Source organism: Barbus barbus, assembly GCF_936440315.1.
Source record: "Barbus barbus genome assembly, chromosome: 47".
Taxonomy (NCBI): Eukaryota; Metazoa; Chordata; class Actinopteri; order Cypriniformes; family Cyprinidae; genus Barbus; species Barbus barbus.
In genome coordinates this window covers 10755739-10899917 of record NC_136725.1, presented here as the reverse complement: position 1 = coordinate 10899917, position 144179 = coordinate 10755739, and the positions used below count along the sequence as shown (strand labels likewise).

The window sequence follows — 144179 nt, the reverse complement described above, 5'->3', positions numbered from 1 at the left end:
CATTAAAATAGAAGGGGAAAAAAATAAAAAATAAAACAAAGAACCTTTACTTCCTTGTAGGAATGATTCAACATCCTATCGCTACATGTCTGTTTGCCTAACACATCTTCTCCCGGATCCAGTGCCTCAGTTTAGTTGTCTTACAGAGGTGTGTCTTGTGACAACATTACCACTTTACCTTTTCTTTACAATGGTTTCAACAATACAGAGGTTTGAACACTTTGTGCATCGCTGAATTAGCCTTCTACTTCTTAAAAGCCTAAGACAGGACACACATTAGATTTACACTTAGGTATCGCCACAAGCCATTTTTATGAAATTAATGCATATTACTGTTACTTGTTTACATGCCTGACATCCATTATTTTTAATGGATTTTAAGTCCTCAAGAAAAAGCTGGACAATTATAAACTGCAATGTTTGTATCACCTGCTACCTTGAGATCTTTTCTCATGGCTGATATTGTGAAACCTGCAAACAAAACTAAACCAACTGGGCAGACAACTATATTTTAGACTATGAAAACCTAACTCTAGCTATGAAAACCACACCTCAACCATCCACATTTTGATGCTTGACACTTTGTTGATTTGATACAGCTTCAACTTTGCAAATGGAAAAAAAACTCAACCAATAGGGTGAGTTCAGGTAAACTGCATCTGAATTTACCTGAATCACCATGTATCGCTCACCTGCTCCAGGCTGTCATCTTCTGCCAGATTCCTAGAGTCCCCATTACTGTTAATAGGAATCTCCATAGTGGCTGCTTTACTCATCATACTGTCCGCCATACTGGAGTGTTACTGAAAGAGAGAGTGAGATAAGGAAAAAGATGAGAAAATAAAACAGAGCTCTTCTGATCTGATATATTACAAAAGTTTGTTTGAGACATGTCAGAATAACATATTCATACATTCACAGCTGATAATTAACAATGCAGACCAGACCTCACTTCAGACAACAAATGCTAGATTTTCACAGGCTCACAAGGTCAAAGTGAATGATAAACAAGGCCTGCTGTCATTCTACTCAAAACACCATTTTGCGAAAAACACAATGTATTTTGGGAAAAAATATCCCTTTAAAATCTATAAAGCCTTCTATATTCCACATACGTTTGCCGGAAGCTATAGATGGAAGAGTTTCCTCAGGAATGTACTGTTGAAACGCACTTATCAGATCTGACAAAGCCCAACCCAGTCATTACCACGAAAGGAACTGCCATGACGTTCAAGGAGTAGATCTTTCACTTCAATCTAATTACCCCGGTTAAAACCCCCTCAAGTTTCTAGGTATTTCCATCGATACTTGCTTTGGTTACTCCTTCAGAGTCTATTCCCACACCTGCGGGAGGGCCTTCGCAGCAATGAGTGAGCAACTTCAAGCAGGCTTTCATTGTTAGCTCTCATAAAGCTCCCTGGCTCAGCCTCCTCAATGGGCAGAGGAAAATATAGGCATGCTGGGAGCTATGTAACAATCATGTGACTCATGCAAGTTCGTCTAAGCTTCAGCTTTAGACAGGCGCTCAGAGAGGGAGGCTCGGTGCTCAAAGGGCCGATCTGAGCGGAGGCATCATAGTCTGCCTTCACAGAAGAGCCATTTAATTCTCCTGAGTACCAGAGCATGAAATTTAGGCAGGATAAAAGCTAAAGGTTCAGGTCTTATCTGTAAACCACAGGAATGGAAAACTGGCATTAATAAATTTGCAGTTAGTGAGCAGTGGTGATGGCGGTGAGCCAGTGCAAGTGCTCCTTTACAATAATGATGGAATGCTGGGAATAGGACCATGGTCATGGGATGTGGGCCGATGTGACCTTATTGAAGGCATTAAAATAAGCACCATTTAGCATAACGAAACTGTAACAAAGTCCTTATGCCAGAAAGCAATGTTTCAATTTGTGGCTTGCAGTATCATCTTTGATTTACCAGCTACTTGTCCATGAGAATGACATTGTTTTTTACTTATTAATACTTTGCATGGTGGTCACTATCATCACCTACAGAGAGATGGTGTGAGGATGACACTCACAATCCACTGTAGAAATGCTATTATTCAGAAGGACATCTGGCATCAATTTAGATGACATTTTTGCAACCTGTTGTCATATACAGTATGAGGAACCTCCAGAATAGCTCATCTGGAAACACGCCTGGGTGGCTGGACAGATTATTTTTCAACTGAAGTGTAATTATGTTGCTCTACAAGGCTTCAAAAGATACACAACATCGTTGCCTATAGAATTGTAATTCAACAGCCATGATAATACTACAACAACATGCATCAATGCCTTTTTTCCTGTGACTTTCCACTGGATCTGCAGAGGCAGCATGCCATCTAACTAAGGCTGCATCTATGACAACCACTACAGTGAAAGGAACATGACTCCAGCTAGGTGGCTGAGGTAATGTTGCCTCATTAAGCGTCTTCCTAAAACTAAGTCTAAAGGGACGGGAATTTGCGGTTTATAACAAAACAACCAGTTTTGACAAGTGATGAGGATTTTGATCCATCCAAGTGATTTAAATATTTAGAATCTGTTGACTGAAAATATTCATTCAGATTCAGTCAATAGGTGGCTACAAGTGTGTTGTGAGCAAGTCATTAAATAATTCACTCCACCAAATTCTCAGCAAACACCAAGTGGACCAAAACAATGATTATCTTCTATTAAAATGTGCATGCTTACAAATCTAAAATATACAATATCCTCACAAACAACAAAACAATTGTTTTTCTATTTAGTCAACTGTTGGCAATGACATTTATCTCTAAGGCTTTTATTGTTGTTAGAAAAAAAAACAACGACATTAGCCTAGACAGAAACTCGTTCAGTGAAGAATTCGTTCAATTCGTGAAGTATTCACAGACAGCACTCAAATATTATTGGCTCGTGCTATACTCAGTCTTGAAAAAATAAATGCAGTTATGAGCTCAAAGGAAAAATGTGTTAGTACATGCAGGTGAACGAAAACGTTCACTTAAGTGATGAACGTATCGTTGATATGTGGGGTTCGTTGACTACCTGGGCGAACAGGTGAGACAGGTGAACGGCGACCATTTTCATGACATTTAACTACAACATCATTCACCTGTACAGGCTCGAGTAAAATGCCTTTAATCGGTTTTCCCCCTCTAAATAAAAGCACAGGATTTCTACTCCGTTTAAAGATTTTTATTACATTATATGGCCTGTTCAGCCGTGAAACAGTTCTGTATTTTATTTCCCATAACGCATCATTGTTATGTGTCAGGCTGGCTCAAGCATCCAACGTCCAAGTGACCGTCCATGTCGCCCAAGGGCCTTCAATTAAAATAAATAAAATAAAAAAACGTTTTACATGCATCAAGACAAATGACACACTTGATCAGCAAGATCGCTAGCTAAAGCCACATATTGTTTTTTTGTCGTCAAATATTAAACCAAAACGCACTACATTAATGCAAATTATAAACACTGCATAAATGAAAAAAAGAGACCTAAATGATTATCTTACCTGTGTGTTTCCTATTGTAGGATTATGTTAGCTATTGGTGACGCGTGCTGGATATTTTATCCCAGTTCATGCGCAATTATATACTGCCACTTCCAAAAGAGTGAGGAAATAATAAAAGCATGCATTCATTAATGAAGGCTGCTTATGGGCTGAATTTATATTAATTCATGAGCAAGCTGCTCTTCGCGTGTTCAACCGTTCCCACTAACTTATGTCCGGCGGCTTGTTATTATTGGGCGAATCAGCCTCCAGTAGCCCGAAATGCCTTGCGGATCTGACGACAGGCGCCGACGTGGAACATGCAGATAGCGCGAGGAAGAAGCCATGATGGGAAGGGAAGAGAGGAGACGATGCACCTGTCGAAGCTCCGTGTGTTGGATATTTTACAAACAACACCGATAATAATAATAATAATAATAATAATTGTTCTTCTTATTGTTATTATTATATATATTAAAAAACAGAGACGATTGAGAACGCCGAGTGCCTAATAACCTACAAAAACTAACACATTTGTTCAAACTGTTTTGTTAATATTTACTTAAAAATTATCTGTTTTATGTCTATTAAAAAACAGCAACAGGAAACCCACAGAAGTAACACAAGAAAGCCATTAAATCCAGCAACTGTCCAGTTGATCAGAGGGTGGCAGTATAAGGCAGTATTTCAGTATAGTGCTATAGTGCTACACCAAGTGGTGAGTTAAAATGTGGAAACATGTTGGCCTTACTCAATTAAATAAAAGGATCTTTGCCTAAAACATACGGGAAGTAAAAAGGAAACTGTAAGTAAAAGAATGACTTTTGCCTTTAACACTGTAACGTGTTCAGAATGTTGTGTTGTGGAAAACAATGGTTCAATGTTAATGTTGGGAACTGTTATTGGATGTTCAAGTGTATAGGGAATGAGGGTCCACCCCCCTGGGGTGTGTGAAGGGGAAACTGAGAGAAGGGGGGTCAGAAGAGTACCTCCCTGGTTCAAGTGCGGTTCTCTCTCAAGTCGGGGTTGTGGCCGACAGCAGCCCAAATAAACACCTTCACTTTCTGACTCAGACATTTTTTAAAGTACAGTCATTGTCACAGTTTTATACAGTTTGCAAAATGTGCTCTATCAGATGAGAATCTGTTTGGTACATTCTGTGATTTGCAGGCATTAAATAGAAGTTTAAATACTGAATACTGAATAAAATTGTTGTCTGCAGTTGTCTAAAACAGTGTAATGGTTTTTACAGTTGCTAATGTCGAGATTTTAAGATTTGCTAACTCAGTATTAATTATATTTCTGTTATCTTGCCAAAATTTCAATAATTAACTAATCAAACCATAAAATGCATAAAATCTTGAATGGTTTGTTCTCAAAGGTGCATTTCCTGCTTTGAAATGATATTTTTTATATAAATGTGAATTGAATATCAAAGATGTTTAGATTTATTTTTCTTATAGAAATGCACATTCAATTCCTAAAATATTTTTTACTAGTGAGATATTATAGGGCTATTATTTTGTTCCAAAAAAAAAATCAAAAAATTAATTTTAAAAAATTCTCTTTCATTCTATCCAGCAGCTTCACACACTCACTCTCAAACGCTTTCTCACAGCTTCTCACTCAAAGTGCCATGAGATTGTCTGTAAAAAAGGCCAGAGATCAGAGTTTGCATCCAAACCTCAGGTTAGCAGCGTTGTGGTGGGTCCTGGTGTTCAGTATCTCAGCAGGGCTTCCCTGCATTTCATATAAAAATTTTCTGTTTGAATCAAGCAAACAACCATCCAAAGCATCAAGGGATTTTTATGATTATTAATGCAGTATGCAATTGTTGGCTTTCTCAGTCATGTGTAAATGCATTTCCTAATATATTTTTCCTAAAGCAGCTACCTTAACTTGGCAGGTGAAGGCTGTTAACAGGAAAACCTGTCATTCTTTAGAGGTGTTTCAGAAGTTTCCCTCAGCTGCCAAAGTTTTTTTTGTTGGTTTATATATCATGGCACTGTAATGTGGAGCTTGCACGTATGACTTTTTGTTTAACAAGCGATTTGCACGTACAGTGATGTTGTAAATGTTCCCCACACACAAACTCACACATTACCCAGTCATTACACACGTAAAACAAGCTCCACAAGGAAAGTATTTAAAACCACACTTTAGTTTTAGCCAATAAAAAGAGGAATTTAAAAGAAAACCAATCCCTCAGACTCAGAAAAAATATTATTTGGTGACCTGAACTTCCCAAATACTCAAGGGGTCTGTGGATATGATGCTCTTTTTCTGGATAAAAATGCAATTTGTACTGATTAATTTAGATTTTTTAAAGTAAGAACTCAACACGTTTCAAATATATACCATTTAGTATTTTGAACATCCTTATTTGTCACAGACTCATACATGAACCACTTGGTGGTGCTGTAACCTACAAAGATGAATCTGAGTGATTGCATAAGAACTTATGTTTTGAAAGTTGTAAGAGAGAAAACTAGCCATCACCTCCCTGTAACCTCATTCACCTTAAATGGCTGCATTCATCTTGACATGTTTGTGAGTTTGACGTTTTGTAGTTTACAATTGGATGCACGTCATAACAGGCAAAATCCGGCCAATACAGCTGAGACACATCGACACACGTCAGCAAAACGTGATTTGTACTTCTCACGCTGCCAAATTCTTCACGTCCCTCATCATAAAACGTATCTAATAAGGTCTCTAATGAGATCCTGATCGAGCCATTGCTTTAACATTGAGCAGTTCACCCTCTGGCTCTGAATACAGTCTGGTTTCGACTAACTCTCTCATCAGTCAACTCAGAAAAACAGTTGTAAGTAAGGGCATGAAAGAGATCCTGGTTCTAATTCTGGGGTTTACTGTCTTGCACAAGGTGAACAGTACACATAAAGATTTATTGCTGATTATATTTTACCGACTGTTAGGCCAAGCATTATTTGAATTTTGTTTAGTCTTTGTATCATTGTTTATCGCTGAATAAATGGCTTATTATTTGGAAATTACAAGCACAAAGCTTTCATCAGTTTGACACAGAAACTGTGTTTTATCTAAAGCAACTTACAATGCAATGAAGATATATATGTTTTTGGGAACTGAACCCAAGACCTTGGCATTGCTAACACCATGCTCTACCAGCTGAGCTACAGCAATAAGAAGACAGAGCACACCTTGTATATGTACATGATCTCCTCTCAGTGTGGTTCTTGTTACTTGGGTCCAGACCAAAGCACAGATGACTGATTCCTGGATGTGAGTGCAACAGCAGCCCGTGGGATCAGCTCTGGAATGCTGCCATCACTTGTGAAGAATCCAGAGTCATGTTTATGAGATTAAGTACCAAACTGCACTCCTGGCTCATCGGATGACCCCAACATCCCACCTCCATATATTTCATGAGGAACCAGATGCCATTTAGAAAGGCTGTGTGTGTATGAACACATACGTATGTATGTTCACATGTGTGTATTTGCATGAAGGTGCACAACTTGAAGCAGTTGCTGGAGCCCCTTGCTTTCGGCCCACCGTTCTTGCCCCAAACCACCCTCCAGAGAGCACAGAGACATGGTACATCACGGGCTACTGACTGATCCAAACCAGCTCCCATGAGACACACAGCACCAGTTTGTCTTTGTATGTCAGAGCCGGCCGAAACTCTTCTGGCCCAAGTTAAATCAAATTATTTATCAAAAAAAAATTATTTTCATCAATTGTAACAAGGTGAAATAAAATAAAATGTAAATACTAAAGATTAATGTTGAAAGATCTTTTAGGAAAGTTAGATTTGTTGACTTGCCGTCAGTGCCGATAGCCTTGTAGGCAGCACACCGATACAGCGCCATTGCGCTACAGACGTCCCGAGTTCAAATCCCGGCTCAAGAACCTTTCCCGATCCTGCCCCCCCCCCCCCCCCCCCCACCTCTCTCTCCCACGTCTCCTCCTGTCAACTCTAAACTGTCCTTTCAACATAAATTTCGACACATAGATTCACTAATGTGTTTCTCAGAGACACGCAAAAGTCAGTTCTGCTTTGGCTTAGTTTGGAACAATTTTACTGGAACAAATAGACTGATAACGTTGTGTCTGAAATGTAGTTTTAAATATAATATCATTTAATGTTCATTTTTACAGATATATACACGTTTACAGAAGTTTCTCTGTTTGAAATTTATTTTACAGCATCTACCAGGCCATTGCACAATATCACCTTCCCACAATTCCCTGTTTGATGTGAATTGTGTCAAGGATGGCTTGAGAAACTTTCAGTTTCACCCATTTAACAGTGCAAGGTTGCCTGCTGCTGCCAAAAGGCTACTAATACACTGCCAAGGCATTTAAACCACAAAGTTAAACGAGTAACAGGACTATTGTATTTGAGAAGCACTGAACTCTCGCTGCGTTTCAAACATCATGAGGTAAAAGTCTCTATGTGGCTTTGCCCTCCTCAGTTTGGAGTTTTTCTCTGTGAGCATAGCAGGAGAGTGTACGCATCTGTGTTTGTGGGAGACTGCTCTGTGACAAAGTGTTCACACGCAACTCAACAGCCAGCTGCAGAAATTCAGCTTGTTTTCTCCACAGAGCTGTTTCTGACCAAGGAATCGAAATGTTCCCCATAAATCACCTTTAACCATATCTGAGGGCCGAAATCAAGTTCCAAAATGATTTCATTTATCTAAGCCTTTTTCATTACAGATCTGTAATTAATTTGCTTCAACGAACGCTAAACGAACAACGAATACACATGGTAAGTGTTATTTGTTGATACTAAGTGGGCGAGAGAGGAGGAAAGAGCAGATTTACAGCTGTGAATACAGGTGTGTCCTGTGAGGTCCATCAATAAATTGTCTCATGTGAAAAGGAAGAGTTAAAGCAAGATTGGTATGTTTACTTCAGGATATCTTTTGACAAATTTACTATTTCACATTCAATCAAAACCATAGAACTGTAACCAAACTGGGAGTCAAATCTGTGTGCTTAAGGCAGTTTTCCACTAATCGATTCTAAACGAAAGATTTTGATACACTCTTAAAAATAAAGATTTCAAAAGAGTTTTTTTTGTATCACAGAAGAACTATTTTAGGTTCCCCAAAGAAACTTTCAGTGAACAGTTCTTAAAAGAACCATCTGAAGAACCTTTTTCCACTATAAAAATAACCTTTTGTGCAATGGTGCAAAGTTTACATGGACTTGAAGGATCTTTTAGATGCTAAGTTTAAGTGATACAGAAACCTAATTTTCTCCCATCAGAATTTGTCATAATGGCTCTTTATTATTTAAATCATAGTGAATTCATAGCATGATTCCCTCATTTCAAATGAATCAATGCAAATTCATCATGTATAAACAGCTCATGTTCAGGCCTGTAGTCATAATAATCTAGATTTGAGTGTTTGTGTACTAATATTTAAAATCTGCTAATATTTATCATTCCACAACTAAAAAGCATGCACTCCTTATGATGTTGTGTTTACTGCAGCATTGTCTCCAGCATGGCTCCATGTAAACCGTGTGTATCTGCCAGGCGGTCACCTCCTGGGGTTCAGTCCTGTAATGTGCAGAGAGAAAGATGGATGGTCTTCCTCGACAAAGTCATTAAGAGGGTGAGCAAACATTCCCTTAGCCACTCTTAAAATGACATGGCTCTCTTTCTAAATAAGCGAGTAGTCACACAAAAACAAATAACTTTTCCAGAACACTCCTCTCCAATGTCATCTGATCTGGAACTGCTTTCTGAAAGATGTACTGATAAATAAATGCAAGGGGGTAACCTTTGACCCATGAGGAGGTCCTGTAGGTACTGGGGGCCTCAGTGGTTTGGGAATTGAAGGGAGGCACAGCTTGATAATGTGTCCTATAATGGTGAACACCTGTAAGTGAGTAATGGCTTGCTTCTTTAATTATTTGCACCCACAGCTATTCGGCTAAACACAGAGTATATAAATCATCTAGATTTAGCATGTACTTCTCTTCCAGACTGCCCATCGCCTAAACCCACCTGCACTTGCTTTATGGGCAATGACAAAAAGAGCAGGCCTGGTGAAACCAGCCACTAAGTTTAGTTGTATAGGCCACGAGTTTGTAAAGAGCTAATTTAGTTTGTTAATGTATTTTTGGAAATGCTTCTAAACTTACTTGCATCCTTGCATACTTGACATTTGACATTTTATTATTTCTCATTAAGTGAACACTGAATAATAATTTTTATTTATATAGGGTCTTACCAACACCCAAGGCCGCTTTACAAAGTCAGGTTTTAGGAACAGAACCAAATAAACATCAACATCAAACACATACCAAGAGCTGAAAGTATTATACAGAGGTTGCTTACAAAGGTTGTAAATGGTACATAAATATGTTTATTTTTACTATTTTATTTGACATTTCATCACTAGTCTAATTTGCTGATGAGATGCCAAAAATAAATAAATAAGTCAGGCTTTCAGTCAGGGTTCTTATACTGTAATTGAAAAATATGCTTGAAAACTGAAGTCATAACATAAAAACTATTATATTTCTAATTTTTGTTTAGGTTAACTTCATGTATAAAAATAACTAAAAATATAGCTGCAAGCAGCGATTACCGGGGCCAAGCCCGCGAATGGCCCGTAGAGCGGCGCAGAGAGGGAAGATCAAAAACAGCAGAAATAGAACGTACATAGAAAAAACAGATAGGTTCAGAAGCACAGAAGTTACAAATTGAACAGAAGTTCGGATGAGAACGAACAATCACACGTTTCTGATTCAAGACGAACGTGCAAGGAAGATCCAACGTCTGGAACAAAAGCAATGTTTGCACCGCTTCTGGCCACAGGACCTCTTGCGGTCTGGGCTTGTGCCAACCGGGATTCGGACCCACGACTTCAAAGGATCGGGGAAAGCGGCTTAGCAGAGTGAGCCGCTCGGTCACTGCATATTTGACAGGCTGCCGAGGAGAGGTTTAGGTGTGAGAATGAGCTGACAAAAAAAGTTATTTAGCATTTTAACCAGCGTAACACAAAGTAAAGTTAATTGTAACACAGCTTTTGGTTAATTCGATAGCTGAAGAGTCACATTAAACAGAATGGTAATTGTTTAGCCTGTAACTTAGAAGAATGCTAAGATTACTAGTATAAGTCAACAAATTTCAAAGTGCCAGACGCATGGTTCAGCCAATCCTGGCAAAATTGACATCCTTATAATTTTCTGACTGACTGTTCAAAAGTTATAAGCAAAAATGTGCATTTTTGGTATCTCACGACCCATAGGTGGCGCTGTTCCCAACTTTGGCATAGACCCTCAGATCATGGGGTTGATGAAGTGTACCAAGTTTTGTTTTGATTAATCAATGTTTGGCTGAGATACAGCCTCTGAACCAATTTGGGTCAACCTCGTTATGTTCACAACATCATAACTTTTTTTTTCACTAGTAGTCAAACAATTCTGTTCAGTCATTTCTGTGCGGCTCGGTCCAAAGATCATTTGAGTCAATTTTGGGAAGAATTGGACAGATTTTGAAGGAGGAGTAGCAAAAACACTGTTTTTCATTTGCTTCAAAATGGCTGCCAGACACCATGTTGGAAAATGACAAATGAGACATCGTCAGAATCGGCATAACCCAGGGAACGAAACGACATAAAAATTACATCATTTTCAAAAGTTATAAGTGTTTTTTGTTAGAATAGATGGTCAGATCACTATTCATGGCCATCACTACAAGTGTGCCAAATTTCATCATTTTTCTATGTTCCATTCATAGGGCTGCCATAGACTCCCATTGGGGAAAAATAATAATAATAATAAAGAAAACATACAATTACCCTAACTACAACTGAAATAATAATAAAAAAAAACTATATAGACATATTAAAAAAAAAAACTTGATGAAAACAAAGTGACTTAAACTTTAACTACAATGAAAATGAAAACCCATACATACAAATAAAAGTCAAATTGAAATAAAAACTATAATAGTATCTCAAAATAACACTGGTTAGACCAGCATATTTGACCTGATATTTTTATACTGAACAATATCACTGACTCGAAAGCTCCCAGCATGCATTGCAGCATGAATAAATGATCTGTTTAGTGTTATAGTCTCTGTGATTTAATGTTTGATGACTGTTGCTGTTGTTATATGTTGTGTGGTGATGTTAAGAGCTCATCATTTTGCATGATGTTGAGTGCCATCATTATTGAGTTTAGCATGCGTACTAATGAATTTTAAATGGTTAAGTGAGGTCTGTGTGTATCTATATAAAATTATTATTGCACATAATGTCTTTGCGAGAATCTTTTCTTTAGGGGCAAATATATATTTTCAGATAAGTCATCATATAAATGGTGAGAAATTTAATGTTTGTGTCAGCTAACTGATGAAAAAAGACAATCTAAAAAAAATATATACATTTATTTTAAATAATAATAATATAAAATATACAACAATATTAAACTGCCGAACAATAAATAATTACCTTATTTATTAGCTGAACTACACATAGCATTTATGAACAAATAAATAGACTAAATAAACTGGCATGAAATTTCAATCCTTCATGTTGCCAGATTTGTAATTTTTCACAGCAATTCCCTTTTTAAGAGCTATTCAGATGTGAAGTTAACATTACTCTATGAGAGAGAGTGCTGTGAGTCTCCACACACATGTCGAGCACATGCAGAAATAGCTCTAATGTGCGAGCTGTGACCAATCCCAAACAATAAACCACCAGAACGTTCTAGCATTCAGTTTTCATAAACCGTCAAGACACAGTCTCTCATTATGCAGCGCTCCACATGAGGAATCCATCCTGAGAAAACCCAGTTCAGCTCATATCTTGAGCGAATGTGTCAGCAAAGCTATAATCACAATGGTGATGCCCTTATAAGGGTACTGAGTGTGTTTGGTTTATGCTTGTCTCCCAGACCCTGCATCCATGTTCTTACTGCGTTCCATCACTTTCTCTCCTCTCCTGCCAGCTAATAATACCTCCTCAAAGAAGGGATATACACAGTCTAAGAGGAGAGATTGAGAGAAACAGACTATGGAGTATCACAGACAGTATTAATGCGTTTATATAAGACAGCACATTTAAAAAAAACTGCCGGTTTAAGTAATTTGAACACTTACAGGAATAGTTCATCTCAAAATGAAAACTGTCATGATTTGCTCACCCTCATGTCATCCAGAATTACTTACTTTTACTATGTGGGTGACATAAGACTGGATCTTTCAAGCTCCAGAAATGATGCAAATGCACAAAAAAGTTTCATACAGAAAGTCCATATGGGACAACATGAGGGTGAGTAAATAATAATGCAATAAATACAGTACTTTAAAGTAAAGTACAGTAATTTAAACTTTAATATTATAATTTAATAAAATACATTTTATAAAAACATTTTGGTTGAACATCTAATTAGCTTTTATTTTATTTTTGTTCATGTCATGTATACCAAATATAATCATTAATAAATAGTTATATAGTTATAAAAAATATCACATATTAAAAATAAAATACATATAAAAAAAAAATCACATATACTGTAAAACTATTACTACACAAACTATAAAACATCTAATATTTAAAATAAAAATGTCCTCACATATCAGTCTTGATTTGTATATTTTGTCACAATGTTTCCAGTGCTCTTGTGAATTTATTTTCCTCTGTTTTTAATAATCTGGAACTTCAAATGGTGACTTTATTGTAACAAATCACAGAACTGTTGGCCAGAAATCTTTTACCACTATAATGATTGGGACATTATTCTACTCTCTACTTTGTTTTGAACAAAAGTCATTGTTGTGTTTGTACAAAGCAATTTTTTGCTGCATACTGTACTCTGCCAGACTAGAATCGCATCACTTTTGGGAAGTCAGTAACCCTTTCCTGTGTGTCAGCTGAAAAACAAGGGGCTGTTTGGCACGCAGTGGCATGAGAAAATGAAATCAAAGCATGCAACATGTCAGTGATTCACACTACATCTCTGATGTCTTGTGACCAAACAGATGGACTTTATTTCCCTGGAGCTGAATCATGCTTTTTTGTGTCTATGACTATTAGTGGATCAAACTGTCAAGGTGCATGACTTGCACTTGGATGAAATTACACAGTTCAAAATCATCTAGGTGAAGCATGTTTATCTTAGATTGCGTGACTTTAAAAGTCAGCACCCAATTTTTGACTCTACCTTTCCTGGCAAACTTTACATCCAGATCAGGATTTTTTTCTGAGCATGATCCAGTACAGCTCAGTACTAAACCCCATCACCCCATCACCCTATAAACCTCTTGGAGACTTCAGATGAATGAAAGTTCTTATTCATCCCAACACAGTGTCATTTCTTCCTCCTGTCAAGGTTTATCATATTTGCGGGCTGATCAAGTTGACAGGACTCTCGATAAAGTCTCTTGTGACTTCCCGAGCATAATGCCTGGTCTGATCTCTCCAGAAACCTGATCTGTGATAGTGTAGAGGAGGCTTGTCTGGAACCACTAGGCAGGTCAAATCCAGCACTCTTCCGGGGGAAATCAATTTTGCAAAAGGTCCAAACAGACAAATAAATATGTTGTTGGTTAAATAAATAATCTGCTTCTAAGGAGGAAAACCACTGGTGCCATGAGAAGGTAAAGCATCAGCTTGGAAAAAATTAGAGGTTTTCTGCTTATCATTCATTCAAGTTTAGGCCACTTCATCTCTCAACATCATGTCCCAGGAGTGCCATAAATAGTGTTGCATCGGGAGGCAGAGGTGGACAGGGTAAGGGTTCCTGTGGTTCAGTCACACATCAAACTTTGCCTTTATATTCATAAATAGTGTACATTTGCAATTACTGAGGAAATATCAGAGCTTGCAAGGCAGTAAAATAACATACTTTAAGTGATTCAGGCTGAATTAATTGCAGAAGTTCAATACTTGGGAATATCTGTTTGAGGAATATTAATGATCTAAAGTAACAAGTATTTTATTTCAAGTGAATCAGATTTCAATTGATTTTATGCATCTACAGTGATTGAAACCAAAAAAACCTCACACAAACATCTACTACAGCTGTTTACAGATGAAAAACAAGATAACTTTTAGGTTATTTTTGTTATGTATTTTAACCATATGTTACATCTTTCCCCCTCTCTGTGGATCTCGGGCCAAGGGTCTTATGATAATGGAAATAAAGCAGTGGAAACAAGTAAGAACATATGGGAACTGCCAAAGCCAGCAGCCTGGACAAAGCATATAGCCTTGAGAGATGACAAGATGGCATGATGTGAATTAACATCTTTACAAATAATTTTCTGAAAGTTTATTATTCTCTGAAGTGAGAAAATGTTGGAGATCCTGGAATTTCATGTGTGCTCCGACATGTGAGGAATGTTTTAGTCCAGACCTGCCATGTCCCAATTCCGTTTCATAAAGATGTTTGAAAATTTGATTCAATTGAATCAATTGTGCTGCAAAATATAAATTTTTTTCGAAGCGCTCGAATCTCTGCACGCTAAGGACATTTGCTGGTTACAGTGTAATGAAAACACAGCAAAAATATTTTCAATAACATGCTCTACATAACATTTGCAAACATTTATTTAAAAATTAATCTAAAAAGTGTAATATATAACATCAGTAAATACCAGTAAATACACTGTAAAAAAAATAAAAAAAATAAAAAAGTTTAAGGCAACCAGCTTCAGCAGATTTTTGAGTTTTCCTCAATTTATTTTTTAGGAAATTTCTCAACTTTTTGTTGTGTAAACTTAAAACAAGAAGTTGAGAAAACTCAAAAATCTGCTGAAGCTGGTTACCTTAAACTTTTACGTTTGCTCTACTTTTTACAGTGTTTAATTATCTCTGTAATACATAGCACTTATTTAGTGTAGAGCATCAAGAAGCAGAGCTGGGTAGATTACTTACAAATTGTAGTCCATTATTGTTTACAGGTTAGCCTACATGATGAAAAATGTAGTCAGTTATGTAATTATTCATTTTAGTTCATGTATTTTGACTACTTTTTAGATTACTTAAAGTTACTTTTTACCTTGTTTACTACTTTTACTTCTTTAACCTTATTACATTTTGTTTGACCTTGTTTTAAATTTACCATTAAACGTACCATATTGATTTAAAAAGAAAGAGAAAAAATATTTGATATCAACATTATGAAGTGCATTAAACATTACATTACACCAGTGTTATTTACATTAAAACTATTTACATGACATTTACATGGCCCTTCTATATGTGAGTATAGTTAAAGCTAAATGGTGAAACATAGTAAGATTTTTGGAAAGAAAACGGTAAAAGAGAAAAACAAAATAAGAATTACGGAGAATCAACAAATAATTAATAATTTACTGACATTTTATGAATAATATGTAATCCATGAAAAATAACTGTAATCTGATTATGAGCATTTTAAATGGTAATATAATCCATATTATGAGTACTCAGTTTTTGTAATCTGATTAAGTAATCCAGATTATAAGATTACGTGTAAATTACTACAGTACTGCCAACAAGTAACTGCATTTCTACAGATATCATTTTAGAGACTTTAAGAATCAGAAGATTCTGATGAAAATGTATGAATTTAAATTATACTAAAGCAATGTATTTGTTACTGGCTCGTCAGTTTGCTTTGATTAACCTACAAACCACCACAATGCCTTGTTTGCTAAAATCCCATGACTCTGAAGCACTAATTCGAAAGGTTTCTAAGCTTTTTTTGTTGTTGTTTTGAACTCTTTGAGCCAATCAACTACCTTTGAGATTTCCACCGGTGTTATAGACCTCCTTTGCTCATATCCTCCCCTCAGGACCTGATTTTTTTTTATAGAAGCTGTTAAGTCAGGATCTGTCTCTTAGATAAAACACTGGAACACAAACGAGTCAACTGAATCAAATGAGTAACAGGAAAAGAGAATCAATCCAAAGCATTCACACACCAATAAACAACAAACCTGATGTTTCACAGGAGTGATAAGATCTGACACAGGGCAGGTTTTATTTGTGTCAGTGGGAGAGAGAGAGAGGTGAGCTCTCACATCACAGTCTGCCTGCTGCAATATAGCCAGAGGTAAAGGAGGAAAATGAAAGAAAGAAAAGAAAAACGTAACAAGAGGGGGTTGGAGAGCAATAAAAGTGTTCAAGAGAGATCTTTATTTAGGTGTGGAATCGGACTCTAAAGTGAAAGCAGATGGTACTATAGTAATACTTTCCATTTGAAGTATGTGGCTCTTGAGCTGGGTCGACTTCGGAGCTCCACAACCCAGATTCTGGAGCTCAGACAGGTTCTGGTGCCATGCATCCAGGCATGTGCATGATAGATGATGCATAAAATGTTTAACATTTTAGGTTAAATTTATATATACATTAAAAGTCAATAATAAAAATGTTTTATTATTTTTAAAAGACGTTTCTTAAGATCACTAAAACTAAAAAAATACAGTAAAAACAGTAATATTGTGAAATACTATTACAGTTTTAGACTAAATCCAGCTTTGGTGATCATTGGTCAGCTTTTAACTGGTAGTGTATGCATTTTTTTAGTGTCTCAGTTAATATCTAGTCATAGAAGGTGCATGCATAATTATTATCCAAGAATAATTTTAAAAACAGTCTAAGATGCAGATGTCATATAGCCTAAACTCTGCACAAAACATTGCCATGTTATAATGATTTTATTGGAAAAGCATGATTCAACGTCATCTTGTACAGTGTTATAAAACAGAAAATAATGCATGGAAAGAATCAAATCTGGGACAGTGAAACCACACATTTAAGATGGATGCTGAGGCACAATTTTACGCATGAGTGTTCTCACAAAAAGTTATTCAGTTAGATTTATCTGCCGTTTTTTTTTAGAGTTTAAAGGGGAGCTTTAAAATGCAGTGCATTGGAATTCACTCAAAGCTTTGTGTCAGTGTGTATGTGAGCATTAAGATAAAACCTCTGGCTGCGTCCAAACAGCTCTGGCTCTGTGTCCAAATGGCTTTAGGCTCTGATCTCTGACACATAGGAAAACAGACAGACACACAGATCATAATTACACTTTAGGTCTTACTCAGAATTGTAATTCTGAGGTGTTTGAAAGCTACCAATAAATTATTACATTACATATAAATATTTAGCTCTGGATTTTACTTGTTGACACTTACATCTGTGAGTTAAATATTTCAACACACGTTAAACACTCACCTTTAGTAGCTGTTAAGTCTTTGGTTCCACCTTATTTGTCTCTTTGTTGAGTTCAAATCTCCTGAGCAAATAAAATTGTTTTTAACATACCATACGTTTTACTTAAACTGACCACAGTACAAAATTTCCCCCTTCAGTAGCGTGACATTGCCATAAACATACTGCTGATAAACTCAGCATTTTACGAAATCGAGAGCCAGAGAGCTCAGAGCCTCAGAGAAGGTCAAGTCCAAGATGCAATATTTAAGGTACATCTCTGAGGTACAGCCTGAGTTGCTTTACATGGCATGCATTTTCTGACAAACTCATCTACATCTTGGATGATAAAAATCTCAGCAAATTTTCATTCTAGGCTGACTATGCCTTTAAATATGACAAAATATTTAGACTAAATACACATTTTTATGGTGACATTTCAAACACGTAGAAGCTTTGTGTTATTTCCAGTTAATGAAGATGCTATTTCCATTTTAGTGGCAATAGAAAACAAACAGTGAGAGGGAGAAAAAAAAATCTTATTCCTAACAGATTTTTGCACACTAAAGTAAACATGGGTCTTGTCAAGGGGAGAGCTGGGAAAAAGGGGCAACAGGAGGCTAATGGAAGCAGCTCTTTGCAGAAGTTATGGATGGAGCCTGTTTCCTGCTGTTGATGTAAACTCAAAAGAGGAGGTGATACTTACCGATATAGAGCCTCTTTTAACTGTGATTCATCTTGTTCTCTCACGCCACAATAAGGCTGATATCTGAATGAGCTGTCTTGTATTCATCTTGTACACATTCAGAAAACGTCTAGGTCATTTTCAATGCTGGATCATTTAGTAATGATGGACAAATCAAAACCAGGTGGGATAGTGTTACTGTCACACACTGTTTGGCTCATTAGATAATCCATCCTTCTCCTCGACTCTAAATTCTGTAATTTATTCACTTGAATGGAAAAAATCTGTCAGAGCTGTGGAGGGAATTGTTTATGAACAGCCACATTACAACACAAAGACGTTGACAGCATCCTGCTTTCAGCATGTCCATTAATCATCTTCATTTGTAACTCAACATCTCTGCATCCAAAACAACAGCTGAGTTATTTAATTCCACAAAGCAGCAACAGAAAACTGAATGGTGCTAGTCTTTTTTATTTTTTATTTTTTGAACAAAATTACATTTAATTGAATTTCTTGCCAAGAGTGATTCCAGAGCCAAACAACAGCATCCTACATTTGCCCATGCTTTTCTCGGGTGTATCTCTTCTAGACACCCCAGGAGATGTGCGAGCCCTCGGGAAGAGATGTAATTATATGAGTTAAAGCCGCAGGCCTGTGACTCAGTGCTAATACAGACCTGCAGTGACTCAGCAACTGAGTGGAAAATCAGAGACTGTTTTACTGAACGCTGTGACTCCAACCTGTAACTGATTCAACGGTTCAGTCTCACTGCTTCTCCCTTGATTTTAACCAGCAGAAATGGAAAGTTATAATAATAGACAGGGGACAGAAAAGACACTAAGCAGGAGCAACACATGGCTTTGGGTTGCATTAAGAGAAACCTTCCACCTTATGCTAACAGGGCTAAAAATGTTACAGTATACACATACTTCTGTTCAAAAGTTTTGAGTCAAGACATTAATACTTTTATAGAATGTGTTAAAGTGATTAAAAGTGAAGTCATTTATAATTTTACAAAAGGTTTTGATTTCAAAGAGATGCTGTTGTTTGAACTTTCTATTCATCAAAGAATCCTGAAAAAGATGTATCACTAAAACTTTTTTATTTAAATCAGACTTCTTAAAAACAGCAAACTTTGAACTTATAGTATAAATCCATATATACTGTATATGCTGTGAACAAATATTTTTCTGGATTTTTGGAAATGAACATTTTGTCATCATTTACTCGCCCTCATGTCGTTCCAAAACTGTATGAGTTTCTTTCTTATGTTGAACATTGAAGATTTTTTTGAAGAATGCTGGTAATCAAACGTTTGATGGTCGCCATTGACTTCCCCAGTATTTCTTTCCCACTATGGAAGTCAGTGGGCACCAACAACTGTTTGGTTATTCAAAATTCTTTAAAATGTTGTGTTCAACATAAGAAAGAAACTTTTTATACAGGTTTGGAACAACATGAGGGTGAGTAAATGATGACAAAATTATCTTTTTTGGGTGAACTGTTCCTTTAATTCATAGTGTTACTTGCCGCTTCTTTGGAATTTGGAAATTTACTAGCATTTCTGAGTGAAAAAGTGTGCATGTGACATTCTAACAACTTTGAACAGACACTGATATGTAAAATATAAGTCTTTCACTTCTGTGATAAATATTTATTTTTTATGCTGTACCACCAAGATTTTTGTCCAATCAAATGCTCTTGTTAATGAGATTGTCCCACCCCCTAATTACCAAGACAAAGACTATTTGTCTACAGTAATTATGCAACTTTTTCTTTAGGTTATAGTTAAAATCATATTAACTCTAACAATTGAGAGGATGTGACACTTTTGACTTTAATCCAAGCTAAAGTCAAACTGTATTTTACTTCTGCAAATATTTCCTTCTCTCATTCCATCTCTTTCATTCTCTCACAAGCCTGGACTTTCATAAATCAGGAGCTGTTGATGGGATCTATCAGCCGTGTCTGGTATAGTTTTGTCCACCTCCGCGTTCAGCTCCGGTTCATGAACAGATCCTGAGAGAGGGCACTCGGCACCAGCTCCTCTCAGTTAACACCATTGATCATAACCGCTGAAAGACAGCAACCATCTCCTCGTAAATGAGAAAGCACTCCTTACAGCACTGTTGTTCTAATCTAATTTTACATTTAAACAAACAAAACAGTAAAACCGAGCATGAATTTCTGAAGCAAAAAAACAAAAAAACTGTTGCATTATAAAGTTGATATAACCTTTCTCAGTCCTCTTCCATTTCCCTTATTCTCCAAATAGGAAAATCCTCACTTTGACATATCTACCAAGTTAACCTATGGAAAATGTATATCACCATATTAAATAATATTTATTTTGGTGAGATTCCAGGTTGGTGAATGGGATGAATAAAGGTGACTTAAAATTAATCAAGAAAGCAAATATGACCTTGGCATATCAGGCACGCACGCAATAAGAGCAATGCAACCGAAGACATCATGTGCCTCAATCAGAAAGACAGGAATGGATAGATTACATGGTATAAGTGCAAAGCAACAGTTCTAGTGTTAAATAAAGTGCAAAGGTAGCACAACACAGCCTCGCCGACTGAATTTGAGCAGTCCCCGCTGAATCGGACAGATTTTGAGAGTGATTTTCAGTCAGCTCTAATAAAATTAAAGACAGAGGAGGTTGATTTAAGAAAATGCAGAAACTTCGCCTCTGCTTGAGCCAGATCTGCTCTTAATTAACAGATCCACTTTACAAGAACAATTTATAGCATCTCAGAATGATAAGATCTAAGAGCCAAAACAACGTTCTTGTAATTCAAAATATATGTTTGCATTAACTCAAGTTTCATAGAGACATTTACCATTTGTTTTTTATTCTACTTAAGTAACTTTGACTTTGCAGAGCAGTTCTAATCAATGAAAGATACATGTGACATTTTTTCCATAAGGAATGCAGGGATCATTACAATTTACTGCAGACCTGATGGGAATAGCAGACTTGTTTTAATAGCCAAGGATCTTTCTTTGAAGTGTATTTTCAACTTGAATGGTGCTATGGAGACTTCCCTTGTTTTTCTACCAAAGCATTTAAGCTTAAAATGTTAAAAATGGATAAACTGCCCACTAATCACTTTCAAATGTATCTCGTTATTAAAAAAAAAAAAAAAAAAAAACATTGCCGTTTAATATCAAAACCAGAGGTTTACTCTTGAACTCACAGACACAATATATATCTTTCTGAGGACAGTGTCACAGTGGAATGCAGATTACCTGCCTGTTGAATGTTCACAGTTATTCTTATCTATAATCTTCAATGGGAAACGTTTAACGTTAAAATAAACGTTAAACCATTAAAACCTGTATATTAAAATATCTTAAGATCTTTCCTAATCATGGCACTTGAAAGTGAAAGTCTTCAGATTTACAATGTTCTACAGTAAGTTTGAGAATTACATTTTCAGTTTTTTAAAACATTTTCTTAGACACGTGAAATTACGAAAGAAATATAACGATAAACAAACATTCACTGTTATCTTATGTCTGCTGAAAACGGCTACGTTAATGTTTCCATGTAGGCTACACTGTGGCCAATAATGAAAATGGCATTAAAATCTGAGAAAGTCCAGTAGTAGTTTGCATCCCTGAAAATGAATGTCCGTCGTTTAACATTTTTTGAAAACAGCTGGCGATTATTGCTAAATTGGCTCATAATGTTTTGCTGTTTAGCCTACATCTTACCTCAGCTCACATTCAAAGCTCAGCCTTGTGAACAATAATTCCCACCTTCTTCGATTTGATTGGCTAAAACAGTGGACGGATATAGCCTAGGTTATGTAAATTTACTATTATCCATTCCTTATATTTACGCGATGGGCCGGCCCACATTGTACAGCGGCCCACCGGGAAAACTTCCGGTGCTCCAGATGGCCAGTCCGCCACTGACTATTTCATACTGAATTTAAAAGGTATTTACTGTATACTAAAGGTTAAATGACAATATGTAGATAAACATCTCCACATGCAATCAATGAGAATTTTCAATGTTGCAAAAAGAAATAAGCAACCTAATGTAAAACAGCAGAGAGCAGTAAAATGTACAAACTGTGTAGTAACAAGACTTGATAACAGATCTTGATAACAGATTACAATGCCTAATCAGACTAAGGTTAAATCTCATCTTGATAGAGAAAATATGTTTACACAGAGGTCACACAACTCATCGCAGTGTTTATAAGACACTGACTGTGCAAGCGAGTGAGATTGTTGTTTCTTCGTGATATCTGGGATGGTGTAAATCAGACATGCATAGCACAGAGATGGAGGAGAGCTGAATCTCTGCCAACACCAACTTCACAGCAGGGGATCAGAAAACTCAATACGGTAGAAACAAAGACAAAACTTGAGAACATTTCAGTTTCATGTCCGAAAAAATCAGTTCCCTCAAACGGGGCGTTAGTGCACAACGGCTTGTTACTGGTGCAGTATCCTTGAAAGGTATTAATATTTTAACACTTCTGTTTAAAAGATACAAAGGTATACCTTTCGAGGGTACTGACAAGCTACAATTTTTCTGACAGTGTATGAAAATCTTGTATTTTTTGTCCATTGCATCTGGAAAGGTACATGACATGATGCCGAGTATGTGTGTGTGTGATTGCCTTGCATATACAGCACAACTATAGCCAATATAATCAGTCATAGCTATTGGACTCGGCTAATTCATGCTGTATAATTATCAATATCCATCTTATTTTCATTTTGTATGGACAAATTGAATTTGAGGAAATTTTTCTTCATGGCTGCAACTGATTTGAGAATGGACACACCCTGTCTCTGGCTATACACAGCCTGAGGCCCGGCTCTAGTCTAGGTCTTTGGAACATACGGTATTTTTTCAAATTGCTTTTTAATGAAGGACAAATTTGACTCTGACCTCTCCTGTTTCCTTTTTTCTAAAAGCCTGATGATTGGCCTTTCGCTACGCTTCAGTAACTCCCTGTCCACATTTTGATTTAAACTTGGAGGAAGGAAGACAGAAGACAGAAGGTTTGACAAAAGAAATCAGTAGGAATTTAATATATAAATATGTACAGATGATAAACTGTGTTGCTGCCGGAATGCAGGCAGTCGTCTTGGAAAGTGATGTTTTTCAGACCGTGAGACAATTAAATGTCAACTTTTAAGATGAATTGCGTAAGACAGTCTTCAAAAATGCCAGACCCCTATTTTCCTTGCATCTTTTCTGGGTGCTAAACAGGGGCCATTTATACTTGAGGCAGTGGCGGTATCAGGCATGCACCAGTGGAGGTAGCAAATCAGCTCTGGAAGTTCATTCTAATGCTTAAATCGCTTTCCACAGAGGAGAAAAAATGCAGGGCACTTCTGAAGTTTCTTCTGAAAACAGAAAACATTCACTGCCTATTACAAAAGAAGGTCCATTTCCTAGTGATTCACTTCATTCTGAAAGGTAAATAAACTGCATCCCAGATAATGGGCTACATTTATCAATAAACCAACTATAGGTTACATAGACAATACAAAACTTTTTTTATTGTCAGAAAAAGCAGCACAGAAACAGTGTGACAGAGCTGCAGTTTTGTAAGAAACTATTTACATAGAGAAGAGTCTTTGAGGTTTCACCAATTTCCCGAAAGGTCCAGGTGAGCCGAAAAAAGTATGGCCCTGTTTTTTTTTTTCTTCTTTTCTTTTTTACAATAAATTAGCTAAGATGCTAACAATCTAGTTCAAAGGGCAAGGGACAATACAACTTCAAAAGGCCTATAATACAACACTATGCAACGTGAAGTTTCAACACTTTCAGCCTTTCTGTTTATAAATAATAAAATACAACAATCTTCCAATCATTCACATTACAAGTGTCACAAAATTCCACAAACGCACAGTATGGTGATCCTAGACACTATACAATGATAATACACTTATTATGGCTAGCATACATATAAATATACATACAAAGAATGTCACTAAAATGTAAGAACTTCTTCACTCAATGCAATGGCAAGTCCTTCATTTAAAAAAATGTAAATGAAACTGAGTAGCACTGTAAAAAAAATATAAAAAAAGAAAGAAAAAATAAAAACATCTCTCAGTCATAAACAAGCATACATAATGACATCAGTTTGAGTTTCTACAAAGTTCTCATTGCAGCCTACAAAGTATGACAATAGCAGCTATTTTGGATGGACTTATAACACTGGACTTTCAAAGCTGTTTGAGTCATCAATATAAAAAGAACCAAACAAAAGGAGCAGTCAACATCTTGTCTCCCTGGCCAGCCAGTGAGACCAAACAAAACAAAACAAAACACAACTCTTCACATCAACACTGCGGTGGCTCTGAAGAAGGGTAATGTCGCCGCACAATATTTTTACCCTTTTAGTTACCAGACACCTGCGTCACCGTCATGGCTGAGCGACTGCCTTTTTAGGTATGCAACATTGCTAAGAGTGACTATGTCTTATCAAAAGACAAAATGGCCTCCACAAAATAGAGTGCAATGTAGCATTAAATCCTCATCTCTGCCTCATCACTGTGCTCCAGAGAGTGCTCTGTGGTGCTGATGATGGAGGCTGAGGGACCTTGAGTGACACCAAATGGGGAGACAGCTGGGGACCGTGCAGCAAGTGGGGACAGTGAAGGGGAGAAACTGGGAGACATGGCTGCTGAGGAGATGGAGCCCTCGTGGCTTATAGGTGAACGCCTTAGAGATGCTAAGTGATGAAACGTCCGTGCTATGGCAGGTTTAGGTGGGACAGATTTTGCTCCTGGATGAGCCACTGAGGTTATGAGGGGTGGAGGGTCAATTCTTGGTTTGGGATCTGTCTTAACTTTGGGTTGGAAGGGTCTACGTGGGTTGTTGGGAGGTAAGCTCTCATCTTTTAGCCTGGCAATCTCTGTAAAGACACTGGCTAAGGGTTGGAACTGAGGGCACCAGTTGAGAAGGTAGTCCCAGTTGTAGCTGCCTCGCAATTCCTCGTCACTTGCCACTATGGCTGTGAGGGATCCATCAACCGAGGGTTTGCCATCCTCAGGGAAAGCGTAATCTTTTGGGTGAGAAATATTTAACCCGCGACCTACTCCAAGGTAGCCTCCACCTTCGTCTCTGTAGACTGGGAGTTGACCAGAGAGTAGGTTACCACTGAGGCTCCCACTGATGCTCCCAAGTTTCTTATTTTTGAACCACTGGCTTGCATCAAGTGGTCCTGGTTCACAAGAAATATCAGAGAGTTGGTCGGCATCCTGTTGGATACCTGAATCAGGGCCCCTGGCGGAAATGTGCTCTTGCATGGAGGAGGTGATGCTCGCAACTCTTGGGTACTCATTGATCATACGGATTTCGTCATCCTCTGCTGCTTCGGCAGATCCCCGTCCACTGGAGTGAGAAGGATCTAGGGATCCTCCTCGAGTGTAGGAGCCTCCACCAGTTCCTTCCTCATCACCTGCGTATCCAGGAAGTGCCTGATGATAGATCCTGTCACCCCCTGTGGGTTTAGACTCATCCAGCTTCTGCAAAGCTGTGCCTGAAGATACGGTACTATTCCCAGTGTCTTGTCCTTTCTTCTTGCGCTTTGATCTTACTAGATAAAGGGCCACAGCAATTATGATTAACAAGACTATTACTCCAAGAGAGGCAGCAATTATGCTCACAAGGAGGACATTAAAGTCTGTTGCAAGACCAAAGGATGTGTTGGTAACATCAATGGTGACCTGAGCGGAAGCTACTCTTGAGGTGTCAAGAGGGCTATGGGCGGTCACATCCATAGTCATTAGGCGAGTTTCCCTCTTCGAGCGACTCCCTCCACTTGAGCTGCCTGAGCTGTCCATCTTTAGGTAGATTACACCGGTGGTCTTATTCACATCAAAATAAGGAGAGGAATTGGGGAATGAGTAGAGTACAATCCCATCTACCCCACCATCCTCATCTTTGGCCTGTACTTGCCCAATGCTCTGACCTTTTTTGGCTCCCTCTGGTACCTCAAAGGACAAGTCTGAAGTGGTGAAAACTGGGTCATACTCGTCCTCTCCTGTTACGTAGACCTGCACTGTGACAGTAGCCGAGTTGTTGCCTGCATCCATAGCCAAAGCAATGAAGTTCAACGAGTTCACCTTCTCAAAATCAAAAATCTGCCTGGTTCGAACTTCTCCCGAGTTTGGATCCACCAAGAAGAGGTCTTTTCCTAGGCCAGCGTGGTCCATCAAATAATATTTCAGCTGTCCATAAACTCCTGTATCATAATCGATTGCATGTAGTACAGTCACGGCAGAGTTGGGCGGCTGGTTCTCACGAATACTGGCTGTTAATGTAGCAATGGGAAAGTAAGGTCTGTTGTCATTGATGTCCTTTACCTCTACACTAATAGGAGCCAAGGCAAAATGACCATGGCCATCTGAGGCTTGTACTATAACAACATGAGAAGTTCGGCTCTCTCTGTCCAAAGGTCTTTGAAGCCTCAGTGCCCCAGTCCACTGATCCACAGAGAAGAGTTTCATCTCATCTCCAGAGCTGATGCTGTACTGGACCTCTGCATAGGGAGCTGAATCAGGATCAGTTGCAGTCACACGTAAGATTTCTGTACCAGCAGCTGCCCCTTCACTCAAAGACACTATGTACTCAGCTCTGCCAAAGACAGGAGGGTTGTCATTCACATCAGTGACTGTGATGATGGCTGTTACACTGGAGCTGCGTTGGGGAACACCACGATCCGAGACTGCGATGGTGAGATTATAGCATGACAACGCCTCAAAATCCAGTCGTTCCGCCAGGATCAGGGTTCCTACCGTCTGGAAGCCATGGCCCTCTATGAAACGAACGCTACTCTCAATCTGGAAAGCATTTCCAACATTCCCACTGGCAACTGCGAAATCAAAACCAGAGTTTTCCTGAGATAGGTCTCCATCTACTGCCTCTAATGTTAGGATGGTGGCTCCAGGTAACTGGTCCTCAGACACTGTGGCTTTGTACTCCAACTGGTGGAATATAGGGGCATTATCATTGACGTCTATCAGCTGAACTTGGACCGTAGCAGAAGATGACAGAGGTGGAGACCCTCCATCACGAGCTTCGATGACTACACTCACAGAAGGCTGCTCCGGGTCAAATTCTGCTTTCTGTCTGATGAAAAGTGTACCTGTATAGACATGAGAAGTGCTATTACTACAATGATAATACTTCAAATATAAACTATATGGTAAAACTAGAGGCAGTGGCTATTTAAACTAAGCGCAGCTGACCTTGTAGAGGTTTTCATTAATTCCACACACCACATTAAGTAAATGGCATCTACTAATAATTGCACTTATTATAAACAAGATGCTTGCTGCTACTTAGTGCATATTTATATACCACTATTTACACTTAAATACATATACAGCATATACAGTTTTTTAATTGTATAAATAGCCACTGCCTAAATGATCAACATGCTTAGCATAAACACTAGGCTTATACCATTTTTAGTATCAATGTAAAAACCGTCCCTCGTTGAAGACACCACTCGATAAGTGACCTTTCCATTTTCTCCTGAATCTCGATCTGTTGCTGTTACTGTGATAACGGGACTGCCTGATGGAGAATGTTCTGGAAGTGTTACCTGGAAACCAAAAGCAACAAAGCAGCTGTTACTTGGCATGCTTTTTCCTGTATCCACAGTGATGTCATTTTGAATAAAAGCATCTGCTGAATACGTAATGACAACAGCATACTTTATTCTGGTGTGAATGACTGCATGTGTATTTATTCTGGAATAAACGCATGTGTTTTAGCATCCTAATCCATGAACTTTTAACAATAATAGTATAGAGAACAATGCAGCCGATAAACCTTTACCAATCCCCAATAATAAGAGATAGACATTGTTTTAAAAGACTTTAAATGGTAGAAAAAAAACAATCACCTGATAAAGGTCTTGTGTAAAAGTTGGTGCATTATCATTTATGTCCTCCACCAACACAGTCAAATTGGCTTCACTCTGGTGCTTTGAATCTGAAGCTCGGATAGTCAATGTGTACCATGTCCTCTCTTCAAAGTCCAGTGGTGCTGTTAGAGACACACGGCCGTTGTAACGATGGATATCAAATTTTCCCTGTGATGAAGCATCCAGCTGCAAAGAGTAAGACAGCACTGGGCCAGAATCCACATCATTTCCAGTAACCAGGGTGATCTCAGAGCCGATAAGAGAGTCTGTAAGTGGGAAGCAAGGACACAACATTCAGATACATGTAGAATAATAAAAATGATTGATCTCATGTCTTTCAAGGTTAAAAGGTCAAAGATCACCAGTCAGTTTACTTACTCTCTGGCACTCTAACTTCTCGTGGCACTGGGATGGTGGGACTGTTGTCGTTGAGGTCGACGATAATCACTGTAATGGTGGCAGTGCCTACTAGTTTGGGGCTGCCACGATCAGTGGCTTTTATCACCAGCCTGATGCAAATAAAATACAATTAATTAGACACATTTTTCCTAACTTATATTATGTGAGAAATGTTTCTGTTCAGTTTTTCTTTTCTTTTCTTTTTTTTTTTTGATTGAGAGAGAGAGAGAGAACAAAAGATGTCTTCTATTTTCACAAAAAGCTTTCGTACAACAATCCAAAAGGACTAACAGACCAAAAATGTAGTAAATTAAAAGCACACAGCTTAATAGGGGTTGGGGAACATTTTAGAAACAAAAAACATAAGGCAAAAAAAAAACTACCAGGGCTTGAACACATCACACACACAAACTAAATAACGCTGGAGAAGACAGTTACATTCCACAGAACAGAAGGAAATTAAAGACCTGCAGAGCAATGACTTCACTGGCTGAGCAAACATGATATACACTCACTGTGCCTCTGTCCAGATTTCTCTGTCCATAATGGCTGCAGTTGTGATGCTCCCGGTTAGAGGGTCAATCTTGAAAAGGCCACTTTGACTCGAAGACTCAATGGAGTAAGTCACCTGACCATTCTGACCCTGGTCAACATCCTCAGCCACAACCTAATGCATTCGAAAACAGACTGATTAAGCACAGGCAGGGTATGAAATAAACACTTGCCAGATGCTAAATTTGAGTACAAGTATCTGGTAACTTTATAGGAACTACAACATCATGCATGGTTTAAATATGACACTTACTGACGTGAAGTCAGAAACAGGTGCAGAAAAACAGGTAAATAATTTAATGCTTTATATGGTTAGCAAAAATAATACCGTTTTCAAGGGTAAAGTTTCTAAACTCTCTTGCTAGTATGGCAAAACTATGTAAAACAAAGTTATCTGTAGAACATTTTTGTTTTAATACTTTTCCCAATATGTTTTCAATTACCTTTTAGAAATACCAAAAAATAAGAGACTCCTTGCCTGAATGATGGGAAAGTCATAGCCTTGTGCTTCATGCATATAAGCCACATAGTTCTGCAGCTGGAATCGGGGTAGATTGTCATTGACATCCTGAAGAATCAGGTTGACAGCCATAAAGGAGCTTGAGGATGTAGTTTCAGCCTTCACCACTAGACGGAGTCTTGGAGTGTCCTCAAAATCCAGGCCATTTGAGCTCTGGACCCAGATTTCACCTATGAAAGCAGCAATAATGTAGGTCAACTAAGCAATATTATTTTTCTAATGTCTGATGAGTTCATGCATGCATCTTGTCAAGATCAAACTGTTTTCATATTTCACAGGGTTCCCATCTGACCTGTACTAGAGCTGATGCTGAAGGAATGGAATTTGTTCCCACTGAAGATGCTGTAAGTGATGCCGTTTCGACTGCCGTCAGGGTGCTGTGCCTGAGCCTGGGCGACCGCGGTGCCTATGGGAAAAAATACACAAAAAACCTCAATACTCCTCTGCCACATTCACTTAAACTGAAGGATTGGCTTTCAATGCTTCACAAAACTGACTGTGCCAGTGAGTGCTGAAATACAATGCTGCAGTTTCATCATGCAAAAGTTTTCAACTGCCTCATGCCAGTGCTTTGAAATGAAGATACCCACAAAGAATAGCTTTTAGTTTACGATTTATAATAATAATAAAAAAGGTCTGTATACTTTTGAAATGTGCTGTACTGTGAGAAAATGGGTTTTCTACATGGCATTTAATGAAAGTTGATACTTGTTTGCATTTTAAGTCAACTTGAAGTGAAACTTGCAACCCATTTTTCTTATAGAAACTTGAAATGTGTTTTGTTGAAACACGATATTAATAATAAAGTAAGTAAGTAAAAGAGTAGGGTGGGGCCAACTGGAATTGATCAGATCGTGGAAAATATCATCTCTGTGTCCCAATTGTAAAAATTCTTATTGTCATAATCTGTATTACATTCATGCTAACTGGAATTAAATTATCTTTAAATTATTATTTATACTTTATAATTATTAAGTATTATTATTATTATTATAAAAAATATAAAAAAGTTGCACAAATAATTTTCAATTCTCTTTATAATTAGCATTAATTATAAATATTATAATTATTTTCATATATTGTATTTATTTATTTATTTCCAAATATAATTATCTAAAATATGTTGATTTAACTTTTTTTTTTCCTGTCATAAATGTGCTTGGCGGTAATTACGTCAGCTAAAACAACAGCAAATATGATTTTTATTTTAATGAATGATGACTATTTCTTTTTTTTTCTTCCTTTTTTTCAATTTGGGAATAAAAATATGACCAGAAACATATATTAAGAAAGTCAAATAATGCTGATGTTAAAGAAAAAAATGTTGCTGCCCACCTTTAGCAGCATTCTCCTGTATGCTAACATCTCTGGCAGTGCGAGAGAATCGAATGCCCTTGTAATCTTGCTCCTTCACATAGACGATAACCACTCCTAGAGAAGACTGGGGAGGGCTGCCCTGGTCCATCGCCTCCACTATGAGTGTGCGCTGGGTTTGCGTCAGTGTCTGAAGCTTCTCAGTGGTCTGGATCTCCCCTGTTAGCGAGTTAATAGCAAATCCTCGGACTGGCATTGCAAAACGGTAGAACACCGAACCATTGGCTCCAAAGTCCTTATCTTCTGCTCTCATGGTGGCCACCACCTGATGCGTGGACACACTTCCACTGGACACATTGATAATTAGCGGGTCCTGGATGAAGAATGGTGAATTGTCGTTGACATCCAGGATGGTAATGGTCACCTGTGCTGTGGTGTTGCGGGGAGCGGCGGGTGATAGATCAACTGCATACACTTGGAAGATGTAAGAAGCTCTTTTCTCTCGGTCCAGAAGTGCTGTAGTTGTGATCTTTCCCGTGTCTGGATGTACTGAGAATGCACCTTTGGCCTCTTGGCTAAGAAAGTATAAGATCTGACCGTTTTCACCCTCATCTACGTCTGTGGCTGTCGCATCCAACACCACCAAACCTACAGCAGCATCTTCTGAGACATCGACAGTGTAGCTACTGCTTCCAAACTTAGGGCTGTTGTCATTTACATCAAGAACTGAGATCTCCACAGTGGCTGTGCTGCTCAGAGAAGGGCTGCCGTGATCCTGGACCACCACTTTCAAAGAATAACCTTTCTTCTGCTCTCGGTCCAGAGGTCTTGAGGTAGACAGGGCTCCAGAGGAACCATCAAGTCGAAAGTCACCATCTGGGTCACCAGCTAGAATTGGAACACACAGACACAACATTTGTTAACAATCAATCTTCTTTTTCATAAGAAACAAGCCTGCAATGTGAAGAAAAACAGTAACGTGCTTTGACCACATATTATTCAAAATGCAGTATGTTTTAACTTATAGACTCTGGTTGTAGAAGTTCTTCTACATGTTCCTCTGTACAAACAATTTAAAAATCAAAATCGTTTTACCAGTGATCTTATATTCCAGCCGTCCACTCTCTCCAGTGTCCAGGTCTGTGGCTTTGAGGATGAACAGCTCCACAGGCTCTTGGTTCTCAGGCACTTCCAGGCTATAATGCTGCCGCCCGAAAGCAGGAGCATTATCATTCACATCCAGCACTGTGATGTGCACTTTAGCCATGGCAAAGTTAGGGGGTATGCCTCCATCTTTTGCATACACTATTGCATAGACAAAAGAGATAAAAATAGGATTATTCAATGCAATATCAGTTTAATAATAAATTATAATTACATAAGATAATATTTTGATTACAATATAATAATTTTTAGGCCAGTGATGTTACTGTTAATTGTTACTGTATTTTAAATAAATCCGAAATAAAACAAATAAAACAATTTCTTTTAGACAAAATTTATTTTTCTTTTCTTTTTTTTTTTTGTTAAAGCTGAAAAACTAAATGACTAAAACTTTTATATATATAAATAAATAAAATGATAAAAATGACTGAAAAAATAGAAAAGTTAATACCTGTTACAGTATAGTGGTCCTGAAGTTCCCTGTCTAGAACCTGAGTGACTGATAGCACACCCGTCTCAGGATTAATTGTGAATCCATCCTCAGTCACACCACCGTAAGTCACCAACCCATTATTGCCTGTAAAAAAATAGAAATATAATAAATAATCCTGCTCATATGTTGCATATGAGTGGCATCCAGTTATTACAAAATTATTTTTTTATAAAATTTATTATTAAAATAATATAAATAATTTACATTTTATTTAAATAATTTTGAACTTTATTTAAAAATATTTTTGGCAGTCAGATTAAATAACATGTCAAAAGATAGATGTTAAAGATCCTGGTTGATATTATTACTTATGGTTTTGCACTGAAAATGGTACGTCAAAACAGATGCATTGCATTTGGGACACAGTATTTAAGTGTGCTCTGTTGTATACTGAACATTTTGACAAATGTAGTAGATAATGCTGAAAATTTGCATAAAGTGCAGAGTAAATGTACTGCAAAAAAACGTAGTATAAGAAGTCTGCCCTTCCATTCTGCGTTAGAAGGTGAACAGGAAGTTGATGTTTGTGAACAACCTGATTTGAATTAAAACAGAAGTAACATGTCATAAAATATCCAGGTTCAAACCTTTTCATCTTGGATTTAATACTGGTTTCATTAGTAGTTCATTTTGCTGATTCAGCCGCTGAGTCGTGGTCCATACAAGTGTTAAGTGTGGACCAAAGACATACGGGTGCCAGATTGCGTGCAAAGTCAGCGAGCTTTGGCACGAGCACCTGCTTACTCAATTAAAGCTTCCTGAAGAATGTCTTAACAATCTCTCCTTCATACTCTCTCACTGAGCCCAGGGGGCTGAGAATGAGTCCCACAAACCCTCCACAGGAAGCGTTAAAAAAAACACTGCCCTCACCACAACAAAGCATAACTGCTTTAACCAGATGGTGAAATTTTTAGACACAGGTCATGAACATCTGAAAGGTTGGAATACCCCGAAATGTGGGTGATTCTTTTCAGAAGTAAAGGCGTATTTAACACATGGATTATTGCTGGAATTTATCAACTATTCCTCACCATGATCCCGGTCTGAGGCTGAGACCCTCAGTATGCTTGTTCCTGCTGGCTGGTTCTCTCTGATTTGGGCTTCAAATTCACTGCGTTCAAACCATGGTGCTTCATCATTCACATCAATCACCTGGATAGACAGCACCTGAGTGGTGGAATGCTGGGGTATCCCATGATCCTCAGCGACAATGGTGAGGTTGTAGCTCTCCTGTTCCTCACGATCCAGAGGTTTGAGGATGGAGAGAGAGCCTGGAGAAGAGGGGAAGAGAAAAACATCTGTAAATCTGCTGCAGATGGCCTCCTGATCATTTGCCCTGTGGCGGGAGACGCGTGACCGAGGTCAAGGAGCTGTTCTGTTTTATACTATACATATTTGCAGTGCTTGAATTGGAAAAAAAAGAAGTGTCGGTACTCACCCAACCCACAATGTATGTATAGTGTCTCAATCAATCAATCAATCAATAATTAAATAAAAGTTTCAATACAAATTAGCACAAGTCAAGCTGCAAAACCAAACAGGACCACAGGGAGATGCCAAAGACCTAGTAATCGCCTGCCTTTAATATACGGATCCATTCAGAATCGCTAAATCTCTGACCACCGCATTATCAGCGTTCATTATAAAACATCTAGCTTTTAAGCCAAATACACACTGAATATAATAATTTTACTGACATCTGGACGCAAGTCACTATTCTCTCCATAATCGCTGATGAAATCGGCCGTGCTCTCTCTGCATTAGCACTGGTTTGAGCTTTCTGTTTGAATTCATTCACTGTTTCCTTGGACTTTCCAGGCGTTTATGGTTTAAAATGATGTGATTGCAAAAGCCTGCTTCTTTTCATTTTAAGATATGATAAGATATTTTCATTATAAAGTACTGATTCAAATTAGTAATCAATAATGAATTATTATTCTACTACTCCGCGCGCCTCCCTTGACTCTGCTTGCGTTCATTCACGTGATTGGTCGAGATGAGAGGTGATCCCGCCTGGGTAGTGTGATTTACATAGTTTCTATATAATTTCTAATCATACATGGGATTATATAGCCTAATCACCCAGACCCTAACGATTTTACTCTGAGTACCGGCAACATGTCAGAAGTGCCGGTACACACAAAAAAGTGCAGGTACTCTAAAGGCTGAAATGTAGAAGTGCATATTTGTAATATTTCATTATGCACACACATGCCAGGCACCATCATAAAGCTCGGCTTGGCTGGGCAAGTCGGCTGCTCTGCCGAGTCTAGAAGTTAATTTGTGACTTAAAATAACCCACCACAACAAATAATGATGAGTTTCACCGTTAGAAAGAGTACCATATTGAAGCTATACAGCATAATATTGATATAAAATGCTAAACATTTTTAATTTGCATTTTAGTTAGTTTGTTGCATGCTTTTGTAATTTTTATTATTATTTAAATATTTCTATTTATCTTATTTATTTTTTATTTCTGTTTTGGTAAATTACTTAAACTTGGGAACTAATTCTAATTTGAATTTTAGTTTAAGATTTATCTTTATATTTAATATAATATAATAATTCATAAATATTTATATAAAGACATTTTTTTTAAGTTTTAGTGTTGCTATGCGCTTGTCATTTTTATTAGTTTTTTTTATTATTTCTATTTAGCTTTAATTTATTTTTTTTGTTTTAGTAAATGTAGTTCAACATTTATTTATTATTTACATAGATTATTTATAATATTTAATATAATATAATACATGTGCCAGCTCAGAAAATGTCACTGAGAATAATGGGGGTGCTACTGTTCTCTAGGTATTTTAGAATTTTTTTATCATAAAATGTATTCATTCATTCATTCATTTATGCATGCTTCAGGCTGGTCCTATGTGAACATAAAATTGCTCATACAACATAGAAGTCAAACACAATATCCATAATTACAGCGTGACATTCATTTTAGCTTTATTCATCCTGTTTTTCTTCTCAGTTTAGTTCTTCCATGCTCTATACGGAATTTGAGAATGAAGTTTTTTGCTGACTTTCTGGTATGAAGACCAGGGAAGAAATTTGTTGTCACGGATCCATTTTGAACCTTTCCAGCTATACCTCTCTGCAATGCTGTCATCAGCAAGACCCCAGGCGAGGGTCACTCAGGATAAACACACCCCTGTGGTCGATATGGCAGCCTGACTGCTTGCTGACTGCGAAATATTATTGTGTGTTTGTGAGAAGTTCTGTGTGTGGCCTCCTTTTTTTATTTATAGTCCACCAAACACACTCTAGTTTTAAACACATCATTGAGATGTTTGAGCTGGCTTCTGCTTCTGAATACGGTAGCTCTGGTTTTGTGCTTAACGTCCATCTCTAGACCTCCTACTTAAAGTGTCCAAAGAGTTTGAAGACTTTCTCCTTAGTGTCTGGCTAATATCAGCTGTGACTTTACAGTGTGCTTTAAACCAACTTTAATATATATAGTATATAGTATACGGCTGATTTAGAACAGAAATAAAACACTAACCTACATCATAAACCATTCGACAATAATGGAAGGAAAATCGAATACAGCTGTTCAGTCGATTAGGTGACTTTGTCTATTTAATCTAATTTTATGTGAGCTGTAAATGGACATATTCTTGGATAGTGGGAGGAATTTCAAACTAATACATGCATATTTCCAGCACCAAATCAAAGAGGTGCGGTCGTTGGGCCAAAATAAAACTGTGCTCCCATGAATAACCGTTCAAGAAATTGATCCGTTCTGCTAAATTGATTCAGGATTTGAATGAACGGCCCATAAAGCAGCATGGTGTGACAAAGAGATGTTTTTCAAATAGAGCGAAGTAATGAATCTTACCACTGTTCGAGCTGAGGCCGAACCGCCCCGCTGTGTTTCCTGACTGGATCCTGTAGGACACTTGGCCGTTTTCGCCCTGGTCTGCATCCCGGGCCATGACGTAAAGCAGCACAAAGCCCACCGGCTGGTCCTCCATCACACTAACGGCAGTCGGGGAGCTGAAGATCGGAGCGTTGTCGTTCTCATCGGTGACAAACACTCGTGCTGTCACCGATCCCCAGAGTCTTTGATTGGGATCTGAGGCTGAATCTGTGGCATGGACCACCAGGAACAGGCTGGAGGTCTCCTCATGGTCCAGCTCTTGGCCCAGTTTTAAGACTCCCGTGACAGGATCAAGACTAAAAAGGTCTGGGATGTCAGGCCACTGCTGTTGGATAGAATAACGTATCTCGCTGTTGGGTCCGCTACCATCTTTATCAGTCGCCTGGAAGGTGTAAATGGAGGAACCGGCTTGTATGTTCTCAGGAATAACAACCGTCACTGGATCTTCTGGAAACTCTGGTGAGTGGTCATTACTGTCCTGCACGTTGATTTCCAACTGAACCATGTGAGTGCTTGGATAGGCCTTGGAGAAATCGTCCACCTCGATCTGGAGAGTATACCGTGAACCTATTTCATAGTCCAGCTCTCTAGCCAAGTACACATCTCCTGTGAGACGGTCAACCATAAAGGTTCCTTCATGATCTGTGCCTCCCACTACAAGGTAGGTCACCTGACCGTTTGAGGTCACTTCATGCTGGTCATGCGCTCTAACTGAGCCAATAACAGAGCCAGGCTTGGCTCCCTCCACTGAGTTGAGCATCATGGATAGGGTGTTGGGTTTTGGAGGAGACCTTGTGGAGCCAATGACCTACAGATTGGGAAGATTTCAGAAGACACGTTAGTTATATTTTAAGCTCAACTAGTATATTTGACAAAACACCTGAAAATTTACAAACAATTGACAAAAAGTGTCAGTAAAGACATTTATAATGTTAGAGAAGATTTCTACTTCAAATAAATGCATCAAAGTATCCTGAAAATCTATAATTTTTTTCCACAAAATATTAAGCAGCACAACTGTTTTCGACATTGGTAATAATAAGAAATGTTTCTTGAGACCAAGGGCCAGAATTACTAAACAGGGCAAATTAGCATTAGAGTGCAATTCAATAAAAGCACCGATGGTAAAATTCTGCGGATGATTTACTAACAATGCACACATTAACGAACACAGACGCAATCAGATCATTTCCATAATGAACAGCGCAATCTACCAAGAGCAGCGCAAATTACCGCCTGCTTTTTTTGGCCATTAAATTATGCCGCAAATACCAGTAATTTGACGAGCGCAAACTTTAGTAAATCGCGTTGCATGGGTCATTTTAATACTCTCTCCCCATAAATTTTGTGTCTGAAAGGGAAACTCCTACAAATGCATATTCAATGAGGTCAGGCACAAAAATAACTGTGTCCATGCCTTTTCAGTGCTAATTCTTTCTTTTGGTTTGCGCAAGCTGTTGGTAAATCTGGCCCCATATCAGTATATTAGAATGATTTCTGAAGTATTATGTGATATTGAAGACTGGAGTAAATTCAGCTTTGCTCTTACAGCAGCAAGACTAAAATAAAATAAAATAAAACAAAATAAACAGTTCTTTTGAATTACAGTATAACAATATTTCATAATGTTACTGTTTTACTGTATTTTTATAAATGCAGCCTTGGTTACCATAATAGACTTCTTTCAATACTGAAAGATTAAAATGGAGTGAACCTGCCACATTAAAGGTCCATGATATCATTTCCCAAGTCCTTGAAGTACAGTAAAAGCTGGAAAATGGTTGACAGGTGAAGCCTTTCATACTAATATCCCCATGAAAAAACAAAACACTACATGCATACCGGATCACAGGAAGGAAAGCAACAGAAGGATTGACGCTGATCCATTTCTGGGCTCTCTTTTAGGTGCAAAGAACACTGGATTTCAAAATGAAGCTGGCATTCCTGATGGTATGTAAAATATTATCTTGAGATTGCTACGGTGCAAGGTTCTGTGGTGCGAGCATATCGGCGTTAGCGCTACCGAGGTTTGCAGCTTTCCGTTTGATCACAGGGAACCACAGCTGGGCCTCATCAGAGCCATCTGGGAACACTTGATTCAAAGGTGCATTCTCTCTCACGCCACTGCTCCCTCACTCTCATCTTCCCCATACAAACAGGGAGGACAGAAATCACATGCAACTGAACACTCTACAATTAGCCTCCAATTCCTTTTTTGAAATCGCATCTGTAAAAGCACTAAAGATATGTCGCTACAAAAGAGAACTGGCGAGAATCATTCTGCAGAGAACAAACTCTTTAGAATATGTATTCTTTTACGTTGGAATGAAAAGTCATGAAAATTATCCTATTGTCAAAGATATAGTTTGACATGTCTGATTCACGCAGTTCCATGCTGAGCGTTGGGATTAATACAGGGTTTTGTGTTACAGTACGTTCCTCTGGAAAAGGAAATAATCCTGGGAGTTTTGAGGTGTTTGTGTTTGCATAGACAGGAGCTGGCCTCTGGGTCACAGCTCATTTCCAAGCTTGAATAATGATACCACAGCTCAGGGGACTGTAAGTATGATGATCGTTTGGCACAGTGAAAGAAAACTTGTCCGCATTGGTGCTCATGCAGCAGGACTTTAAGATTTTGTCAGATTAACAAAAAAATTAATTAAGTGCATTCTTATGACTTGAAGCAACCAGCTAAAACATGCTAAAAATACTACAGGCACCTTGGAAACCACACACAACAATTCTTGGAAAGTTTTGCACAGGCAGAAAAGGAGAAGAGAAGAGAAGAGAAGAGAAGAGAAGAGAAGAGAAGAGAAGAGAAGAGAAGAGAAGAGAAGAGAAGAGAAGAGAAGAGAAGAGAAGAGAATAGAAGAGAAGAGAAGAGAAGAGAAAAGAAAAGAAAAGAAAAGAAAAGAAAAGAAAAGAAAAGAAAAGAAAAGAAAAGAAAAGAAAAGAAAAGAAAAGAAAAGAGAAAAAGAAAATAAAAAAGACAAAGCACATAACAAAATGACTTCAACTAAAATTACTTGAAATTACTAAAAAAATGGAAATGGAAATGGAAAAGGGATTGTGGCATGACGCAAGCCAGATTCAAACCTGCATCTCCTGCATGAGCACCAAATTCCAACATGTATCATAACCATTAGGTCATCATGGGTCTGACATACTTACCTTGCTTCTATCACTGAAAGTGATGTTTTAAAAAGTGCCTGGATAATCTCACCTGTATAAGTAAGGCAGCTGAAGAGCTCTGAGACGGAGCTCCACGGTCTGTGGCAGTGACGGTGAAGCTGTACTCTGCTTTTTCAGCTCGCCTCAGGGGGGACGAGGAGCGCAGCTCTCCGGTGTTTGGGTTCAAGGAGAAACGTTCCGCTCTGGAGCCTTAAAAAGCAAGGACAAATGGAAGCATAAATATAGACAAATATGGTAGCATAATTATCCATACAATACATCACATTAAGCGCAAAGATAACTGCAAGGACGTATGTTTATGTTTTGCAGTTTTACCTTTTTGCAATAACATCCTCTGGCAATAAGAAGACCCAAAACTTATGAAAGATTTTAGACTTTTGCTTACCTGATAATGAGTAGAAAATAGTGCCATTCTCTCCCTCATCTGGGTCTTTGGCGTGTAGAGTTCCTAATAAAGAACCGGCAGAAAGACCCTCCTGAACCTGGAAAACATCAAGCAAGTTTCAAACAACACAGTCTGGCTGCTTATACTTGATTCAAACAACTTCAAGAGCGGGAACGTATCCAAGGTCACATAAACAATTTTTGAAAGATATTATGTACAGACGTAATGACGTTTTTATGATGTGTAAACTGTGCTTTAATAAACAAAAGCACCTATGTTATGACACACTGATTTAAGGCTTTAAATATAGTCTGTGCCAGCCTGTTTCTTGCCTGAATGAGAATCTCCCTGCCAGGCTGCGTGTGGCTGAACGCTGGCGCATTGTCGTTCTCATCCAGCACTGTTATGTGGGCTGTTCCGGTGGCACTACGTGGAGGAGTACCACTGTCCTGAACCACCACGATCAGCTGAAAACTGGACTGATGCTCACGGTCCAGAGCCGTTCTGGTACTGATTTCACCTACATGTGAAATATGTGAGTTAGTCAGAATACTCAGTCTAGAATGCTGCAAATTTTTAGTCTATAGTTATTATACAAAATAAAATTATAAAAAAACTAAACTAAACTAAAATGATTAAAAAAACTTTTTCTCATAAATCTGAAATAAATATAAATATATTATATTATTATATTATAGTATAGCTGCCTTTTTAGGAAACCCCTCATCTAGAACATTTCCTAAATGTATAAATAACAAATGTCTATTCTGAATGTGTTCCAGCTCACCAGTCTGGGAATTGATTTGGAAGTAGCGGTCCGTGTGGAGTAATCTGTACGTAAGACGGCTGTTGAGACCAGCGTCGCGGTCGGTAGCAGACACCCTCCCGAAACCAGTTCCCGCAGGCAAGTTCTCTCTCACTGCCAAGAACACCCTCTCCTGAGAGAAACGAGGGGAATTATCATTCTCATCTGTGACGGAAACTCTCACCGTCGCGCTGCCGGTCTTCCCCATCTGGCCGCTTCCAGAAGTGGCGAGCACAGTTAACAGGTAAATATCCTTGGCCTCACGGTCCAAAGCGCTCTTAACAAACAGCCATCCGCTGTCTGGGGCAATACCAAAACCTGCCGCGTCCCCATCAGGCTGGAGCCGGTATGCCAGCATGGAAGATGATGTGGAGCCTTTGGACGACCCTCCATTTCCATTGGGGTCTCTGTTGAGCGCCCGGACCTGTAAGAAGTTGGTGTTGAGTGGCGTGTTCTCCTTCAGCTCCACACGGTAGGTCATCGTGTCAAACACAGGACCCTGGTCGTTCTCCGCCTGGATGTGGACCACCAGGCTGAACGTAGCACTGAGCTGAGGTGCACCGCTGTCTTTCGCGATCACTTGAAGGTCGTAGCGTGGCACGCTGTCGTACGACAGACTCCCAATTAGTCGTATTTCCCCACTGCTGCGCTCCACCCCAAACGTGCGCTGCCCTCCAGCTGACATCAGGTCAAAGCTCAGCTGTCCATTAGGGCCGGAGTCGCGGTCCTCCGCTTGCACACGGTACACCACAGTACCCATTTTTGTGGCTTCTGGTAGGAGCAGAGACTCGGAGGATGATGGGAAAAATATGGGAGCGTTATCGTTCACATCTGCAATGGTGACCCGAACGCGAGTCTCCTCAAAAGCTGGAGGGGAGCCACTGCACGCTTGAATTTCCAAGTCAAAAAAGGGGCGTGACTCGTGGTCCAGAGGAAGGCTTGTTCTGAGCGCTCCAGTTTCGGCATCGACCATGAAATAGCCATCTGGATCCCCAGCAGAGATAGTGTAGGTGACACCCTTAGAGACTCCTGGAGTGAGAGAGAGATGGGATATGATTTATAAGCAGTGATTTAGCAGATGATTTAATCTAAACTGACTTTCTATGCTTATCACAATGACAGTTTTCTTGGAGAAACTTAAGGAAACAATGGTGATGATTCATGGATCATCCTTTGAGCGATTCAATCCTTTTTTATCACTTTAATGCATCCTTGTAGAATGAAATAGTATTAATTCATTTTAAAAAAAGATATCAGATTATATTGGATATATATCAGAAAGTATTGGCGAATATTGTGCATTCATATTTCCCCAATTATTACTGTCATCATCTAACTCTCGCTTACATCTTAAAAAACATTAATAATTTATTAACACTATTAAATATAATCTTTAGCCAATCTCAAAATGAACATATATTTTACATACTGTACATTACAGTGTCATGATGCCTAAATTCACATAGAATTAAAAATGACTTATTTTAGTTTTTAATGTTTTATTTAAAATTTATTCAGACAAAGTACTATAGAGTTTTAATACCGGCCATTTATCAGTTATCAGCCATGCATAAATATAATAATTGGCTTATCAGTATCAGCCAGAATTGTAATATCAGTGCATCCCTAGAACAGACAGATACATCCTATAGAATTCCCCATTATTTTTCATTAAACATCACTACAATATGTCCGTGCTATAAGAAAATATACATCAACGAATCATAATTCCCAGCAACATGAGGTAGAGTGGAATCAGTGATGGATGTGACTGTTTAATGAGGTTCACTCTGCAGCTGCTGCTCTATTTGCACAACTGGCTCAGCGAGAGTGAAAATATTCCCTATCAGGCTTTTCTGCACCCTTGACTGTCTCACAGCCTCAGAGAGCCGCAGCACTGAGGTTAGCAGAGCTATGCGAAAGTATGCAGCAACACATGGCTACTTATTTTAGTTTATTTTTACACAATATAATGGTAACTCCAAGAAGACATAACATGGAAAAAGCTGAAACTAACCATTCCTGCCGCTGGCCCTCACTACGCCAACCTCAGTACCCCGGAGCACATCCTCAGACACGGTGAAGAAGTACTGCGCCTGCTCGAACACCGGAGGCGTCACTGAGCCGGACACAACGCTGATGTTCACTCTGGCATTGACAGGTGCTGTGAGACCGCCTCCGTCCCGTGCTGTGATCACCATGGTGATGACGGAGTTGGCCTTTCCATGCAGCGAGCGTGACAGAGAGATCACACCTAACAGAGAAAAAATGCAGTGGGAATGGAATTAAACAAGATATACGATTAGGCCTGAAGACTGTGAAAGTTAAAGATGATGATACGGATGGGGACATTTGCTCAGCCTTTTTTCAACCTGACAACCGTTTACTGGAATTACACGCGCACACACACACACACACACACAGACACAGACATACATACATACAAACTGAAATCAATTTAATTGAAATACCTGTGTCTTTATTGAGGGTAAAAAAATTGGATCCTCCATCAGGGACAGTGTGATATGTCACTTTACCATTTGCACCAGCATCTGGGTCGTGGGCCGTTACCCTGACAACGGAGGTCCCGGGTGTGCTCTGTGTGCTCAAGCTGACAGCGTAGTTCACAGGGTAGAATGTAGGTCTGTTGTCATTAATGTCCACCAGCAACACCTTCACATAGGCGGAGGATGTAAGGCCTCCCTGCAGGAAAATATCATATCATATTACTGACGATAAAGACGACAGGACTGTAGATACTGTCACACTACTCTCAAATCAATCTGGATGATTTCTGCTGTGTAATAATGCAGAAGAAAACTTCACAGTGGGATATAATTGCCTTTCCAGGTCATGAGGGGCCAGTGATCTGTAGTATGCAGTGTAGTGGGCTGTTCGTTCATCACAGCCAGCATTTTATGGCTGCATTAATAATTGAAATGGGAAACAATGCAGGCCGCTGCTAGCAGCTTATAAATGGAAATAGCGTGAGTTTGAGTGTATGTACAGCAATGTGCCCCTGGGACATTGCATTTTATTGCCTTTTCATTTACACAGCTCATGATTGTTGTTACTGGCAACTAAGTGAAGACAGGATTGAGCAGGGCATTTGACTGGGCATCTAGGTGCTACATGATAGAAGTAATGGTGTTTTTTAAATCAACGTTTATGCTTCGGAATTGAGTTTTAAAGGGTTTTCAACTCTTAAAGCTGTAGAATATAAATTTCCAAATGAAACAGGTTTCTCAAACACTTAAAAAGTGTATTAAATGTAGCAATTTTCCAAGTGGTCTCACACTTTTAGAATGTGGGCCTTAAAGTAACATTGTGTGTTGAGTTTAAGATCAACAAACAGCGCTTGTGGCATAATGTTTATTACCACAGAAATAATAATAATAAAAGAAATATAGCTGCGAGCAGCGATGACGGGCCCAAGCCGTCAGCATACGCCACCCCGGTGGCATCGATAAAACGGTGCCCAGCGAGCACAAGCATCACAGTAACCCTCTGGCAGTTTGGTTTTAAGGGATACGGCAATTAAAGGGTTAATCCAAACCATCAACTCTGTGAAACACACACACACAGAACAACATATAAAACTTTAAATTCTGTGAAAATATATTTTTCATTGGTAGTTGATGTTAGTTAATGCATTTACTAATGCTAACAAATGAGAAATTATTATAGTTACCAAAGGTTTTAATGATTTATTTTTCCATTAACTAACATGAATAATTTTTTCTAACACAAATGAATAAAGTAAAAAATATATTGTTAATATTTAATGTTATTTGTGCATTCACCAATGTTAAAAAACAACATTATTTAACTGTTGTTAGTTAACATCATTAATAAATATATACCATTTAATGTTGATCAAAATCAATTCCAAAATGTGTTAATATATTATTACATTTTAAAGTTTTATCTTTTGAACATGACTATTTTTCTAATATTAAAAATATTTTGTTCATTGTTAGTTCATTGTAAGTTCATACTATCAATGAAGAATTAACATGCTGTAAAAAATATATTTTTCATTGTTAGTTCATGTTAATTAATGCATTCCCTACTGTTAACAAATGAGACTTAATTATAAAGTGTTATCAAAACCTTTAATGCTTTATAAGCATTTTTTAAGGATTTTATTGAGAAGTTTAAACAGACCCTCTCTCTCTCTCTCTCTCTCTCTTTCTCTCTCTCTCTCTCTCTCTCCCCCTCCACACTCACTGAACTCACACAGTCAGTCACCCACCGCACACATTAGGAGCGCAGTGACAGCAGATCTCTGATAGTTTTAATTTTCTGCTCTCCATAGTGTATTGTAAATTCATGAAATTAATCACATATCCTCAGACGGTCTTGTTCTGTGTATGTAATTTTTTATGAAGTGTTTGGAAGCTGCTCTTTAAAGATAAAAAAAAAAAAAGTGTTCTTTTTTTACTGTAACTTTAATAAATTGCCATTAAATCACCGTTCAAGATATCCTAAATCGGTCCGCAATGAAGCATCTTCAGTATCTTGGAAGCATGTGAAAAAATGTTTGGTGTGAATTTTTGGTTTCTGCTTGAAGGAGTATGAATTTGTTTACAGCCCGTTTAAAAAAAAAAAAAACGCATTAAAAAAAAATAGCCGATTTCCTGTTGGTCGTAGCTAATGACTGTAAATTAGAAAGTTGTCCGGATTAATAAGAACAATTTATGTACCGAGTTTGGTGTCTGTAGCTATCATTATATATATATATAATCATTAATAATTATATACCATTTAATGTTGATCAATATTAATCCAAAATGTGTTTATATATTATTAAATTTTAAAGTTTATCTTTTGAACATGACTATTTTTCTAACATTAAAAAGATTAATAAATGCTTTAAAAAAATTGTTCTTTGTTAGTTCATACTATCATGGAAGAATTAACATGCTGTAAAAATATATTTTTCATTGTTAGTTCACGTTAATTAATGCATTTCCTAATGTTAAGAATTGAGACCTTATTATAAAGTGTTATCAAAATCTTTAATGATTTATAAGCATTTTTTAAAGATTTTAAAAAACAGACCCTCTCTCTCTTTCTCTCTCTCACCCACTGCCTCAATCCACACAGTCACTCACACAGTCACTCACACCCCACCCCCACCCCTCACTCAGCTGCAGGCTGACAGGACCTCTCACTCAGAGGCAGGCTGGCAGGGAGCTCTAACTCAAAAGCAGCTCTGATAGTTTTTTAATTTTCTCCTCTGCATAGTGTATTGTAAATTCATGAAATTAATCACATATCCTCAGACTGTATTGTTCTGTGTATGTAATTTTTTATGAAGTGTTTGGAAGCTGCTCTTAAAAGATAAAAAAAAAAAAAATTATCTTTTTTACTGTAACTTTAATAAATTGCCATTAAATCATCGTTCAAGATATCCTAAATCCGTCCGCAATTTAGCATCTTCAGTATTTTGGCATCATGATAAAAAATGTTTGGTGTGATTTCCGTGTTTCTGCTTGGAGGAGTATTAATTTGTTTACAGCCCGTTTTTAAAAAAAACCCACATTAAAATAAATATAGCCGACTTCCTGTTGGTCGTAGCTAATGACTGTAAATTAGAAAGTTGTCCGGATTAATTAGAACAATTTATGTACCGAGTTTGGGGTCTGTAGCTAAAACTAACCCCCTCATTTTTGACAAAAGGTGGCGCTATAGAGTGCCTCTTCCACGCCCGTTTATGAGCTTTTTCCAGTGTCTAACTATCATTAATACTCATATGTGTGTTGAGTTTCATGACATTCTAAACATGTTATCTGCCTCAAAATCACCAGAAACGAATTTTCAACTTTGACACGTTGCCATGGCAACATAATTTTAGATATCAATATTCCCTTCACAGTTTTACATCGGCCGTGTTTTGACATTATTCTGGTGAAGTTTGAAGCAAATCGAGTAAAAATAAGATGCTGAATTCAAAGCATTTTGAAAACGACACACTTCCTGCAGCCAGTTGGTGGCGCTATAACTTTCAGTCATAATAGTCACATCTATCCGATCGGCATCATACAACGAACAAATCACTGGAGTTTGATCTACATCATACAATGTATGTGGACGTTATTAGGCATTTCCTGGGTCTCATTTTTCGCCATAACTTCATCGCCTCGCCACGGGCAAACCGTTCGACATATCAAAAATATCTTCGCAATTTAGCATCCCCAATGTCTTGAGATCATGTTCACCGAGTTTGGTGGCAATCGTATGGAAATCCTCAGAGGAGTATATCAAATTCCAGAACATGCGCTTTTTAAACAGCCCTGAATAGCCGACTTCCTGTTGGGCGGAGCCTATGAAATGCTGCACGGAAGTTGTTCGGCTCAATGAGTTCTATATGTGTACCGAGTTTCATATGAATACGTGCAAGTATGTGTGAGCTATACATCAAGCTTTCTGACAATTTTCCAGGGGGCGCCGTAGAGCCCCTGTGCCCCGCCCGGGTCCCAGCCTCAGCCGCGTCCTAATGGCCGCAGGTTCCAACGTGCGTGCCAATTTTCAAGAGTTTTCGGGCACGTTAAGGCCCCCAAAAGTACCCGGATAGTCGAAATAAAAAATAATAAAAAAAAAAATAATAATCCTTAGAAGAACAATAGGGCCCTGCGCCTTACTGGCTTGGGCCCTAATAAATGTTGGTTATAGTGAGACCAGTGTTATTTTGGTAATATTTAGATACCATTATAGTATTTATTCATATTTTGAATTAATTTTAGTTGCAGTCATTTTGTTCTGTGCTTTTGTCATGTATTAGTTTGTTTTTATTTATTTATTTATTTTTTATTTCTCCATACTGTAGCTTTAATTTATTTTACTTCAGTTTTTGTTTGATTAATTTTAGTACTTCATCTTTATCTTATTTATTTCAATTTCAATTAGTTGCCAAGGAAACCTTTCTAAATTTAAGTTTTCATTTAAGTTTTCTACTAATATTTATATTTTATTTCTGCTTTATTTAAAAATTCTACATCTACTAGTAAAACAGAAGTGAATGGGGCCAGTTTTAAAATATTTATATATTATTTAAGCTTTAATTAAAACTACTGCAGCTACTATTAAAAACAGAAGTGAATGGGGCCAGTTTTAAAAGACTCATGGTTTCAAAATTGTTGCTAAAAGATGTAAACAATGTGCAAGCAATATGAGTGTTGACATGATTTTAGTGTGAAAAAGTGTACAGTTATTGCCATATTTACAATTTCGTTGCCATGACAACATAACACCAAATACCCTAAAATGACTATAAGTATTATGAGAACAATTTCACAGCTCAAATAACACTTTTAACAGATGAATTAATGTATTTGCATAAAATCACATTTCTGGTCTTAAATCCACTAAAAATTGTCCCCATTCACTTCCACAGTAAGTACCTCACCGTAAAGTTGAATGAAATTTTTAACTCATTACTTAAAGCCTTTATGTATAATGCATTATAAATGGTTATCAAAGGGTATAATGCATTACAATAATTCATAATGTGCACTGCAATACATTATATCTCGTCGTAAATAATTATAACTGAATTTCAAATGCATAGTGTAACAATTAATTGATTAGTGTTATAATGTATTGACTGTGGTTACAATTATTCATGAGATTGTACAATGCATTATATGGTACATTACAAAGCATAATTAATGCATTAAAACTACTTTTATAATGCATTATACATAAAGGACACAAATGTTGATTGAGCCCAGGATATTCCTGTATGAGGCAGCTACAAACTCATTCCCTCACCCCATCCGTTGCAGTGACAGTGAAGTCGAAACTGTCCAATCCCTCATCTCGATCCAGAGCCACACTGGTGCAGATCTGTCCAGTCTCCTTATTGATGGTGAACTGGCTGGGTGGAGCACTAGCTGGCCCAGATCCAATCGAGTACGTAATGGCCCCAAACGACCCGCCATCTGCATCGTCTGCTTTTACCTGTGGAGCACAAACACAGAGAACATTGTCAGAATTATGGTCGACTGACGTCATAAACCCTCGTCTCCAGAGAGTACAAGAAGATCAGATTCAGAGGTCTTAATATGTTTTCATTAACATAATTAATCCATAATGCCAAGATTTCAGTACAGACTCATTAAATAACCAAGACACTCCAGACATAAATCCCCATCCCTTTGTATTTTCTTTCTCTCTGTCCTCTAGCTGATTGTACCATGGATTTACTGCCAGCCGGTCTGTTCTTGGCCACACCTGTCTCATCAATCTCTCAGAGTGAAGTGGGAGAAAAGAGAAGGCAGAAAGAGAAGGCAGAGAGAGAGCAGCAGGGATGAAAAGTGTCTCCACTCTACGATTCACAATCCTTGCCCTTGAATGCCTGGGTGAATGTCTATGGAAAGAGGGCCACTCTTGCTGAGAGAGGGAGACTCTAAGGAGTAATGAGGTGGAGGTAACTCAGCATTAGCTTCTCGTGGTGAAGGACGCCACGACTGATACAAGCGGAAAAATCTGGCCTTGTGTTTCGGGAAGGGCTTTGGCCAATTTACGGCAACATTAATGTGAGGACAGAAGCGTAGAGTCATCAAATGCATACCATATGCAGCCGTACAATACTGAAAACACTGTTTTCATGAGAGACAAATGTTACTGAGAGAATTCAACATATTCTCAGGAGATTTCAGGGACTGTTGGTGCAGTTGCTGAAGGCAAGGAAAGGGAAAAATGTTTTGGATCTCTTTCTTCTATGCTTCCACAAATCGCAAAAGCCTTTGTTTGTCTGGGAATCCTGCCCTCTCTGTGTGCTGGTTTCTGTTATAAATCAAATATTATAAATAAATGTTCTTCTGAAAGTTTTATTAATCAACAATTCCTGCAAAAAGGAAACACTGTTTCCACAAACAAACAAACAATAAATAAATAAAGCTTAAATACAGCACAGGAAAAGAAAAATCTAAAAATATATAAAAACAGACAAGAGTTATTTTTAATTGTAATACTATGTCATAGTATTACACTTTTTTTTTTTTTTTACCAGATATTTGGTCAAATAAATGCAGCTTGGTGAGCGCTATGACACAAGAAAAAAAGCCATTAAGAATCTTACAGTTGTATGTGTGTGTGTGTGTGTGTGTGTACACACACACACACATTTTGGATGAGATCAGGTCAAATTCATACTAACTGAACACACCAGGAGAAATTGAGCTCTATTTGCATTTTCCTACCAAAATCTTTGCCAACAGTTCATATATAATCATTAAGAAGATATTAAGTAAGGGATAATATACACTCAGCTGGTCATTATCACAATATAAACCCAGACAGGGGGATCAGGAGCCTCGTATCACCCTGAAGGGGTTTATTTAGCGATAATGACCATATGACTGTGCGTTATCATCCTTATTACACACATCTAATAAGTAAATAAATGCAATGAAATATTGACATAATTTTATTATTTAGAAGAAAGAGGCTGTAGAATGATACAAGAAACATAAAATGTGGTAGCCTGGCAAAACAGACAATTATAGTTTAATGGTCATTATACAGAAAATATTTGACAGCAGAATGCAGCAAGTGACCAGTCAGAATCAAGCCTTCCAGAGAGCCATGAAATGCAGAATTATGGTTTATGAAAATTGCTGTTTTGAAGCAAGTAAATCAGCTGAACTCATAATACAGTTAAAAGAAACCGCAATCACATTTTTACACACACCACCACAGATAATCTTCATATTGTCACGGCCGTATAACTGCAGCTGTACAGCTGATTCACATTACAGTCCAGACATGGTAAAGCAGAGGAGAGAACTGTACAGGACTCAGGAATCCTAGGCCCTTACTCAACAGGGCTTCTGCTACCGGAAAGGTTGAGGTCACAACCCCTCAACTCTGCTTTATGCAGTGACATCTTGCCGCACTCTGTAAACAAAATTACTCTGGTGGTCCACAAACCTTCCCATTCATCAACTCCAGAAAGACCTGAAGACCCTCGTGCCTGTAACACAATAAAGGGCTCCTTGCAAAACATCAAGAGGAAATGACCTTTGACTCTGCCGAGCCTGCAAATATTTAATACGGTTGACTCTGGAAGAAGTTTCATAACGTTGCTTGGTGCCATTTATGAGGACTGTAAAAAAAAATATTTTCCCCCCAATATCTATTCCAATAATAATATTTTGTAAAAACAGGAAGTATAAAGGCTGCAAGATGATTGTCCTGTTCAGCTGTCAGCTGTTACCAAAATCCTCAGTAAATCTAATTCTGGTTACTATGAAAATGTATAAATTGACAAATATTTTATCATGATGGTTTTTGTTGTAATGTATTTAAAAAAATAAATAATAAATGGATTTAAATAATAAAAAAAAACTTGCAAAAATGTTGCAAAATCCTCATTACTAAAACTTTAGAGCCATAAAAAAATATAGATCAATATATATATTTTTTCACACCGTTTCCGTATGTGCAGACGTCTGTAAGGGAGAGAGAGTGGGAGATATAGAGTACGTGCTTTATGTTCATAAAATGTAATTTTGTGGCAAAACATGGAAATGTTCTATCATAATATTGCTTAAGTTAATATATTTATGTGTTTGGGCAGTGTCGTTGTGGGTTTTAGTTATTTTGCTGCTTTGAAATAAATTACCACTAATCTATATTAGAGAACTTTATTTTCTTTTTATTGATATTTAGATCAGTGGAAATAACTGAATCCATTTGATATGGAACTGTAATGCGGTCAAGACCTGCCTGGAACCAAAGACATATATAGACGCTCTAATCGACCGTTCCAAGCATGTAGATGCAGCCGCCATCTTGGAACGGTCAACTTGACGTCATTCACCATACTGTAGGTTCACACAGAGCCGTTGAGCCGTTCTGTGCAGGATTGTGGCATCTTTTGAATATTCAGTGATTACTATGGTGAATGATGTCAAGTTGACGTCAAGTCGTTTTCTACAAAGCCCCTCCTTCCAACAAGGGCAGTCTGCTCTGATTGGCAACTGACCCAGTGCATTGTGATTGGCCGGACACCACAAGCACGCATCGGAAATGTAACGCCCCTTACCATAATCTTGAGTTTCAGCTTTCAAGTTAGTTTTATTAGTTCAAGCCTAAAAGGGGAACAGAGTCACGTGACAGATCACAGTGATGATGCTCATATGTATTTGCAGTACACAAGCCGCCGTTAAGATGATTTTGACGGGCTGTACACTCCGCTGTGATGTGACCCTGTTCCCCTCACACACACACACACACACACACACACAAATGACGTGTTATGCACAAAACTCTGCATTTGAACGGTCAATAGCAAATACTTGAACTAATAACAAAACATACTTACAGTCGCTGATTCAGAAGCGCCAGATTGTCATAGCGAAGTCGGAATTGACCTTCTGACCGCGCATAGCTAGCCTTGTACTCTACTAGGTTCACGAAACTGTCGTCCATAAAATGCATTGCACAAATTCGAACAATTGGGTCGTGCTGTTGTGTTGTAAACAAATCTTAACCAATGATTCCTAATTGCATCTACTAATTGTGTCTCCCTGACATGGCTACATCAACACTACTGCAGTTACTGAAACCACGCCTTCTTTCTTTGCGTGAACATTTGGGCGGCATTATTTCCACATCGAGCCGTTTTAGGGGGGCATGGCAGAGTCTTAACTTTTATAAAGAATATCTCTTTGGTTTTGAGACTTTAGTCTTTGCAACTTTAGGGATCTCATCTATGCACAAACAACTTGTAACACTCCAAAGAGAAAGGAAAACTTGAAATCGCATCATATGACCCCTTTAATAAAAATACAAATAAAAAACCTTTGTGCAATGCACAAAGTATTTATATATGACAAGATACAGTTCCCTATCGATACTCCACTCGTACTGCGTCTTGCTAAAGACGCTATGGGAAAAAGCCTTTTTTCTCCTTTACTGAAGCCTTATTCAATCACGCAGTGAAACTGCACGATCATTGGTTTGTGCAGTGTGATAAAACGAACCAATGTGTCGGCAGCGGAGCTGCACGAGCCTATGGCGACGGAGCCCGCCAGATCCCGCCAGAATGGGCGGGGTTATCTGGCTATATAATCAGCCGTCTCGCCATAGGATCCTCAGATTTCTTCTCCTTCAGCGACGACATCTCGCCTTCGCTGATCCCAAGAAGCCGCCTCGCCGTTGACACGCCTCGCAGCTGAGCCAGAGACCTCCTGCCAGCTGAGACGCCGCTTTCACCGCGCTCCAGCCCCGCAGAAGCCCCGGTCTGTTCGCTGCCGCCATCCGGTGAGTGCTATAAAAATGCATATTTATCGGCGTTGTTGCAAATGCCGCAACAGCGAGTGTGGCTCGTGCAGGGGATCCTGCACGATGCAAAAGAGCAGTGAGCGCGTGCCGCCTGTCTGGGTCTCGCCCACGCACTGACTGCGCGCTTACTGAGACAGCTCGTTCGAGTATGAGTCTCGCTCTTCCCGCTCGCTGTCCGTCTCTGTGGAGGCAGCTCCGCTCTCCCGTTTCCCCTCTCTCAGCAAAGCTCGGAGAATGAAACATCAGAGCCACGGAGCTTCCTGCAGCGCTCGGATCCGCCGGTGTTCACACGTGAGAATCAGAGCTCCTCCTTCATTGGGCGGCTCTATTCTCTTTGGCGGACCGGAGTGGAAAGTTATGTGTGTGCGTCACTGAGACTGCGCTCACACAGGCAGCCTGCTTTCACCGAAAGCCGGGCTTTACTCTGATTTGCTCGCGGTCCTCTATGTAGCAGGCCCCGCCTCCCCCCTTCTCTTCTCCCAGTCACCTCGGAGACAGGAACAGCGAGTGAGGCTGAGCAATCAGGTTGGGTGATTTTTCGCGCCGGCTTAGCCCCGTGTGTTTCACTCTGCATACAGCGCTTTGATCTGCCAGCGCGTGTGGATTAGCGCGCCTCATTACATTGAGTGGCTCAATCCTTCTGCGCGCATTGTAAAATGCTGCGCTGGGCGGCCACCCACTCACGTTTATTTTCTCCCAGTCACCTCGGAGAAAAAGACGGTAAAATCGCATGGCTGGGCGTTCAGGCTTGAGTGATTTTTCGCGCCGGCATAGCCCCGTGTGTTTCACTCTGCATACAGCGCTTTGATCTGCCAGCGCGTGTGGATTAGCGCGCCTCATTACATTGAGTGGCTCAATCCTTCTGTGCACATTGTAACATGCTGCACTGGGCGGCCCCGACTCTCGCGTTTCTCTTCTCCCAGTCACCTCGGAGAAGGAGACGGATAAAAAAAAAAAAAAAAAAGGCTTGAGTGATTTTTCGCGCCGGCATAGCCCCGCGTTTTTCACTCTGCATACAGTCTTTGATCTGCCAGTGTGTTTACACTAAGTATTAGCGCCTCTTGCAGCTCTTTGATCTGCCAGCGCTACTTTCATTATGAAAGCTTCAGTCTGTCCCTGCCGCGCTCACGGTCCCTTTCTTCAATGAAGGTGGCCACGCCTCCCCTGCTCTAGTGTTTCTACTCTCCCAGTTATCTCGGGGAAGAAACTGCAAGCTCCAGGGTTCGCGCGATCAAGCTTGAGTGAATTTACGCCAGGGCAGCCCCGCGTTTCACTCTTTGATCTCGGCTCGCCTTCTTCAGTGAAGATGGCCCCTCCCCTCGTCCGCTACGAGCGGATCTGAGAGGATGCGCGCGGCACTTTTGATCTGCTGGTGTGTTTACACAATGGTAATTAATACCCCTCTTCTAAGAGTGGTTGATCCTTTTAGGCAGATCGAAAGCAAGTTGTCACTATGATTATAACTGACAGCTTCAGACTCCTGACGCTTCTGGGCTGTGCCCACGGCCCAAATGGCCTCTGTCATGCCTCCAAACACCCCGTTTAGCTCCGGGTGCCGATGGCAATGAGTTTGTGGTAAATACTGTTGTGAACACTGGGCCCTTTCAAAAAGCGCCCACACAACTGATCGCTGTTATAGCAAGGAAATAAGACAAACATTTTCACATTCCTCTCCCTCTTATCACGAGCTTCAGGTCCCCGCTTGGCGGCCTGCCACTCGAGTTTATCCAGCCCCTTGCCACGCGGGCCAAGGCCTGGAGGGCCATCCCCGGAGTGTCAGAATGGGTTATACGGATAATAGAACGAGGTTACTCACTCCAATTCGCTCGCAGACCCCCGCGCTTCAGCGGCGTGGTCTCCTCTTCTGTAGACGGCTAGAACGCTCACGTTCTACGTTCAGAAATGATGATGCTGTTGAAAAAAGGAGCCATAGAAATGGTTCCTCCAGCTCAGAGCGAATCAGGCTTTTACAGCCATTACTTCCTCGTTCCCAAGAAGGATGGCGGCCTCCGGCCCATCCTCGATCTCAGACGCCTGAATCGCGCCCTCGTGAGGAGGTCGTTCAGGATGATCACACTGAAGCAGATCCTCTCGCAAATTCGCTCAGAGGACTGGTTCTGTTCCCTGGACCTGAAAGACGCATACTTTCACGTCCAGATAGCCCCCCCATCACAGACGATTCTTGAGATTCGCCTTTGAGGGAGTGGCTTATCAGTACACGGTCCTTTCCTTTGGACTGTCCCTGGCCCTACGCACTTTTACGAAGTGCATGGACGCGGCTCTTTCCCCTCTCAGGCAGATGGGAATCCGCATTCTCAATTACCTCGACGACTGGCTCATTCTGGCCCAGTCAGAGGTACAACTACTCTCACACAGAGCCCTCCTCCTTAGCCACCTAGAATGCCTGGGGCTCAGGGTCAATTTTGCCAAGAGCGCGCTGTTTCCCAGCCGACGGGTGTCGTTTCTGGGAACAGTTTTGGACTCAGCTCAGATGAGAGCTGTGCTAGCGCCGGAACGCGCTCTGGCCATTTAAAAGCTCGCAGCCTCCTTCCAGAGCGGCACCGCTCGCCCCGTCAAAGCGTTTCAGAGGATGCTGGGCCTCATGGCCACAGCATCGCCGGTGCTACAGTTGGGCCTGCTTCGCATGCGGCCCCTTCAGCGCTGGTTGAAACCACGGGTTCCACCCCACGCATGGCGACATGATCGCCTACATATCAGGGTGAGCCAGGCCTGTGTAACAGCCCTGGTCCCCTGGAAGAACCCACGATGGTTCAGAAAGGGTGTGGCCATAGGGATGGTCTGCAGCAGGAAAGTTGTCACAACAGACGCCTCCAACATGGGTTGGGGGCGCTGTGCGAAGGCAAACCGACCTTTGGTCGAAGGCGGAGCAGAACCTCCACATCAACTGCTTAGAAATGCTAGCAGTGTGTCGAGCCTGCCAGTTTTTCCTGCCAGAGCTAAGGGGACGACATGTGCTGATCCGCTCAGACAACATGTCAGTGGTGTCCTACGTAAATCACCAGGGAGGTCTCTCCTCGAAGCGCCTCTTCCTTATTGTAGAGCGACTTCTGGAGTGGGCTCAGCTCAACTTGCGCTCGCTGAGAGCAGCACATTTGCCGGGCAGATTGAACCAAGGAGCGGATATGTTATCACGGAGCAACGTCCCCTCAGAAGAGTGGATGCTCCACCCGCAGACGGTTCGAATGATCTGGAGAATCTTTGGCAAGGCCGAGGTAGACCTTTTCGCCTCCAAAGACAACTCTCACTGCCCAGCCTATTATTCGAAGGTCAAGGACGCGTTGGCCCACGACTGGCCCAACCTCCTCCTCTATGCATTCCCTCCGATCGCTCTGATTCCTCAGGTCATCAGGCGAATCAGGGAACAACGACACAAGGTCTTGTTGGCGGCCCCCCTGTGGGAGAACCAGCCTTGGATGTCAGAGCTGACCCAGCTGCTAACCGCAGCCCCCTGGCCCGTGCCCCTGAGACGAGACCTCCTCTCTCAGGCGAACGGTTTATTGTGGCACCCTCGTCCCGAACTGTGGGCGCTTCACCTCTGGCCGCTCAACGGGAGCCTACCAGCCTCCCAGAGCGAGTGCTAAATACCATTTCTGAGGCTAGAGCCCCGTCTACGAGACGCCTCTATGCCCTTAAATGGGCGGTTTTCTCCGAATGGTGTCTAAACCGCGGTGAGGACCCCCCTACATCTGAGTTGGCGGTGATTCTGTCCTTCCTGCAGGAACTGCTGGATAAAGGACGCTCTCCCTCCACACTCAGGGTGTTCGTATCGGCTATAGCGGCCTTCCACGCCCCTATCGCGGGCCAATCAGTGGGCAGGGACAATGTTATCGTCCGCTTTCTAAGGGGTGCCAAGAGGCTGAATCCGCCTCGGCCCCTTACTGTCCCTACGTGGGACTTACCCACTGTGCTGAGGGCCCTGAGGGGCCCTCCTTTTGAGCCGCTCCAGTCTACGAACCTTCGGTCGCTGTCGCTGAAGACTGCTTTGCTACTAGCACTAGCGTCAGTCAAGCGAGTAGGAGACCTGCAGGCGCTCTCTGTGAGCCCTGCCTGCCTGGAATTTGGGCCAAACGACTCCAAGGTCGTCCTAAAACCAAGGCATGGATACGTACCTAAGGTACTTTCCACTCCGTTCAGAGCTCAGGTCATCACACTCTCCGCGCTTCCTCCCTCTGAGGAGGACCGGGAGTTCATTCTGTTATGCCCTGTTAGAGCCCTACGGATCTACTTTGAGCGTTCCGCCTCCTTCAGGCGCACGGAACAGCTCTTTGTTAGCTTCGGTAACCGCGCCAAGGGGCTTCCGGTCACGAAGCAGAGACTCTCTAAGTGGATAGTGGATGCCGTTACGCTGGCTTACTCTTCCTTGGGCCTTCAATGCCCCATTGGAGTACGAGCCCATTCGACTAGAGGCATTGCCTCGTCGTGGGCCTGGTCTAGCGGTGTGTCCATTACAGACATTTGTGTGGCGGCCGGCTGGGCCTCGCCGTCCACATTTGCAAAGTTTTATAAGTTGGATGTACCGACCTTACAGGCCAAGGTCCTATCTGCTTAGATGAGTATGACTTATGTTGTGGGAACATCCCTAACGGAGATCTCTTGACTGCATGGGCACTCAAGCTCTCTGATGGGTTCCTTACATATCTCAGCCCTGAAAGTGCTGAGTATGCGAGGAATACATGGAATGACCCGGGCCGAGCGTGACCTCTATGAGCTCAGCTCGCTTTAGCCCGAGTATACTATTATACTTCCCTCTGAGCATGTAATGCTTATGGAGATATTTTACACAGTCGTTCCTCTACCATAGCACGGCGTGATTGAATTGTGTTCCCATAGCGTCTTTAGCAAGACGCAGTACGAGTGGAGTATCGATAGGGAACGTACTCGGTTACTATCGTAACCTCGGTTCCCTGAGATACGGAACGAGTACTGCGTACTTTGCCGTGCCAGGTAGCTGCACGACTCAGTCGTCGCTTCAGTCGAAGTAAACCTGAGGATCCTATGGCGAGACGGCTGATTATATAGCCAGATAACCCCGCCCATTCTGGCGGGATCTGGCGGGCTCCGTCGCCATAGGCTCGTGCAGCTCCGCTGCCGACACATTGGTTCGTTTTATCACACTGCACAAACCAATGATCGTGCAGTTTCACTGCGTGATTGAATAAGGCTTCAGTAAAGGAGAAAAAAGGCTTTTTCCCATAGCGTCTTTAGCAAGACGCAGTACTCGTTCCGTATCTCAGGGAACCGAGGTTACGATAGTAACCGAGTACGTTTTTTGTACTACCTTTAAAAAATATATTTAAATAAATACATTTAAATAATAATCAAATATTTTACTATAATGCAAAATATAAATTCTAAAATATTTATACATAAAAAAAGGGTCAAAAGAAAAACATCTGGATGCATTATGGTAATGAGAATGGGCTTTCTTTTCCCTTTTTTTTCTTTTTTTGCATTACAGTTGCATCTCAGCTTGATATTGGAAAGGAAAAGCAAGTCACTTGTCTTTAAAGATTGAAATGGGAAAACATAAGGTGGAGTTATTACAGCTCAAAATCAAAACACCTGCTCAGAGAATGCTGTCCACATTCCACAATGCATTCCCACGTGCACTTTATGTACCGTTTTGGAACGCCGTAGCAACTTGCTGTGGTGTTCTGGTGTGCAGTGTGTAGTGATATACCAACAGGTGAATTTCTGCTGTGGCTGACATGTCCTGAGAAGCCCGACGGTGGTGGAGCCAGATCTCAGTCCAAATGAGAGCAGCGCTGCTTATGCTCTGCTCTGCAGTGGTCAACTCTTTTCCATCTGTTTTTCCCATTACCGCTGTTATTTCCTGTTGGGATTACGTGTGGTGAAATACTATCTTTCTGACAAATCAAAGCCCCATGTTTGCCTGTGTTCCTGGGATATGAGGGAGGGATTAAGCACCTGCAATAATCACTCGTCCTGGGACGCTGTGGTATCCAGGCCTCGCTCTCAGGACGCTGATAGAAATGACAAGTCTAGCCCACCTGGTGAGCATGACCTCTACACTACCCCATTTTTCAGAGCAGACTACAGCCAATCATTAATTCTGTATTAAAGAATTAGCAAAAAAAGAATAAGATTTAAACATCAAGAGGGATCGTGGTTAAGATGTGGATGATTGGATCAGGTGTGTGGGCATGAGGGTTCAGAGGGTTAAACAGTATGCCTGTGTTTGTGAGGTTGGGAGGGTGACACAAAACTGATATGAGACCAGTGTAAAGAAGTCTCCTTCATTAAACAGGGTGCAGGTGAAAAAAGCATTAAGGGGCCCGGTAAGGAGCGGGACCCTCTGGGTGCTGAGGGGTGGAGGTCTTATCTGCAGGGAACGAGTTGATAATGAAAGCACATCCATTGTTCACGCTCTCTGACACTGCACAAAATCTGCATGTAATTTGGTGGGAAAAATACAAGCACATGTTTGCTCTCCTATATAGATATTTATTTTATTGTAAATGAAACTACTAAATAAATAATTTATAAATTAAAGGTAGTCTATAATATAATATAATGTATAATTTATATGATTTATTTATTATTTAACTAATGCAATTGTTTATAAACAATGAATTAAGATGTATTAAATTAACATTTATTAACAATTAACAACTACAAACAACTAAAACAAATTATATAACATATAATTTGTATAGTAATGTTTAATATGATTTATTTTTTTAATATTATGAATTATGCAATTTGTAATAAATTATATAAATGATATATATTTATATAATGTATCATTTATATTATTATTTGTATTATTTAATTTTGTAATTGTTAATTATATATAAATTATATATACACACACACACACAATACAATTAACAATAAAATAATAAAATAATAAATATAAACAAATATTTTAATAATAAATAATAATATACACATGAAATTGTATATTTGTTATTTATTAATTTAATTATTTGACTTAATTGCGATTGATGAGTGTGCAGGAAATCTAAAAGTGGGCCGTCTAGATTTCCTGCACACTCATCAATGGCAATTAAGTGTAAAGCCGTACAGTATTTCTGCACACGTGCAATAATCCATCTTCCATTCTGGCATCAATCAATCTGACAGTCCTGACAAGAGGCAGAATTCCCATCTGCATCACTCCATTCCTTATTTATCAATAAATTAAACGACAGACTCTGAGGGCTTCTCAGCGTCGCAAGCAACAAATCACTATCTCGCTACGCTTTTCACAGCAAATCAATACTGTCGAGACACATTCAGCCCACAACAAGCAACTAGAACTTTCAACCACCACTTAGTCTTTCTGTTATTACTGAACTTGACTTGTGTGAAAGCGTTGCAATAATTCTGTCTGATTGAAGAGAGACCTATCCATTCCCTTTCCAAAACTACTTTTGGGACAAATGCTAATAGGAATTAACACCATACGCAGTAATTCATTGATTTCTTAGGTTGCAGACGTCTCAAGAGGCTGATCTCTGCCATAACTAACCAGATGAATTCTTATTAAAGGAGCAAATATGTAATTGAAGGGTTGAATATGATCATGTGGTAATGTTTTCCATTAAAACCTCTCAAAAACTGGCGCAATAAATAATGAGTCAGGAAAGAGCAGTTTCTTATTAGTTAATATTAGTTACATTTATCTTGACCAACATAACTGAATTTATCTCAGCAACCAAAGTGCAATATCTTCTTCCACCACCCACTGCACCCCATATTATAAAGTTAAGACCTTGAGAGGAAAAATGACATCCTAGACAAGAAAAAAACGCAACTACAAAACACATACAGCAAAATATGTGTGTATTTACGGGGATATTTAGATAGATTTCTAGAACATCTTAACCTGCATTAAACAAGCTCTATAAATAAATGTAAATATATAATATACCATCTGTGAGTGATTGCATTACACTGTAAATGTCTTTTGGGGTCAAACGGTTTGAATTTCCTCAATTCTAGTAGATATTTCAAGTTGACAAATGCCTAAGTATGTGAATTTTATACAGCAAACAACAACAAAACTGCCTGCTGTCTTGGGTCACAGTAGTTTTACAAGAGCAATAAATGGTTTGTTATTCCATTGCTTACAGTATTTAACATGTGGTCTAAATTATTAATCTTTGAGTTTATCTCTTGCTAGCATCCAATGTCAAGAGGTTGATGCTGTAATTTATCTGCCTTTTTACTGAAGGCAAAACACTGAAGGCATAAACCCGTTGACCCAAACACAGGCACACAATTTCAGATAAGACAACAGATCTATTACAGGTCACTGCTTGTCCAACAAGAAAATGTGTGTTATTTTTACGTCTCGGCAAACTTATAGAGTTTCTCACTAATGCACACGACCCTTGATATCTGTAATTCAAGATCACCTGGTTAATCTCTGATTTCTCATTTTGTTCCCAAGGGAATCTGCTTCTTAAAATCGCAGGGGTTAGAATAAGTAAAAGAATGCACTATTACAAGGTCTCAGGTCTGTATCAAGATAAGCAACAGTGCTTTGGATGTGATTAATTGAGAGCTAAGCTCTGGACGTCCTTTCCTTCGCCGTGACCTTTCTGCCAATCCTTTGCAAAGAGGTTGTGAAAGGCTGTGAGTGGCAGTACGTTTGATTCAAGATGAAATCACGTCTATCTTTAAGTGCTCTCATGTATATGTCGCAGTTTAAATCTAGTCCCTGTATATCTAGACCCCTAGCAAGCAACTTTAAGTTATTTAGTTAGGATAAAATTCATCATTTACTTGTGATTTTGTTATAAACCTGAATGAATCTAAAGAAAATATTTTGAAGAATGTTTCAACTGTTTTTTTGTCCATAAAATGACAGTCAATGGGGTCCAAAATACAATGGACTCCACTTTCACTGTAGGGACAAAAACACACTAACTAACCCTAAACATTCTTTTTGAGAGAAAATCATACAAAAACAAAAACAGAACAAAGAACAAAAGAAAGAAGGCCACATGTTCAGCAAGAATCGAATTCTCTTTCTCGCAAAAATTAGCTTCTTTTGACCGAAGTTGGTCTACTTTGCAGAATTGAGACAGTTTTTTAAAGACATTATTGATATTTTGATCAATATTTAAACATATTTACAAAAATTAAGGACTCAACATAGATCTAACAAATTTTTTCCCTTTAGCGGAAGGGCCTGGACTCTGTTGATATAGATTGGTTTGGGAATTTAAATATTTTAAAATAGCCCGTTCCCTTGGAAACATGAATAATGGATGACGGATCATCAAAGATCAATAGAGCCCATAAATGAAAATCCTAACTCTTCCTATTCAATGCATCATTTACCACCACAGAGAGAATGTTTCAGCTATTTTTGTCCATTGACTTGGAGGTCAAAACAAAACAAAGCAAAGCAAAGCAACACATAACAAAGCAAAGCAAAGCAAAACAAAACAAAACAAAACAAAACAAAACAAAACAAAACAAAACAAAGCAAAGCAAAGCAAAGCAAAGCAAAACAAATCAACACAAAACAAAACAAAGCAAAACAAAACAAAGCAAAGCAAAACAAAACAAAAAATAATGGATCACAGATGATCAAAGATCAATATAACTCATAAATCAAATCAACTCTCCTATTCAGTGTATTGACCACCATACCCCAGACTAACCACCGACAGTCTTATTAATTAATGGGAGCATTTAGTGACATATAGTGTTATGAAGGCCAGACAGAGCCAGTGCCTCCCACACATTTGGCAAATGGTAGTTCAAAGAGGAAGTTGGTCTGGCGCTCATATGTCAGTGCTAAAATATGAAGTCGATTGTAAGAAGTGATGAAAGCGAGGTGGTTATATTGGAGCAAACCTGTAGCTGTTCTTTGATCCAGGCATGAGTCAGCAGACCACACTGTTTATAAATGCTTTACTGTTCATTAGCGGACTGCAGTGCACATGGACTATTCATTGATTATCACAAGTGGACCTTTGATCGATACTTTCGTATGATGTTATGCACAGGATGTGACAGGCTGTTTAAATTGGCCAGTTTGGGAATAATGATACTAAAATAGGGAACAAAAACAAGGTTTTCATTTACACAAGTGTTTGCTTACTATGAGAAACACATAACCACTATACCATAAGAACCTACAGCAAGTAGGCCTATATGCTATAGTATATAGACATAACATCCCATTATATTCAAAGTTATGTTTGGAGAGCAAAAAGCAATGATAAAGCAAATCTTCTCTTTAGTGGTTTAATGTGATGTTCCACTTTTTTTTTATTTTTTTTTTATCAAAAACAGGAAAATTGTTGCAATGGCCAGCAAAATTCTAACAAATCCATAAAAATTCACGTATTAGAAATACAAAAAGCACAAACCCAGACACAAACTAAATAAGCAAGAGAAATGCTTCCAGACTCTTTTATGAATTAAAATTCATTACTTCCAGAGCACACCATTCTGCCATTAAACTTTCATAGAGACAGCTGTAATTAAGCTGGACAGTGATGGACCGGGGACAGTCCAGAATGTTCTCTAAACTGGCAACAGATGAGAGCAGACAGATTCCAACCACTTCTCTTCCTCAATGGATCTGTGTCTCAACAACTGCAAACCGCACTGGCTGACTCCACTCAGCCCTATTTGTGTAACACGCTGCACCTTTAAGAAAATTTATGGGCAAGAGCATCTCGCTCCGAGGCACTGAGCTATGCATCACTACAGAGAATATAAAAGGCTGTATTTTAGCGGTTTTACAATGAAGGAAGGGTACAGTGTGGATGTTTTTCGTCCCAACAGCTATTGCAAATTGCCACAAGAGTCTTATTTTCCTTTTACAAGTTTGTGGGAGCTGGCCTTGGTCTTCGTTCCAGACCTGTGTATGCTTTTGAAGTGTATGCAATGCTTGTTGGTTGCTTCCAATTTGTATTTCATGGCAGAAGTATGTACACAGAAGAGAAAAGCACAAACATGTTATACATAATTCATTCCTCTACATTGGAAACTGAGGTTTGGAAACATTTGCATGCTCCATTTAGGGGGCAATGTGCTCAATGGGACATCAGAGGGTATTTTAGAAGCCACAATTTCTGCAAAATTGATTTTTCTCTTATACAGTCAAGTTTTTTTTATGAATTGCTAACATGTATCCTAAAATGCACCCGAAGCACATCTACCTTACTATTCCAGGCATTGTAAAGTGGATTCATGTGATTGTTCTGATGGAGCCTGGGGACCAATCCCGCTAAATGCAGGCTGATTAGCATCCCCGCTAGGCCTCTAATGAATGTGAGAGAGCCTTTAGAGCTTAAGTTCTGCCAGATCTGGCCAAAGTTCCTCATCAGGTCTGGCCCGGGACAGCAACTCATCTGTATATGCACTGATTATAACCATTTTGAAAAAATTCCAGAATGTCATTACCATTTATAAGAGATGAGGATGTCATCACAAGGAAAATATTTCATATGTTGTGTAAGGATACATAAGGAAAACTATTTTATATCAGGGTCAGTGACAAATAAGCGTGGCCAAGAAACTTTCTTAGTACATTTCACACTACTGTTCAAATGTTTGGGGCCAGTAATATTCTCTTGTCCTCCTTTTTTTAAGAAATTAATACTTTCATCAAGCATGGACAAACTAAACTGATCAAAAGTTACTGGAAAGAAGGACATTCATAATGTTACAAAATATCTCTCTTTCAAATAAATGATGTTTTCAAAAATTAGAAAGCATAGAGAATAGAATATTACAAAAACAGTTTTCAGCTGAAAATGTTTCTTAAACACTGGAGCAGCATATTAGAATGATTTCTGAAGTATCATGTGACACTGAAGACTGGAGTAATTAATACAATTTCTAAATATATTAAAATAGAAATAGAAATAGTAGTTTTAAGTATTAATAATACTTCAAAATATATTTTTTTTTGGATTTTCATGGACAACAGCTGTCTTGGATGTTTTGCAGCACAATATCTGACTGAACGGATAAAGACTGGAAAATAACGGTAATTTTCATTTGTTATTTTATCTACAGCTCGTTAGAGGTAGAATTCTTTAGTGAAATAAAGCAGTGCCAAGATGATATTTATTTAAATTAATTTGAATGAATGAGAGAGAGAATGCTTGAGCGAGCGTGAAGCTTATGAACAAGTAAACCTTGTTGGTTAAATTACAAAAACTAAAAAGTTATCACCTCATTGCTGAGAAATATAATGTATCTTTTAGTGTTGTAAAATTCACAGGGCAGGGGTTGAAAACCAGCTGCCGAATGTACAGTACAATTTCTTACCTATATAAAGTCTTCATCTCAATAAAATGCAACATTAAAATGCTGTCTTTATGGGCAAACGTGTAGCCCTTGCATATGGAGTTCTGCAGGTTATGTGTGTTTAGATGTAGGTCGGATGTCCAGATATCGGATTAAAATCCACATTTGGAAGTGGGCCAGATTGGATGCGAAAAAAATCAGATCTCGTGTGGATTTCTGTGTTTACACAAGTGCAACAAATTCTAATCCGATTTTGATCAGATTTTTTTGTGCCAGTGTAAATGCAGCCACTGTAGACATTGCTCTAACGTAAGAACATGTTCTACCCGGGTAAAAAAACAAAAAAACATATTTCAACAAACCCTTATACTTGAAGCACACAGTAGTTTGTCGTTTCCTTCACATAATTTGAGTACAAACCCATTGATTTATTGATATTACCTTAGTGATGCTGACAAAGTGCAGGCCAGAAACTAAAGGAACGCTGCCTCCTCCTTCCATACATCCCCCAACCCCTGACCTCGAATGGCACGAGCCTCACATCTCAACATTCTTACGATAAATGATCCCAGCCCTAAGGAAGAGGGAATGAGGATGGGGGTTGAAGGGAGGAAAGAATGGAAGAAACATGGCTTCATGGCACCGCCATCCAACTTCCCCTCTCGCTGTCTCCTCTCAGATAGTGTGGTCTTAATTACGCAGCCGCCCAAAAACCCAAACAACATTAGTGCAGCATAAACTGACACTAATATATAACCTACAATGCTTTTCAGCGCAGTCGCCACAGTGACAGCAGCAGCTCAGTCATACGCCTCACGACAGCTATTCTGGATGAGGGAGGATGGGTTGGGTATGGGAAGGGAAAGGGCGGAGCTAAAGCTTAACAGCCTCTCTGGTCTGGGGGAGTTCAGTGGATAAGCATGATCTGTCAAAGCCCCATAAACATGGGCAGACAAACGGTGTAATCCCCCAAAAACATGGATGTGTGCTCCATACGGTATCACTTTGACTTAAAGGCACAGAGCACCAGGAGTCTTTTAGCTTATTGAGTTATTAAGGTATGCAGGCCTCAGGTAAATCATTCAGAACCACAAGAGAAGAAATGAAAAAGTTTATGTCGATGTCGATTACAGCATCTGTAAGACTTATTTTGGCCTTTATTTACAGGACTGTAGAGAGCAAATCCGTTACCTTCCGTATCATGACAGGATTCTTCTTAAAGGGATAGTTCAACCAAAAATCTTTTCTTCATTGGAACACAAAAGATGATATTTTGATTATGAGTAAATGGAAAAAAGGGTGAGTAAATTATGATTTTTAGGTGAACTATCCATTTTAAAATGGTTATAAATAAAATCCAAAGCTTGGCAGAGTTGGTGACCTTGAGTTTCCAGACACCCAAACTATAACAGCAAGTTTTGTTATTGTTATAAACAATTTCTGCCACCGAGTAAATCGCCAGCAACATGATGGAGACACACTCGTCTGTAAGTTTACAAATTATATCCGTGAAGCATAAAGCCACTTTGTGAGAGGAAGTACACTGACAGTCACATTTGGCTTTGATTATGGCAGCGTCCTCCTTTTCCTGTCACAAATTTTAGCCATTACAGACATACGGTTGATCAGACATGGTTTAGATTTTAGCACGTCCTCAAACATGAAAAACATTGGCTGAATGTCACAAAGCTGAATTCTATTATCATATTATTGTCTTTTATTACTGTCCACCATAAGTCCATGTGAATTGCTATTTGCAACCTAATTTACTTCCGCAAAGTGATGTATTTCTAAAAGATGAAGAATATTCAATAATAAAAATAATAAAAGTAGAATTGGTTTTATACTTTGGGAGTTAATCATGATCATAAATACCATGGAGTCAGACTGAATATGAGAGTGCAAAAATAAAGGTTAATTAGCCTACTATTCAAATTTTGAGGTCAATAGGGTTTATTTTTCTTTTCATTTTTTCTTTTTACTCAGCAAGGATGCATTAAATTGATCAAAAGTGACATCTATGTTACAAAAAACCTCTATTTCAAATAAATGTTGTTCTTTCAACATTTCTATTCTTCAACAAATCTACAAAAATGATTTCTACACAAATATTAACCAGTATAACTATTTTCACTGTTGCTGATAATGTTTCTTGAGAACAAAATCAGCATATTAGAATGATTTCTGAAGGATCATGTGACACTGAAGAGTAATGACAGCTTTGCCATCACAGGATTAAATTACATTTTAAAATATACTCAAATAAAAAGGTTATTTTAAATTCTAATATTTCATAATGTTGCTGTTTTTACTGTATTTTTGATCAAATAAATGCAGCCCTTGTGAGCATAAAAGTATTATCAAAAATATTTAAAAAAATCTTGCCAACCCTAAACTTTTAGTGGTAGTGAACATTTTATTAAAGTTTATGAAGACAAACGTTCTTCATTTGAATAACGTGCAGATGAGGCAAGTAAAAAATTTTAAAAGTTTTGTTTTTTTAAAATTGACTTTTTTATTATTAATCTCTTGCTAATTTCATTAGCTCACATATCCTACAGTATCTAACCCTGACCCATGGAGCGTTTAAGGGTCAAGGTCATAGGTCAGCAAGATGTCGTCCAGTTCATTGTCTGCCGCCACCTCGACCCCTGACCCCTGACTGCTAAGCTGCAAACACTATCCTTTCTATCTAAAATGAGCTGTTCATTTGGACTGTGCCACACATGCCACATAGCCAGACAATGAGAGACCACCTGTTATCTTTAAATACAACTCATGCACAAACTTGTGTGGCCTCCGCTCATCTCTTTTCATAGGAGCAAATAAATTAAATTAGCAAGAGGGATATCCTGAGGCATGATGTCACTTGCTTTAGTGAGAAGGTCAGGGGCTCAGAGTGACCTCATTAAACTGTGGAAAGCTGTTACACGTTGGCTTCATCTCCATATACAAACACACACTTGCTTTGTAAGCTTGGGGTGAAATATCAAACTGATTTCTGTGTCATGTGAGATCAGTGGTTCTGGTGAACTCAGGCAGGACACATGCGAATCAGGGAGGTCATGAGATTGCGCTTCATTTGAGTATTACAAATTATAACTGTGTGAAAAGTTAAAAGCAGAGAGAGACCGGGCAATTCACATTCATTAGAGAGGATTATGGGAACACAATGACGGTGACAAATGCATCAGATCAGAGCACGGATCTCGATCATGTGCTTTTCTGTGAAGAGAAATCACAGTGCACATAATTTGTTAAAAAGAAAATATGAATCTTTTTAGAATGAATCTGAACAAGAGGAAGAATGTTGTTTGGTCAGTTCATGAGTCAGTCTTGTTCAAAATATAAATAGAAAGCATGCAGATCAATTATGAACAGGCAAAAACTGAACAAAGACAATGCTGAAACTATTATTTATGCTATTATTGTGGCTATATATTTTGCTGTAGCTTGCTCATGACTAAAGGTTGGAGGGAATGGATAATGGAGGGGAAATGATTTGTAGTCATTTGTGGAGAAATCGAATCAGTTGAGTGAATGATTCAACAGAACAAAAATATACTGGTGAAACCTGCAGAAAGGGCTGCTGAATGATTCGGATCTTATTAGTGAACTGATCGCTAAGATTCAAAGCAACATGACCCGTTAAGCACAAACTGGAACTGTTTCTGAATGGTTAGTGCACTTGAGAGAGTTAAAGAAAGATGCTAACAAGAGCTATTCCCCACATGTGACTGAATGTAAATACTCAAGGAAGAGTCAAATTTAAGCTCTGTAAGAAGAAAAACAAAAGATCAGAGGCCTGAAATCAATTACGCGAACCCAGAGACTGCAGACCAAAGTATGGAGCGAGCAGGTCGGTTCTACATTATTTTCCTATCTCATGTAGCTAATGACTCAGGTCTTATCTCCACCCCATGACGGAGCCCCATGAAAGATTCAAACCACATCCCTTGACCTTGTTCCCACAATTTCACCACAGAAAAGAAAAATGTCTACAGACCAACTTTTGAGATACATACCCACTTCATTCCTGGCATTCCTCTCGGTTTTCTACTACATCAACACAAATTCAAGTTTCCAGAAGTCATGGGACCACCTATTGTAACCTGTGAGGTCAGGTCAAGCGCTGGTCAATGAGTTGCAAATGTGTGTAAGAGGCTTCTAGGCATTGTGGATTGTTTCTCTGCTCCTTGACTGTGGCAAAAATTACTTTAATACATGTAAATATGAAGTTCAGCACAATTTCACAACCAGATCCTTGCTTTTGCGAAATCCCTTTGATGTGGGCTTACAACATAGAGACCTACTGCACAGACTATCTTAATGATAAAGAATAATTCATAAATAATATAAAAAATCTAAAAGTTTTATATATAATATTATACAATATAATAAAAACAAAAAATATGGTAAAAAGTTTATATATTTATATTAAAAATATACTTTTTATTTCAAATGTTATTCATTTTTGATGATATTCAGAAAAATATAGTCTAATAAACAATTATTATATATTGATATTTGTTATATAAATATATAATATATATTATGTATTATGTATCAATATATAATATATATTATGTATTGATATTATTATATAAATTGATATATTATATATTCATTCAAAATATTCAAATAGTATTTAGTAAATAAATATTATTAATTTATAGGTGCCAATTGACCAATACACAGAAATAAATAACAATATATTACTAAAATATGGTGATAAAATGCTTTGATGAGCATTTTCAACTGATTCTGCAAATAACTATGGAAATGATTCTCTGAAACGGACAGACCGAATTGATTAATGGAAATGAAACTATAACACTGTTGATGATATTAACAATCCTTACAATGTTCGTTAGATTTAATAAATCGCAAACCGAATCATTGCTAGCATATCATTAATGTTCAATATGTATAATTTAAAGCTGATTTAATATTTACTGATGTTCATGTTAGCTGAACAGTGAAGGAAGTTAAACAACACAGAAGGTGAACGAATCCATACATTAACATGGTTGAGAGAAAGGTCACAGGCACAAATGCTGTTCAAAATTCACTTATACAATGCAAAATTTAGAGAGGGGGGAAGAAAGAAGGAGCGAAGGGGAAAATAGGACAAAAAAAGGTGATTAGAAGGCAGAAACGGGGGGAAGGGAGAGAGAAAGCACCTCTCTTGAGAGTCCTGCTTAGCGTTAAGGCCTTGAAAAACACTTGAGCAGAACCTTACCAATCTCTCTAATGGAAGCCATATTGAATTAGGCCAGTGTGAACACATACAGCAGATTGTAGAAGGTGACTCATGCACACATTTATGACCACAGAAATCACAATAAATGCTGGCCAATTGATAGCTGACAACTGTGTAAGCTGCCAAAATCCAAGGTTAAAGTGACATATTGGCCTCAGTCGAACAATAACTAGATTTTGTTTTTGTAAGGGTGCAGTATAGTTCGCTTAACTTGATTTACACTGCATTAACCGAACAAGACTTTTGTGAGTGTGGAAATAGAAGCACTGTTTTTATATTCTGAACTTTTTCAAGGAAAACCAAGCTTATTGATCATCATATACAACAGCATATCATTGAAACAAAGATTTAAAGGGTTAAAATCCCAGTCAGGATCCCAACGGAGATGTATGAATATATGAATTAATGATCAGGACCCTGGGGAACATTACCTGGAGGATGTGGATTAATGGAGGAACGATTGTTTGGGGAATAAAGAGAAATGGAGAGAGAGGCAGATGAAGAGATGGTAGATCTCTTGAAACAACGTCAACCAATAAGACATTCCTTTTTATGCTAGTAAAGCTCTGTGTTAATGTATTACGCTGATGGTGGAAGAGGACGTTATTTATTTGAACTATCTTGTACCAGAAAGGAGTTACAGAGAGAGTTATGGAATCAGAGATGGTACAGAAGAGAGAAATCTAGCTGCAGTTTATTCAGACCACATTCCAAGCAGGTTACTCTTCCCTATAGGATTTAAAAAAAAAGATTTCCCCTAAGAAACAGGCCTCAATAATCTCATAACTCTCCTCTAGAGGTTCAGAAGAGACAATGACTCATACTGTTCTCACATTTGCGTAAACACCTGTTTGTTGTCAAAAGTCAGAGAAATCAGTACAAAAGCAAACATTTCTCTTTAAAATCTATTTCAAATATATCTGCTATTTAACATAACTGATCATAAAAAAAATTCAGCCAATGTACCGTGTATTTACCTTTGTACCTATATACTGTTACTGTATATCAACTATCGATTCATTCATGTCTATACTTAGGAAAAACATCTGATAGCACACATGCTCCCCAACCAGTCCTCACCTCCTCACACATGCACCTCTCAAAGGGGGGTTTGGGGGAGAATTCAAACTTGTAAAGCACCTGTTACCTCAGGGGTGCCCTGTTGTTGTGAAAGGACTTCCGAGGAGCTTAGCAGGGGCACACAAACCAAAATAAAGCTGTCAGCGAATCCCTGCTGTCCGGATGTAACCGTTACAGCCTCGCTGTCTAAGACTATGCACCAGCCTAGTCACAGCCTCTTTACACAGACGGACGGGATCAAAGCAAACCACGACGGTTTACACCACACGCTCAGCAGATAATTAAGTCTCTCCCTTGTGGAAAACGGGTCATAAATTATCAGACTGGTACAGCACTTCCTGCGCACCCATATGCATCCATAAGAAAACTTACAAGAAGTTCATGCATATAAATCGCTTGCAGGCACAGACGCACACCCTCCCCCACACACACACACACAAACATCCTCCAGACAGCGCACACCAGCTTGGTCCCACTTGCACTCAATTTTCTTCACTTTTGGCTACCTAACGCTCTGGGAATGGCCAAGAAAAACAAGCCGGCTGAGCGCAAGATAGCGCACGAGTCAAAGGTCATGAGGCTCCAGCTGGGACGTAGAGTCGGGCCGAGAGCGGAGCGAGGGAAAGATGAGTAACATGCGTGCATAAGCACACGTGTGTTTGTATGTGCGTGCGGGTGCGAGAAACATCCGAGGGAACGTTAAATCAAGACCTTGTCCTCGAGAATCGCTCGACCTTAAAGTGCACTGATCTAAGTTATGTCTGCACTTCAGAAAGAGAAATTAAAGTGCCCCTATTACGGGTAATGAAATGTTCATATTTTCCCAGTCCCCAACAACAGGTTGACATGCATGCAAGGTCAAAAAACAAAGAATGAATTTGCATTTTCATTCAGACCAACGCAAAATGACCAACAAGTGGGTGGGCAATATGCTAATGTTTCATGTTGACGTCAACATGAAACGGCTTGGGATTGAAACAAAAAAATTTGTTTCAATAATTCAGACACGACTCTTTCATTTGAGAGACAATAACTTTATACACGGTGCACTTTCAGATTTAAAACTTTGCAGGATGTTTTCATTCACTTAGAGTTGTGTTACACACTGTATGAAAGGTAATTTTCAAAAATCCATAATAGGGCACTTTAAAGCACAATATAAGGTGTACTTCTCAAAAATGATACTTTTTTTTAAGGTGGTCTCTTTATGGTTATTAGAAAACATTACCAGTGGAAGCTTTTATCTGACCAGTGTTTGCCATCAGTCTAACTGGAATCATCCCCTGAGGACCAAACCACAAAACGTTGCCCCCACTGCCAACTCCTATTACCAAACAAATGGGTTTACAGCAAACGCTAAAACAACCACAGAGAAATTAGTGCATTTCTGTACATTTGGTTAAGATATATATTTTACGTATATATGTATATATATATATATATATATATATATTTTTTTTTACATATGATTAATATGTTAATGTTGTCTGTAAATATAAAATAAAACATAAAAGAATATAAAAAATTAAAAAATTAAAAGTTACACTTTATTTTAAGGTGTCATTGTTACAGTGTAATTATACATTTAAATACTGAGTAATATTAATTAACTATGTACTTACTATATGGTTAGGGTTAGGATTAGGGTTTGGCTTACTTGCATGTAATTATGCATAGTTTATTGTTATTATAATAGTAAGTACATGTAACGTGTCACAAGGACACCTTCAAATAAAGTGTTACCAAATACAATACATGATTATTTTCACAAACACATGCATATTATATTTATGTATATATACATATACATACACATATTACATATGTCTGTGTATATAAATTCCTATAAAATAAGAAAAAGTTCCCCATAGTAAATATTGCATATGCAAGTAAAATTGTATATTATAAATATGCAAATATTTATATATATGTAAATGTGTAAAATTAGGTAAATATTCAATATATACTTAAAAAGGTGCAAAAATGAATCATGCATTAAATAAAAAAAATAAAATAAAAAAACTTTATGCATTACATTAAAATAAAATTAGATTCACAAAAGAAGTTGGAGCAGAGAGAAAAGTGGAGCTCCTAAATTCTCAAGCTGTAGACTGTCTATAAAGTTAGTGTCTCGTAAAAGAGATGAGGAGCATGACATCATCATGACCTCAATTAGAAAAGATGCCTTTGAGGCTCTCAAACTGTCTGTTTCCTTACATTTATGATTAACTCCAAAGATACCATCCCAGTACATCACACCCACAATTCTGCACCAATAAACCCCTCATAGATTTAAAATCGCCTCTTGACATTTAACTGCCATATTTGTGGTATGACAGTCAGGCAGGAATATCTGCTGCTATAAGTACCATTGTTTCGATTAAAGCTGTCCTTCCAGCCCCTGCTCTCATAAGCGTTAGTGCTGCCCGTGTCCTTTCCAATGGAAATGAATTATCTCAGAATTACATTATCTCAGAATTAATCATTTCCCAAAACTGTTGCTTTATGAGTCCCATTCTAACAAAACACATCTGTTACAACACAGCAAACACAGCCAACCGTCACACCAAACCATGTAGACATAACAGGGAGCCCTCTGCAGTCACCTCGTGGGACGGGTCCCACACTGGGTGGATGTTCGTTTCTCGCACCTGCTGGGTCCCCACAGTCGGTTTAATCGAACCCGTTACTATAGATCCATCACTGACACACACAGAGGAGATGACGTGTGAGCGAGGTAGGAGATGTGCACAGATCAACGCTCTCTCTCACACATTGCCATGGGATGCAAACAAGGAGTTAAGGAGAATGATTTGGAAATATGAGAGAGAGTAGAGTAGTTGTGTGTGCCAATATAAGCCGAGGAGGATGAAATTATCTTTGAATCACTGTGCCTATGGGCCTCTGAGCTGCCAACAAAATAAAAGACTTCTAGTCAGGGTGCAAAGCTCTCATCATCACATGATATGTGCAGTCAAACGGGGCTAGCGGGAAGGTGATTAGCTGATCAAAGTCCTCTAAAGTGGATTTAGGTTTCAGGGTGGGCTCTGAACAGATCAGCTGGACCTTTTAGTGCAACACTTTAGTATTAAGGAGGGCTATCTGGAGGTGTTTACCACTGTGGGCAAATATATATGTTCAATATAATAACTAACTAATAAATTACTTATTTATAATAATATAATATGATATAATACAATATTATTATGTATGTAATAGTACTAATAATTATTAATCTGCAAAAAGTTGTTTCCTGTTTTAATTAACAAAAATATTTTATTTGAAACAATCTTCTTATATCTTCTGCAGTCTTCTCAAGTACATTAATCTTTTTAAAGTGATTCATAACCAGAAATCAAAGCAAAAAATATGATTAAGAAAATTATAATTTTTTGTGTTGTTCACATTAACAACAATGGCCTGTGCTATAGTTTTTTTAAACATACTCTGTAGTTCAAGATAAATTAATAAATAGCCTATATATTTATTTATTTATCATTTAACCCATCCAACGTGCACACACACAGCAGTGAACACACACACACCGTGAACACACACCCGGAGCAGTGGGCAGCATTTATGCTGCGGTGCCCGGGGAGCAGTTGGGGGTTCGGTGCCTTGCTCATGGGCACCTCAGTCGTGGTATTGAGGGTGGAGAGAGCGCTGGACATTCACTCCCCCCACCTACAATCCCTGCCGGCCTGAGACTCGAACCCGCAACCTTTGGATTGCGAGTCCGACTCTCTAACCATTAGGCCACGACTGCCCCCATATTGCATTTGCTTCATAGTTCCTAAATCTTGCTGCAAAACAAAATAAATTGTTGCGAAAAAGCATAACAGAATCTGCACTCACAAATCCTCAAGAAAACAGAGCAATAAGAATAGGCTCTGGTGGTATTGTTCAAAAACGGCATGTTATGACTCTTTGGTTCTGAGTTCCGTCTGCGAAAACAAAGCTACTGTGAATGGGAACAGCTCTGCATCTCCTTAATATTTTGCTTAAAAGCACAAAACAAAGCAGCATGTTTCAAATGAACGCTTCCTTCCAAGAGTCTCTGTTCAATACATTCAGTGAACCTCTTTTCCTGTCCCAGGAAAACTCCCGGAATTGAAAGTTCCGTCTGCCCCTTCATTGACTCCCAAGCTGCACGTATTTCCAGCCTGGGATGACCCTATGGGAGTGTCTGTGAGTGTTGGTCAGCACGTTCATACCTCACGGCCGTGAATTAGCTTGAATTACATTCATAGTCAAGCTAATGTATATAAGTTCTTTCACTTCTGATTCAGGATGAATGGTTGTCCTCTCCAAAACATAAGCGGTCTGTAATGCCTCTCTGCAATGTTCCTGACCCCTACAAGGACATTACTGCAAGCCACTTCTTTACACTCTCTCTCTGTCTCCTGCCATCTCTCTTTTTCCTACAGAGTTCCCAGATAAGAGACAGTGATCCTCTAATCAAGCTTAGCTGGCAGTCCATCGCGGGGTCATGTTCAGCTCAGCTCAGCACTGGGTGTGAAATAAAAGGTAGAGAAAACGCTTGTGAGCAAGAAAAGTGGTGATGAGACACCCTAATGTTCTTTCTTCTTTCTGCTTTAGTACTGATGTGATCAGGGTTTGAAATGAACACTCGCCATCCCACCAAATGCGGGTAAAAATCAGCTGTGGCAGGTAACGCTGTCAAATCACTTTCCAATTTGGCAAGCTACTTTTGGTAAATTATGTTCACACATGAATTTCTTGGGCGTTCATTTAAGCCAAATCTGTGCAGATTTAGCGCAAATACTGAACTCATGAGTCATCATGATATATTAAATACAGCCTAATTGCGCAGCATCTTATCTAGCTTACTTGAACATTCCTGACAAATAACGGCACACTGGTTTCCTTTAAAAATTACTGAAGACTCACAGTGTTTACACCGGATGCGAGCAGCGCGACAACATAGAACCCATTATGATCAGTGATGCTGTCTACACTGGATGTGGTGTGACGCGACAATCCCTGACAGTAAACTGATGATTCCTTCTATTTATGATGTAATGACATAAAGTTCAAGTGATTTGCATCACCTGCTTTGTCATATCCAGTGAAGACAGCCGCAAGCTGTTGATTTATTTCGGTAATTTTATTTATTTTTTGTTGGCTAGTAGATGTTATGAATGGCTGGTAACTTAAAAATTTAGTAGCCTAATTGGCTGGTGAGTGAAAAAGTTAAATTCAAACCTGGATGCAATATAGTCATAACTCTATACAGCTCTGGCTTCTGAGCAGCTGAACTCACTTTGTTTGCTTCGCATGATAGTCATATGAAATCAGGGTGTTGCAGGTGCTTGCCACTGCAACATATTATGATTGGATCATTTTAATGAATTCTTTGGTAATACTTTACAATATAGTTCAATTCTCTGACATTAGTTAATGCATTAGGCATTATGAACTAACAATGGACAACAATTTTTAACACAGATTATTTATCTAGATTAATGTTAATTTAATTGTTAATTCAGATTTGTCCACAGTATATCAACTAATGTTAATTTGTGTGTATGTACTGTATATGATATTAGCATTAACCTAAATAAATGTATTAATGTTTTGATTTGGCTTTTATTTTTGTAAATTTTCATTTTAATTTTAGTTTACATTCAATTTTGTGTCCTTTTGTCATTTCTATTTAACTGTACTGTGTGTATTTACATTTTAGTTGCAGTATGTTAGTAATTCAAATTTAACTTCCCATTAATTAAATATGGCTTTTGCCTCAATAAACTCCTAATTAATAGTTAGTAAGGTAATTGTTGAGTTCAGTTATTGGGCAGGATTATTGGTCATGCAGAACATGTGCTTTATACTAATAAACAGCCAATAAGTTAATAATAGGCATGCTAGTAAGCAACTAGTTAATACTGAGAATTGGTGCCTACACTAAAGTGTTACCTTCCTGTTATATTTTTGTCAGCGAAGCCTTTATATTAAAATCACTTTCTTTTCATATCAATGTATTTTGCTTGTTTCTTCATTATTGTTCATGAAACAAAGAAAAAACTCCTCACCAAGGGTAACTCTGACTATCAGCCATGTACACAGGTGCAGAGATTGTGAAGGATGATGTTACCCAGAACATCTTTAAAACTCCAGAGCTTTGCAGTTTATGAAATTGAAGATGCACAGCTTCATACCAACCAGTTACGGGGTCTGACCTGTTGACCTCTGGAGCAGGATGACAACAAGAATGCGCGTTTAACTAATGTCCCGCGATTGACAGAACGTGAGGGGGTCAAAACACCTCCATCCCTTTGAAGAAAACAAATGTGAGCACATTACACTAGTCAATTCATTGATATCAATATCAATCGTCCAAAACGATATATCTTTACAGGATTATAACTCTGAATGACACTTTCAGCTGGTTCTCACGTCGCTACGGTCAAATAAAACAATGTTGAGGAAATAGCTGCCAGCTTCTGTGAACTTCACAACTTTTACATTTACTGCAGTGGATGTGAGATTGATGAGACTGACGTTCATGGAGACTGGGGGGTGTGGAGGGGTGGGTTCACAATCTCTCTCCAGAGAGCCGGACTAGCACGGGATGAAGAAACAACACAGCCTTGTAAATTTCTACCTTAAACACTTGGTTCCCTGCAGGGCTATTCTAAACCGAGCCGTCAGATTGGGTTAGCCACCAAATCCAGAGTGCACAATGGCCTCTGTGTGCATGAGGTTAGTTAATACCCCAGCCATCTTCTCTCTCTAAACACATGCACGCAGACACACATACTAGAACACTTTTTATACAGGCTTTTGCACATATTGACATGGCTCTGCCTTTAAATGGTCTCTGCGATCAAATACAACTATCAAACAAATTGGGTTTCTTTTGTAAATGTCACGTTAGTTGGGTTGCTTAAGCTAACTAGTTCCAGAATTACCTGCTGAACACACAAAATACACTCTCTTGTAAATTTTTAGTGAATAAAAATTGTTACTGACTGAAAAATTTGACTGAAATACTGTAGTTCTTGTATCTCGTTAGAATTTTCATGTAACAAACCAGCCATATGACATTAAAACCAGTACAATTCTGAAGTTTTGACGTCCAACCTCAGCATATTTGAATATGGCAAGAGGGTGATATTTTCATTAAATAATGACTTAAATATTGTTCACAAATTTGCAATTTAATTTTTGGTGTTGTACCAAACATTTTTTGACAAAGAACTATGGGAATAATTCTCTAGTAATGAGGTGCAATATTCTTGCCAGGTCCAGTCTGTTATCAAATTGTGTTGTAGATGAACAGTCAAGGTATAAACAGATAAACACAGCAAGTTTGTTCAAGCTCATGCGTAGCCTTGGCCAAGCAACTCTCTGACCTCTCCTTATCGGAGACAGAATCACAGTCTTAAGTTATTCATCATTCTCTCATGGAACAATAAACAAATCCATGGTCCAAGTTTTGCAAAAGTCCAAAAAATTCTACCCTACAAACGTCACTCGAACAACTTGGAGCGAACAACTTTACATGTTTGGCACAGCTCGTTATGTTCCTAACAATTAGAAAATAATATTTGTAAGTTAAAACCAAATGAGAGCTTTTGGGGGCACTGGGTTCATTTGGTGGCAACAAATGGCATTTATCAAGCTTGTATTTGCTAGATCTTGAAACTTTTACATTCAGTATTTATGCTAAGAGTTAGTCATATCCACAAAGCGGAGTTGAATTGCCCCCCCCCCCCCCCCCCCCCAAAAAAAGCTAAGCAGTCCTCTTCATATTGATGTATATAAGGAAAAACAAACATCTTTACCCAGAATTCAGACAACAAAATTGAAAATGAAGAACACTTACATAGGGAAAAGCAAGTGATTTTGGACACTACAGAAAATTAAGCGATTTGTCATGTTGGCACAAGCAAAAATCATGAAGTTTGAGGGCAGCACAGGCTGTAGAGCAGAACGGTGCCAGTTTGTCCATCCAGTTGTTAAGTGTGAGTCATTGCCCATGTGTGTTAGAGTTTCACTTATCACTCTCGAGTGTTTTACCAGGACCTGTGGAGCGCAATTGTGAGAGTCCTGGAGGAATGTGGGGGCGCCAGGCGACATTCTCCCATTTCCGTACCAGTGTATATCTCTACCTCTTCTACCACCTCTCTTTTCCTGTCTGTCTGGCAAAATGTGTACACACAGACACGCACACCTCCTTCCAGGTCAACATAAGCAGAATCAGACACTGCCCTTAAAACAGCCTGAGATGTTTGTTCATTCTGTAGATGTTTTTTCTTGGCGTGCCAATATAAACTGACCATATTTATCTCCCCTTAAAAAAGTAGGTTTCATCTTTTATCCAGAAAACCACACATAATAATGTTTAATCAAAATGTTAAATATTAAATAACAACATAATGCACATTGGATCAACATGCGGTTTAAAGGGATAGTTCACTCAATAATGAAGATTCTTTCATTAATTACTGACCTTCATGTTGTTCCAAACCTGGAAGACCTTCGTTCATCTTCAGAACAAATTAAGATATTTTTGATGAAATCCAGGAGCTTTCTGACCCTCCAAAGACAGCAATGCAACTGACACGTTGAAGGCCCAGAAAGGTAGTAAGGACATCATTAAAATAGTCCATGTGACATCAGAGGTTCAAATTTAATTTTACGAAGCTACAAGACCGCTTTTTGTGAACAGAGAAAACAAAATTAACAACTTTATTCAACAATTGGTAACACTTTAGAATACTGTTCCATCATTAATGAATAACTACTCAAGAACACATGAGTAAAGCAATTTTATCACTCTAGTAACTACTAGTATCTAACAAGAAACTCTGATAAATTAATTAGTAAGTAATAGTGTTTAGTCAAATGTGGTAGTTCACTATTAGCTAATCAGTAACTGCTATTTTTCATACCTCCGCAAGAACTACTAAGAACTACTGTATACAAGTTCATAATTAATATGAATAATACATAATGAATAATTAATTCTAAAGTGAAGGTCATGGTAACCCACTAGTAATTACTGAAGTCATTATAAACTTTTGAGGTTTTTGTAAGGTCCTAGATTTGGTAACACTTAAATCATTACTACCTTGATCTTCATTTTAGAAATAATTATTCATAATGCATAATTCACATTAATTTTGAACCTGTATACAGTAGGTCTTAGGAGTTCTCCAGGATATATGAAAAAAATAAATTATTGATTAGCTAATAATAGTGAACTACCAGTTTCAACTGAGCGCTATTACTTACTATATCGTTAACCAGAGATTCTTGTTAGGTAATAGTAGTTACTACAATGTTAATAGTGCATTAGTTATTCATTAACGATGGCACAGTATTCTAAATGTTTCTCCACAATTCTTCTTTTCCATGTCAGTCTTCGACATGCATTCACAAGAGTACCAAGTAGCATGTGGTGCTACTTGGATTTCATCAAAAATATTTTAATTTGTGTTCCGAAGATGAACGATGGTCTTACAGATTTCGACCGAAATGAAGGTGAGTAATTAATTACAGAATTTTCACTTTTGGGTGAACTATCCCTTTAATATTCACAGATGCTTGTCCATATTTGCATTTGCCTACTGACCTCCTTTTGATTTATTAAAAATTCTAATTTTGTGTTATACAGAATTTATTGTAATGCATTCTACATTATACAGTAAATTCCTTTTTTATGACTGGATTCCATGATTCCATCCACGTTTTCTGCATCATGGAAATCATAGGGCCCTAAAAATTTGTTTACCACCTAGTGTGAATTCACCCATGAGCCTTAGATTAAAAAAAAAAATTATGGGCTAATTATATGTGTGTATTCCTCTTTAAAGCAACACCTAAGGAATAAGTAAATCAGCAAAACGTGTGCTACTTCACAAATGTTGAAAAAAGGAAAAAAATGCAACCTTGGAGGAAATTCTGTAATAAACCAGGAAAAGGCGTCTATTGTTCGTGGAGAGAGAACGGAAGCTTTGCTAATGCGATACTGGTTTCATTCGCAGCACAGAGGCTGTTTTCTTTCCTTTAAGGTTCTTCAGGTCTCTAACCATCGTGAGAAGACTTTAACTTTGCACTGATATCTTCTCAAAAATCTATTTTTAATAACCTGTAGGTTAAACTATCTCATAATGCAAAAAGCTTCCTTTTTCATCTTGTCCCCTGGCAGCGAAGAACAGCGCAGATGGCAAAATCATCATTGTAATGCTGTAGTTAATATAGCTGACATTACGTTTGGCTCCGTGCAAATATCAATTTAACAATGCGGAAACACTGAGCTCATGTGTTGCAAACACAATAAACTTCAGAGGAAAATGAGAATTACCTGAGTGGCAAACTGTCAACGTTGGTTGCCATACAAAAAAAAATGTGTCATAAAATAGAAGAAACAATGTGTCCAGACGTCAGTTTTCCTCATAACTTGGTATTACAAGAACATAATAAATATCAATATGTTTCGTGGTTCATTGCTATAAAAATAATCACAATACATGCCAACCATGGCTCAATATGTTTGAGATTACTGTCAAAGCTTTATTTGCCTAAAAAATCTCAAACAAATACTAATGGGAGTTTTTCATGCTTATTTAAAGCAAAATACGTTTTATTAAAGCTTTTTAGGATGAATGCTATGTTTGAGTAGCCTAAATGTTAGCATACATGCTAACAAACAACCCATGCCTCACAGAGTAAACAATGAAAGACAAGCTAAGGATAATTTATCTTTTAACACTGTATTAAAATTGTCTTAACCCACAATGATCTTTTCATATTTAATTTCACACATAATTAGATTCACAGAGTAGACGTGAATCTTCACTAAACATGTGCAAATTATTTTACAATCTGCTGCTTCAGACTACAGCATAAAAGCAACATGTAATCGGTGTAACTAGTATTTTGAGTGGGTGAAGGGACGTTTTATATAGCATGGCTGTTCTCTTCTGGGTTTGGCATATTATGGTTTCTTCCATGTGAGCTTGCCAAGTGCTCAGGCAGTTGCAGTACTACTATGGGCGTCATTTCGATTGGATAAGCCACTAGACATGAATGAGTCAGAGATGATTACTAAACACCAGAAAATCCAAAAACAATAAGTAATATATAATGACAAACTAAAAATCTGTCATTTTGATTTCTTGATAGAGTGTAAATATGATATTGAGGACAGTGCTTATGTGTCGGTGTTGGCCTTCCCCAGTTTCACCAGAGATGATTGATGGTTATGATTTCAGAAACTTGTTTTGACTACATCCATGTGAGGAGGCTGGCAAAGAAACCGCATTGCTTTGAATGACAGGAACTGTCTCTGAACATCAAATAACAGACACGAGACCACAAATAAACAAAGAATGCTGCCTGTTTTCTTTGTCTCCATGTTTGATTGCAACAAAGAAGTTATAATTATTACCTAAAACGAAATCTAAATTCATCAAAATGCAATTTTCTACTCAGTATTTTTCAAAGTATTTTGAGGTAACATCCTGCCATATGTCATAAAATGTTAAATATGTCTGTAATTAATGCAACATGTGGCAATACAGTTCACTGAACAAGTTATAACAACACTGGGACTGTTAGCTTTAAAAAAGTGTTTTTGCAACCGTGAATACCAAAATCTTTACAGCTTCACAAAGAATTAAAGTGGAAATAATTGGGAAAAGTGCTTTTGTGGGTCTAATGAAGAGGAATTAAAATAATCACTGAATCGCAAACAAATTTGAACATTAATATTGTTTTTTTTTTTAAACAATGATGATGATAATGATGATGATTATTCTTATTAACAAACTACCATTCAAAAGTTACATTTTTTATGTAAGAAATGAATACTTCTATTCAGCAAATTTGAGAGTAAAGACATTTATAATGTTACAAAAGATTTATGTTTAGAATGAAAGCTGTTCTTTTGCTTTTGTACTTTTGAAGGATCCTAAAAACAACAATACAATATAAACATGATTCCTGAAGGATCATGTGACGCTGAAGACTGGAGTATTGATGCTGAAAATTCAGCTTTACCATCACAGAAATAAATAACATTTTATCTTTTGAACAGTAGTGTGTGCATATAGGTGTGTTTATGTGTGCCTTTAGCCTCAGCTTCTTGTATCTTATATATAGACCTACATATATTTGGAAATCCATCACTTTGCATTAGTAAATTATGTGTTGCGATATGGATTTCAAGTTGTGTTTAACTTTAAATTTTGAATATATTCAACAGGATTTTTTGGCTTTCAAAAACAGGAAAAGCACCATTGTTTCTTCCTGCCTAATTTCCTTAACCAGCCTCATTGTTCCTTTCCACTTGAGTTTGAGCACTTGATTCAAATCACTGAACCAAGCACCAAACAGAGATGATCCAAAGGCGATAATTTCAGTGTTGCGTCTATGCTGGCTGAGGAGAGCTGTTAGTACTGAAAAGCAGACAGGAGACCAAAAAAAGAAAAAAAGCCTTTGATACTGAGGTAATTTTAGGTAATGGCTTCCAGAATGAAAGTTTAAGGTCACTGGAATGTTACAAAGAGATCTTCCAGTACTAGCACAGCCTTTCAATGTGACCTTAGGGTTCCCTTTACAGCACCTCAACAACTAATTTCTCTCTTTACACTGCAGGGGTTGAAATCTGCTGGGTCATCAACCAACATACTGTAAGAACAATAGGAAAAAGAATCTGACACAATTTATCAGTGGGGGTGATGTGAAATTGTAGTATAAACAAAACAGATATGCATATGGCATTCCTATACCTGCGGTGTCAAGAAGCCTACGGAGCCTGTTGATGTTTAAATGCATCAATCTGTGTGAAGGATTGAACTCTAGAATGCCATTACAAAGGAAGATCGTTTCATGCAGCATGACACATTGCAATCAATCACGTTAGCTGAGGGTCAGCACTATTGGATTTATCAGTTGTCGGCGAGCAGAACGAATGCAGCAGTTAAGCCATGTCTCCTGCAGCACACTTGACCCTTTCACCCTCGGTCGGAGTGCAAACTCGTTTAATCACCAGCACATGGGGTTCGCACACCTCAAGAAGATTTCAAGCACGCAGGTATGAGAGGTTAATGCAAGCAGTTTGATGAGGAACATACTTGTTTTTGTGTGACGAAGATCTCGAGAAAACCTGTCAAAATCATGTTTTGCATTATGATATGATTTTAATTACAATTAAGCACATTTACTCTCCAAATACTCCAAATAAAAAAAAGGTATTTCATACATTTGATAAATCTATCTATCTATCTATCTATCTATCTATCTATCTATCTATCTATCTATCTATCTATCTATCTATCTATCTATCTATCTATCTATCTATCTATCTATCTGTCTGTCTGTCTGTCTGTCTGTCTGTCTGTCTGTCTGTCTGTCTGTCTGTCTGTCTGTCTGTCTGTCTGTCTGTCTGTCTATCAGAATATGAATATCCTTTTTATTTTTAAGTAAAATATGAACTGGACATGTGGACATTTACCCACATATTGGAAAGATCTACAAAAAAAATGATGTTGTTTTGCTTGTTGCTAACACAAATTGTCCTGTAAAATCTCATGACCTGCCTTTACTCCCGTCCAAATCGTCTACATCTTCAAGTAGAATCACCTTTCAGTAACAAGCATTTTGGACGTTCTCGACTCATCAGGGATACGCAACAGAATCAGATCTGCATTAGATCATCATGACCTTTCAATGAAATCACCCGTACAAGAAGTTCACAGCAGACTGTTGTGAAGGCAAAGACCATTATAGCAATTTCTTAAAACGCCTTTGCATTCTCAAGACACAAAATCTGTGGCCTCTTGAATGTTTCAGCGTTGGCTCAAGAACAGCAATGAATTATTGAAGCGCTTGACTGAAACTGTACCCGGGGAGACCATTACCCCCTGACAGGTTACAATAGAGAGATACCGTCAGCAGCATTATGTGCTGCCTCAGTGATGCTGAAGCCTGACTGCACTGATAGTGGACAGATAAACCAACAAAACAGCATGAAATTTCCCAAGAGGGAAGAGAATCTACAAGGCTAAATCATCAGAGTACTTTTCCAAACAGTTTATAGACTTGCTTATCCAAGCACCATGATAGGTGCAGCGATAAAGAGATGAATTTGTGTATTATAAACATTCACACATGATGATTAATACATGCTTACAAATGAAGCCGTACACAGACTCAAGCACACTGATGGGCACGTGAGCAGACGCAGACCCTGCTGGGATGGTGTGTTAAAGAGTATAGTCTATTTGTTTAGCTCTTCGGGCTTCCAGAGAGTCTGCAGTTTCGAGTATGTTTACCCTTCTGCTGATCTTATGTCCAGGCCTTCCCTTCGTGTAATGGTGTTGACATGAAGGGAGGGGAAATAACCTTCACAGGGCTGAAAAAACCCCAAAGCGGTGTTTCTCAAAGGAGCGGAGATCAGGGTCAGTGGGTTTAGGCTGCAAATTGAGAAATGGATGAGACAAATAAAGTCAGTGCTACAGGTAACCGCAAGAGTCACGTCGCAGCTGGCGCTGAAAACACATCTGGCTTCTTTCAGATGGGATTCTGGGGGTTAAAGGGTGGATGTGGCGGCATCTGAAAGCAGATCTTTGAAAAGGAGTGATTGAATGTATGACATCAGCCTGTAATGTGGTCAATATAGCCATAGATGGGAACTATAGACCGGTCAAAGCCATAATTTCCATAGTGTAACATTCATAACACTTCTCTACATTTGACAATTTGTGGTTTCTTTGTTTTCATGATGTTAAATGTGCCCTCAAATGACTTTCCAAGCAAACACCTCAGTCTCAAATCCACCACCGCAACATCAACGCAAACAACCCCCCGAAAAACAACAAACGCTATCCTCGTGTTACCTCGAGCGGCTGATCAAGGATGTGTTTTCCAAGTGCTAAATCAATGACATCAGCTCAGCACAGCTCTTCAGGTTTCTGCTGATGAGGTGCCTTCACAGAGGCAGTAAAACTAGGAAAAAAAGGAGCTATTAGAAGTGACGGGAACGCTCAAGCTTGAACACGAGTCAGTGGACTGTGTATTTGTCCGAGAAGGGCTCTTTCCACGAACAAAGATGTTTAATCAATCAAATGGGTTTTAATTTTCCTCACACTCACACGAGATGTCCGAACTGTCAGCAGTCAAGGCCCGTTTTAAGATAAGAAGCCAAAAAGACAATGAGGCCGTTGACTGGGTCGACTTCAAACTGTTAAACATTGAGAAATTAGTAAAGCTACCTATTTCCATCCATCCGTAACTTTTGGCGCTCTAGCGGTTAATATGCAGAACTGCGTGCGTCTTGCGGAAGAACATTGTAGCTGGAGCTACTTCTCTCTGTTTATATCTATGACGAATCATGCAGGTACTGGGTTACTCTGCAGTGGTTCCACCAGTACCAGTCTGAAATTGTCAGAATATAAAAACTTATTATAGGTGTACAGTACCGTAGTGATTCAGCATAAGTAAAAAAAAAAAACACGGTTTGGAAAATGGATTCATGATGTACTCACATATTATATTAATTTTGTAAATTTTGAACACAAAAATTGTTACAGACTGCAGCTTTAAGTAAAATGATATATAAAAATTAAACTAAATATATAAAATTGAACAAATAGGCTAACAAATAATGAATCAGTATATCACTATGTATCCATTCAATTTGCAAAAAAGAATAATAAAAAATGATCAATTAAATTACAAAATAAAATAAAATAGAACAGTGACAAATTAGTATATCACTAGCTATGCTTCCACCCAAAAGGAATTTGCAAAAAAAATAAATTAAATAAATATAAATTAAAATAGTATTGTATTTTAAAATAATTAAAATCAAACAAAACAAAACAAAAAACACAATTTTTGAATAAAGCAGCATTTCAAACCCATGTGTTCACGAAAAAAAAAAATTATGACTTCTGGGGAAAAACACTTTGAGCTAAATGCCATGCCGAGCATAGCTTTGTAAGAAATCTGTGAAATCTCAGTTATAGGAGTTTCGTGATCGTAAAAACAATCTGACCCACAGAATGTTGTGACTGACCAGGCATAATCAAGTATTCAAGCCAATAATAAGTCATTACCTACATCTCAGCATTTAGAGTACCATGGCTCTCAAAACATGAAGTTAACAAAGACAGAACGATTGCTCTTGTGAACATTCTCACAGTGCATAATGTTAAAACCAGCAGGAAGACATTCTTTATATGCTAAAATGCATTCAGAGTAGCACCACAGACACCAAGGAACCCTTTTATGACCGTCCACATTAATTAAATTAAATCATTTTCATGTGGGCCATAAACGTCTTGATTCATTTTCGGGGACTGCCCGATTGATGGTGGCGTTCATATGCTCTCTGTGTCTCTCTACATCTGTTTGTTTCATTTTTACTTTGTTCTGATTTTTGTTTTTTCTCCGCTCACTTACGGCTCAGCTGCGGCATTCCAGTTTACATTAGTCACAAAGTTATGACAGCTGAGCCCGGCACTGTTCCGTGTAAGACGCGTCCAAGATTCATGGGTCCCACTCAAAGAGCAAAACCTTCGCTATGGGACGATAATGATGCCACACAGAGGATGAATTAAAAAAAGAGACGAGCGCTGCACATAAAAGAAACAAGACAGCAATGTCAATCCACAACTCATATCTTGGGTTTCAAAACAGAGATCGCTTCCAGACACCATCTGCACATGAACGCAGTCCATAAACAAGCAACAAAACCAGATTAATTTCAGGCCAGGCTCGAGTTCCTTCTGCTGTTCTCAGTTATGAAGCCCAGCCAAAACTGTTTGGCCTTCCCTTCACGTCACACTTTGGCTAATTAGACGGCGTTGTGCTGAAAGAATGGTACTTATTAGGATCAGCCATGTTAAAAGACATGTTAGCAGCAAGTAGTCAATTATGAATGGCAACTTCTGACCCTAGAACGTGGTATAACTGTCATGCTAACTAAATAACTGAGGTTTTAAGCAGAAGAAGGCCTTTGGTGCTGATTTGTGGCTAGGTATCATGATTGATTCAAGTTAAACAGACTCTTTTGCTATAGTTTTGCATTCCTGAACTCACTTTTTGACCTCCAACCTCTGACCTTGAAATTGTGATTTCAGGTTTAGGTTACAAAAAAGAATATGCAAACTAAAAAACTAAATATTAAATTACATGATAAATATTAAATTACAAAAAAATAAATATATAGAAAAAAAATCAACAGTGAAAAATAAGTATATAGCTGTTTCCATCCCAGTTGCAAAAAAATAGATAAATATGCAAAAAAAAAAAAAAAAAAAAAAAAAAAATATATATATATATATATATATATATATATATATATATATATATATATATATATATATATATATATATATATATATATTGCTGTATGTTAAACAGACTTTTTTGGCATAGTTTTGCATTCCTGAACTCACTATCTGACCTCTAACCTTTGACCTTAAATTGTAATTCGATCAGTAGGCAGGAGCTTAGTTGCCATCTTGTGCCATTTGCCAACCTGAGAAGTGAAACACTTAACCCTAAATCAAACCCAAATTAGAAAGAAGGAATATCCAAAAATTTAATTTCATTAGATAAAAAAAATGTATTAAACTTTAACAAAAAATATTAAATTAAATATATACAGTATTTATATAAAAAAAAAATACGTAAGCCGTCCGCCATATTGTAGCGGTATACTTGACTTCATTCACCATAGTAATCACTGAATATTCGAAAGATGCCACAATCATGCACAGAACGGCTCAACGGCTCTGTGTGAACCTACAGTATGGTGAATGACGTCAAAAATACCGTTCCAAGATGGCGGCTGCATCTACGTGCGTGGAGCGGTCGAATAGGGCATCTATATATGTCTATGGTTTTGCATTCCTGTGCTTACTTTCTGACCTCTAACCTTTGACCTTGAAACTGTGATTGTAATTCAATCAGTAGGCAGGAGCTTAGTTGCTATCTCTCATCATTTCGCGACCTGAGAGGTGAAACACTTAACCCTAAATCAAACCAGGTGATCGATTTCTGGAGTTAAACAATAATTTTTCTTCAAACGAGTCTTGATTTATTCTCACTTCTTTGTAATGTTTAAGCCGCAGGTCTCTGCATATCTATACCAGTGCCTGACATTTGGGAGCGATAGTGTTTAGCGCCGGCACTCTTGTTTGAAAAATTCAATTGTTGAAATCCAGGCTTGACAGATGGCCTTGGGTCTCCAATCAGTGCCTCGCGTGAGGAGCGCCTCAGATTGATAAAACAGACATGTAAAGATATTTACACATGTCTGCCAAGACGGACCCTCTCTGGAGAAACAGGAGAGGGGCCCCCGAGTCCCCCCTCACCCCGTCCCCTGTTCCCTCTCTGTTTAGCATGCGTTTCTCAAGCCATGCTTAGCTGAGAAACAACGGTTAAAGTTGGAGGTTTAAGGGTAGCGATTAAAACAATTTTCTCAAATATCCCAGAGAAAACAAATTAAGAAACCAGATGCATAAAGAGCATGTTGGTGTGAGATCATTGTTGTTAATAATTCACATTTTCCCATTACGTGATGTTGCCATGAAGGCGAACTAATGGAAAATGTCCTTACTTTAATTGAACACAATAGGTTGCCAAATCGATCTACTTTTCAGCAATTATGGATTTATGATCTCTAAGAAGGCTCTCGATTACATCTACACTTATATTTGAATCTACTGTCATTCGTTTTGTCTCAGCAGGCCAGGCAGACAGCAGTTGCACTAACAACGTCTCCAAATGTTCAGAGCGCTGGAGGCAGGGATCACCCCACCTGGTGTGTGGACGGTGGGTTTAAGTGGGTGACAGAATCCGGGTAGGGCAGGGTGACAGCTGCCCTGTTACAGGGAGGTAAAGAGAAGGCTGGGTTTCCTTCTTAAAATTCCGTACTGATGTTCAGTTTTTGGTCCCTACTGACTTTCACTTTATGAAAAAAAAAAAAAAAAAAATACTATGGAAGTCAATGGGGACCATCAAATGTTTGGTTACACACATTCTTCAAAATATCCAGCCTGGTCTCATTGTTTATATGTAGGTATTAATACTTAACATTTACAAGCACAAAACATCAATTTTTGTACCTTTTTAATTGATGATAAAATGTACAATTTAGACGTAATTCAACGTTTAACACATATCGCTACATATTTTTAGCTAAAAAATGTAAAATATTTACTTATCTTTTATTTCACTGCGATATTCGTATCAATGCATTTTTATCATTTTATCAAAGCGATTTAGATTTTTAGACCCCTTAACCTACCCCCAAACCTAAACCTACCCATTTTATAGCGAATATGCATTTTTATCATTTTATCAATAAGCGATTTTACCTCCAAACATTAACCTACACATTTTATAGAGAATATAACAGGACATAAAACACAATTGACCGAAATATACAGGAAAATAACCACTTTAGTAATATTATAGCATTAAAAATATTTTTATAGTCGCTAATCCCACTCCTACCTCTAAACCTAAACATAACTATTTCTGTACAGTATAAGAAAAACATGATAAATGCAATTAAAATTATTTATTTATTGCAAAAATGTCAAAAGCAGTAAAGTAATCTAAATGAGGATGAGTTGCAGCCGCAGTCCTTTCTGACAGAATACAGTAGGTTTGTGTGAGGTGCAGAGCAGAATTTAAGTTGTTAATCGCTGAAAATATTCTCCAGATTATTTCTCGATCCACTCCATGAAGTCGCGTGTGCATCATTCAAACACATCTCACCAGAAACACGGCATGTCGCAATCTGTGACGAATGTAAGCGAGAGCCAATGAGCTTTCGATTATCCTGCCGTAAAATCTGTAATTTAAAGCGGCAACATTTGAATCTGTAAAGAGCGCGTCAGTCAATGTGGGTTTTGATGCTTACGGTCACTGGACTCGCTGCTCAGGATGGAGCTGAAGATCGCAGAAAAAAGGCTTGGATTTGGGTCTGTTCCTCGCAGTCGTATGGATTCTGAAGATTTGAATTACAGCGCACAAATAAAATTGTTTCATTTCATAATTCTGTTGCTGTTTTGGTGCATTTTATAGTTCTATTGCCAGTCACAGCATGTCAGAGAAAACACCTTTTGTTGCCCACGGCAAACAAAGTAAACATTACATGACAAGTAAAGGTTAAACGATTGCAGAAATGTTATTTATTTAAAGTGAAGTCTTGTTTAACATATAGGCCTATTCTTGGAAATGAGCTGGCAGAACAAATCACACAGAACAAGATGAAATGTTATAATTTCATATTAAGTAAAGGAGTAAACAATTTTATAATGCAATTGAAAACATAAGGTCATTGATATGACAACTAAAAACAACAATAATAAAATTAATGCCGCGATTTCAATATTCATAAGACTCTTTTAGATGACGTCAATACGTCAGTTTTGTACGTTTAAATGCTGAAAATACGTACGTATTTGTACATTTAGATGCTGAAAATATGTCAATATTGTACGTTTAAGTGTCTGTAAAACCGTAAGTAAATGTACATTTTGTAGAACCACATTTTACGTAAAATACATATGAATTATCATGAGATCACGTTGCAATATCTTATTTTAAGTTCAACAGAAGAAAGAAACTCATACATATTTGAAACAATATGAGAGTGAGTAAGTGATGGCAGGATTTTCATTTTTTGAGGGAACTACTAAAACGAAATGAATGTGTATATTACACACTAAATGAATATAAGTAATCCTTCCACATGTACAGATCTGTCACCAGCTGGGTTCAGTGGCAGAAATCTGCTTAATATAAGAAATGCAGTCAAACCATTTAGTAAGAGGCTTCACGTGATGCACGACCCCTTTAAAGCTGCAAGGTCAAAAACTAGCATGTGTGTTTCATTACAGAAAATTCACATATGTCTAGCAATAGTTTAAGCATAACAGGTGAATTAAACTGTTCATCATCCAGCTTTCAAAGCAATCAGTAGATCAGGTAAACATTATGAAAACATGGTTTGAAGCTAAAAGTTGTTGTAGCCTGTTTACTGATTTGGCAGAAGATGTGACATGCCCCAGATCTTTCATCAAACACAAATTTAGCGGGTACTCTTCCAGAATAGTGAAACATTGGCTGATCAGAGACAAAAGCAAAGCAAAGCAAAACAAAGCAACGCAACGCAAAGCAAAGCAAAACAAAGCAAAGCAAAGCAAAGCAAAACAAAGCAAAGCAAAGCAAAGCAAAGCAAAGCAAAGCAAAACAAAACACAAAGCAAAGCAAAGCAAAGCAAAGCAAAACAAAACAGCTTTTATTTTAAACATCATTGGCAATTTTGTGCACAAAACATTTGTGTACTTTGTTGGGTTGCAGTGTAAAAATCTACATCCTGAAACAACAAAACAAGCTAAGAACCATAGCTTTAAAGTGGATGTTCACAGCAGATGTGACAGGCATTTTAAATCACCCTAAAAACTCTTTGAAATCAAATCAGATTTACTCTGATTAAGCACTGAAGCATGGGTCTCTTTCTTGTAATGTACTCTACTTTAGCTCTAAGGTTACAGCTGAAAAAACCCCAGCAATCCATGGTCACGCTCAGTCTGTCTATTCAACCGTCATGTTATCCTTATGTGTGAAAAAGAAATAACGGGAGAAAAAAGAGAGCGAACAAGATAGACACTCCCTGTGGCTAAAGAAACTGACCACTCTCCCAGCACAGGGTTCAGTTTAAAGACGATAGTCCCTCTGGGAAGTAACTAGGCACAACATTTAGTCATTTCTCACCTTCATGCAGATCTCAAAAACTTATTTCCACCACTGAAACAGCTGCCTGACTCATTCTCACTCAGAGAAGTAACGGTTGAGGAGGAGTGGAAGAACTGGTTAAAAGGAGCACCAACAACGGTGTGCCAAAGAAACCATCACACCTGACAGACAAAAAAACAGACAAACGAAGACTGCATGTGGAGCAAAAGAGAGATGTGAAAGGGAAAAAGTGAAAGAGGCCCATAGGATAAAGCTGTCAGGTAGAGTTATAACTTAAGGCCGGCTGCTAAATGTCTTGAGTAACACCGCCCAGATCTTGGGCACCTGACCTTTGCCCAGCCTGAAGGCCGCTTTTTCTGTTTTAAAGATTGCTAATGACAAATTGGACTGATTGGAATAATTTCCCAAAAGAGGAAATATGAGAACACTATGCCATCTTTTCCTTTCTATGCTTGAGGCAGTAATTGGCATGGTGTGTTTCTGTTAATAACACATATGCAAAGCTATTGTGTATCTGATATATTACAAAATGTGTGTGTGTGTGTGTGTGTGAATGACAGGTAGGGGTAGTGATTTATCTGGTATACATATAACAATATCCATATCCTCTCTGCTGGCACTATTTTGGATCGCTCACTTTCATTCCCATTATGCTGACTGACATGCAACGGAGTCATGGAGTAACTCAGCACTCTCTTTCCGATTTCGGACCACCGTGGTCAATATGAGCTGCATGGTTAGATAGACTCAAGAAATGATCCCAAGCCTAAAGACACAAAGTCTTCACTACATCAAGGATATATTAAGGGAAACGGTTGTTCCATAAGTACTCAGTTACTGCTTGGAAACATTTTTCTTTTCCTACCTTGAAAGCTGTGGTCTGTCCAGGCTGACTGAGCCAAACTCAACTCAACCAGAAAGTTTCGGATCAGTATAGATCCCTTGAATCTGTCTTCCTAAAACAACGCCAGTAAAATTTCCACACCATGGAAACGGAGGCTAATGTTCTTGTTTCAGAAAGTCTGAACATTTACACCATGGAAACGTGTTTCCTTTTAGAACTCTCAAGTGGAATTTTGTTTTTTAATTTAGGGATACACTGATATAATATTGAAACCAAAAAGCAGATAATCGGCTGTTAGCTTAAAAATGAGCAATTTTGTCTAAATAAATGAGATCAATTCTAAAACCGATAGTATTAAATGATAAAAAAGTTATACTGTAAATGTACAACATGAAAATGGATATTCATGTAGAGATTACATTCAAAAGTGTTAAATTACTGCAATTTAGAGACTGAGAATGTTTCCGCTGGTGCAAAAGCAGGTAAGTTAAAACTCCAGACCCAACAGTTTCCCCCTAAATCAACAGTGACCTGATAATGCCTAGCTGCCAAGCTTCTCTACATCGCCACAGTTTGACCTTAAAATAGTCCCAGACTCAAATCCCAGGACTCTGTTTTGGCAGCACATACATACAGTGCTGTATTGCAAACCTTAAATATCACTGTAGCATATGTTTCAAACGTATATTCCAACAAAAGCTAATATATTTTGCCTTTCACCCGTCATGCCAAGAATTAGGCCAAATTAGTTCACCAGAGACTAATGCACGGAAACATACGTTTACACCTAACCGTCAGCTGGAGTTGAGACAAGAACCCTCTAGACTTTTATTTCACATACGCAGAAGATAAAGGAAGCCTTAAAGTGTCTGTCTGGACTCCTGTGCTGGGGTTTAAAGGGGCTAAATCTCCCAATGCTGTTCTCTCATTTCAACTGGCTTTATTTAGACACTCCTCATTTCCTCCTGCTGAGGGGAAACATTTAGCATCCCACAATCCCCTGTGGTGTGTTGGTCCGCTCAGAACTGGCATTTCCACTGGTAGCGTCCTCACGGTCAGATGTGGAGTGGCATCAGTCGCTAAACCAAAACTATGAAGTGTTGGCTTAAATGTAGGCAGACAGAGAAGTGTATGTTCGGAGGGAGAATAAGAGAGAGAGAAAGATGGACAGATGGACAGAAGTAAAAACAGAGATGGAGAGAAAGAGGCATGGACAGAAAGATAAAGACTGATAGAAACAGATTTACTGAAAAAAAGACGGAAAAAAGAGACATGCATGGCAGGACAGAAGGAGAACAAGACAATTAGAGAAAAGACAGACACCAAGAGAGCTGGGTGGATGGAAAGATTGAACGGACAAACACAGACAGATAGACAGAAAAAAGACAGAGAGAGAGAAAAGAGAAACGGTAAGAAAAACTGAAATAAATATGACCTAAAGGATGGATGGAAGGAAGGAAGGAAGGAAGGAAGGAAGGAAGGAAGGAAGGAAGGAAGGAAGGAAGGAAGGAAAGAACAAATTGAAACAAAGATGCAAGAAGAACGGACAGAAAAAGATACACAAGCAGAAAAATAAACAAACTGAAAGAAAGAAAGAAAGAAAGAAAGAAAGAAAGAAAGAAAGAAAGAAAGAAAGAAAGAAAGAAAGAAAGAAGTTTTGCTAGAATACCCAGATGAGTAATACTCCTAATCTTTAAACCCAGATACTGGAAGGGAAAGCGAGGGATGGAAGTCTTTAAGGCTCACATTGTTACCGCCAGACAGGCCACATAAATTAAGCTCTGCCACACATTGAAGCCTCACTCCATACATCAACCCACAAAACCAGAACAATCGCTATTACGCTTCAAATGTTTCTCTTTTCAATTCAACATAAAACCTAATTCTGCTTAAGAACAAAAAGAAACCATTCCACTTAAGAGCCGTTTTCACCGGCTGACATAAAGGGCACTATTGTAGAGAGATGCCCAGGGATCCGAGCGGCGTGCTGGGCTTGAGTCCCGCACTCAATCTAAACTGTCAGAGCCCATGTCCATGAGACAAATGGGGAGTCTGATGTATAAAACATCAAATTTGCCATGGACCTGGTTGTCTGTTATGCAAATAAATAGAGAAGACTAATTACCTTGAAAAGAAGGTCGTGTGGCATTTTTCCATTTTAGGGGAACGTTTCGCTCGGTGCAGCCACCCACCCTCTTAATATTTCAAAGACAGTTTAGGATGAATATGACTTTGGTGGCATGCAATCTGCTTGTGAAAAGATTGTTACCATATGATGAGGGTCCTTTAACTGCCAACACACTTTTAGACAAAGGCTGCGATGTTTACATGACGAAAAGTGGTTAACACAGCGAACATCCAGGTGTTCCTTGTGTGCTGCCAGGTTAGGTATTGAGCGACACTTCAAGATGTGTGATGCCGGAGAACAGAATTCCTTCCAGAGACATTATGTGCTTAAGGGATGCTGAGATTCAGAGCAGTTTTATTCAGAGCCCAGCCTAAAATAAATCACAAGTGCCCAGTGACATCAAAGAGCTCAAATGGCTCTGTAGACCCGACTTGTTTAGGCTGGAGACAGGAGAGGTTTGTGAGAAGAATATCACAAGGATTCACAGCAGCCGGGAACAATCTGGATTTTTTTCCATGACTGGATTGTTTTGGATATAATAGGTGATTCAAGGAGGACGAGATGTGATATGATGTACTGTTTCCTTGTTGACTAACATAATCTGGCAAGTTATGACGGCTATGGTTCAGAAGACAATTTTGCTTCATCATGGCTACCTCACCAACTCTGTTAAGACCTGCAGGAATCTGCTTGGAGAAACTAAGCACAACAGCATATACTCTAGGGAGCCAGGCTATTGTGTGACTCTACAACATTTCCCAAGTTCTTAAGCAGCCTGATCCATCATTGCACTAATGCTTGCTATATTATGTCAGCGGTCATATTACTACTACTTAAAAAGCTCAAAACACCCAAGGGCTCTGGTCTGTAGAATCTGCTCCCACTGAATTTCAAGTTTTCTACACTCAAAGGTCAAAGGTCCAAAGGAGCTCAGGGTTAAACCCATTTTAACAGCTCTTGATACTGCTGTCATCACTTTTGTGAGACCTAAAAGAAAACTCTGCATAACAGTTCTAGGTACTGGTATTTCTGAATAAATAAATCAGTATCGATGTCATAAAATCATGATTCTGTTTTGATTTAAAGGTCAGAAGCTATAGCTTACAAATCACAAACATGACATTTGTAAATTAAATAATTTGATATAATTAAATAAAATAATATTTTTTTCAAATGGATTATGAAAACTTAAATATAAGGAGCTCTAAAATAATTTTAGACTTTTTACAGCTCTTTTGCTTTATACCATCTATTAATGTTAAATCCACAAATAAAATGTTATGATTTCAACTGCATCTGTCCGAGAAAAAAAAAACACAGCAGAGACTGATTTTAATAGAGTTATTTTCAAGGCTTTCAATGTACAAAAAAAGAACCTTAATAAAGTTTATTACTTCTAACAAATACGTTTTTGCTCAAAACTAAAAATTTAAAATAAATTGTTTATAATTTCCGCAGAGAAAAGACTTGGTGTTGTTTCAAAACAAAGGGAAATACAGTGCCCTCCAAAAGTATTGGAACAATAAAGACAAAATTGCTCTGTTGGCTGTGGAGTCAAGACATTTACAATATGATTAAAAGATGAATATGAGACAAAACTACAGAATGTCACATTTTATTATTGGGTGATTCAACACATAGATGTATCAGCTAAGAAGTTCAGCACTTTTAGAGTTTCATCCCTCTATCTGATGTGAGCATAAGTATTGGAACAGTTGCCTCACAGGTCTTTCTAAGTGATCAGCTGTGTCCTGTTGCATTAATTCTTCAGATATTAAAAGCAGGGAATGTGTCGTATCAGTTATATCCATTACTTCTGTATTCTGAATCTTGCATTCGATGATGACACACACAAACCAGGATGAAGACGAGGGAGCTGACTTTGAGAGAAAAGCAAGCAAGTTGGATGCTAAAAGAAAAGAGGAAGTCAGTTAGAGCTCTAGCAAAAACAAAGCGCATGGAGAAATCAAAAGTTTGGAAACCACCAGCGACACCAGCAACCAACAACTACCTGATCGGCTGAGAAAACAACAGTAGTTGATGACAGACAAATCATAAAAGCTGTGAAAATTAATCCTAAAAGACGTGTCTGTAAAATCAGCAACAACTTCAAGATAGCTGGGGTGATGCTCTGACAATCTACTGTCCTCAGGAGACTTTGACACAGAATTACAGATGCTACACAGCAAGATGCAAACCTCTGACCAGCACCAAAAATAGAAAGCCAAGATTAGAGTTTGCAAAAAAGCACAAAGGTGAGCCAGAAGAGTTTTGGAACTGTGTTTATGGACCGATGAGACAAAGATGAACCTTTATCTAAGTAATGGGAAAGCAAAAATGTGGAGAAAAAAAGGGAACTGCAATGATCCCAAGCATACAGCCTCATCTGTAAAGCATGGTGGAGGTGGTGTCATGGCATGGGCATGCATGGCTGTCTCTGGAACAGGCCCTCTCAACTTTACTGATGACTTAATGTATGATGACAGTAGCAGAATGAATTTTATTGGGAAGTGCTTCATATTGCATCAGGACAATGACCCAAAACACCCTGCCAGTTCAGTCAAGGAATTTATAAGGGCAAATAAATGGAAAGTCTTAGATTGCCCAAGTCAATCTCCAGATTTAAATCTGATTGAACATGAATTTCACCAGCTGGAAAGGAGAGTAAAGGCAGAAACTCCCCAAAACAAGCAACAATTGGAATTGTCTGCATTAAAGGCTGGGAAAAGTCTTTCAAAGGATGAGACCAAGAGTCTGGTGATGTCTATGGGTCACAGACTCACTGCTGTGATTGTGCGCAAGGGATCTGCAACTAAATAATAGCTTTTAATCTTTTATATCTGCCTTATGTTCAACTGTCCCAATACTTATGCTCACATCAATGAGTGGGATGAACTCTAAAAGTGCTGTTCTTTTGGTAAAACATGTATGTGTTGAAACGGCTAATAATAAAATGTGACACTCTGTAGTTTTGTCTCATGTTCATCTTTTAATCATATTTGCAAATATCTTGACTCCACAGCCAACAGAGCAATTTTGTCTTTACTGTTCCAATACTTATGGAGGGCACTGTATATCATCGGCATAAGCTATCGGCCAAAATTATTTGAAAAATATCGGCATATCGGATATTGGCAAAAATCTAATATCATGCATCCCTAATTCATATGTACCCTAAACATTGCAATCTGATTGAAATATTAATTTACATGTGCATATTCCAAATAAAACTGTAGTATCTGTAGTCTCGTAAACCGCAAGGTGTAAAAATACGCACCGCTGCACTGTGCATATGCGCAATATCATTTTGAATCTGACTGAGAAAACAGATGGATTCAGTGATTTAAATGGATAATTAAATGATAGATTTTTCCTATTTACCTTATTATTTCAGCTCTACACCACCTCTGTCAATCCTATCTAATTTTATTAGGATCAAGCTCAATCAGATCTATTGAGGTGTTTACAAGAAATCTTTTCAGTTCAGTTGAGCTATAAATTCAATTACTAACAAATTATTTGTTTGCATGTAAAGGAGGGTGTGCTCTTGTGCTCAGAAACAGTGGGACAGAGTAGAACTTAACGCAGGGTTCCAGAGGCGTCTATTTTAAACTTGATACTCTACCTTAAAGACTCTTAAAAACATGCTTTAAAAAATGTGTAAAATGTGATGCAGTGCCCAAAGACATCATGCTGAAAGTGCATAAATCATGCATAAAGTCTCGGCCTTGTTCTGGGTGAAGTGAAAAAATAACAACAAATAATGTCTAACGATGCACTGTCAAATTGCGGCTTTGTTCAGCTCAATTATCTGCAGAGCCAGGAGGTTAGGAATACCAAAGATAGATGAACGATTATATTATGCTCCCCCTCATTCCCTTTTCTTTCTTCTCCTAGCCTCTCTTCCCGTCTCGTCTCTTCTTTTTCTCTCCCCTGCAGCGCAACAGTGACAAATGCATTTGCGAGAGAGATAAAAATGGCAGCCTGTAAAAAAAAAAAATGAAATAACCATGTGCAGATTTCTTTTACGGGGAGGCCGGGAAAAAATTAATTCACTCAAATTCTAAAATTTCAAACAGCTACAAAAATATTTTTCCTCAAAACACACTCCAGATGGGGGTGAGCTCCCTGTTTCACCTCTGAAAATTACCTTATTATATTGTTTGTGGTACAACAATGCATGTTCCTATTAGGAATGCAATTTTTTTCGATTGCTGATAAGCATCGAAACAGCACTGTGGTCCAGACACCATATCTCTGATCAGCATGAGGTGTTAGCTTCCTGTTCTGAGATCTCTATAGGAAGGAAGTGATCCTTTAACAGATGAGGTAATCCAGTTTGAAAATTACGGCACCATCTGACTTCACTGGCATCCACCGCTCCATTTAGAATCAGCCTTGCAGCGATAGCGCCATTGTTCAGATTAGAAAAAGCTAAAAGTCTGAAAGCATTATGCAGAGGTTGATAAAAACATCAAAGACTTATTTAAGATTTCCTATCGGTATTTAATACTTTACATGTTAGCAATCGACAGTTTTACATTCCCTTCTTTTTGAATTACTTCTAAACTATAATTTGCATAAAATATTGTTATTAATTTAAATGTATTTAATATATTTACATAGAGAGAGAGAAAGAGAGAAATTTCAATGAATAAAAATTATATATTTTCAATAAATTATAAACAAATCACCAAAACATCATAATATGGATAAATGGACATTCAATTTACAGGTTTTACAGATTACCTTTGAATATAAAATGACCCTGTACAATAAAATATACAATATTTTAGTACATACCAATAAATAATAAAACTAAATCTGCATTATCAACCTATATAGTGCCAATATATTCTGCATCCCTATGCAGTCAGCACAGATAAAAACGTATCAAATGATTACAAGTGCCTGCAAACCAACTGAAGCTTCAGTGTCTGCTGTTTAAAGAACCAAGTATTCAGATGAAAGCAAGGAAGTCGTGTTCTCCATTAGGAGACTGGATTTTCCCGTTACGCCACCTCACAGATCATACAGTGTGCATGTTTTAATTAGGTCAGGAGCAAAAATATAAGAGAGAGCAATCCTGCAAGAAATCCCCTCCGCCTGTTTGATCATTATCCACCCAGACAAAGGGCTTTGTATTAGATCACTTCACAGCTCTGAGACAGGGTGGGGTGGGAGAGATGTGACGCTTTGCTCTCAGAACGATTGTTAACTCAGATTTCTTTTATTACAGAAAGCGCAAGGACTTTGTTTTGCTCATAAAGTGTCTACATGCCTTCATTGTGCCTTTTAGTGTTGTGGTGGAGTGATTTGCTCTCTCTTTAGCTGTGCATAATGGTTTGCATCTGTGTGGCAGGAGGTACAGTGAACCCTCAGTAGATTTCATACGGTGGAAAATAAGGCTGCTGAAGATTAAGAGCAATTTCCCTTGTGGTAAATAAAAATGGGTTTATGGGTTCCTTTAGTTTGTCAAACAATTTCTATGGGTTTTGATTGATGCTACAAGCAGGATCACAGAGCAGCGCTGTTGTAGGAGATGTTGCCTGAACAACCAGTTTTAAATCATTATGAACAATCAAAAATGTTCCAGAATGGGAATGGCATCATGTAAAATGACATTTCATAAACAAAGAAATGGCATCCACTTGCACCCATAAATATACAGTGACAAAGGAATTGTGGATTTGTCCACGAAGGACTATTAGATTTACAAACAACAGTAATTCTCGTCAGTGTAATGTCCATCGCCCTTCATTTCAACATTCTATTTGTCCTAATCTTGCATCAGTTTTCTTTCCCCACTCCTGCCATCCCATAGGTGTCAATTATCATAGTAACAAGGTTGCTAAACCTAGCTAACGGTTCTTTTTCCTGTCCTTTTTCTTTCCCTCAACCACTCAGTCAAAGCTGGTTTGTAGACAGCAGACATCACCCCAGACGTTACGCTCCACTACCCTTACGGATCAAAACTTGATGAGATCCACAGAGGAACAGACATCTTGATTTGTGTGTGCTGTCACACAAAACCAACACCAAACCTAGAATAATTAACAAGGAACCCATTTACTCCATGGATGTTATGTGATAAAATGACAGCCAGCTTCGGTCAACTGACAAAACACATATGTCTGATGCATCATGAGACACATTAGTAGCCAGAGGATGGTGAAACACAGGCCTATTTTAATATGACCTTGATACAGTGAAAATGCATTCAGGAGACAAGTGCTAATGACTCTAGAGGGTGTCTATGGGCTATGAATGATGACCTGAGAGAATTGCATGAAGACATTACAGAAACATAGATACATACGTGAAGTTAGAGGTACTGGTTAATAGTGGGTGACCATTTTTGGTGTTAAACGCCAAATGCCAATACTAATATGGACAACTTGGACAGCAAAGTGGCAACTAGTATAAAATAAAGATTTATAGTGTGTGTGTGTGTGTGTGTGTGTGTGCGTGTATATATATATATATATATATATATATATATACACACATGTATATGAATAGTTACTTTGCAAAAACATATAACTCCGTCTGTTTTTTCATTGTGCATTCCAATTAACCTCAATCCAACTGCAGCTGGGTTATTTTGACTAGGTTAAAAAATTACTTTAAAAAAACCAGCTAACTAACATAATAAAACACAATAAAAACATGATAACATAATAAAAAAATGATTTTTGAACATGCAAAAAATCTGTTTTTGCAAATAAACTCTTCATATATATATAGCGAGAGAGCTGGATAGTAATTGATTACATGTAATCTGGATTACGTAATCAGATTCCAAAAATTAAGTACTTGTAATTAGAGTAATTTACATTTTAAAATACTCGTAATCAGACAGTTACTTTTTTATAGATTACATATTATTCACACAATAGAAATAAATTAATCATTTATTTATTCTCTCTAATTCCTCTTTTTTATCTTTTAAATGTTCCTTTCTAAAATAGTCTACCACTGCCTATATACACTCAGAAAGTCTTCCAGTTTTGTGGACATTCACACAGAGATCAGTCATTAGTCAGGTGGCGACAGAGGATTTGACCAATGATTTACAAAAATCATTTCAGGTTTAAGAAGTGTTTCAACATTGCATCAACTACTGATGAACACATTCATTTTTATTTGAATTATCACTCAGTAGGTTATTTAACCATGCATTATTATGTATTATTGAAAGGCTTTTGTCTTTCAAACTCATTAAAATGCACAAATTCTCGTTGCAGACATTCTCAAACTTTTGTCATCTAAACCTCTTTCACCTAATATAATTACTTTAAAGGGGTGGTCAATCAGCTACTCTGTAAAAGACAATATCTCCCTTTGCATTGAACTTTGAGCATCGTAACTTTGCAGATGTTTTTTATGCTCAAACAGCAACATTACATACTAAAGTTAAAAAAGTGATCATAATCAGTGACCCCTTTAAGTACCTCTGAGATTTTAAAATAAATATTTTAATAATTAAGTATCACATTTGCTTGTTCACGGTTCTCTGACATTGGTTAATGGCCATATGGTGTGCAGGTAAGCATAAAATATTTAATCTTTTTTAGTAAGTGTATGATTTATTTTAATTTTAAAATATCTTGTTTCCCAAATCTTGTTTGGGAAACCTTGATGTAATATAATGTTTAATGCACTTCATGTTGTTAATTGCAATGAAAGGAAACTATTTTCTCACTCTTTGTATTTTTACATCATTATGGTATAAGATTATACTGTTTAAATCAATATGATAAACAAGTTGGATCAAAAGTAATCTAAAAGTAATCAAAAAGTAATCTGATTATATTACCTAAAACGTGTAATGTAATGGATTACGTTACGGATTACAATTTTTGTTGTGTAATTTGGAATCAGTAACGGATTACAATATGTAAGTCATCTAGCCAGTAAGTAATCTCTCTCTCTCTCTCTCTCTCTCTCTATATATATATTTTTTATTTTTATTATTATTATTTTTTACTCATTTTCTTGTATGCCTCATTTGGCATCATTGAATTTTTTATTTTATATTATAAATATGAATATATAGCAATTATATAATAAAAAAATATATAACTATTATTATTATTATTAGAAACAATTATATATATAATATAATAACAGTGTCAGTGTTACATACTGTATATATATATATATACACACACACATACTATTATTACTATTATTATTATGATTATCTCAGCAGCAAAGCGCAAACAAGAAAAAAGCCAGAATGTTGACTGACAATCAGCTCATATTGATCAATATTTATTTATTTTATTCATCCAAATATGAAAGAAAGCTTCCCTGATCAAACCTTGGTACTGAGAGAATCCACAGAGATTTCAAGCTGTCTTTTAGCTAATTATACGTATGGCTCCTCTATAGTTACTGAATCTTCATTTAACAAGATGATGATAATTAGACATAATAATTATCTACGGCACAGCAGTCTCAGCCTCAGATGTCACGCCCACGGACCGTTGGCTAAACGTCTGATGCATATGGCACACTTAGCTTCAGGAATTTCGAAGTCGTCATTGGATTGGTTGAATTATACAGGATTTCCGGGAGACATGTGTGTCATGTTCTTTAACGTTCTGCCTGGAAACAAAGATGCCGTGACGCCAAACCCCTTCACGAAAGAAGAAAGCCGTCGAGTTTACAACAGTGACGACGAGCGCTTGACAGGATCAACTAAACACTGGATTTTCAAAAGTATGTGAGATATTTAAAGTTCGCGGCATTGAATCTTTAAAATACGCTCGAGAGTTTTAAACACTGGTCTGTTATTGTGGCGACATTTCCACTCCCCGAAATGTGACACTGAACGAAATGAACTGTGATTGGTTGTTTGACATGTTATGGGCGGGCCTTGGCCAATGAAAGCTGCCATGGATTCCAGACCTTCAGCCATCAGTCTGAAGGTCTGGCTATACTTGAGACTAACGGTACAGTAACACTTAAACCATTGTTTTACACATATAATCTCACACACATGCATATTTACATGTATAAATGCACAGCCTGATACTTAAACAACCACACAACCAGTGTAAGTTTGAGGGGAAATGGGTTCAGTAAAATAAATAAATAAAAGAAAACCTCATTTTTATGTATGCACACTTGTAGCTCTACCAAGGTATGATAACATGACATCAATCACAATTATGACTAATACAGTATCTATTGCAACACAACATTCAAAAGAATATCCACATGATACAAACCTTCCAGAAATGACTCTGGAATTTAAATTTCAACACCGTAAAATTATTAATTAATGCATAATTCATGTTGAAACGTTTCATTTGAGCCAAAGATCAAATTAAAAGCCTTTTCTTCTGAAAATGACCAGTCAAACCAGAAGAGACAGATGATGGAAAGGCAGGCAGTGCGACTGAAGGAGCTCTGGAGGAAGGGACAGCTCTTTGTTCTGGTAGAGAGGAGATCTCTGGGGAGAGCTGGTGTTATTCTTTACCAGTGTGATACCAGCATGGCTCACTGCCCACAGACTGTCTGCTTCCATTTTACTCTCTTTTGTCATGTAATTCTCTGGTTCAGGCAGTCCGATAAGAGTGTGTATTTCACTAGACAGCAGAGTACCCAAGAAGATATGTTAGATGTGAGGGAGTGGTTTTGTTTCCACAACGAAGGGCTATTTATCGTCGCATATTTGTGTGTGTGTGCTTGTGCACAAGCTTTGCTTACAAAGGATAACACTTATAATTTATTAGTCCAGTTCTCATGTCCTTGAGGGGAGGCCGGACAGACATAACACAGACCTACACACACACACCTAAAACAGCATAAAATATAGAAATGTCTAAAAAAAGACAAAAGGGACCATTGCCAACCAGGCTATCAGCCGAAAGCAAATTACCCCCTACACACAAACCCTACAGACACACACACACACAATCACACAATCACACCACAGACACACACCACCTCCCTCCTCCTTGCTGTCAGATTGTCATGGTAACCATGACTACTGGCACAATTCCTTTCTAATAACTCACACCACATGCCGACATCTTTCTCCATTCTCTCTTGCTCTAACACACGCACACACACACAGTATATATATATATACACAATATATAGCAGATAGAACAATGGTGAATAATGAACTGATCTAATTGTTGTGACCTTTTTCAATTAAAAACTATAGAAGAGTCCATGATTTGGTACAAATTTTTAGTCCAGAATTCTGTTTCCTTTTTTGATGCTGTTTTGATTCTGTTCCAATACCATAATGATGAAAAAGCCTCATTAAAAGAATTATATCGGCAAATTATTGAAAACAAAACCTTTGTAAAACCCTTAGAACATTTTTTTTTCTCAGAAAAAAATATAATTTCAGAGATCTGTAAAAAAAAAGAAAAGAAAAAAAAGCCTTGAAATAAACACATATTTTGAAATAATTTATATTTTAAAATAATATATGTATTATTTTAACATATATATTATTTTATATAATATATATTAAGATATATTCACTGTGCAAGGAAAATGGTTAGAACCATTAACATTAACATAACAGAATACATAGAGTACATTTCTGAAAATTCTGTTTGTGTTTTACACTGGATTTTTGTAAAGGATTTTTCTTTTTCTTTAACACGGACACTCTTAAATGTCATTGACCCAGAAACATCTGAACTGCGAGTGAAAGCCTCCCAGATTGCCTGATTTATCACTATTTGCTGCTGTAGCACACATATTTAACTGTCAATAATGGGGTAGTAATTTATGTATAAGCGAACTGTGCGAACGTGCAAACAGCCAACCAAAAAAAACCTCATCTTCTCTCATAAACAGCGGCCTTTAACAGCATCGTACACTGCTCTGTAGTATCCACTCATAAGAGCTCTCATAAGATGAATACACTCTTAAACAGTTCAGGCACAACCATCTGGCGCTCGGCGCAGATTCAGGGTTATCCAGGGACGCGTTGCTGCTATTTTTCAGCACCTGGATCTGAATTATCCATGTTTGATTCCTGAATATGAATTGATTAGTTGGAAAAGGTCCAATAATGGCACAGCCTCTCCGCAAGACAGCTGAGAGCTTTTATTGAACATGCAAGAGATCTTATCAGACGTTTCTGTTTGATCAGCACTGGCCCATCTACCCAATCTTTAGAAGAAACGGAGCGAAAGAAACATCTCCGCCTCATTATGAGGGGTGCAGGGCTCTTTATTAGAAGTCAATGATCTCCGCTTGCAGGTGGAGCAGGTTGAGCCAGATGATCCGGTCAAGTTTTACTGTAATCACGGAGCGCTCTCATATCCGCTAAGCAGCGAGAGCTCTGCATTCCAGGGGTAAACTCATCCCGAGGCAAAACACTTGAGCTCAGAGCAGTGCATGCTACTGGAACAATGATGAATTGTCCAGCACACCAAAGACGGCCATTGAACCAGGGTCAAAATCATCACCTGGAGTGTAGAAGACAACCGTTATCACCACAGCTGCATGGCGGAAGTATTTTCCACAGAATGCCATTGTTTTTTAAGGATTATTCCAGGTTCAGTACAAGCTAAGATCAAATAAAAGCAATTGTGGGATAGTAATGTTTTCCACAAAAAAGATGTTTAATACATCTTGTTGTATTCCCCAATTGTAAGTCGCTTTTGGATAAAAGTGTATGCTAAATGTATAATGTAAATGTACCACAAAAACTAATTTTGACTAATCCCTCCTTTTCTTTTAAAAAAATCTGGTTTACCATAAGCCACTTGTGAAAGGGACCAGTGGTACACATTAAAACACTCACTATTTCAATATTGCTGCCACAAGATGGTATAAATATGTTAACGCAATATTTTTTGTGAAAAAAAATCTACTAACCTTTACTCTGTGAAGTGTAAAATAACACACAACTTTTAACAGAAGCATTAATGTAAGTACTTTTATAAACAAAGCGCTACCATTCATGTTGGGGTCGGGTCAGCAAGATTTTTTATGTTTTTTAAAAAAAGTATCTTTTGCTTAAAGGGGTCATTGGATGCGACTTGCACAAGCTACGCAATATCGCGTTCAGAATTGGAATGCGATTCATCTGTGATCATGAACGCGATATTGCGTAGCTTGTCAGTGATCTATGGCTCTATGTATTAAATGCCGCTCCATATGAAAGCACGTGATGGAGATTTACAACCAATCACAGAACCGGCTTTACTGACCAGATGCGCTTCACATGCGATTTATCGTGCAGCCCTAATTAAGACCCTAAACAATCATATCAACTTGTGGAAAATGGGCATCCGATGACCCCTTTAACAAGGCTGCATTCATTTGAAAATAAAAATTTAAAACAGCTGTTTTCAGTTTGAATGCATCTTTAAAAAATTTGATGCAAATCTAAATTTTCAGCATCCATTACTCCAGTCTTCAGTGTCACATGATCCTTCAGAAATCGTACTATATACTGATTTGCTGCTATATTTCCTATTATTATCAGTGTTGAAAAATGTTGTGTTGCTTACTGTTTTTTGGAAACAGTGATACAGAATTTTTCAGGATTCTTTGATGAACAGAAATTTTAAATTAACTGAATGTATTTATTCATTTAGGTAACAATCTAAGTCTTTACTGTCACTTTTGATTAATGTAATGCATCATTGCTGAATAAAAGTAATGATTTCTTTATGCTTTTGAACAGTAGTGCAAGTTTTTAAACCCCCTTAAATTGTCCCCATTTACTACCATTGTAAGCAAGAGCTCCATATGAAAAGGCATTATGAATTCAAACGAATGTCTCTTTCCTTCCAGGCCATGAGTGACAGCAGACATAAAGCCTGGCGCACACGGACTGAACTCAGCTACTGGAACTCTCTCCCATATTCACTGTAATACACTTAAGCGCCCCGCACAAGTTTGATCAGCCTGACAGAGATTTGAGGTCGACAATCTTATTTTTCCAGGCTCTGCAGCCCAAGAAATATTCAATGGGCCTGCAGAGGCCGTCCTTTCTTGATCTGAAACAAACGTGGACTGGAAAAGAAGGGCCATACCAACTGAAACTGCTTTGAACGGTAGGATAAGAAACACATTGTAACATGTGTGCCACAGAGTAATGAGCAAACTGAGACAACTACACAAATGGGCCAAAAACTGTATTGGCCATGATTAAAAAGCCATTTTTGCCAGAATAAAAATACTCTAAACATCTAGTCAGCTGAAAAAAATGATGGATGAATTTCCAAACATTTTTACAGTTATATGCTTTCTAAAGAGGAGCCTTCAAATAAGCAATGCAAGTGGACGTAAATCAGTACTTAAGTGTTGATCTAAGACCTTGATTATAAGTCACTCCAAATGAATATGACAGGGACAACGTGTGAATTTTGAGTAGAAGCACCTCCGTTTCTTTCTCCTCGGCAATCAGGGTCTTTTCCACAGAGTTAAATCTCGCAGAGCCACGCTTGGATGCCAACTCAAACAAGTTTACCCAAACCCTGCCAAGGGTAGATGAATCAACTCAGCGTGAGGTTTGGAAAAATGCAGTAAGCTCCCTTTCCCATCAAACAAAAACCTCAGGTTAATGTACAGCCTCTTAAAAGTAATGCAAACAAACCTTAAAAATACTGACAGGGCATTATGTAATGGCAGCACACGGAGGGAAATAACAGTCCTGCGAATGAGGGTGAAGGCCAGAGGGTTCAATGAGTGGCAGAAAAGTGGCAAGATCTCATGAAGACGAGCTGGCAGAGCATCAACCGAGTGGGATGGAGGTCAGAGAAGAGACCACCAGGGTGACAGCAAGATTACTGGGTGTGTTGGAGGGATAATCTAGGTGCCTGACAGTCTGCAAAGCAAGGATGGGTTAGCGTGACCACAATTAATGGCACCGTGTGTATATGTGTCCTGTTTATTGGTATGTCGGCTTATAAAGGCAATTGTTTAGGACCGTAAAGATGGAGTGAGTGAAAGAAGAAGAGATTACCGCTGTCACGCTGTGGTTCACGCTCTAGATCAGGGGTGCCCAACCCTGTTCCTGGCGAACGACTGTCCTGCAAAGTTTAGCTCCAACTCTAATCAAACACCTGAAGCAACTAATTAAGGTCCTCAGGATCGCGTGAAAATTAAAGGCAGGTGTGTTTGATTAGAGTTGGAGCTAAATTTTGCAGGACAGTCGATCGCCAGGAACAGGGTTGGGCACCCCTGGTCTAGACCAACCTTAGAGTAGGTCCGCGGGCTTTAATGGACTGTTCGCCTCAACCTGTTCATTAAATCAATACAGCAGGTATTATTACTGGCTGCGTCTGGTGCGCACAGTAGCCTTGTAATTAAATTTCACTCATCTGAGCTCTTTGATGGAAAAGGCTTAAAAAAGGGAGGGAAAGGCCTGCTTATTTTAGAGGATGGACACCATAGAATTATAGATAGAGACTGTAGAAATAGTAAGTAAAGACTGAGGGGAAAGGAGTGAGAACTGCGTTTGAATGTTAGTAGTGTATGTGTGAAATAAAGGCAGATTGTGAGCAATTACCCATCTCTAGTCACCTTTCCTAATTTCCTTTTCACTAAACTCTAATCGCATTTATTCAAGCCTCATTAGGCTCTTTGACTGGATGCATATTTGCCCCCATGCAGCACTGAGATCTAAACTAGCTAAGCAGATTTGAACTACTGTACAGCAGCTAGCAGGAGGGGAAGAGATTGAGGAGTGTTTGTTGAAGAAATGCTTAAAGGGACAGTTCACCCAAAAGTGAAGATTCTGCCATAATTTATTCAAAATATCATCTATTGTGCTCTGCAGAAGAATGTTAGTTGGTTCTTAATCGCAGCTGCACGGTGAGCCCAATTTAATTGACATTTTTCAGAGTTTTTCTCGTTTATTTTCTCCACAGGGATTCTTAAAATTTTTGCAGATTTCAAAAGGTACAAGACTGTGTACTTAACATCTTTTATTAGGAAATGAACTACACAGCCCATGAAAGCACTGCAAATGACGCAGTCAAATAAAGAAATGACAGTATAGTAAAAAAATAAAATAGACATTTATTGGAAAATATTTGAAGTTAATTGCAAAATTATATGTTGTTTGAGCGCTGCTTCATGAGAGTAGGAGCTGAGGAAAAATAGACTTTCATGCAAAGTTCAAAGCAAATCTGCTGAACGTTTCTCTTTATTTTGCCTATAAACAATGAATGGATAATATTAATTTCTGGGAAAGTTCACCCAAAACTGAAAATTCTGTTATTAATTATTCAACCTCATGTTGTTCCAAATCCGTAAGACCTTTGTTCATCTTCAGAACACAAATGAAGATATTTTGATGAACTCCGAGAGCTTTCTGACCCTGCATAGACAGCAACGCAACTACCATGTTCAAGGCCCAGAAAGGTAGTAAGGACGTTGTTAAAATAGTCCATGTGACATCATTTTTGGGTGAACTATCCCTTTAAGGCAACCAAACCTGTATTCTTTCATGCTAAACCATGTCCACAGAGTCAGAGTTATAGCCTACTAAACTGAGAAACATCATTAGGATTAAAGTTTGCTTCTATTCAAGTTTTAAATGGTATTTAATTATACTTACTTGGCGAAATATCATCATTCGCCTCATCTGATATGCTCTAGGCGCCCCTGATGCTTTGAGAATGGCTGCTCTGAAATCTCCTTTTGACCACAAAGAATTAAACATGTGAGACATAACAAAACTAAGACACAACAGTGGAAAATTGCGGTTGTCTACATTTCAGATTTTGTCACAGGAACTATTGTAATACTGAGGAGACAAACGAGCAATGGAAAAATACAAGTGTTTGCAGATTTACATTGTTGAGATGATAAGCAAACTTGTGCATCCTGTTACTGCTGTGTTTGTTTGTTCTCTCAGACGACAGCTTTATGTCTTGACTAAAGCTGGATTTCTCGATTATAATGTAATATCTCATGACAATATTCCGGATCGTATCTTACCATCTCCAGAAAAAGCCCAGGTGGCTTCTACTAACCTATAATCATGATTGGCCATCGCTGTTTTTCATCTTTATCTCTTATTATATCATATATGACACTCTGGGAAAATTATCCAAAATGCTGACCTCACCATACAAAGGAATCATCACCTCTAAAGCCATCAACCACCTGCTGTCCCGTGAAGCAACTCTCCAACAGCAACATTCTGGACCCTAAGGATTCATACATGGCAATAGTCATCTCAACACATCATGAAATTCAATTTGCTGATCTTAAACAGCACCACTGCCCCTGAAACCTTTGAGCTTGCCAGTCTCAACACTATGTCACCAGATACAGCCACAGCTGCTCTGCTTTACCCTGAGACAACAGCAGTGGAGATCAGGCTTGCAAATGAGCGAAGGTCGAACAGCCACAAGAGTAGTAGGAAATGCAAAAAATGTGTGTGAAAAATACAGAGAGAAATAAAAGAATGAGGAAATCAAACAGAATTGAAGATAGAGGCATGAGAAGATTGGAAATCAGGAGTGAAGGGCTCTCTGGAATACTTAATTCAATTTTTTTTAGAAATGACCTCTAAACTCTACACCATTTTGTTTAGATCCATGAAAAATGAAACACTAAAAATTGGTTTTAAATGAAATATGCACTTATGCAACATGCACACACACCCAAAATAAGTAAATAAATAAATACATTTTCTTATTTTTATTATCTTTAGCTTGCTTCTTAATATAGTTATCTAATAAACCTAGCATTGTATATTACAAATATTGTTGGCTCTTGACGAATTGCTTTTGTTCCTCTTTTGTAAGTCAGTTTGGATAAAAGCACCAGGTAAATGTAATGAAGAAATCCATAAACGGAAATGCCTATAAAGTGTGAAAAATTTATATTAATTTTTGAATTTGTTAAAAATTATGCCTACATTTAATTATTAAATTATTCGTTTTGTAATTCTGTAGACGACGGCAAATAAGGTAATTAAATATAAAACGGGAGAAATGAGGATGCACACTAAAATGTGTAATATAAACCGATACAAAAAAAATGGATAGTGTAAGCATTTTAAGGATAATGTAAGCATTTCACGACAAAGAGGGTGAAGGGAACCAAACTGGATAATACAATGCAATTCTGGAAAAACTGAGTAGAGGAAATGAAGAAAAGGCTGATGCCTCACGCCATATGGGGAGAGAATTCAAACAAATGAGGCATACTGGCACCCCACGTCGACAGGACCGAGATTTCAACCCGCATTTGAGATTAAGAACATTTATAAAACTGGTGATGTGTTTGTTTAGTGATTTTACTAATTGTTTTGTTTTAATAGAAAGGGGTTTATTTGGCATAAAAGAATAAATATTAAGGAGGTTTTATCAAACACTTGAACAACTCACACAGATATTTATCACCATTTACAGAAAACAAAAAAGGTTTATATGCTCTACTGCCGAATGGCACAGACTATGTGTAGGTAGTCTGGATCCTTTTTCCGGTGGGGCACTTTTTAACGTGACCCCACCAGGGGGCTGGTCTTGTGTTACAGGAAGCTGTTCCCCAGGTAGCTTCCTCAACAAGCATCAGTCCAGATGTTCTCCAGAGCCCAGTTTATTAAATGTGATTAGTCTATCCCATTCAACACAAAAGTGCATACAATTGGTCCGAAAGGTGAAGAAAAGTGTTTTCTGCAGTTTAATGTGGAGAATGTAACACTAGCTGCACCTGTGAACATAAACTCTCTACCCTGCCAAAAAGAAATACGTAGCACACAATAAATCCATATGATACAAATGAATTGTTTTAGGCACTGAAGTGCTGTCCAGTTCAACCTAACCCTGAGCTGCCAAGGCACGACTCAGGAAAAGATCTTTCTTCCTCCGAGAAGAGAACGTAAACACTATAGATTCTCTCAAATGTGAAAGTAATCAAGGCACATACTGAAAGAATGATATGCTCTTGATGACACTGGGAGATTTGTTTGTCTATATTTTGTCCTGAGTGGGTGTAAGTCCATTTCTCTCTCGTTTGTTCTGAATTAAACTTATATGTTCCAGACCACCTATAAGAGACACTTTAAATGCATCAGATCACAAAGTGAGAGACATCAGATGTGAACATGAGGGAACTGACCTTTGGTTTTAGTAATGGGTGGACAATGTACACTGGCTTGGAATCAGTTTCTCACACTTCAAAAACAAAAAAATCTGTTCTAAGATCAGTGTAAAATTGCAAGTGTAACTGTTCTAATGGAAAAGCCCAAAGGTTGAAACATGAACGCATTGGGTGGAGAGACCTCTGTCCAATACATACAGAAGGGTCATTCTTATTCCAACACGCTATAACAGGGACCGTCCCGAATAGGGTTTGGTTTGCGCGCCCTACTCACGAAATCTGTCGGATGGTCAGAACAATGAACAGAAAACTAGAGCAGACTGCTTCAATGAGAAATTACTCATGGGAAAAGAAAGGAAACCGAAATATAAATAAAAGGCAGTTTTCTCTTTCAGCAGTATGTAAATAATACACCATTCTATTCTATAGATAAGCTAAGTTAAACAGGCATGTTTTTGGAGGAAATGGACTAGCAGTGAGTGTTTGTGTTGGGGGATAGTGGTTGAAATTTAAACTACTAAAAATATACATTCATCAATTCAATCTTTCATTCACGACTACTAATCAACGTCTTAAATGTCTTATAGACTAATGCATGTTTATTCTGAGGTGTGCTAAAATTTATATTATGTAACATCAGTTTATTATATAAACACTAATGAAACACAAATCCCTTCACTATTAATCAAAGTTCACTAAGAAATTATGCATTAATTGCTATATGCTGTCTGTTTTGGTGTGCATTATAATGATCTTCTCTATTAGCCTATGTGATTATTATCTACAGCCATGGTCAACAGAACATCCGTAATAGTGTGAATATAATTATGCCAGGCAAATAGTGTGAAATTAACAAGGCACAATGATCCTAATATACATAAAAAGGAGACATGTTTGCACTGAAGGAATTATAGCATTAGTCCATTTAGGGTCTGGTTAAAATAGATGGAATGTGGTGCACAAATAAGATGTGCATTTTTAGTGCTGAAATATGTTCCAAAATTACTGCCCACTCCAAAGTTTCCAGTTGTATGAAAATGTTAATGGGACAAATAGTATTTCAGTAATTAACTGATTTAAGTATACAATGTCTAGGGCAGAAAATAGTAAGACAAGCCAAGTCCTGTCACCTAGTGGATGAGAAGCAGTGACCATTGGTGGTACATATGCCAAAATACCAAAAAAATAACCTAGTCCAGTGAGATAAAAAAAAAAATATGCTGGAATGAAAGTTACTGCAAGGGTACCGAAAAACCAACTGTGCTGCTGTGTGCCCTAATTTAAATGGCTCTCTGCTAAACTTTCATATCTTCTGGTTTCATAGAATTCTTTCTAATATCCCTTAGTTTTTAAGATTCACTGTACCATCTCTATTGTTCACTTCCAGCTTCCTTTTTATTCCAGACTTTATTCATCCCTCTATGTGTGTGGCAAAGCTTCTTTCACTCTTATTGTCTCTCTATCTGTCTTTTTCACTCTCTGTGAACCCACATACCAAATTCCATCAAACACTGACCAGCGACTCTTTCCAAATATACGTTAAATGAACCAGCAACAATGTGGAATTCCAGTATTTATCTAACAAAGTTTGTTCTGGAGGGTATTTTTCAACAGATGCTTCTGTTGGAAACGGGCATTACAGAGGTCCTTTGAAGTCTGGAATCGCTTATTATTGGGGAAAACATTGAGGGAAAAAAAGAATACATGCCCTAATTTTCATTTCTTTTCCACAGGGGTAAAAACAGCTTGAGAAAACAGTTGGCCCTGTTGCCACATGGTGGCAACAATTATCATGGCAACAGACTTAAACCAACATTTCAAAAGAACAACAAAGCACAATTTTGCCATCTGCCAAGCAACTCTTTCTGCAAGTCTCCATGACAGGATAACATCTGCTAATCGTGTGTCATAATTACAAATTGTCTTGGTGAGTGAAATTACAAATTTTCAATGCTCCACAAACATGAATCTTTCAAGCAATATAAAAGACCCAAAACAAATATATGCAATACTTCTAAATTATGTTTCAAGACATATCAGTTGGTATGTAAAATAGTTCCTTCTGCTTTAGCCAAAGGTAGCACTGGGTACGAATCTTGATTTTCCTTTTTTTTTTCACCAATCATTGAATCAGAAACATACAGAGGGACCAGTATTGCCCAACTGCCCCAACAAATGACACTTATTGATAACTTATAATGACTCTTATAAGTCAGAATCAATATACAATCTGTATATTTTACAGCATTAGTCATATATAAGCAAAAATGGACATTATAACTGAAATATAGCCAAATAAATCACAATCAAACCAAATCAGAATCAAATTTTCAGCTTGTGAATCATAATTTACAATAATCGAAATAAGGAAATCGAGATGGATACCCAGCCCTAGTAAAAGTTTCAGTTGCATTTAGCACTGCAAAACTTGAAAAAATCATGGAAAATCAGAGAAATAATCACAGAAACACAAATAAAAGGAAAACATAGTCATTCCTACCTCAATGAAGCAGGTCCCTGCTGACGTGTTCTCCTTGATTGAAACATTGTAGAAGCTGTTTTCAAACACTGGCTCATTATCGTTACTATCCTGGAGGTCTATTTCTACCAGAGCAGTGGAGGATAACGGCGGTCGTCCTCCATCAGTGGCCACTACTTTGATACTTGGCTTTGGGTCCGTCTCATAATCCAGCTTGGTTGCAGTGGTTATGATACCTGTGATGGGGTCAATGGTGAACCAACTGGCATGCGTCTTCTTGTCTGGTAGGATGCTGTAGCGGACATCACCATTGGGACCTTGGTCTTTGTCCCTGGCGGTCACTTGCAGCACAAAGCTACCTGGGTAGACCACTTCTGGTATGGTCTGCTTGTAAGCCTGTTGGTCAAAGAGAGGCGGATTGTCATTGACATCGGTGACATGAATCGTGAATGAGGACTCTGCACGAAGTGGCGGGGTTCCAGAATCAGTAGCCATGACACGAAGCTCATAAGAATCCCTCTGTTCCCGATCCAGAGTCTGGTCTACATAGATGAGGTAGATGATACTGTCTTTAGTGGTCAGGGCAAATTTCCCATCTCCTCCTTCAAGAGACACGTTGACATTGGAGTACTCGCCGTAATCAGGGTCCGAGACAGAGATTCTTGCAACGTATTGGCCTGGCTGAGCACCTTCTGAGATCTGGGGTGAGCCGTCTTCACTGAGAAAGATAATGGTCATGGTTGGCTGGTTATCATTGTAGTCTCGCACATGGATTGTAACGAAGGCATTGGTGATCTCTGGATGGCTCGCATTATCTCTGGCTTGGACCACCAACTCATGAACCTTCCTCACCTCGTAGTCTAGAAGCTTATTGAGTGTAATGATTCCAGAGCGAGGGTCGATGATGAAGTAGCGGTCCGGGTCACTCTGTCGCCGGTTTATCTCATACAACACAAGACCATTGTCTCCTTCATCAGCATCTGTCGCGAAAACTTGCAGGATGTTGCTTCCCTGAGGAAGGCTCTCAGAGATAATGGCATTGTAGCGACTCTGGTTGAAAGTTGGAGCATGGTCATTGATATCCTGCACCAAAACATCAAGAGTCATCTGACCAGTTTTCCTTGGAGATCCACCATCAAAGGCCTCCAACACCAAGGAGTAGGAGGATCTCTTCTCTCGGTCCAAGACCCCATTGACCACCAAGTCAAGGTAAAGGACTTTATTTGCTGCTCTTTTGGTCTCGAGGCGGAACACTTGTCCTACATTGCCTTCTTTGATCTGATATCCTTGTACGGTAAGCTGATCCTTATCCGCATCAGTGGCTGGCTCAAGAGAAAACTTAGTTCCCACCGCTGTTTGCTCTGGGATCTTCAAAGTGGCTTTCTTCTTGGGGAATGCCGGGGAATGGTCGTTGATATCATTTACAGTGATGGAGACCTTGACTGTGAAACCTGTCATAGTGACTGCTATAAAACTGTAATGGTCCCTTTCTTCTCGGTCCAGTCGCCTTGCAGTCTTGATGATGCCTGTTGTTTCATCGATGTGGAGATCACTGCTGATGCCGGTGCCTTCATGATCAGAGATGAAGTATAGCGAAGCTGTAACTCCAGGTAGCAAACCAGCACTAATGTCGCCTACTATTGTCCCCGCAGGTTGCTCCTCATCTAACTGGAGCTCCAAAATACCTGGTGTACCCTCACCGCCAACCATTACAGTTAATAGTTCCAATACTACGCAAAGTACAAAAAGCATCCTCAGCCTCCAGAATACCCACATCCTTAACTGTCCACATGTGTTTTTCCCAAAGCCATTAAACAGAGTCATCTTGCCAAGGTTTCTTTACACCTGCAAAACAGGAGAAGAACAGACTATCACAATGGCATTAACACAGCAGAGCACAGTATTATAACATAGATACCAATGCAGATCTACGATTCCCTCACTGCCTCTCACAGACAGCTGGAATGCATGAAAAAGGGGTGCGTTTGCTTCAGAAAGGAGAGGCTTCCCCCAGTCAGGGCAGTAAAAAGTAAGCGGCTTTCACATGTTGTACAGGCTCTTGTTCACGCACTACGCCTTTTCAAAAGACACTCCACACATCTTTCCCATTATTCTAACGTGCCTTATCTGTGATACTTTCAGATAGTCCCAACAGCTTTAATAACGTAGTGGATAAAACATCAAAAGATAATAATAATATAGACATAATAATATAGACATCTCTTGCGAATCGTTTTTACATAAAAGAGCAATTAATCGTCATTTGCTTCCTAATGGAAAATATGTTTTCTTTCCTGTCATATTCAGATTGAGTGTGTACCATCAGAGAAAATATAGCAGAGATAAGCCACTTGTACATATAAAAAGGAAAGAAAATTTAATACTAAATATCACAACAACTTTATTTAGTCTTGAACGCATATTATTACTCTTATTCCTATTTTGAAAAACTAAACTATTATTGGAACATAATAATAAACCAATAATGTCATTATAAACAGTTGTACTTGAATGACTGTAAATAGCTGCCCGGAACATTGATGGCATGTGGCACAGAATCATTCATATTTGGAAGAGTGGGCCACATGTGGCAGGATAAGGCCTTCTTTTTTGACACTACAATCCCAACACAAACGTTTAGTTGGGATGTTGACATAATGTTACAGTCAGTTCAAACCAAAACCACCCAAAAAAGCAGTTGATTGTTAAGAGATCTTTAGACTTTTTTAAAACCATATTAAAGAGTAAAACCTTGCCACTAATTCTGAGCAGAGAGAATGATATTACTCAGACAAAAAGGCCAGACAGGCGTTTGGAGCATGTGTTTGGAAAGCATCTCTCCTCTTGTCATATGTGTGAAGGCTGAATCCTCTGTGAAGCAATCTGCTACAGATGGTCAGACTTGGGATGATATTTTATATGCCACTGAAGAAGTGCACTAGCACAATTAGGAAATTATACTACTTTGGCTGGAATCGCAACAAACCTCAGGAGTCGTTGCACTTGCACTGACTAGAGTTGCTGTTGGTAAAGTCTGTATTAGCCAAACCTCAATGCATAATGATGGCAGATCATCACTGCGGGCCGTTGTGGCCTCTATACATAAGTGGATTACAAACGCAATTTGTCCTTGTCAGATCTGTTTAAGAGTTCTCCAGTGAGATTCACGGAACTCACTGAAGGAAGAAAATAAATATTGAATCTGGACTTGTGTCATTTTTTAACAAGGAAGAAGCCCACCAGATGAAACCACATGATTGTTTTCATTCATTGCAAAGCTGTTCAACCAGGCTCCGTCTAGTGGCCACAATGAGTCAACGGGTTTATGTAATACTTTTTTAAAATTATACTTTTATCACAAATAGTAACACTACACAGACATAAATCTACAGCCTAAACCAATATTCTTGTGTATGGACATTTCTGAGTGGTTTGATGCCTCTAATGGTTGACATTTACAAATAATTAATCCCACATACACAGTTCACCAGCAGGGCTCCATGCTGTCTGTCCTAATCAACTATCTAAGACCTTCATTAACATGTTATACGTTCTTAGCCTGTCATGTGTAAAGGGTCACACTAACACACAAATCACATGTCCAAGGACATCCAGGACAAAGTGCACAATGATCATCAGTACTGCATGAGTGATCTGAAACACAAATCTCATTGGAGTCACACAGGCAGAGTCGAAACAACTGATTTTAAATAAGTGGTCATTGAGGAGCCAAAAAAATCTGTTCTATCTGGGGTTAAAACCTCAAACCTGCAGTTCTACGATCAGGAGACCCCCTATAGGTGTTTTTGTGAAGTGTGGTCAGCCCAATGTTGAGTCTAATGAAAGCAGCAGAGATTGTGAAGCACTTGGGGGCCACTTTGAGCCAATTTAAACAGATTCTGAGGTCATGGAGGCCCACGATGCATTGCCACACAATGTGTCTCATTCCTGTATTTAACGGCTTATTAAAATACATAGCATAAAGAGGTTGTCGAGGGGGCACTGACGGTTTCTCCATCATGATCACACAGAATAAACAGAGGCCAGACTGAGTGATTGACAGAGGCGTCTGAGGAAAACCTGTGGGGGGCCAGCAGTCTTATTCGCCACACAGCATTTCTGCATAGGCACAGAGACGAACTCAGTGTCATATTGGACCACAGAGGATTTGAGAATCTTCCTCATAATATTCAAACTGCTGATGGCCTTATTATTTTTGTTAGAAACATTAAAACAGTAAGAGATTGCATTCATGATGAACTATGAAAATGAGGCAGAAACCATCACAGAGTAGGATATGTCAGTTTGAGAAACTTGACTCTATTTGAGGGACGAATGAGAAAATCTTTCACCAAAACCCATGCTTATGATGGCTCTGAAATGCCTGAATACGGATGAGCAGTTGCCACAGTTTCCGCAGACTAAATGGGTATGGAATTCACTCCCACTCAGTTTTCAGTATTTAGACAACCACAGTGCCAGACCACCTTGGGCTTTCTGCTTTTAGCCATCCAGCTGTCGTCAAGAGGCTGAAGTTGGTTGGTTTAATGGTGAAGGTGGCAAGCGGGTGACTGATATGAGACTGGCTTAGTTGGTTTTTATGACAGTTGAGCTATGCTAAGTCTGAGGAAGCAGGTGACAGATGAGCAAAGAAGTATCATTTGTCTGAATCTAAAACTAATTCACTTAGCATCCATTAAAGAAAAAAATGCATTTGTGTAAAATAATTGCTTTGGCATTGTACAAATGTTAATGGTTTAATACTGCCACAAAGTCCAAATTTCAATGATTTTTTTGGGAACTTCTTAGATGTTCAACATTTTGTCAATTAAAAACAGATTTAAACTGAATTTTATACATATCAAAGCCTTAAAATCTTCAAATAGTACAATGTCCAATGTAAAATCCTGAGGCAAATCCAGTTGAAAACCATTTACTGAGACTATCTGTGTGCCCTATCAAGGTATTAAAGTACACTAGACTTGTAAAGCTCAATTCTCTACAAAGATAGCCATTCATATAGTACATTTGTAAAACCCTAAAGCAATGAGGTCCTATAAAAACCCTTATCAGCGTGCTTTACCGGTGACTCACTCTTTAAGCTCATGGTAGCCAACACACTCTTTTCAGCTGTCATCTGTACCACGTTTGAATAAGGACCGAGATTACACTTCTGAGGGCAATTACTACAAATTTCTTCAGTGTGTAAAGACCCTCAGTGCACTTTAACAAAACAGCTTAAGACATCAAGAGTGAGTTCAAGGTTGAAGCCGATGCCAACTCTAAATATCTTCAAGAGAATTTGCCACTGGTTCACGGGAGGTTTACCAGCCCCAGTGCATTACACAGGAAAAAGATAAACCCCCCAGCTAACATGGGATGAGGAAAGATCTCAGGAGTAAAAACAACCTCCATCATCAGGTGAGTTAATTAAAAGTTTGTCCTTCAGTTTGGACAACAATGACGTAATCCTAAAGAACTGGTGTAATATAGCTTTCCGGACATTTCTCTCCACACAAGCACACGCTAGTTTGGTTTTTATGGTCTCACTGTGGCACAGGTTTAATAGGATATGAGGTTTCCTGAAAGTAACTGGAAACATGGAGTTTGTCACTGTGGCAAAAAAGCATGGAAGAAATGCTTCCAAATTGCCTTCTCCAATCAGAGGCAAGTCCAGAAATAACAAGGTTTGGGCTAAAGCAGTGACCCCACAAGTTCAGGTGAGACATTTCTCATGCTAGACACCCCAGACAAACAGGTTCCCTCATAAGTTGGTGAAAGCTATGCAGGTTTATTTACTCAGTTTTCAGTGTTTTTTAATAAATAAAAAAAATATTAATCATATATATCAACTACATCAATTATTATATTATTTATTTTATTTATATTATTATTTAATAATAATAATAATTAATTACATTTATATAGCGCTTTTCTGCTTTTCTAAGCAGAAAAGCGCTGAGGCAAATCCAGTTGAAAACCATTAGGGCACTAAAAGTGCCCTACATTGTGAGAGGGGTATCTCCTCTTCTACCACCACTACCTTCCAAGCACACTGTGTGCTGCTCTAAGAAAGCGGTCTTCCCTGTTATGATCGGAGTCGGGTATACAGCGTGCTCTTTCTCGAAGAATGAGATGTAACAGGAAAAGAGAGTGAGAGAGACAAGATCTCTGAATTATTAATAAGCAGTGACGCACTGTTTAACAAATGTTGAACACTGAGATGCCACTTCTCAGGTTCCCATGTCTCCCAGGTTACAGCACACTGTCCCACCATACACACTAAACTGGGTATTAAGACCGCTTGAGATAAAACATTGAAGTCCCTGACAACTGCTTCAGATTCTAAGATTCTAAAGAATAAATATTCTGGAATATTGGGTGGAATATTTTAATACTAGATTTAATGACGTGTCAATTTCATGAGAAATTTTGTGGTCAATACAAACTACCAAAATGTTTTTACTTCTAAGACGTTAATGGGCTAGTTAATGCAAAAATGTATAAAACAGATGCTTGTCTACATTAGAATTGCAGAGAGGCCTACGCCCAAAGCAGCCCACCATCAGCTGTGGTACCTTTCTATTAAGCAAAAGGAACTGTGCCTCAGTAGAATTTTACACTAACTTGTCCAAACTCGGACCTTATCTACAAGCATGCATGTTTCCAGTCCATTTGACAGTGCTGATGCTTGAGAACGACTATTGGCCAATTACTGGCCATGAGAGGTAAAACACAGCACCATGCTGAAGTTTGCTACTCTGAATAAATATGCCGTCAAGAGCTTTTAGACACAGCCCAAGCACTGAACACTCCATTCAGAGCATTCTCAATGTAGCGCTCAATGATTCAGTGATATTATTACTGAGTGAATGAGCAGATAAAGTGAAAGTAGAGTGAAGCACTCAGAATCTTTTAAGTGATCTGTATACATCTCACTAGCCTGGTTTGGCTTATTCAGCTAAGCTTAATTAGTGTTTAATATAAAACAAACACACACACACACACACACACACAAAACAAAGACAATATGTAACATTTCCGTAAACACTTACAGCACATTGAAAGGTATATGGTAACCTCACTCAAAAGAAGTAGATCACCACCTGGTCAAATGACTTAGCAAGAACAAGCTTCATAGATGGAAAAAAGAAATCTTTCCCAGGAGAAAAGCCGCAATCTGGAGCACTTAGATATAATGGTTTGGCTGTAACCAAAGTGCCAGGGAGCCGTTTCCAAAATCTAACAATAGAGACGGTTAGGTAAGCTAATTAAAAACAGACCATTATGCAGACACAAAGTGTACTTTTTGTTACCTATCTTGGACTGTAAGAGAAGTCTGAATTGCATGTTATTCTTGTTTTTATAATATCTGCAATCCAAGCTCATTGGAATTATGTGCCTGTGGCGACATTTATGCAAAATTATATCACATTTCTTAAGTTGTACATTTCACGACATTTCAAGAGCAATGTTCAGTGAGTGGCATTAAAAGCATGTACAGTTTTATCAAAAACAGAGGAATCTGTGAGTCTGGCTACATTTGTTTTTAAGTTGGTTGTTATCAGCATATTGTGGCAGTTTAAAAATGAAATGTTCAGTGTATGATAATAAGGTTAATGCTCTATCATACTTGAAAATAATGAACCCAACCCTAAACCTTACTGAAAGCAAATACAATTTAGTTTTTGAACTTTTACTGAGTCCTCTACATCTGCTTTATTAGGTGAGCTACCAAGCAAGTTTACTAGATCAGAAAAGCCAAACAAATGGAACTGGTTATGTGATGCAAACATCAAAATGTATTAGATCGCAAACCATGTGCTAAACTACACTGTGAAAAAAAAAAATAAATAAAAATATATATATATATATATATATATATATATATATATATATATATATTGCAAAACAAAAATTACTGGAGTACATTTTACAAGAAAATCCCATTTTTAACAATTTTATGAAATTCCATGTTTAATTCAATGTTACTTCCCATTTCTTTATAGTTATTTACTTGCAATTATTTCTGAATGAAAATTCTTTCAAAATACAGCCTAAACTAACTTTTTTTATATATTGAGCAAGGAACTGTACAAAAATAGTCTTTATTTATCAATTATCTGCCCCATAATAAAAATGTGTGTAAAATGTCTTCTTTTTTTAAAAAGTTGTTGCCATTGTACTGCCTTCAGTGTTAATTTCAATTGAAAACTACAGTGAATTGTATTGTAAAGGTTCATTTTTGGAGTTGCAAAATTATAGGTAGATGCACAAATTTCCAACACGCCTGGGTTGAATATCTATCATCCATTCAAAGCAAGGGAGGAATAAGAATCGGCCTGTGGCACATCCAAGCATAACTTCAGAAAATAAATGTTTTTTTTTTGTTAGATATGGCAAGCTCAATCTGTTTCCTCCAATGAACAATTCTGATATGATTATAAGGCTTCAATTAAGAGCATAAGGAAAGAGAAATGGATATACACTCTTGAGATCGCACATATAGACAGGGAAATCACTCAGCAAAAGGGCTATTTCTCTCCTTCCCGACTGTTTGCAGGAAACAGATTAATCGTGGTTTCCCCTGGACCGACAAAGAGATCAGAACTTACTTCTAAACTTAGACTTTCAATGTCTGCAAAAAAGGCTGGCAAATACACATTCATATTAAATAGCAATCATTAAATGAAATACTAAGTACATAAGCTGCAGTAATGATCCTCAAGCAATGTGTGGGAGAGTGGTTTCAAATCCCCCTCCTACTGAAACACACACCCTATTCTCTTGGCTTATTCTAATTAAATCAAACAGCTCCTCTTCCCCCCTCGTGTTGCCTCTGATCACTTTCCAAGTGTTGATGGGCAACAGTATGAACAGACTCCCCCTCACTGGGAAAGTCTTTCTTTTACTGCCTTATAACGTGCGTCTCATGCTGAGGCTGCACATGTGCCCTGCGCTTCTGACATCAGCTATGATCAGATGCAGGAAAAGAGGTTCCAGAGCAGCCAAGATCACATTTGTACTTCATTTGGTGCAGATAAATTATTATATTAGGATATTAAAGCAACAGACTAGATCAGTTCTTGAATACAGATGAGATGTACATCGTTTTTTTTTCAGTCAATGTTAGCCTATAACTTTCAAGAGAGGGAAATCAGATTGATGTCACCTCAACCAAAATATGTACTAAAATATGTGTCTGTCTGCAATGTTGCCCCTAAAAACAGCTACTGAACAAATATGAATCGACAAAGCTCATAGCTGTACTTTTAAATATTACCAAATAGCACTGTGTAATAAATACGCTTATAAATGTCAAATGAAATACGCAACGAGTCCACTGACTATCGAAGAAGGGCTCCCTGTAAAGCGATGTTTTTAATTACAAGCGCTGTCAGTCATTTGGATCACAGATTGTTGCAAGCCTCCACCCATTCGAAAGATTGTCTAATCATCACACAAAACAAATACAGTGATTGACAGGCCAATGTCCAATGAGCAGATGTTACTTCCAATGCAAATAGCTCTCCTGAAAGCATGGCATTTGAGTGGGACCAACAATGATGCTTTAGAACATAGCCTAATATCAAAGTCCCTTTCAAGGAAAGTCTGTTCACTCGGCAGTCATATTTGCAACACCTCCAGGCAGCTCAAACAAGACCAAGTCTTGAATGGGGAAATCCTGAAATCTCAAAAACTTTGCAATTAAATTAAAATGCATATTTCAAATCAGCAACAAAATCTGAAATGAACTGCCCCATGAATGTTGCTTCTTAGTGTTTAAAAAGATTATTTTTCAGGCTAGACCAGCCAATGTACATGCATTGGAAGATTGCTTGGTAGACTGCGAATGCGCACCGGCTGCTCTAGCCTCAGGTTTCTATGGGAACCGTAGCTTCTAACAGCTGCTGCAGTGACACAATGACTTTACCATTCAGCAATTGGCTCTTTCAATTAGAAGACCAGACTATTCTGCCATTAGTGTTGTAGTACTCGAAACCGGTCTTAAGACCATTTTTTGAAGGTCTTGGTCTTGTCTCGGTCTCGACTGCATTTGGACTCGGTCTTGTCTTGGTCTCAGACTAAGAGGACTCGGGATTTTACTTCAAGACTGGTCAAGACCACAACTGTGTGGATATCACTAAATTGCAAGAGCATTGTCTTTGTGAACATCATGAGATTGGATGTAAATCTTACAAATGAAATAGCCTAAATAACATATTTCTATACTGATTTCTTTTGTTAGGCTACTGTTGTGCTTGTATGTGATCATTTTTATATTATGTGATATAATTAAGCAATACAAAAGAAAGAGAGCAGTTTTCATAAATATGTGCACGATTGCAAATGTTATATTTATACAAGCGTTCAATAAACAAGAAGTAATATTAAGTTACTTAAATTTTAGACAGAATTTTAAACACAACTTTTATTTCTGCAATGAAAATGGTTTCAAAGAAAGCCATATCGGAACATATCAGCTGCTTTGCAAGAATCGGTTGAATAAATGCAGTTGTAATTGTACCAATTTAGATGCAACCTCTGTGCCACCCTGCAGTGCAAACATTAATTTAGCTGTTACTTAATTTAATTATATAACAATTTGACATAAATGACAATAATGCAAAACAATTGGGGGAAACTAGTAATTAACTATTTTTCATGTTTCTGAAAGGAGTCTCTTGCTCACTTGCTGGCTGCATTTATTTGATCAGAAATACAGTAAAAACTGTATTATTGTGACACATTATTTATTACAATTTAAATCAATGGTTTCTCTTTTAATAAATTTTAAAATGTAATTTATTGCTGTTATCAAAGCTGAAGTTTCAGCATCATAACTCCAGTCACACAATCCTTCAGAAATCATTCTAATATGCTGATGTAGAGCTCAATTATTATTAATTATTTAATTATTATTACTGAATAATTTTGAATTATTAAGTGTAATAAAATTGTTGTTTTATTTTTAATTAATGTCTTACTGTATTTTTGATCAAATAAATGCTGTTTTGGTGAGCAGAAGAAACATTAAAAAACACAAAAAAAAAATCGTAATTATTCTAAACATTTGACACCCGGTGTATATCTTGGGTATTTACAATTTTCTGCATTTTAAATGTTGAATGTTTCGCTTACACCAAAATAGTAATATGTCAGTCTTTATGATAAAACATAGAAAATAAGTGTTGAATAAAGATGGTTAAGTTGTTTTTAGCTTGTAAATATATTTATTTGCCAATTTAAAAGGAAAATTCCTATAAAATAATAACTAATAAAATTCACCCCTGCAATGACTTTATTATTTTTTTCAAGACATTTCACAGTAAATGTGGATCTTTCAAATGAATTTGAGGAGGGCTGGTTGGTCTTGGTCTCGACTCGGTCTCGTCTTGCCTTGGTCTTGTCTTGGTCTCAAACCCTTAAAGTCTTGGTCTTGTCTTGGGTCTCAACGCACTCTGGTCTCGGTCTCGACTTGGTCTCGGTTTAGGTGGTCTTGACTACAACACTATCTGCCATATTGTGCGTTTCAGTTTCTCCCATTCATAAATATAGGAGTGAACCATTTTTGTATTTCTATAGTCTTTGATCATGTCTAATGGACATTGATTTTTGCTCCATTAAAATCCATGGTACAGTTGTCTGCCATAATAGACTGCAATGAAGAATGCTTCGACAGAGCCCGTGTGTCCGTTAAATCCTACACACAGACGAACCATGAAAATTGTGTGGCTTTGAACTTTCATTCGATAGAATAGAACATTTTTAATCAATAATATTTAAGTTAAGCATTTTAGTATTTCCAGTTATTTTGTTTATTTCTGCTACGCAAAAGCAGGATTTACTGATGTTCATTTCAAAGCAACACACAGCACATTTTGGTTGCCAAAAGAATCTGTGTTTTTAACAAATCGGTTCAGTGAATGATTGATAAACTCATTAAAACCGCTTGCTGCCACCTACAGGTCTAACGATATAACCTCCAGAAAGGGTCACTGAAAAATCTCCACCACTAATGCAGATAGCCTACATAATACAGACTGGAACACACAAACACAGAAAATGATTCAAACATTGAAAATATTCTGTCTCATCACTCATCACTGGTCTTGGAACGCTGCTTGACCAATCAAATTAAAAAAAAGACTGGAACTAACTAACAAAGAAGATTTACATTGCTGCGTTTTTAAGTCGATTTTAAGGGAAATGGACTCAAAGCAGTGCAGTCTTGAATCAATCACCACAGAACAGTGGATCTGGAGTCCCATAATATATTATAGAGTTCTTGATAGTAAGTTAACTACTATCAAGCCAGGGTTGTTGTCCATGCGTTCACGTACAGTGTGTAATGCTGTCATAAAATAAACATCTGCAGTCATAGCATCCACTTCGATGTAGCCTACTTGTGAAGTGCGCACAACCCCTCAATCCCACTTCTGTCACTTCCACCGTTGCATGCCTTTCACACATGAGTGAGTAAACTGCTCTCTTCTCTTTTAACTGCACGCTCATGATACTTAATTACAGCCTGTGTAGTTTGAAAGAGGGGCCTAAATAATAGGCATGCCGTGATGCAGTGAGGCGCATGCAGTTACACGTTGCGTGCAGGCACATAGACTATATAAGCGTCTGGTAGCCGCAGTCACCGATGAAAGAGCTCGAGCAAAAAAAAAATGGTAATCCTACAAAAACTCAAACATATGTCTCTTGTTAAAAAATGGGAGTCTGTTTTCGGGAGAACGCACGCATCGCCGATCAAGAAGAAACCGATCTCCACTCGTCCATTTACTGAGAACGGTTCAGTTTAGTAGCATCTCCACTCCTCCTTATGGGAAGATGTGACTCTCTAGGATCCAGGACCTGATATGTATACTGATGGGGTGAACGTTGGGAACGATAGGCTAGTGGACCCACGGTTTAATAAGAAAACATATTTTACAAAATATCACCTGTCAGGTTTAAAAAAATAAATAAATGTGAGTGACTTTCAAAATCAACTATAGCTATTTGCAAGGATTTTGAATATGAATTTTATATGGAGCTCAATCCTTTTAAGTAAGTGTCGCGCGAATTCAACTCTTAAATTTTATTAGTTAGTTAATTAGTAATAGCCTATAGTCTATGTGCAATGTGTTAATGCATATTAAATTGAGAAATAGCCTAATTATAGTTTTGCTGATGTAGCTACCGTTCCTGACGAAAAGTGCTCCACTACTTTCTCTGGCAAAAGCTATTTCTGTTTTGTGTTTCTTGTGGAGGCGATCACCAATCAGTAAAATTTGGCCTATATAGACCTACTTGTGCAGATGTGAAGTTTGAGTTGTCTGTTCATGTGTTACTAAATTGTATTTTTACTTTAACTCTTAACAGGTACCAATAGGCTACACCTGAAGAGAATGAATTCACAGCACGTTATTTAGCCTAACTAAAAATTAAGGTCTAGATAATTTTACTGATTCGGTTTAGATTCTTAAATAGTTTCTAGATGCGATATCTTGAATTACGTGTAGCCTAGGTCCATTAAGAAAACGTTGCGTTTAGTAAATTTTACGCATCCACAGAGGCATGCTTCAACCAGCTGGCATGAAATACGCGGACGAGCACGGGCTAGTCACTTCATAAGGGCATAAAACCTAAGAGAATGAATGAAACTGCGCGTCCACTCCTGCATATACAAAGAAGCGCTTGGTTTTGCTTATACAAATGTGAATGGGAGTAAATCGATCAATAACCCACATGTCGCTAAAATCATACAGCACTGCCGCGTTTTCCCTTGAGCAAACGCTAAAGGTGTCAGAATTTGTTAAGCAGACTGTCTTGACTCATAGAGAATGATAGGATAACGACATTGATTCTTACATTCATCTGAACGAGCTCCGCGACTGTCTGAGCATCCGTTGTTTCACTCAAATCCAATTTGTATGCAGATGTGTCCAGCCCGTTCCCAGCCGCAAACGGATCGTTTTTGTTTAAGATTAATACATCGGCATTAAATCCATGGGAAAGAAATAGAATTCTCATGCAGATACTCCTTGCTTCCCACCGGCAAATAGTAGCCTAGCGCTCAGGTGTGAGCGGGTCTGCATTCACTATTCCATTCACCAAACGGGATCAGAATATGTCTTAATAGTAACGCGCACCTCCGGATAACGGTCACCTCAGCATCCAATGCTGCATGGACTGGACGCTCTGTGGAAACACTGCACCTCCGCGAGTGAAATCCGACACCCACATCAGGCCCGGCCTCTCCTAATTTGGGTTGCTAATATATTCGACACGTGGGGAGCGGCACAAAAGGGGGAGCAGAGGGGGGAAAAAAGAGGAGGACTGAGGAAAATACTAGACTTGTTCCTCTAGAATGTAGTGCCACCATGCTCCACCTTGGAGAAGTGGTTTGAGGACAAAGAACCAGATTCAAGACCCTTTTCCAATGTGTAGTTTGATGGTAGCCTATATGTAACTTATGTTTTTGTATATGCATTTGCATACATCCTAAGTAGGCCTATATACATTATGTATATAAGCTAATAAATTTGATCAATTTTATGTAATATAAAATTCTTAAAATGTAAACAATTTAAGTAATTTATACAATTTATATAAAGTAATTCATCTATATGAATTCAATTAAACTAAAATATATAATGGTATAGGCTATATAAAATTATTTTAATTATTTTAAGAATGAAATATATGGCATCTTACTAATTGTATTTTACTATAAAAATTATAACAATAAAATGTATTACATGATAAATCAACAATTATAGGTGTATAAATAGAAATTATGATTTTAAAATAAAAAAAACTCTTGGGCTGTTAAAAAAAATCTAAATTAAAAATGTTTATTCAATTCAATTCAAGTTTAGTTGTATAGCGCTTTTCACGATGCAAATCGTTGCAAAGCAGCTTTACAGAAAATTTTCTAAATTATATTTAGTAATAGCTTATTATTAATAATATTATTATGTATTCTTATTATTTTTGTTTTATTTTGTTTTCTGAAAGGGACAGCTGAGCACCTTTAGTGTAAATAATAAAGGGCATTTTAATAATATTACCTAAGGTGCTAAATGATATCCAGCATGTAATATGAGGGAAGATATTAAAAGGAACATATCACAGGTTTGGGGCTGTGGTGGTACAATAAAAGGTTGAGAAGATTGGGTTCTTTTTATGAGATTAATGGGAATGCCTAAAATTAACTGATAATGTTTCAGATTTAGAATAAATTACATTATTTAATGTCTGTGAGCGGACATCAAAAAATGTCTACTAGACCTTGCTGGACGTTATTTGTAGTCTAGGGAGTGTGGGGGTACACCCGCAGACCGATGGAGTCTAAGTGCACAGCAGCACCAGGAGAATCAGTGTGACAGCAAGGTCATTTATCAACCTGTGTTTCAGGTCAACCCCCTCCAACTGCACCCAAGCGTTAAGTAGGGAGAAGGGCTGCTGCCTGAATACAAACCTGCAAAGGAAAGCACAATCTTTCCATGTTAAACAACTCAAACCCTCAAACATAAAAGCTACAATTTGTGTTCTTATCCATGAGTCTTTCTTTAAATATCACATTCATTGTTCTCCACTTTTTCCAGGGTTAGAATCTGAATATTACGCATAAATATTTAAGTCCTTCATAAACCTTGAGGTGAAATCAGGCATTCAATCATCTTCTCCCTTGCATATGTAAATTTCTTTGCAGTGCCATTCTGTTGTAAAACGACTTTACCGCAGAACTCATGATACATGCTCCTAAGTGTTAGCAGATGGTGACGTTGCATTTCTCGTGTGCGAGCGTTTGGGGAGAGGCTCCCCACAAGGTTTAGGGTTTATTCCCAGTGAAGCTTTAGAGGTGGAGGACACACTTGGCTTCTGTTCAGAACCTTCAGATATCAGTCTCGCTATATCTCTGATTTTATGTCTAATTGTCTATAGATGCAATCATATTTAGCCAATGGAGGCTCATGCGTATTCTCAGTCATACTAAACCACACAAACTCAATTTAAAAGTAATCTCACAGAGTGAAACCTACACATGTGGAGCAGTATGTTGCTTTTGAAGTTCTTCCATTGCTGATTTCTCACCATTGCTGTTGTTATCTTTAGGAGAAGTGGGACACAGGTACCTAAAACTTTGTGAAAGGCCTCTGTGCTCAAGTCATCTCAATCTTTGAGCTGAATGTACTGGCTATGGTGCGTCCAATCACTGTGAGGTTATTTGGTTACGGCTCATTTAGAGTTAATAAGGGTTTCTGTCTAAGGTGCCAGCGTCATTCACACAGGGTGAGTTTGGATGTCCTAACAGACTTTCTTTGGCCTGGACAGAGCCATTTTTAACTTCTGGACATTTTACAAAGCAAAACATTTTACTGACAAGGAAATATTTACACAAACTCTAAATAAATTCCTAATTCTGTTATCTGTTGATCACCATTAACTTTCAACCAAAAAAGTCTGGTCCAGCTCGAGTTCACACTTTATTTCCTAAAACTTAAAGGATGAGGTCATTCTTCATAGCGTTAGGAGAGGAAATGTCTTTTTTCAGAATGTCATAGCAGCCTGTGTAGTTATTTTGTCAGAGTACAAGAGTACAAGTTTATTTTTGTGTGGCAAAATGTTCTGCTGTATTCTCACCACACATATAATCATTTACTTCTCATAATCTATTAATGGATTAAATATGCACATTTAGAGCATTTCAGAAACCTTGGCATTTCACAGATTTTGACAAGTTCAGTAAATTCGGTATTTGACAGTTGTTTTTCATCAAATCCTGAAAGATTTACACAACATCATGAAAATTTCATTTGTCAGGAAGGAAATCAGGAAAACATTTGTGTCTTATCTGTCAACTCGAGTAGGCTTGGCTAGTAAAAAAAATCATCTCTATGTGAAAAACGGATGAGTTCTGAGGATGGCTTTCCAGCTTTTGCGCAAATCGTTATGATTCTGTGTGGATGTGTGTGTGAGAATATGCACAAATTCAATCAAATTCAAAGCAATGAGCTCTTCTTTGGTGCTGTTTTCTCACTTATTGCTTACAATTTGGGAGAGATGATGTAATTAGGGCTGGGCTGTGTTTTTAAGCATGAGAAGATGTTCAAGGTCTAAACTAAAGTGAAGGAGACGCTACAGAAAGCATAAACAGTATGTGAAGAATGAAAAGTAGTCTCTTCTAAATCCAGTAACAATAGCAGTTAAATGTGATTTAATAGGCTTATTTTTATAGATGCAGACAATGACGATTAGATTTGTCAAAAGTTTTTAAAAATGTAAACATATTTGTTCCATTGTGCAGATACTGACAGATTTTATTAAGCATCAGCTTTCAAACTGCAGATCTCTTGAAGATAAACTCAAGGGAGATTCTGTCAGTCCAAGATACACTACACTGCGGATATTTGTGCATTGACTTTGGATTTCATTTGTATCCGTTTCTCACTCCCGTGCAGAAATATTGATGGATAAGTAGTTAACTGCTGTATGGCTGTGATCATCCTCTCATATTTTATGGTATTTTTGGTTTGAGGTTTGAATGATGTGAAATGTTTCACATGTGGCTAAAGTTTAACTTTAGCAATATTGGTTTTATTATTAAGTATTATATATACACCATTCAAAAGTTGGAGTGGATAAGATTTTTTATTGTTTTTGAACAAAGTCTCTTAAGGCTGCATTCATTGAAGGAAAAAAACAGTAAAAACACTAACATCGTGAAATATTATTACAGTAAAATGTATTAAATTAGAACAGTTTCTAATTTAATATACTTTGAAATGTAATTTTCAGCAGCAATTTCTCCAGATCTTGTCACAACCTTCTGAAATCATTCAATATGCAAATATTCATCTCACCTCCTTTTAAACGGTTCTATAGATATAATGGAATCGTAATATTGCAAGAAAAAAAATAGTATTAAATTAGTGGGCCTTTCATAAGCAAGTCTTTGAAATCACACTACTGCCCTGTATTGTCCTTCAAAATGGCCATTTTGAAAACAGGAAGTGAAAAATCCTGAGAACTTCCTATGAGTTATTTTATGTCCAGCACTGTGCTTGGGGAGATCAACATGGCCGCCTCTGCCAAGGCGACAAACCTCATCGTCAGCTTCCTTCCTTGTGGTGCCCTGACTGTGAAAAGCACCGTGGGAAAGAAAGAAACTCTGGACAACACTTGGCCTTTCCTCTGCATTGTGCCAAGTCATTCAACATTACGCTAGAACAAGCACTGCAGTTTGAGACAAGTGTATTATTCTATATGAGTGCGTGTTTGTGCAAGTTGTATGTGTGTATTGATGGCATTCTGTGATTATCTGTGAGTGATTTTGTGTGTGCAAGGATGTGGATGTTTGTATCGTGAACGCATAATGCATTGAACTGTAAGCAGTTTTGGCATCATATGCTGAAATTTCACCCTTATTGTGTTGCTGTTTTCTTATCTGCGTGAATCGTTTCTTATCAGTCCAAGAGTGAAACAGAACTCAGTAAGAAGCAGATCCAGACACGACAAGGTCCTGCAAGGTCACACGCAGGGGTCATATCCATGGGTCTTTATTTCCCCCCTTTTATGGCCCTATTCTTGCCATTATGGCATAAGAGATTTTAAGGTCTACTGAAAAAGCAATCAGCATTGCTAAAGTCATCCTCCACCTCAGCCATTCTCTCAGCTTTGGCAAGTTAAATGACAAATGACCAAAAAAGGGAAAGATGGGGAGGTCAAGTGCCAGAAAATACGCAAATGGATATCTCACCTGCTTCCTGTTTATTGTTATGGATTGTTGTGCCTCGGTGATAAAGATGTTTGTCCTTCGACCCCAAGAATGGTGGAAATGGTGCTGCTACAGCTTCCGTCAACGCAGGAGGGCAAATCATTCAGCTCATCCATTTCCGACAGTAGTGCCTGGCCTCTGAACTTAAGGAAGGATGTGTGAGCCATGCAGAAGGTCTCAGTGAGAGTATCTGTTTGGCAGTAAAACTTTAAAGACAGTGAAGAACATTTATGTTGGACAGCCTTGGGAGATTTCTCTATCCTGCACATGGACACTTTTTAGATTAAAATCCTTATTTGGCTTGACTACAGTGATTTTAAGCCTGTTTTTATCATTTTAGTAGGCTAGCCTACACTTTAATGACAGTTGGTGTTTTTATTAACACAATCTGAATCAGTTTTTGACAGATCTGAATTTAAATGATTATTTTAAGTGAATGAATCATTGTTGGTCAAACAAGACGATGGACCATTTCATTGGTTGGACCTACTGAACAAATACATCTGTCACTGAATGAGCTCGCTGTTTTGAATCTGAATGAAACTCCAAGTGGCACTAAACAGGACTCTTCTGGAAAGAATATGTAAAAAAACATACTTAGAAAAGCAACTACTGAAGCTATTAAAAATATTTAGGATGTTATTGTCTTTTTCATGTAGGCTAAAAGTCAAACCCAGTAGTTGACTAAATCGATCATTCATTAACTAACTGTTTTTAATGCTAACTTTATGTGCTATCGGAATTATCATAAAGAAATCTATTATCATGGAGAAATCAAGATGGCGCCACTGATGGCAGCTATTGTGCATTGCTCTCCAGTGTTTGTACAGTTTTTGTTTGTTTTTCCTGGTTTTTGTTTTTCAAATACGATCAGTTTTACCTGCTGAACATTCGGCAGAACACACCACAAAATCTTTTACCGGATTTAGATTTTTTGGACGTTTTGCTGGACATTGTAGTTGCCAGAGCCATAGCTCTGGTCAAACGCTACAGGAGGCGTAGGCGGGGGAAGAGAGCCGGAGCGCTCGTGAAGCTTCGTCAGCTGGATTTCGATCGGCGTTGCCTAGCATCCATCTGGCGAATCTCTGCTCTCTACCCAACAAAACGGACAAACAAGGATTATTTTAACTCTGCTGCCCTGTGTTTCACGGAAACCTGGCTAAATGGCGACATACCGGACAGCGCGATTCATCTGCCTAATTACTAGCTGATCAGAGCAGATTGCAACGCGGAATCAACAGGGAAATCGCGCGGCGACGGGACGTGCTTTTACATCAATGAGAGGTGCTGTACAGATGTAACTGTGTTAAAGAAGATGTGCTGTTTAGATCTAGAAACGCTCTTCATTAACTGCAAGCCGCAAGGAGTTCTGCTCGTTCATTCTCGTGAGTGTCTACATTCCACCGCAAGCGCACGTGAGCACAGCTTTACAGAAACGGGCTGATCTGATCACAGAGAGTGAGCAACAACACCCAGACTCTGTTTTAATCATTCTCGGGGACTTAAATAAAGCAAATCTCTCCCGTGAACTGCCAAAATACAGACAGCACATCACATGTCCCACCAGAGACAGTAATATATTAGATCACTGTTACACAACAATAAAGGCCGCATATCACTCGGTTCCACGAGCAGCTTTAGGACTCTCTGATCACTGTTTGGTTCATCTTATTCCGTCCTACAGGCAGAAACTTAAATCTGCAAAACCTGTATTAAGATCTGTTAAAAGATGGACTAACGAATCTACAAGCCTGTTTCGACCTCACTGATTGGACTGTTTTTGAAGCCGCTGCCACCGATCTGGACGAGCTCACAGAGACTGTAACATCATATATCAGTTTCTGTGAGGATATGTGCATTCCTAACAGGACTCATCTAATCTACAACAACGACAAACCATGGTTCACTGCAAAACTCAGACAGCTCCGTCAGACCAAAGAAGATGCTTACAGAAAAGGGGATAAAGTCTTGTACAAACAGGCCAAATACACAGTGGAAAAGGAGATCAGAGTGGCAAAGAGGAATTATTCTGACAAGCTAAGGAACAAATTCTCTTCCAGTGATCCTGCTTCAATGTGGAAAGGAATGAAGGATATCACCAGTTACAAGTCACCATTCCCCAGCACTCTGGAGAATCAACACCTGGCAGACGACTTGAATGAGTTTTATTGTCGTTTTGAAAAATCACCCCACACCCGCCCTGAACACCTCTCCACACAACCATTAACACCTCCAGCAACACCTCTCTCCCCCACTCCTACAATTCAAATCAGCGACGAAGATGTGTGCCAGGTCTTCAGGAAGAACAAAAGAAGGAAAGCATCCGGCCCAGACGGTGTGTCACCAGCCTGTCACATCTTCACACAGATCTTCAACAGATCACTGGAGCTGTGTGAAGTCCCCTCATGCTTCAAACGCTCCACCATCATCCCCGTCCCAAAGAAACCCAAAATTACTGGACTTAATGAGTACAGACCTGTGGCCCTAACGTCTGTAGCCATGAAATCATTTGAAAGACTGGTTTTGGATTATCTGAAGGACATCACTGGTCCCCTACTGGACCCCCTGCAGTTTGCCTACAGAGCAAACAGGTCTGTGGATGATGCAGTCAACATGGGACTGCACTTCATCCTGAAGCATCTGGACAGACCAGGGACTTATGTGAGGATCCTGTTCGTAGACTTCAGCTCTGCTTTTAACACCACCATCAACAGCTTCCTGACAGACAGACAGCAGCTAGTAAAGCTTGGTAAATTCACATCCAGCACTCGTACCATCAGCACTGGAGCTCCTCAGGGTTGCATACTCTCCCCACTGCTCTTCTCCCTGTACACCAACGACTGCACATCTAAAGACCCCTCTGTCAATCTTGATTTCTCCATGATAATAGATTTCTTTATGATAATTCTGATAGCACATAAAGTTAGCATTAATAACAGTTAGTTAATGAATGATCGATTTAGTCAACTACTGGGTTTGACTTTTAGCCTACATGAAAAAGACAATAACATCCTAAATATTTTTAATAGCTTCAGTAGTTGCTTTTTTAAGTATGTTTTTTACATATTCTTTCCAGAAGAGTCCTGTTTAGTGCCACTTGGAGTTTCATTCAGATTCAAAACAGCGAACTCATTCAGTGACAGATGTATTTGTTCAGTAGGTCCAACCAATGAAATGGTGCATCGTCTTGTTTGACCGACAATGATTCATTCACTCTCCCCCCACTAACCATCATGAACAGCACTGTGACTGCAGTGGAGTCATTCAGATTCCTGGGCACCACCATCTCCCAGGACCTGAAGTGGGATATTCACATAGACTCCATTGTCAGAAAGGCCCAGCAGAGGTTGTACTTTCTTCGCCAGCTGAGGAAGTTCAACCTGCCACAGGACTTACTGAACCAGTTCAACTCCGCCATCATTGAATCCATCCTCTGCACTTCAATAACTGTCTGGTTCAGCTCAGCTACCAAATCTGACCTCAGAAGAATACGGAGGGTAGTCTGGACTGCTGAGCGAATCATTGGTACAACCTTCCCCACTCTCCAAGAACTGTACTCATCCAGAGTGAGTAAAAGGGCTGGTAAAATCACTCTGGACCCCTCACATCCAGCACAATCCCTCTTTGAACTGTTACCGTCTGGTCGACGTTACAGAGCTCTGAGCACCAGAACGACCAGACACAGAAACGGTTTCTTCCCGCAGGCAATCCATCTCATGAACACTCAAAAATAAATGTGGAACACACAACTATAATACATTATCCATTCACCACACTCACTTATTTTATTTTTATTTTCTCATTTCTAATTTGCACATACTTGACCTGTACATACATAGTTGTCTATATTATATATTGTGTTTTTGCTGCTTTGTACATTGCCTATTTGGATATCTGGATATTATTCTTTTATTATCCTTATTTATTGTCCTGTTGCTGTCTTTCTGTTGCACTGTGGAGCTTCTGTCATTACAACAAATTCCTTGTATGTGTAAACATACTTGGCCAATAAAGCTCATTCTGATTCTGATAAATACGAGTTTCCTAATTCCAGAATTCTCTCCCTCTATTTGTGAACATGCAAATAAGTGGCTTGCACTCACTTAATAGAGGGACAATTATGTAAATATATAATGACAACTGCCAATTATGAAAACCCAAATTTGAGTATTTTGAGGTAGTATTGTGGGAGCAATCAAAAGTGCATTAGAGAGAACCACATGCCGCAGAAAAACAACATGAAATTTAAAATGCTGCTGGATTTGGGTCAAGAACAATTTTAAAAACGTGATAACTCCCTGTCTGCTGGACTGCATGGTAACTTGGCTCTCAAAACAGGTCCACTAAAAGGACACGTCATCATCTATTTATGAGATTGAGATCGCTCATCTGTTTTTAAGAATTAGGATGGAAGGGGAAAAAGACATTGAGACAGATCAAAATTGTTCTTCTAGCTCAACACCAAAGTCTTAGGTCTGATTTACAGGAAACACACAACTGATAAAAATGTACCCAAAATTAACAGGAAATTGCTTTTTTTTTCTTGAACTCAAAGCATTTCTTTGAACATAAATGCCAAAATTTGGGAAATTTAAGCATGTTTACAGCTGTAAGAGCGGTTCACAGAGAAGAAAAATGTCTAATAACTTCAAATTTAAGATCAAAATACCATGTTATGCATGGTACGTTTACAATAAAACAGGTGCAAGCAGCCAAAAAGGAGTAAAAACAACATGTCTCTTCACAGTGTGCTGTAGAATCCAGTTAAAGTGCTCGGACTGCAACAGATGTTTACATTTGTTTCATTATTCAAGTGCACCCTTGACAGAGAAGATTAGTTAAACAGCAGATCAGGGTGGACATTGAAGAATGTAAATAGGCCATTCATTGTGCATACAGTAAGATCTCCTCAGTTATCTGTCAATGGATTTTTTGCCTCGTTCAGAACAATCAGACTAAATATTTGGACAAATGCATTTGCCTATAAACATATGTTCAAGAAGGCACACTTGTTAAATCCAAGTAAGTTTCAAAATGAAAAACGCAAAATACTGGCAAGATATCCTTTTATAACCACAAATATGAGGATTTATAGTCACAACACTCAATTTTTATATGCTATAAAGCTAAAGCTATGTTCCATTTAGCTAGTCAATTGGTTGAGCTTTAAAAACTGATCAACAGTTTTTGAAAACCACCAAAAATATATGAAACTACTTTATGCTCATGTCTTTAAATAAGCAAGTATCATATGTAAGGTTTTATGTAGATACATCTAGAAACATTTTGTTAATTCTGGGAAACTGATTCTCACGTCTTTTCATTTACCAGTGATGCCTAAAATACAGTGCATCTTCTTCTCTACAGTGCAAACTCTGGGAAAACATACAATATGGAAGCAAAATAGCAACAAAGCTATTAACATTAGCCTGGAAATTCTCACAACAGATTCAAAATTAATTTTCCTGTCACAGTTCGTCCTGAACAGAGCATAACGTTGCAGCCAACATCTGCAGACGCGCACAGACATTAAATTCAGTTCAAACGCAACCACTAGTTGGCTGTGCTTCTCTGGTTATGATTGTTAGAGGTTACAGTACGTTTTGGTCCCCGTTCTTGGCACATGGTACAGATACAACCCGCCATTATATTTCTGTAAGTCTAATAATTCTCTCTCCCCACATCAGTGAAGATGAAGAGTGTTTGGTGAGCTAAATTGTGGAAGAGTGTGGGTCGGCTTGTTGGCTTCTCCATGAGCAGGCGAGAGTCAAAAGTCACACTGATACCCCGCTGTGTTTCCCATCACTACACATAGATAGCCCAGGATGGAAAAGCAAGGTAGTGGTTTAATATTTGGTAGATCTGCTGTACCACTTAGAGGTTGGCTAGCTGTCCACATCACAGGGACCTCTGATTTGCGGCCTCTATAATTATCATGCAATGGACTATTTCAGTGATATTCGACTATGTATTAGACCAGAAACCACGTAAGATCGGGTTTCCATGGCAAGTCTGGAAGTCCCTGGCAAAAAATAACAAACAAAGAGAGCTCGATCAAGATTAAACGTGACTGTTGGAGACCCATGGTAGCGTTGAGGCTCGTAAGGGTTCGGTCAGTTCAAGCAGTGCACTCTGGGAATAACTGGGGTGTAGATACCGACTGCCAGCATATACTAACAGAAGCACACCCTGGTTTTATATTCCATTTTGGATGTTCAATGTCAAACTGTAAATGGTATGAGAACTATAAATTAGTTTAACATACAGAGGTGCTTTTTAAATATGACTGAGACGCATAAGTATTCATACAATTTATATGAATGAATAATTAATCAATAATAACAATTTATTAATAATTTAATACGAATAACAATCATAATTAAATAATAAAAACGATATAATATTAATAATACAAAAACACCAAAAATGCACTTGTTGTTCACCTGGAAACAATGCAACATCAAATGGTAAATTAAATCATCTAATTATTATTGAAATTTCAAAGTACATTGTAAAAAAACAAAACAAATATTAATGGCGTATGTTTTAAAATTTTATGTTTATTTCAATGCATTAATTTCTGTTTCTTTGTAATTATTTGTGAAATGTACTTGGAATTTCCGAGTAAAATCTGAGTGAATCTACACCCTTTTAGTTTGTGTGTAGTCTAGTTATTTTTTATATAACAAAATGGACAAATATACAGTATATGTAATTTGTGAGATTATAACAATACATCATTTGTTAAAATTATATACCTGGATGGGAATTTGATTGGAAAAATCTGTACTTCTACACATCTTGCTCTTTAGTTAGTTAGTTGTTTAAAAATTGGTCAATTGGTGTTTTGTTATGTCTTTTCATGGTCATGTCTAAAATAAGTGTATGACACCCCTGGTCAAACCCTCAATGTCATCAGGGGTTTAAATCAAATTTCCAAACTCAGTGCCACAGAATATGACTAAACGAATACCGACACTGACATGTGATTCTCATGTTCCTCATTGAAAGCAAAGAACAAAAAAAGGAATTATTTAATGCGGTCAACATGTAAGATCAATCCTGCTCCATTGCTAAACACCAGATGCCGCTTGCATCCAAAGAGGAACCAATTCAAACATATTAAAATGTCCTTTTTAATAACAGGCACAATATGATCAAGTGCATAGATGGAAGTTTTTAACATCTGGTGTCCGTCTGTCACTTAGCGTAAAACAGAGGTCCACTGAAAGTGATTGAACAGCCTCATTAAAAAGCTGTTGAGTTTGTTGTCCTAAACCCCGGAAGAAAATTAGCATTAGGTTTTTAGAATACTGTTTTTTGTAATTAATGAGTAAATTAAGGTATTTCATTCTATAACAGAAATTACACAGTCATATGTTAAGATGTTATCTGCTTTGAAGCTGGACAAAAAGATCTTAAGGACATTGATGTTAATTTCTGCATCACCTCAAACCAACTTTTATGGCTATACAGGCACTCATCACCAATAATAAAAAAAAATTCAGCTTAGTTTTTTGTTCATCAAAGCAGCTGTGTGAATGACTTTGACCACCTTACCTTGAACTGACCTGACGCTCTGCTATTATTCTCATGGTGGATGGCTAGAGTTGTGTAGGTCAGAGAAAGATACTCACCAGCAGCTCTAAAGCTCTTCATTTCCTCTCCCACTGTGAAAGAAAAAGGTGGAACTTTGAACAAAAGACAGGGAATTGTTGGAAACATGGCAGTTAATGAAGAATGAGAAAGTTGTGCTCCATATTCACACTCTGTGTAATAAGTGGGGGAAGTCGTGGCCTAATGGTTAGAGAGTCGGACTCGTAATCGAAAGGTTGCGAGTTCGAGCCCCCGGCCGGCAGGGATTGTAGGTGGGGGGAGGGAATGTCCAGCGCTCTCTCCACCCTCAATACCACGACTGAGGTGCCCTTGAGCAAGGCACCGAACCCCCAATTGCTCCCCGGGCGCTGCAGCATGGCTGCCCACTGCTCCGGGTGTGTGTTCACGGTGTGTGTGTGTGTGTGTGTGTGTGTGCATTTGTTCACTACTCACTGCTGTGTGTGTGCACTTGGATGGGTTAAACGCAGAGCACCAATTTCGAGTATGGGTCACCATACTTGACAATACGTAAAAAAAAAAAAAAAAAAAAAAAAAAATATGGGCAGCATATGGGTGAACGGGGCTATGAATTCACATGTGCAGAACGTTCCTCATCCAGCTGGACTCATAGGAAATTGTTTCTGTAATGTTTTAATGATAATATTAATATAAGGACATAG

General features: G+C 38.3%; 2 protein-coding genes across 3 annotated transcripts in view; both read right to left on the bottom strand.

Annotated features, from left to right (window-relative positions):
- LOC306865612 (arfaptin-2-like) overlaps positions 1 to 3676 on the bottom strand; it is a 9894-nt gene extending 6218 nt beyond the window's left edge. For both annotated transcript variants that reach the window (XM_079410324.1, XM_079410322.1), the window contains exons 1-2: positions 3496 to 3676; positions 693 to 803 (exon numbers count right to left, since the gene is read on the bottom strand). In XM_079410324.1, the coding sequence (XP_079266450.1) occupies positions 693 to 791 (99 nt within the window). In that variant the 5' untranslated portion in view covers positions 792 to 803; positions 3496 to 3676. The remainder of the gene's footprint in view (positions 1 to 692; positions 804 to 3495) is intronic.
- Positions 3677 to 23359: 19683 nt separating this feature from the next.
- dchs1b (dachsous cadherin-related 1b) lies at positions 23360 to 131129 on the bottom strand. The gene is made up of 21 exons (XM_079411276.1): positions 130992 to 131129; positions 117150 to 118973; positions 48731 to 48919; positions 43426 to 43657; positions 42972 to 43208; positions 40937 to 41983; positions 40482 to 40669; positions 40150 to 40246; positions 39796 to 39953; positions 36531 to 37380; positions 33712 to 33951; positions 32639 to 32764; positions 32119 to 32328; positions 31045 to 31911; positions 30002 to 30115; positions 29668 to 29879; positions 29153 to 29304; positions 28617 to 28747; positions 28218 to 28504; positions 27773 to 27914; positions 23360 to 27452 (listed from the first exon to the last, which is right to left on the bottom strand). The coding sequence occupies exons 2-21, from the start codon at positions 118950 to 118952 to the stop codon at positions 24829 to 24831; spliced, it is 9906 nt and encodes a 3301-aa protein (XP_079267402.1). The 5' UTR covers positions 118953 to 118973; positions 130992 to 131129; the 3' UTR covers positions 23360 to 24828.
- Positions 131130 to 144179: the final 13050 nt, after the last annotated feature.

Bases quoted from the DNA above. Each gene is read 5' to 3' on its own strand.
- dchs1b (XM_079411276.1), bottom strand. From the start codon at position 118,952: ATGACTCTGTTTAATGGCTTTGGGAAAAACACATGTGGACAGTTAAGG. The intron at 30,116-31,044 runs GTGGGCAGCAAC...TTTTTCCCATAG, and splicing joins ACAGGAGAATGCTGCTAAAG to GCACCGCGGTCGCCCAGGCT. The intron at 29,880-30,001 runs GTCAGATGGGAA...CTGCTTTCATAG, and splicing joins CAGCATCAGCTCTAGTACAG to GTGAAATCTGGGTCCAGAGC.